This window comes from Dendronephthya gigantea, unplaced genomic scaffold (genome assembly GCF_004324835.1).
Source record: "Dendronephthya gigantea isolate DGI-Jeju-01 unplaced genomic scaffold, DenGig_1.0 000197F, whole genome shotgun sequence".
Taxonomy (NCBI): Eukaryota; Metazoa; Cnidaria; class Anthozoa; order Malacalcyonacea; family Nephtheidae; genus Dendronephthya; species Dendronephthya gigantea.
Genome location: NW_021163207.1, coordinates 207627 through 347362, shown reverse-complemented (window position 1 = coordinate 347362; position 139736 = coordinate 207627). Strand labels below are relative to the sequence as shown.

At 35.1% G+C, this 139736-nt stretch overlaps 5 protein-coding genes and 1 long non-coding RNA gene across 6 annotated transcripts; 1 reads left to right on the top strand and 5 right to left on the bottom strand.

Annotated features, from left to right (window-relative positions):
* Nucleotides 1-19365: 19365 nt before the first annotated feature.
* Nucleotides 19366-30565, bottom strand: LOC114539278 (neurogenic locus notch homolog protein 1-like). Its single transcript, XM_028559907.1, has 20 exons — nt 30508-30565; nt 30197-30313; nt 29517-29600; nt 29204-29320; nt 28530-28646; nt 28221-28337; nt 27545-27661; nt 27234-27350; nt 26563-26679; nt 26252-26368; nt 24602-24718; nt 24292-24408; nt 23617-23733; nt 22634-22750; nt 22323-22439; nt 21649-21764; nt 21341-21457; nt 20666-20782; nt 19677-19793; nt 19366-19483 (listed from the first exon to the last, which is right to left on the bottom strand). The coding sequence occupies exons 1-16, from the start codon at nt 30563-30565 to the stop codon at nt 21709-21711; spliced, it is 1719 nt and encodes a 572-aa protein (XP_028415708.1). The 3' UTR covers nt 19366-19483; nt 19677-19793; nt 20666-20782; nt 21341-21457; nt 21649-21708.
* Nucleotides 30566-31173: 608 nt separating this feature from the next.
* LOC114539277 (fibrillin-1-like) lies at nt 31174-42708 on the bottom strand. Its single transcript, XM_028559906.1, has 17 exons — nt 42654-42708; nt 42032-42067; nt 41399-41425; nt 40311-40456; nt 38522-38723; nt 38215-38337; nt 37925-38041; nt 37473-37508; nt 36322-36337; nt 35621-35625; nt 34142-34177; nt 33923-33952; nt 33382-33408; nt 32839-32874; nt 32070-32096; nt 31494-31553; nt 31174-31301 (listed from the first exon to the last, which is right to left on the bottom strand). The coding sequence occupies exons 1-17, from the start codon at nt 42706-42708 to the stop codon at nt 31174-31176; spliced, it is 1107 nt and encodes a 368-aa protein (XP_028415707.1).
* Nucleotides 42709-46639: 3931 nt separating this feature from the next.
* LOC114539279 lies at nt 46640-47338 on the bottom strand. Its single transcript, XR_003688864.1, has 3 exons — nt 47234-47338; nt 46923-47045; nt 46640-46749 (listed from the first exon to the last, which is right to left on the bottom strand). It is a non-coding gene; the product is annotated as an uncharacterized LOC114539279 (long non-coding RNA).
* Nucleotides 47339-49031: 1693 nt separating this feature from the next.
* LOC114539276 (bone morphogenetic protein 1-like) lies at nt 49032-80504 on the bottom strand. Its single transcript, XM_028559905.1, has 22 exons — nt 80451-80504; nt 73617-73818; nt 73306-73428; nt 73016-73132; nt 72565-72600; nt 67773-67799; nt 67106-67144; nt 66674-66819; nt 64867-65068; nt 64556-64678; nt 64266-64382; nt 63817-63852; nt 60369-60395; nt 59695-59733; nt 59263-59408; nt 57461-57662; nt 57150-57272; nt 56860-56976; nt 56408-56443; nt 50137-50163; nt 49466-49504; nt 49032-49180 (listed from the first exon to the last, which is right to left on the bottom strand). Exons 1-22 carry the CDS (start codon nt 80502-80504, stop codon nt 49032-49034), a joined length of 2127 nt encoding a protein of 708 aa, XP_028415706.1.
* Nucleotides 80505-81565: 1061 nt separating this feature from the next.
* Nucleotides 81566-111335, bottom strand: LOC114539275 (tolloid-like protein 2). The gene is made up of 27 exons (XM_028559904.1): nt 111281-111335; nt 110613-110651; nt 110184-110329; nt 108384-108585; nt 108073-108195; nt 107784-107900; nt 107333-107368; nt 102541-102567; nt 101874-101912; nt 101444-101589; nt 99640-99841; nt 99329-99451; nt 99039-99155; nt 98590-98625; nt 95274-95300; nt 94604-94642; nt 94174-94319; nt 92368-92569; nt 92057-92179; nt 91767-91883; nt 91316-91351; nt 85114-85140; nt 84443-84481; nt 84012-84157; nt 82210-82411; nt 81932-82024; nt 81566-81738 (listed from the first exon to the last, which is right to left on the bottom strand). Exons 1-27 carry the CDS (start codon nt 111333-111335, stop codon nt 81566-81568), a joined length of 2778 nt encoding a protein of 925 aa, XP_028415705.1.
* A 9339-nt stretch (nt 111336-120674) lies between these two features.
* On the top strand, nt 120675-122542 carry LOC114539274 (uncharacterized protein K02A2.6-like). Its single transcript, XM_028559902.1, has 2 exons — nt 120675-120919; nt 121189-122542. The coding sequence occupies exons 1-2, from the start codon at nt 120675-120677 to the stop codon at nt 122540-122542; spliced, it is 1599 nt and encodes a 532-aa protein (XP_028415703.1).
* The last annotated feature ends 17194 nt before the right edge of the window (nt 122543-139736 follow it).

Sequence of the window (139736 nt, the reverse complement as noted above, 5' to 3'; positions counted from 1 at the left end):
ACAGCAGACGTTAACTCAAACATCAAAGAACTACAATTAGGCTATGTGCCCATGAGCGTCGTTTTCGAGCGTTTCAAAATCGTTTGTCTATTTTACCGACAGTTTAAATAACCTTTGACCTGACAACACGATCTATGGAAAATATGATTTCTTCCGAACAACAGGCCCTGCTCCATAATTACCGAGTACTGATTATTTACATAAATTATGTATATCACTAATTTGGAGCACCACATTCCTCATAACATGCAACGTCTAAAAGGCCTAGGTTTTCTAAAGCTGTATTAAGTTTTAAACAAATGGAGAATGGTCCATTTTCACTAAATATGACAAAGTCACCATCGGAATCGCTTTCATCCACCTCGCTCGCATGCCCTTTATGAGTGCTTGGCTCATTGCAATCATCGCTTTCTTCATCAGAGCTCATTTCTTCCACATTTAGTTGATCTACCTCGCAAACACCATAAGCGAACGCTTGCTTCTTGTTTTCCTCATCCACAAAACATACAAGCGCCCCCGAATCACCATCCTTCAGAAATGTGCCAGAATCTCCACGGACAACAATTGCATCCTCGAACAAATTACTGTTTTGGTATCTGTAGCAAAAATTGCATTGATAGATACAGCCTTTGTTCTCACTCTGTTCCGAGCCAACTTTCTCCACTCTGACTGTGTCATACATTGCTCTCCTGTTAAGCTCTCGCCAAATTCTCTTCCAATTTGGATATCCTATATCCACCATTTGGCAGTCAACCTCAACACCTTTACCTACTTCTATAGACATAATATCCGAGTCACTTTGAAATTTACATTCGGACATCTTTCCAAGCTTGATATAGTCCTCAGGTTCAACAGCGTTTTCATTTTCATCCGAAGAATGAACTACTTTTTTCTCCTTATAAAAGAACTTAAGTTGTTTCTTGGCATATTTCTTATTCGTCTTAAAATTGCGGTGAAGTTCTAGAAACTTCTCCAAATTAAAGGTTTCGTTAAGACTATGTTGATCTGTAAGAAAACAGACATGAAAACAGGTAAGCGCGTAATGTTTGCCACCACTCTTGGCACAAAACATAGTTAAGGTTCCTGAGGCTTTTCTTGTCTCTGATTCTTGGATTGCGGTTTCAATTTCGTCTTCATCTTTACGTTCTACTCGTAGTCGTAGTGGATTTTTTGTTTTCAATTTATCGACAGCAACAATACTACCACCAGTTGTTGGTTTTGATACATATTTAAACTTCGGTTTTTCTTCAGGTTCGCGATAAAGTTTAACGTATTTCTTCAGGTCACATTCAAACTCATGGTTTATTTCGTTCAAAACTTCAGACTTCTTTTTTCCTCTCTTCACTGTTAAATAAAGACGAGGATGCGGAAATCTCTTGTTAGGGCCAATTACACCATACGCTCCTTGTAACCACGAAAATCTGTTGAATTAAATAAACAAGTAAATATGTGAGCGCATATATACATACAGTGCAATGAATGATTCAGTTGTGGAAGGAAAGAAACATCTTTCAATACTAGCACATGCATATTCTCGGAATAAATTACCAGCACATAATCTCGGATTAAATGAAATCGCAACCATACACCTCACTAGATACTGCACATACGAGTATAATTTTTCGAAAAATATGTAACAATTAAGGACTGACAATAGAGTCACCCATTGACAAAAAAACAACGTGCATAAAAATATCTGTTTTAAAGAATTATAATATACATTATATACCTTTGAAGCTTTTCACTAACGTCTTTTTTAATCTTGTATTCAGAATCAAGGAAAGTTTCTTCGAAGAATTTTTTCTCCTTCTCACGATTTTCAATTTCGTCTTTTCGCTTTTCAGCTTCTAGAAAAACCGATAGTTGCAATTTTACTTTCTATTTTTTTTTAAAAGGTAACACAAACATCATTAATACTCACGAATAAAAAAAATACTAATTTTGTTATATAAAGTGCCGGTATAGCAAGCAACGCTTACGCACTTTATATATTGGAGCAAGTATATCCTTTTTCTTCATTATATGTACACACATATTCGATGCTTGAAGCTTTACAATATTGCATGATATAGCATTTTACGCACTTAAGATAAATTAGCCATTTCCCAATCAAGCGGCGTACTGGGTCTAGTCGTGAACCGCAAACGGCATCTATCATCCTCGTCCCGAGGGCCTAGCTCCGTTGCTCTCAACACATAGGCCCTGGGACAGGATGAGCATCTATTAGCTGTTTGGAGGGACAGGGAATATAAATCTGACTCATTTGTCCCTCCAAGCAGTCCATATATGCTTTGCGGTTCGCGACTAGACCAAGTACCCTGCTCGATTGGGAAATGGGTAATTGCAAAAAATGGTTTATACTTCAAATCTCAGGGACTAAAAAGGGCGCACTAAAAAAACGGGTACAAAAAAACACCGTACTTAATTACTATACGCCACCTAGTTCCAGCTGTGTATCTTTCACTTACTCTGTTTCTAACACCTGAAGATGGAGGTGATCTCCGAAGCTTTGTAAAAATAATAAAATTGACTGCTCGCAGTCCATCTATTATCCTTCGCTTATTATGTTATCATTAGCGCTTATTATTTTATGGACTGCAAGTAGTCTAACAATAAAACTTTAACTAAGCCTTTGGTCAAATTATTTCTAAACAACGAGTTTTTCGCAATGTTCAAAGAATTCGCCAATTTATCTAGTCGTTTGTGAGGTGTTGAGGTTATATGGTATACAAGTTAGGAGCCTGGTTGTTACTGGAAAATTAGATTCCATTCATTCTGTTCAACAAATCCCCTCTAACATATATAAAATGAGATAATTTTTTCGTCGTCCCCACTTAACTAACAAATGGGAGGCGCATCCCGTCATCTCTCCCCACGATTGACCCTTTGTAAGTTCGAACAGGTTCAGTTACCTTGTAAGGAGCTTCCTGTTGCCCTGGGCGGAGTAATGTTATAACCTGAAAAAAGCAGTTGAAATAGGTCAAGAACATGTGATGGCTAAAAATATTTTGTTTTATAATAATACCGGAAATAACTTAATAACAGAACCTAAAAGAATAGACAAGAATTAAATTAGCTAATGTCCTGTCGGGTCTGCACATCGGCTTGTGATAAAAAGTTATTTGAAAAGTTGCTTAAGTTTTTCATGTTCGGGTTTCCCTGGAATCTAGTTAAAAATATAAACAGAACGCTTGTTTAATAAGCTATATGGCTCCACACCACCCACAAAATCGAATGCAAACAAAGTCACAAAGCGGCAATACATTTTTGTGGAGGTCATTTTATAAAAATATTAATACCTGAAAAAGGCAAATCCCGTATCGAAAAAACTAAAAAGATAGAAGAGTGTTAACAAATGAAAATACGTGATGAGGAACATGTGCAAACGCATGATAAAAATCTGAAATAGATAAATAGTAGAAACTGAAATGGGCAAAGTTCGTTTCGAAGATTCTGAAAAGATAGAATGGTATTATCATTTGAAATAAGTGCTCACGAGCGTGTGATTGCTACAAATTTTATTGTAACAACGAAATAAGGAGGTGATGTTTTTATGCGACAGATTATTAACATTAAATTTCAGTTTGTTCTAATTAAAACCATCTTATGAATAGTTTCAAGATCTTTGATGAGGTATACCTCTGGATACTCTAGTAAAATGTATCTAAATATTTTGTCTTATATCCCAACTGTTCTCGTGTGCAAGGAAGCAGGAATAAACGGTAGTCATTTTGATGGTCTCAAAAAAGTTCTAAAAGTTAATATTCAAATAATTATAAGATTACAGTAATTACCTGTTCTGTTTGTTGTCGGTTCTTTTCGTATCCCTGAGCGTTGTTCATGAAGTTGCTGCTTCGAGGGAAATGAGTCCACCGACAAATTATGTTGCGCACCAGATTTTACTGAAAAAAAAGAACTTGATTTCAAATTCAAAACAGATATGAATATAGATATGGAAGCAGCTAAATTTTCCAAGAATTTAGGGTAATACTTTATATGTTTGTGGGCAGATAGGTTGTGTAAATACATAGATGATCATGTCTCTTAATAAATTATTTGCATTTGCCTTCGTTATCGGCAAATGATTGATTCATTTGCTTACTGCTGAAAATCCCGATTGACCGTATGTAATAAGAGGGAAGATAGTGCTGTTCGTGATAATCTCATATTGTCTCGTCTCCAGGGCCGTCGCTACAAGCTTATATCCCATATCCTCCCCCCCTCAATTAATCTTCTAGCGACGGCCTTGGTCTCCCTATCATTCTTTATGAAATAGTTTTGCACAGAACCGAAGAAATTACCCTTTTCGGATTTTCGAATTGCATTCAAATATTTCAATTTGGCGGATAGGGAAAGGTCTTTAGCAGCACCACGTTCCAGTAAATATTTGACAATGTCTGATGAGCCAGATTGTGCAGCCCAGTAGAGAAGTGGCTGGTCATTTTCATCTTTCCAATTGACATTAGCACCTTGTGCTACTAAATATTCGACAATGTCTAATGAGTGATCTTGTACAGCATAGTAGAGAAGTGGCCGGTTAATTTCATCTGTCCAATTGACATCAGCACCATGTTCCACTAAAGATTTGATAATGTCTGATGAGCCATATCGTACAGCATAGTAGAGAAGAGGCCGATTCATGTTATCTTTCCAATTAACATCAGCACCTTGGTTAACTAAATATTTGACAATGTCAGATGAGCGGGATTGTACAGCATAGTAGAGATGTGGCTTGTCATTTTTATCTTTCCAACTGACATCAGCACCTTTCTCAACTAAATATTTGACAATGTCTAATGAGCGATATTCTACAGCATAGTAGAGAAGTGGCTTGTCATTTTTTTCTTTCCACCTGACATCAGCACCTTTTTCCACTAAATATTTGACAATGTCTAATGAGCGATGCCGTACGGCATGGTAAAGAAGTGGCTTGTCATTTTTATCTTTCCATTTGACATCAGCACCACCTTTTACTAAATGTTTGACAATGCCTAATGAGCAATTTTCTACAGCATAGTAGAGAAGTGGCTGGTCTTTTTTATCTTTCCAATTGACATCAGCACTATGCTCCACTAAGTATTTGACAATGTCTGATGAGCCATTATACTGTACAGCCCAGTAGAGAAGTGGCTTCTCAAAGTGATCTTTCCAATTGGCATCAGCACCATGTTCCACTAAATATTTGACAATGTCTGATGAGCGAGATTGTACAGCATAGTAGAGAAGTGGCTTGTCATTTTTATCTTTCCAACTGACATCAGCACCACGTTCCACTAAATATTTGACAATGTTCCATGAATGGGATTGTACAGCATAGTAGAGAAGTGGCTTGTCATTTTTATCTTTCCAACTGACATCAGCACCACGTTGTACTAAATATTTGACAATGTCTAATGACTGAGATTGTACAGCATAATAGAGAAGTGGCTTATCATTTTTATCTTTCCAACTGACATCAGCACCACGTTCCACTAAATATTTGACAATTTCTAATGAGAGAGATTGTACAGCATAGTAGAGAAGTGGCTGGTCATTTTTATCTTTCCAATTGACATCAGCACCACCTTCCACTAAATATTTGGCAATGTCTAATGAGTGAGATTTTACAGCAAAGTAGAGAGGTGTCTTGTCAATGTAATCTTCCCTGAGCTTGACAATTCCCAGTGAATGGGATTGCTGAGTATGGCTGAGAGGGGTTGAGCTAAAATCACTTTTCCAATTAACATCAGCGCCGTGATCAACTAAATATTTTGTGACTTCCAGAAGACCATATCTTACGGCAACGAAGAGCACAGTTTCCCCGAATCCATTAGTACAGTTTACATCAGCTCCATTTTCTACCAACTTCTTTACAAGATCCAAATCGACACTCGACCAACTTTTGAACAAATCCCAAAGACCAGTTTTCTTTCCTGTGTGATCTTTTCCTTCATTGCTCTCCTGATCCATTCTGATCCCTCGAATTCTATAGAACATAAACAATTTATTTTTTAAGGGAACAAAATGACCGTATATAGGGTATATAAAAAAATTATTTCCAGGCCTAGGATCCTTTGTTATTGAATAGAAGCGAACATAATTTTATTTAACAATTATTGGGCGAAGGCGAGGTGAATATCGCTTAATCAAAACAGAGATAGTATGATTACAAAGGTAACTTTTTGAAAAAACGAACCTGTTGAAGAAAATACATGTTTTACAAACGTAAACCAATATTTGACAGTTTTACGGCGAATAAAGTATAAAACAGTGTTTTCGCAAAATAAGGGGAAAAGCGTTCTACAAAATTGTTTTATACCTAAAAATATTAGGTCTGATTTTTTATATTTCACTTCTTTTGTGCTTTATGGTGCGGTATTTTCGTTAAAATAACGTATTTCTACTGAGGCCAAAAAGTGTCACGGCAAAAATAAAACTCGCGGCAATATGAAATTAACTGAACGGCAAAATAAAAATTAACTCGCAGCAAAATAAAATGAACTCACGTTAGGCCGGTCAGCTAGGGTTCGTAACGTTGCTGCTGGTTGCAATAGAAAGTAACGATGTTTAAGGTTTTGTTCTTGCTGCGGAAAGGCGATTTCGCAAGGTGATAAATTTTTTTCGAACTGTGGAATTGGTGAGTTAATGGACGACTTGCGCTATAGACTAACTTTTGATCGAAGTAATAATAGGAAAAAAATCACCACAGCTAGAAAGAGCGTACTTAAATTAGTGCAAAGGCAAAGTTTGGCTGCGAAATTTGGTAAAATACGGAAAATATAGCCATGCGAAGTTGGCATATTTGTATACTTTTGTATTACGCGCGGAAATGTGTAACTAATTTAGTTACAAACTTCTGGTCGTAATACGAAAGTATACAAAAATTGATAACTTCGCATAGCTATATTATATTTTCCGTAATTTCACCAATTCGCAGCCAAACTTGGCAGTTTTACTGATTTTAGTAAGCTCTTTAAGAAAATTCTCTTTTTACCGCTGAGATAAGAAATTAGTCTGAAGCGCAAGTCGTCCATTGTTTGATTAATCAAATTACGCTTGTATTTTATTTTAGGATTAAAAATATGAAATATATGGCACCTTATTTAGTATGCATCAGCATGTATTTGCCGTGTATTTGTCTCAGTTAAGTTTTATTTGCTTTTGTGTTAGCTTAGGTTGAATTATGAGCAGGATATTTTTGTTTGAGATTCCTATGAGCTGTCTTGAGACCTTTTTATGATTTTCTGGTTTAGAGATAAAAAATGCAAAAAGTAGGAGTGGCATTAAATCTTTTAAAGAATTTCGAAAATTGAAAGGCAAGGAATGGAAAAAGCGTGTCACTAAAGATGAAACTTCAACCGCTAAAAAAGAGAGAGGAGAAAGATGTCGTGATTACTTAGTAATACTTTTTATTAAGCGAGCGCGCGGTCTTCACCGCGATAAATATCGGACCGAGGTATTTTTGAACAGACCGAGCTCGAAGAGCGAGGCTCGCACAAAAAGGTCGAGATCCAATATTTCTCGGTAAAGACACAGCAAGCGAGGTTAATAAAAAGTTTATTATATGGCATAAGGCATGTATTTGCATTTGAAACAAACAAGAAATGCATCAGTGAATTCGTATCAGTAGCCTGGTACGCATTTGATAAGAACAAAAACAAAATATTGAATTATTTATTCAGAAGTTCTCTGTTTTTCATCTCGTAATGGATCGCTGGTAACGCCGGTACAATCACTGAGCTTCATTTCACCGGAAGTGACGCTTGTGATGTAATATTGGTTGTATGCAGTGGATTGAGAAGGAGCAACGACTTCCTCTTAGAGTTTCATAACAATCTCATTACTGGCCTTTATTGAAAGAAGCATAAACCAAATGGCAGAATTTAACAGCAATCTTTACCAGCCTGAAGAAGTATATTTATCGTTGTACGAAGATGGACGAAATCTATATTGTTACCTGGTTCAAATGAGAACTTTAGCTTAAAAGGCTACAGTGAAGAGATTGGAAAGGGTTATACGAATAGTAGAAATATACATGCATGCAGCATCCCCTCGCCATTTTAAACGAAGCATATTATTTCCTGAGCTAGCCATGCAAACCTAACCCTCTATAAGTTTATAATTATTATAAATGACTTAAATATAAGCCTATGATAGCCTATGATAGCAAACTTTTCGGAAACAAACACAATCTTAAAGGTGAAGTAAAATCACCAGTTTCCTGCTGCATTTAGTCACAGTTTATGTGAGAGTTAATACTTAACTATAACTAAATCTTCGAAACATCAAAACAGCATAAATTAAATCCCCAAGCACTAAACGTCGAATGTTGTTTTTGGATTATTGAATTTTTGCAATGATTGCAGTAGACTCTATAAGAAACTTTAAAGTGATTTTTTTTAAAACTCCGAATTACACTTTCAAGGACTCTTTTTAAAGTTTTAGCGATGATGTAAAGCCTTAAGTAGTTGGGTAGTTCCTCGCAAAACGACATACCAAACTCATACTTACGAAAATAAAATGCATTATTACAGCAAACACGAAATAAACCAAATAGACACCTACCATTTCAAGGATTATAAACTGCGAGTTGTTCCTATTTCGCCACTAGTCGTTCCTATTTCACCAACTGTTTCACCATGTGTTCTGATAATCTTTTAACAATTTCCCAGTGTTTATAAATTTCATTTCATTCCATATTTTATTTATATTAAAGAACATAGTTTGCAAAATGAAAGTGTACAAAATTAAAATGCCGACGTTCTCATTGAAATACAAACTATTTGTTTAAGCCAATCAGCAAGCTGTGGGTTAACGTTCTTTAGTCGTTCAAATCTCGCGCGAGCGTACAAATACCATGAGCTTTGAACGTCCAAGTTCCATGACATTTCGGGAAATTTGGATTCCGCCATGCCCCGCCTTAAAACCTAGTTTCTTATCGTTTTTACAAAAATCGTCAATTTTCCACCATTGGGTGTATCGGGGCATGGGTAACTATAGTGATTGAAGACTCTTAAAAGTCTTTTTTCACTCAGAGCAACTTGGCTTGCAAAATGACATGAAAAGATTTTTATATTTTTCAAAATAAAAAAATTGTATAAGACCACCTTAAGGTAAAATTTCCAGGGGTTGCAAACATAAATGTTTCCGTAATCGATCCTGAATATCAGAGACGGTGAATTTTGACCAATCAGAATGCAGAAAAATCAATAGTTACCTCGAAATTTATCCCCGAGCCGGCGCCGTGCGAGGGTACTAATTCTGCTGGTGGATTCACCCGGTATTGTGACATGGCGGAATCACTGATGTGCGGAATCCAAAGTTGCCCAAATTCCATATCATGGACGGTCGACGTTGAGTGGTTTTGTCAGTTATGCACATGCGCGAAATTTTGAACGAGTAAAGACTGGTAATCAGAAACATTCTGATTGGCTAAGATAAAAAGTTTGTATTTTCATTAACGTCAACTATTTAACGACATTTTGCGAATTATTTTGTAAAAATGTTTTGTAAACTTTAATCACGAAATAAAATGTGAAAAAAGATAATAGGAACGAATCATCAATTACAAGCTTTGAAGTGTTTAAACAGGTAGGTGTATATTTGGTTTGTTCCGTATTTCTTGTTTGGATGTTGTTTATTTGTATTTCTTGTTTGGATGTTGATGAGATTGGTATGTCGTTTTTCTAAGTCTTAACCTATTATTAAAGGCTATTATTATTAACATTGTAGTATTAAAAGCAATTTGATTGGCTAATAGTTGACAGATAAATCGCGCAATCACGCTAAATCACTGAGCTATATTATAATTCCTGGAGGACTTGCTCGTAATGTTTTGGACTAAAAAAGTGAAGCAAGAAACATGGTGGATTTTCGTGCTGACGCCAGATATGGTCCGAAGAGGTCATGGCAATTACCACTGACACGGCTCAATATTGAGCCCACTCTAACATTCACTCCCCCCTGCTTATAATTTTTTTTTAAAAAAACCTTTACCTTTGGAGGTATTTTCAATTTTTGACGACATTTTACTACCATTTGTTGATTTCATTTTAAAACCTGTACGACTGACACGTAGTTCTTGTGCTTTAAATATGACAAACGTTTAATAAAACCGCAAAATTTCGGTATTTAATTCAGGATAACATTTGAAATCATTGGTGAAATCAAAATCGCGAAGCCGAAGTAATTTGAACGGAGAATTATTTAGGATCGGGTATGCTTTTGTTAGTACTACATAGTAACTCTTTATGATATGAGTATAATTAAGAGTTGGACTTTGCTATGCTATATCTGTACAAAAATATCAGTATGAGTGTCATTCAATAAAAAGGTTATCCTGAATAATCTATTTTCACTTGAAGAATTAACTGAAATGTGAACTCAAGATTGTGTGATTGAAGAACAGAAGTATGTAATGTAACCCATTATCTTTTTTATTTATTTTGGCCTTTTGCCAGTTCTTAACTTGCCAGTCTAGCAAACATGAAATCCACCTTTGATTAATAAGTGAAAACTGCCAATTCTTTGAGAATATGAAAACATAAATTTTAACTTTAACAATTTTGAACTATGTATTTACAAAAACGTAAAAGCAAATTAAAGAACCAAACTTTATAATTCCATAGTACTTATTGTTTAGGAAATTTGCTCGGTTTTTACTTGCACAATTACCCTGTTCATTCAAATATTTTATTTTACCAATAGATAAAATAGCCCATTTAATTTGACATTATCACTGTATTAAAATTGACCAGAGTCAATGTTGGACACTAGCCCACCAAAGGACAAGGATCACTAGAATCATGTGTGTTTTAATACCTTGAGTCCTGGGTTTGCAAGATTATTTAGTCACTTAGATTTTGTTTCTGTTCTATTAAATTGTCTGGTTGTGGAGCAGTGGAGAATTCTTGCGACTAACTGTTTCTGTTTTTCAAGTATGGCAGACCTAGATGTATTAATATGGCTTTGTATTATTATGGTATAAAATTTGCTTTTATTACCTAATCTGTTTAGCATTTACATTGTAAGGTTTGCACCAAATTTGAATTATTTATCAATACTGTTTATTATGTTCACTGTACGATACCAGATCAAAGTTAGTTTGCATTGTGTATAGTTTCACCACAAATGGGAAAAGTGCATGGGCAAAGTCCGCTATTTCTGGTTTCTATTTCCCACAAATGACATTGTATAAACCATGTAGCCATACTTCCATTGAAAAGTGAAAATAAAATGTCTGATCTTAGCCAAAACAGAACTATTGAACAAGTCAAAACAATCCTATATGCAGTATACTAGTTCATATCACTTTGTTATGGCCTTTGCCAAAATTATTAAACCTCAGCTAAAAATTTCAGCTTGATACACATTACACATACATACTGAAAGATAAAGGGTTCAATGAAATGGTGCAAATGCCTGGCACGTGCCAGGATTTTGCAACTAGATGTTGAAATATATCGTTTTGGCACAAAAATTAAAACGATTTCGAAACAACTGCACTTATAAATTGCGTATTAGAAAAAATTGGTGTAAATAAACTCTGATGTTTTATGTACATCTTCTGTGCATGTAGTAGTAAAAAATAGAAATGCCACCAAAGTATATTCAAAAACAAATGTAAGTCTTACAAGTGCGAGTCAGAGTCAATATTCCCCCTTTTAATTTAGCGACTTACAGCATCCCCAAACTGAAAAGAGGCAGTTGTTCCTTCACGTCAAAAAAGTAGTGGAAAACTATCAAAATTCGGTTGAAAAAATACGAAAAAATCACAAGAAAAGTAAAAAAAAATTGGAAAACAGCCGGAGGGCGAAGGAGTTCGCCTGAAGCATTGTATTGCGGTTGTCAGTGGTAATTGCCACGACCTCTTCGGAACATATCTGGCGTCAGCACGAAAAAATCCGCCATGTTTTTTGCTTCACTTTTTGGACAGGAACAAGTCCTCCAGGAATTACAATATAGCTCAGTGCGCAAAATTCAGTTATCTGCAAGTGAGCCTGCGGTGGTTTACAAGCGGTATTCATTTGAATGTATTTATAAATTAATGATTAATGTTTTTTGGATGTTGCTATTAAATAAGGTTTTTCATTCGTTAATACTAGTATGTTTACTATTCTTCAAATGTATAATAAAACAATTATTGAATTCGGTTTTTGTGATATGCAGAGTTGTCAGGGTCTCGATAACGCTTACTTCGAACTTGATAACTCTGCATATCCAAAAACCTCGTCCACTAATTGTTTATTTTTATCGCTTTAACTTCAAAAAGAGTTTTTGAATAAATTATTAAGTAATTTTGAATTTTGATAAAGCAAATATCACTTCAAACTTTTAGACTCGATTGATCACTGCATAAATATTAAATATTCGAAGAACAACATTCGGCGTTTTTTAGACTCATTTGAGTCATTTCAAAATATAAGATCATGTCTGGCTGGCTTTGCGGTTGTAATTCAAATCGAAATGCATTTCAAATTCAAATGGCGAGGGTTGCTGCATGCATGCATTTCTAGTACTAAAAAAATAGAACTTCACGAAAGGTAAACATTTTGAAAACTTAATATAATTTTCTGTTTCGACTAAGCTATAGTGAACATCAGGAGAAGAATGATCATGAAATAACATATGAACGTGTAACTAACTACAAGCATATAATTATAGTGAAGGGATGAGATATGCTTAGATATCAAGAAATCGGTTTAGATGCTTTTGTACCGTGCTTAAGAATAGGTTTCATTCTATTGCGTTGCAAATGTATTTCTTTGCCCCGACGATATTATTTTAGTATTAGCGATATTAATCCTGTTTTTGAACATATAATGCCTAGCGGTGAAAGAGGAACGGGTCATCATTTAAAGGGCAGCTGTCTTTTTGTTAATTCCGTATTTGCTGTAAATATGTAGTTTATTTGTTTATTTATTTCTAATACTCATTTTGAAATCAATGGCACCTCCTGCAATCTTATTGGATCTTAGCAGAGTGATTTCAGCCTAAATCAACCGCATATGAGGTAGATTTTCAAAATTGCTGGCGCGAAAGTTCAAATCAATCAAGAACAACCAATCTGATTAAGGTATACCACTCAATCAGCCAGTCAAATTTAACAGTGAATAGACACAAAAATTGTTTTTTTTTAAAACGAATCTAAAATTTCTCAAAAATACAACAAAATTTACGTGTTAAAACGCAATAATGTAAACGTGTAAAGCACAAATGAAAATAATTGATGTGGTTATAATATATAATAAAGTGGTAATTGCCATTTGGTGTGAATTCAAAGTATTACATATAAGCTCGGTAAGTTGTTTTGCTATGATTATTATAAAGGCTATTAGAAATTAAATATCGAATAAACTACAAAATAAACATCGATTAAACTTCAAAAGAGAGCTTTTTAATGTGAGTCTAATCCGTGAACAAAGAAAACTTCAAAGCTTTTACAGCTATCACTTCATTAATATTCGAAAAGAAATTACATAATATTCGACGTTTCGACCTTAATGATTTTGTATGATTTTGTATCGCTTACCCAAGTACCGAACAAAGTGACTATTCAACACTGCAAGTGTACCAACTTCCAACGACACAGGATCGAAATACCTCGCGAAATGTTTTTAAATTGCAAAACAGAACCGCAAGTTTGTATAAGAACTACCATCTGGCCTTTTCTGCTTTTAATCCCCCAGAAGAAAATTATTTCACTCAACCTGTTTAAGGCTAAAATACAATTGATAAATGTTCCTATACAGTATATTCCCACAGTATATAATTAAAGTAGAGAACCCTACGAACTATTATTTAACAATTTTTTAATAATAGCTACATATGCAAGGCTAGGCACAAAACATGGCATCATGCTGCTGAGAGCGCTGCGAGTACCTAGCAATTGAAAGCTTGTTATTGAAGAAAATATTCGAACGAGAAACATCCTAGAGCTTTAGTTTCTTTCCTGTTCACATTTGTGGGGTAAAGTGCTATCGTCTAAATTTCAGTTAAGTATTTCGGAGGCCTTTTCTTATTCTGTTTCAAAAAGCGAGCGGGATCGCGAATCCTATGACTATGCGTGTTTCTTACGGTATACGTATATACTTGAAAATACCCGGAGTAATACCATTTTCTACTAGATATTGTACAACATTGAATTGTGTTTTATTTTTCGAAAATATCGACGAATAAAGCGAAATTTCCTACTTCATTTCGCCCAAGCGAATCATAGTTAGGATTCTGAATCTGACTTCCGTATTTTTCTAGCCATACACATATTATCATTTAGTGATATATTTACGTCACCAAAATTGAAACAAAAAACGCTTAACACTTACCAAAGATAAAATGCTTCTTAAACGTCAAAGAAAAGCACTTCTTCTTGATTATATTGTATGTAGTGAGATTTTAATAACCAGCACGAAGCATACAGGTTTGTTAGTAAAAATGTTTTGAAAGTTATTTACCCCTGCTGGCAAAAAAATGCTTTCAACTGAATCATACGCTGTATTCCTAACACTGATCTAAAATTAAACTGGACATCTCAATGTTGTATTGACGAGTTGACAAAATATATGTATGAACCGTAATTTATATTTAGATTTTTCGTAATGGTTGCGGGATTAAACGAACAAAAAATCATTTTGACTTAAAAAGAGAAAAGGCACCTAAAATTGCTCACCGAAAACAATTATTCTTGATCATATAGAGGTCAGTTTTTGCGGAGAATGCCAGATTGGTGGTATCTTGTTGAGATTCATAATTGTCACGCAGAGTTCTCAGTGCCATGCCAAGCCTCTTGCTGGGCTATTTTAAGTGTTGAGAGAACAATCATATAACATCCGGTGAACTTTAATACCGGATATGACCTTTCATTAAATTAGCGAATCATAAGATACTTGAACTATTACGTCATAAACGCATGTTGAACGTTTTTACACAGATACATATTTTTTTTACTCGTTGTTGTTACCAATATTTGATATTATTCTTGGTGTAATAAATGTAAAAGAGAAACGATGTCTCTCCATTCAATACACTCAACAGGTTATGGGCCCAGGAGGCTTTACTTTAATGGAGATCCAAACAACTATACAATTTGGGAGACACGATTCATCAACTATTTATATACACTAGACAAAGGCGTACACAAAGCCATTTTACCCCAAGTTGAGGAGGAAGAAAACGACCGAGATTTCGACGAAAAGAATAGACGAGCCTATGCCGAGTTGGTACAAACACTGGATGAACGTTCGCTACAACTAATAATGCACGATGCTACTAATAATGGACGAGAAGCGTTGAAAATCCTACGCAGCCACTACGCCAGCGCCGAGAAACCACGAGTACTCACGCTATATGAAGAGTTGACAACACTCCGTATGTCTGTACATGAAAGACCCATTTCATGAAAATTACATTATCAGAGCTGAAAAAGCAGCTACAGGATTAAAATCAGCAGGTGAGACAATTAGTGACAATCTTATTATCGCCATGCTTTTGAAAGGTTTACCCGAAGCATACACGTCATTTGTTGTGTACACACACAGTTAGCCAAAGAAAACACTGACTGAATTCAAAGCCGCACTACACAACTATTCCAACACCGAAGCCAGCCGCTCTGCTTCAGCCCAAGCGCCATCATCTGCTATGTTCTCATCAATGATAATAAATCCGGTCCAACTAAATCATCGAAAACCAGCAAACTTGTAATTCGTGTGGAAAAACAAATCACACATCACGAAACTGCAGAGTAAAATCCAAATTGAAATGTACTTTTTTGTGACAAACCAGGGCACGTAGAAAGTGTCTGTTTTCAAAGAAAGAGACGGTGCAAACAAACAAAACACGGCCAGCAAGTATCATTCTCTTCTCGTTGAGTGATAAAATCATGTTCAGCAGCGCACACAGACCTCATTCCCTACTTGTTGATTGTGGCGCAACGTGTCATATTGTGAACGACCCAAATAGCATGATAGCATACGAGATTCTTTCGATCCAAGTCAACACTACATCGAGCTCGCTAATGGTCATCGTAGCAACACCATCGTTACAGCGAAAGTACAGCCAAGTTCACTATCCTTAGTTCCACCGGCCAACATATCGACATTATGCTCAAGAACGCATTGCTCGCACCAACCTTTCCAGTGAGTCTGTTCTCAGTACGAGCAGCAACTGATGCGAACGCAACGGTCGTCTTCACCAAAGATACAGCTAAACTCATCACCAACCATACTCGATTCGACATCCACAAACGAGGTCGCCTGTACTACCTACCCACAATTACGAATGACACAGCTAGCACAACCAGATCCCTTGCTGACTGGCACAAAACTCTTGGCCACATGAATCATGAGGACATTCTCAAACTAGAGTCTGCCACCCGAGGAATGAAGATCACAGACCCAAAAGGCAAACAACCGTGCAACACATGCAATGAGCATAAGATGACAAAGCTACCAAAGTCCCATGATGATCCTCCCGTGCACGCTACGCGAACACTTGAACGAGTGCACACTGACGTTTGTGGACCAATCACTCCAGTTTCACGAGAAGGCTACAAGTATATCATCAACTTCATTGACGAATTCTCAAGCATGCTCTTCGTCTACTTCCTACGTTCTAAAGATGAGCTTCCAAGCATTGAAAAAATTCCTTGCTGACGTGGCCACGATTGGGCGACCACAGGAAATCCACAGTGATAACGGCGGAGAATACATGGGTCAAGCCTTCCAACAAGTCCCTACTCGATAACGGTATCAAACACACTACCACAGCACCACACTCGCCGTACCAAAACGGCAAGTCAGAGCGAACCTGGCGCAGCCTGCTAGAGATGGCACGATGCCTGATAGCTGATGCATCTCTCATGAAGCCACTATGGTCGTACGCTGTACGCCACGCACAATATCTAAGGACAGAAGCTTTCAGAGAAGAACCCAAAAGACCGCCTACGAACTGTTCACGAATTCCAAACCAGACATGCGAAAGTACACCCCTTTGGATCACACTGCACCTTCTCCTAGAGGGAAATAAATCCAAATTACAACAGAGGATATCCTGGGATCTACCTTGGTGTCAACCCGATAAGCCAAGGTTATTTCATCCTGAACATAAAGAACCAGGGAGTGATCACAACAAGAAATGCTCACATTGAAGAAACCATCACTGAAGAACCAGATAGAGAAGTACCACCGATGCAGCCAGACCATCTCGAATCACCTGACACCCCCACGATCAATGACGAGCCGAATACAAGTGACAACGAACCACGTTCTGATGAACCCGAGGGAAATTCATCCGCAGGCAAGTGAAGAACACCCTCGACGTGACATACATCCACCAAGACGCTTCGCGGACTATTATCTAACAGCGAACGTCGACTATGCCTATGCTGCTGTGCCCATTATACCCACTACTTATGAAGAAGCAGTTAACTCAGAAGACGCCGAATTATGGAAAGCTGCCATGGACGCCGAAATCCAGACTCTCGAGCAAAATCAGACATGGGTCCTCTCTCCTTTGCCACAAGGTAGAACCGAAACAAAAGGGCGATGGGTATACACAATCAAACAAGGAAACTCCGAAAGTGAAGTGCAATACAAGGCTCGATACGTCGCAAAAGGGTACTCACAAACCCAAGGCGTCGACTACGATGAGACATACTCACCAACAACTCGTTTCACGTCAATTCGAGCATTACTACAAAAAGCTGCTAACGAAGGTCTACATTTACATCAAATGGATGTGAAAGCTGCCTATTTGAACGCCCCGATCGACAAGGAGATATACGTGGAGCAACCGCCGGGCTACGAACAAACCGATAGTACTGGCTTAAAGCTCAGTTGCCACCTCAAGAAGTCCCTCTACGGCCTCAAACAGAGTGGCAAAAAATTGGCATACCACACTGACCGCCTTCCTGGGTCTGAGGGATTCATCCCCAATAGCAACGACCCTTGTGTTTACACTCGCTCCGACAGTAATGGTGAAAAGATCATCATCCTGTTTTTGGGTGGACGATATCATAATCGGCAGCACCAACCTCGATACAATCGAAGCCGTGAAGAGATGCTCAACAGCAACTTTAAGATGGACGATCGCGGCGAACTGAAATGGTTCCTAGGCATTGACTTTAAACGTCTCGAAGATGGAAGCTATCAGATGAGCCAAGAACGATATGCACAAGCAATACTACGACGCTTCAACATGTCCGAATGTAAACCGGCTCCTACTCCTGTGACAAAAGGGGCCACGCAATCGAGCACAGCTGATGATCAACAAAACCACAACTTTCCATACCGACAAGCAATCGGAAGCCTCATGTACCTCATGACTGCGACACGACCAGACATTAGCTGGACAGTATCTTGGCTATCTCAATTCTTAGAAAACCCAACTATGCAACATATTACAGTCCTCAAACGAGTTCTCCGCTACATACAAGGCACCAAGTCATACAAGCTAAACTTCACGCAAACCGACGTACAGCTAACAGCTTACTCCGACTCAGACTGGGCGAACGATCCGAAAGACCGACGTTCCGTGACTGGTTATATTATCACACTGGGTGGAGCACCAATTAGCTGGAGAACCCGAAAACAACCTACTGTCGCGCTCTCATCATGTGAAGCTGAATACATGGCGATAACAGAAGCAGTAAAAGAGCTCTTGTACCTCCGATCATTTTGCTCGTCGCTTGGCATCACCATTCCGCAGCCTGTTATCCTATTCTGCGACAATCAGTCAGCTATTGCCTTGACGCAAGGGAGTGCTCTATCACATAATCGTACGAAGCACATTGATGTCCGATATCATTTCGTACGTGAACAACAAGGTATCGACTACCGGCACGTCCCGTCAGAGAATAATCTTGCAGACATTCTTACGAAGCCCGTGACCACAACTTTACACGAGCGCATGGTCCGGATGCTCCAGATTGCGGGGGCATGTTGAGAGAACAATCATATAACATCCGGTGAACTTTAATACCGGATATGACCTTTCATTAAATTAGCGAATCATAAGATACTTAAACTATTACGTCATAAACGCATGTTGAACGTTTTTACACATATACATATTTTTTTACTCGTTGTTGTTACAAATATATTGATATTATTCTTTGGTGTAATAAATGTAAAAAGAGAAACGATGTCTCTCCATTCAATACACTCAACAGAATATACCACATTTCTTTTTTTTTCGACCTTCACTTATATTTTTTTCGTGTTTTACTTGGTACCTTTTTAAAGACTAGTGTGTTATTTTGGCTAATTTTGTACTTATTTTTACGTTTGTGATTTGTTCAAAGACGCGAATCAGGTGCAGCTCCTGATGTATGTATGAAATAATATCCATTCGGAACCCTAAACGTGGCTAGTTGTACGCTTTTATGATGTACCTGTACAGCTGGTGCCATTGCCTTCATATCCTTCGTGACAAATACATTCATACCATCCATTAACAGTGGTGCAATTTGCATTCACATGGCAAGGATTGTCTTCGCACTTATTGACATCTTTAAGACAGTTAAAATTATTATTTTGGCTTTTATCAGGAAAAGATTCTTTCTTTTTTTCTTATGGGAAACTGGAAATAAAAGTTGTTTCACAAAATACTTTCGGCACCAGTACTTGTACTATAGAGTTGTATATGTATATATATTACATAATTATAAACCCGAATAAAAAAATTATATCTCTAAGCTCTACCTGTACAATTTTTGCCGTTTCCTTCATAGCCCTCATGGCAGGTACATTCATACGAACCATCTACATTTGTACAATTTGCATTTTCATCACAAGGATTTGTTTCGCATTCATTGATATCTACCAAAAAAGATGAAACGGTTAATTTGAATATTTAAGCTATTAATAGGCTGTAATATATCTGTAGTATTTCCGAACATTTCAGTGCAAATAAAAAATTCAGTCGTTAAATTTTAACTTGTTATAACTGAACTTAGAACAGTCGCGAATTGAATAGAAATTTAACTTCTTGTGTCTCGTACATATATAATAATAGCAAATTAATGCAATTGCTGCAGCACCTCTAAAGCTATATATTTCGGCATATTCGATCTTATCGAGGTAAAATATACCATGTAACAAAATAATTGTTCCAAATATACCACATTGGAGTTTATTAGACCTTTCCATGCAGGGTAGAATATACCACATTTCTTTTTTTTTCGACCTTCACTTATATTTTTTTCGTGTTTTACTTGGTACCTTTTTAAAGACTAGTGTGTTATTTTGGCTAATTTTATACTTATTTTTACCTTTGTGATTTGTTCAAAGACGCGAATCAGGTGCAGCTCCTGATGTATGTATGAAATAATATCCATTCGGAACCCTAAACGTGGCTAATTGTACGCTTTTATGATGTACCTGTACAGCTGGTGCCATTGCCTTCATATCCTCGTGACAAATACATTCATACCATCCATTAACAGTGGTGCAATTTGCATTCACATGGCAAGGATTGTCTTCGCACTTATTGACATCTTTAAGACAGTTAAAATTATTATTTTGGCTTTTATCAGGAAAAGATTCTTTCTTTTTTCTTATGGGAAACTGCATGGAATTAAAAGTTGTTGCACAAAATACTTTCGGCGCCAGTACTTTGACTAGAGTTGTATATGTATATATATTACATAATTATAAGCCCGAATAAAAAAAATTATATCTCTAAGCTCTACCTGTACAATTTTTGCCGTTTCCTTCATAGCCCTCATGGCAGGTACATTCATATGAACCATCTACATTTGTACAATTTGCATTTTCATCACAAGGATTTGTTTCGCATTCATTGATATCTACAAAAAGATGAAACGGTTAATTTGAATATTTAAGCTATTAATAGGCTGTAATATATCTGTAGTATTTCCGAACATTTCAGTGCAAATAAAAAATTCAGTCGTTAAATTTTAACTTGTTATAACTGAACTTAGAACAGTCGCGAATTGAATAGAAATTTAACTTCTTGTGTCTCGTACATATATAATAATAGCAAATTAATGCCAATTGCTGCAGCACCTCTAAAGCTATATATTTCGGCATATTCGATCTTATCGAGGTAAAATATATACCATGTAACAAAATAATTGTTCCAAAAATACCACATTCGAGTTTATTAGACCTTACCATGCAGGGTAGAATATACCAGATTTTTTTTTCGACCTTCACTTATATTTTTTTCGTGTTTTACTTGGTACCTTTTTAAAGATTAGTGTGTTATTTTGGCTAATTTTATACTTATTTTTACGTTTGTGATTTGTTCAAAGACGCGAATCAGGTGCAGCTCCTGATGTATGTATGAAATAATATCCATTCGGAACCCTAAACGTGGCTAATTGTACGCTTTTATGATGTACCTGTACAGCTGGTGCCATTGCCTTCATATCCCTCGTGACAAATACATTCATACCATCCATTAACAGTGGTGCAATTTGCATTCACATGGCAAGGATTGTCTTCGCACTTATTGAGATCTTTAAGACAGTTAAAATTATTATTTTGGCTTTTATCAGGAAAAGATTCTTTCTTTTTTTCTTATGGGGAACTGCAATTAAAAGTTGTTGCACAAAATACTTTCGGCACCAGTACTTTGACTAGAGTTGTATATGTATTATATTACATAATTATAAGCCCGAATAAAAAAAATTATATCTCTAAGCTCTACCTGTACAATTTTTGCCGTTTCCTTCATAGCCCTCATGGCAGGTACATTCATATGAACCATCTACATTTTACAATTTGCATTTTCATCACAAGGATTTGTTTCGCATTCATTGATATCTACACAAAGATGAAACGGTTAATTTGAATATTTAAGCTATTAATAGGCTGTAATATATCTGTAGTATTTCCGAACATTTCAGTGCAAATAAAAATTCAGTCGTTAAATTTTAACTTGTTATAACTGAACTTAGAACAGTCGCGAATTGAATAGAAATTTAACTTCTTGTGTCTGGTACATATATAATAATAGCAAATTAATGCAATTGCTGCAGCACCTCTAAAGCTATATATTTCGGCATATTCGATCTTATCGAGGTAAAATATACCATGTAACAAAATAATTGTTCCAAATATACCACATTGGAGTTTATTAGACCTTTCCATGCAGGGTAGAATATACCACATTTCTTTTTTTTTCGACCTTCACTTATATTTTTTTCGTGTTTTACTTGGTACCTTTTTAAAGACTAGTGTGTTATTTTGGCTAATTTTATACTTATTTTTACCTTTGTTATTTGTTCAAAGACGCGAATCAGGTGCAGCTCCTGATGTATGTATGAAATAATATCCATTCGGAACCCTAAACGTGGCTAATTGTACGCTTTTATGATGTACCTGTACAGCTGGTGCCATTGCCTTCATATCCTTCGTGACAAATACATTCATACCATCCATTAACAGTGGTGCAATTTGCATTCACATGGCAAGGATTGTCTTCGCACTTATTGACATCTTTAAGACAGTTAAAATTATTATTTTGGCTTTTATCAGGAAAAGATTCTTTCTTTTTTTCTTATGGGAAACTGCTGGAATTAAAAGTTGTTGCACAAAATACTTTCGGCACCAGTCTTTGACTTAGAGTTGTATATGTATATATATTACATAATTGTAACCCGAATAAAAAAAATTATATCTCTAAGCTCTACCTGTACAATTTTTGCCGTTTCCTTCATAGCCCTCATGGCAGGTACATTCATATGAACCATCTACATTTGTACAATTTGCATTTTCATCACAAGGATTTGTTTCGCATTCATTGATATCTACAAAAGATGAAACGGTTAATTTGAATATTTAAGCTATTAATAGGCTGTAATATATCTGTAGTATTTCCGAACATTTCAGTGCAAATAAAAATTCAGTCGTTAAATTTTAACTTGTTATAACTGAACTTAGAACAGTCGCGAATTGAATAGAAATTTAACTTCTTGTGTCTGGTACATATATAATAATAGCAAATTAATGCGAATTGCTGCAGCACCTCTAAAGCTATATATTTCGGCATATTCGATCTTATCGAGGTAAAATATACCATGTAACAAAATAATTGTTCCAAATATACCACATTGGAGTTTATTAGACCTTTCCATGCAGGGTAGAATATACCACATTTCTTTTTTTTTCGACCTTCACTTATATTTTTTTCGTGTTTTACTTGGTACCTTTTTAAAGACTAGTGTGTTATTTTGGCTAATTTTATACTTATTTTTACTTTGTGATTTGTTCAAAGACGCGAATCAGGTGCAGCTCCTGATGTATGTATGAAATAATATCCATTCGGAACCCTAAACGTGGCTAATTGTACGCTTTTATGATGTACCTGTACAGCTGGTGCCATTGCCTTCATATCCTCGTGACAAATACATTCATACCATCCATTAACAGTGGTGCAATTTGCATTCACATGGCAAGGATTGTCTTCGCACTTATTGACATCTTTAAGACAGTTAAAATTATTATTTTGGCTTTTATCAGGAAAAGATTCTTTCTTTTTTCTTATGGGAAACTGCATGGAATTAAAAGTTGTTCACAAAATACTTTCGGCACCAGTACTTTGACTAGAGTTGTATATGTATTATATTACATAATTATAAGCCCGAATAAAAAAAATTATATCTCTAAGCTCTACCTGTACAATTTTTGCCGTTTCCTTCATAGCCCTCATGGCAGGTACATTCATACGAACCATCTACATTTGTACAATTTGCATTTTCATCACAAGGATTTGTTTCGCATTCATTGATATCTACAAAAAGATGAAACGGTTAATTTGAATATTTAAGCTATTAATAGGCTGTAATATATCTGTAGTATTTCCGAACATTTCAGTGCAAATAAAAATTCAGTCGTTAAATTTTAACTTGTTATAACTGAACTTAGAACAGTCGCGAATTGAATAGAAATTTAACTTCTTGTGTCTCGTACATATATAATAATAGCAAATTAATGCGAATTGCTGCAGCACCTCTAAAGCTATATATTTCGGCATATTCGATCTTATCGAGGTAAAATATACCATGTAACAAAATAATTGTTCCAAATATACCACATTGGAGTTTATTAGACCTTTCCATGCAGGGTAGAATATACCACATTTCTTTTTTTTTCGACCTTCACTTATATTTTTTTCGTGTTTTACTTGGTACCTTTTTAAAGACTAGTGTGTTATTTTGGCTAATTTTATACTTATTTTTACTTTTGTGATTGTTCAAAGACGCGAATCAGGTGCAGCTCCTGATGGTATGTATGAAATAATATCCATTCGGAACCCTAAACGTGGCTATTGTACGCTTTTATGATGTACCTGTACAGCTGGTGCCATTGCCTTCATATCCTTCGTGACAAATACATTCATACCATCCATTAACAGTGGTGCAATTTGCATTCACATGGCAAGGATTGTCTTCGCACTTATTGACATCTTTAAGACAGTTAAAATTATTATTTTGGCTTTTATCAGGAAAAGATTCTTTCTTTTTTTCTTATGGGAAACTGGAATAAAAGTTGTTTCACAAAATACTTTCGGCACCAGTACTTTGACTATAGAGTTGTATATGTATATATATTACATAATTATAAACCCGAATAAAAAAAATTATATCTCTAAGCTCTACCTGTACAATTTTTGCCGTTTCCTTCATAGCCCTCATGGCAGGTACATTCATACGAACCATCTACATTTGTACAATTTGCATTTTCATCACAAGGATTTGTTTCGCATTCATTGATATCTACAAAAAGATGAAACGGTTAATTTGAATATTTAAGCTATTAATAGGCTGTAATATATCTGTAGTATTTCCGAACATTTCAGTGCAAATAAAAATTCAGTCGTTAAATTTTAACTTGTTATAACTGAACTTAGAACAGTCGCGAATTGAATAGAAATTTAACTTCTTGTGTCTCGTACATATATAATAATAGCAAATTAATGCCAATTGCTGCAGCACCTCTAAAGCTATATATTTCGGCATATTCGATCTTATCGAGGTAAAATATACCATGTAACAAAATAATTTCCAAATATACCACATTGGAGTTTATTAGACCTTTCCATGCAGGGTAGAATATACCACATTTCTTTTTTTTTCGACCTTCACTTATATTTTTTGTCGTTTTACTTGGTACCTTTTTAAAGACTAGTGTGTTATTTTGGCTAATTTTATACTTATTTTTACGTTTGTGATTTGTTCAAAGACGCGAATCAGGTGCAGCTCCTGATGTATGTATGAAATAATATCCATTCGGAACCCTAAACGTGGCTAATTGTACGCTTTTATGATGTACCTGTACAGCTGGTGCCATTGCCTTCATATCCTCGTGACAAATACATTCATACCATCCATTAACAGTGGTGCAATTTGCATTCACATGGCAAGGATTGTCTTCGCACTTATTGACATCTTTAAGACAGTTAAAATTATTATTTTGGCTTTTATCAGGAAAAAATTCTTTCTTTTTTCTTATGGGAAACTGGAATTAAAAGTTGTTCACAAAATACTTTCGGCACCAGTACTTTGACTAGAGTTGTATATGTATATATTACATAATTATAAGCCCGAATAAAAAAAATTATATCTCTAAGCTCTACCTGTACAATTTTTGCCGTTTCCTTCATAGCCCTCATGGCAGGTACATTCATGAACCATCTACATTTGTACAATTTGCATTTTCATCACAAGGATTTGTTTCGCATTCATTGATATCTACAAAAAGATGAAACGGTTAATTTGAATATTTAAGCTATTAATAGGCTGTAATATATCTGTAGTATTTCCGAACATTTCAGTGCAAATAAAAATTCAGTCGTTAAATTTTAACTTGTTATAACTGAACTTAGAACAGTCGCGAATTGAATAGAAATTTAACTTCTTGTGTCTGGTACATATATAATAATAGCAAATTAATGAATTGCTGCAGCACCTCTAAAGCTATATATTTCGGCATATTCGATCTTATCGAGGTAAAATAATACCATGTAACAAAATAATTGTTCCAAATATACCACATTGGAGTTTATTAGACCTTTCCATGCAGGGTAGAATATACCACATTTCTTTTTTTTTCGACCTTCACTTATATTTTTTTCGTGTTTTACTTGGTACCTTTTTAAAGACTAGTGTGTTATTTTGGCTAATTTTATACTTATTTTTACCTTTGTGATTTGTTCAAAGACGCGAATCAGGTGCAGCTCCTGATGTATGTATGAAATAATATCCATTCGGAACCCTAAACGTCGCTAATTGTACGCTTTTATGATGTACCTGTACAGCTGGTGCCATTGCCTTCATATCCTTCGTGACAAATACATTCATACCATCCATTAACAGTGGTGCAATTTGCATTCACATGGCAAGGATTGTCTTCGCACTTATTGACATCTTTAAGACAGTTAAAATTATTATTTTGGCTTTTATCAGGAAAAGATTCTTTCTTTTTTCTTATGGGAAACTGCATGGAATTAAAAGTTGTTGCACAAAATACTTTCGGCACCAGTACTTTGACTAGAGTTGTATATGTATATATATTACATAATTGTAAGCCCAAATAAAAAAATTATATCTCTAAGCTCTACCTGTACAATTTTTGCCGTTTCCTTCATAGCCCTCATGGCAGGTACATTCATACGAACCATCTACATTTGTACAATTTGCATTTTCATCACAAGGATTTGTTTCGCATTCATTGATATCTACAAAGATGAAACGGTTAATTTGAATATTTAAGCTATTAATAGGCTGTAATATATCTGTAGTATTTCCGAACATTTCAGTGCAAATTAAAAATTCAGTCGTTAAATTTTAACTTGTTATAACTGAACTTAGAACAGTCGCGAATTGAATAGAAATTTAACTTCTTGTGTCTGGTACATATATAATAATAGCAAATTAATGAATTGCTGCAGCACCTCTAAAGCTATATATTTCGGCATATTCGATCTTATCGAGGTAAAATATACCATGTAACAAAATAATTGTTCCAAATATACCACATTGGAATTTATTAGACCTTTCCATGCAGGGTAGAATATACCACATTTCTTTTTTTTCGACCTTCACTTATATTTTTTTCGTGTTTTACTTGGTACCTTTTTAAAGACTAGTGTGTTATTTTGGCTAATTTTATACTTATTTTTACGTTTGTGATTTGTTCAAAGACGCGAATCAGGTGCAGCTCCTGATGTATGTATGAAATAATATCCATTCGGAACCCTAAACGTGGCTATTGTACGCTTTTATGATGTACCTGTACAGCTGGTGCCATTGCCTTCATATCCTTCGTGACAGTTACATTCATACCATCCATTAACAGTGGTGCAATTTGCATTCACATGGCAAGGATTGTCTTCGCACTTATTGACATCTTTAAGACAGTTAAAATTATTATTTTGGCTTTTATCAGGAAAAGATTCTTTCTTTTTTTCTTATGGGAAACTGGAATTAAAAGTTGTTTCACAAAATACTTTCGGCACCAGTACTTTGACTATAGAGTTGTATATGTATATATATTACATAATTATAAGCCCGAATAAAAAAAATTATATCTCTAAGCTCTACCTGTACAATTTTTGCCGTTTCCTTCATAGCCCTCATGGCAGGTACATTCATACGAACCATCTACATTTGTACAATTTGCATTTTCATCACAAGGATTTGTTTCGCATTCATTGATATCTACAAAAAGATGAAACGGTTAATTTGAATATTTAAGCTATTAATAGGCTGTAATATATCTGTAGTATTTCCGAACATTTCAGTGCAAATAAAAATTCAGTCGTTAAATTTTAACTTGTTATAACTGAACTTAGAACAGTCGCGAATTGAATAGAAATTTAACTTCTTGTGTCTGGTACATATATAATAATAGCAAATTAATGCCAATTGCTGCAGCACCTCTAAAGCTATATATTTCGGCATATTCGATCTTATCGAGGTAAAATATATACCATGTAACAAAATAATTGTTCCAAATATACCACATTGGAGTTTATTAGACCTTTCCATTTAGGGTAGAATATACCACATTTCTTTTTTTTTCGACCTTCACTTATATTTTTTTCGTGTTTTACTTGGTACCTTTTTAAAGACTAGTGTGTTATTTTGGCTAATTTTATACTTTTTTTACGTTTGTGATTTGTTCAAAGACGCGAATCAGGTGCAGCTCCTGATGTATGTATGAAATAATATCCATTCGGAACCCTAAACGTGGCTATTGTACGCTTTTATGATGTACCTGTACAGCTGGTGCCATTGCCTTCATATCCTTCGTGACAAATACATTCATACCATCCATTAACAGTGGTGCAATTTGCATTCACATGGCAAGGATTGTCTTCGCACTTATTGACATCTTTAAGACAGTTAAAATTATTATTTTGGCTTTTATCAGGAAAAGATTCTTTCTTTTTTCTTATGGGAAACTGGAAATAAAAGTTGTTTCACAAAATACTTTCGGCACCAGTACTTTGACTATAGAGTTGTATATGTATATATATTACATAATTATAAACCCGAATAAAAAAATTATATCTCTAAGCTCTACCTGTACAATTTTTGCCGTTTCCTTCATAGCCCTCATGGCAGGTACATTCATACGAACCATCTACATTTGTACAATTTGCATTTTCATCACAAGGATTTGTTTCGCATTCATTGATATCTACAAAAGATGAAACGGTTAATTTGAATATTTAAGCTATTAATAGGCTGTAATATATCTGTAGTATTTCCGAACATTTCAGTGCAAATAAAAATTCAGTCGTTAAATTTTAACTTGTTATAACTGAACTTAGAACAGTCGCGAATTGAATAAAAATTTAACTTCTTGTGTCTGGTACATATATAATAATAGCAAATTAATGCCAATTGCTGCAGCACCTCTAAAGCTATATATTTCGGCATATTCGATCTTATCGAGGTAAAATATACCATGTAACAAAATAATTGTTCCAAATATACCACATTGGAGTTTATTAGACCTTTCCATGCAGGGTAGAATATACCACATTTCTTTTTTTTTCGACCTTCACTTATATTTTTTTCGTGTTTTACTTGGTACCTTTTAAAGACTAGTGTGTTATTTTGGCTAATTTTATACTTATTTTTACCTTTGTGATTTGTTCAAAGACGCGAATCAGGTGCAGCTCCTGATGTATGTATGAAATAATATCCATTCGGAACCCTAAACGTGGCTAATTGTACGCTTTTATGATGTACCTGTACAGCTGGTGCCATTGCCTTCATATCCCTCGTGACAAATACATTCATACCATCCATTAACAGTGGTGCAATTTGCATTCACATGGCAAGGATTGTCTTCGCACTTATTGACATCTTTAAGACAGTTAAAATTATTATTTTGGCTTTTATCAGGAAAAGATTCTTTCTTTTTTTCTTATGGGAAACTGCATGGAATTAAAAGTTGTTGCACAAAATACTTTCGGCACCAGTACTTTGACTAGAGTTGTATATGTATATATATTACATAATTATAAGCCCGAATAAAAAAAATTATATCTCTAAGCTCTACCTGTACAATTTTTGCCGTTTCCTTCATAGCCCTCATGGCAGGTACATTCATACGAACCATCTACATTTGTACAATTTGCATTTTCATTACAAGGATTTGTTTCGCATTCATTGATATCTACAAAAAGATAAAACGGTTAATTTGAATATTTAAGCTATTAATAGGCTGTAATATATCTGTAGTATTTCCGAACATTTCAGTGGAAATAACAAATTCAGTCGTTAAATTTTAACTTGTTATAACTGAACTTAGAACAGTCGCGAATTGAATAGAAATTTAACTTCTTGTGTCTGGTACATATATAATAATAGCAAATTAATGCGAATTGCTGCAGCACCTCTAAAGCTATATATTTCGGCATATTCGATCTTATCGAGGTAAAATAATACCATGTAACAAAATAATTGATCCAAATATACCACATTGGAGTTTATTAGACCTTTCCATGCAGGGTAGAATATACCACATTTCTTTTTTTTTTCGACCTTCACTAATATTTTTTGTCGTGTTTTACTGGGTACCTTTTCAAAGACTAGTGTGTTATTTTGGCTAATTTTATACTTATTTTTACGTTTGTGATTTGTTCAAAGACGCGAATCAGGTGCAGCTCCTGATGTATGTATGAAATAATATCCATTCGGAACCCTAAACGTGGCTAATTGTACGCTTTTATGATGTACCTGTACAGCTGGTGCCATTGCCTTCATATCCTTCGTGACAAATACATTCATACCATCCATTAACAGTGGTGCAATTTGCATTCACATGGCAAGGATTGTCTTCGCACTTATTGACATCTTTAAGACAGTTAAAATTATTATTTTGGCTTTTATCAGGAAAAGATTCTTTCTTTTTTCTTATGGGAAACTGCATGGAATTAAAAGTTGTTGCACAAAATACTTTCGGCACCAGTACTTTGACTAGAGTTGTATATGTATATATATTACATAATTGTAAGCCCAAATAAAAAAATTATATCTCTAAGCTCTACCTGTACAATTTTTGCCGTTTCCTTCATAGCCCTCATGGCAGGTACATTCATGAACCATCTACATTTGTACAATTTGCATTTTCATCACAAGGATTTGTTTCGCATTCATTGATATCTACAAAAAGATGAAACGGTTAATTTGAATATTTAAGCTATTAATAGGCTGTAATATATCTGTAGTATTTCCGAACATTTCAGTGCAAATTAAAAATTCAGTCGTTAAATTTTAACTTGTTATAACTGAACTTAGAACAGTCGCGAATTGAATAAAAATTTAACTTCTTGTGTCTGGTACATAAATAATAATAGCAAATTAATGCGAATTGCTGCAGCACCTCTAAAGCTATATATTTCGGCATATTCGATCTTATCGAGGTAAAATAGATACCATGTAACAAAATAATTGTTCCAAATATACCACATTGGAGTTTATTAGACCTTTCCATTTAGGGTAGAATATACCACATTTCTTTTTTTTTCGACCTTCACTTATATTTTTTTCGTGTTTTACTTGGTACCTTTTTAAAGACTAGTGTGTTATTTTGGCTAATTTTATACTTATTTTTACGTTTGTGATTTGTTCAAAGACGCGAATCAGGTGCAGCTCCTGATGTATGTATGAAATAATATCCATTCGGAACCCTAAACGTGGCTAGTTGTACGCTTTTATGATGTACCTGTACAGCTGGTGCCATTGCCTTCATATCCTTCGTGACAAATACATACATACAATCCATTAACAGTGGTGCAATTTGCATTCACATGGCAAGGATTGTCTTCGCACATATTGACATCTTTAAGACAGTTAAAATTATTATTTTAGCTTTGATCAGGAAAAGATTGTTTCTTTTTTTCTTATGGGAAACTGGAATTAAAAGTTGTTGCACAAAATACTTTCGGCACCAGTACTTTGACTAGAGTTGTATATGTACATATATTACATAATTATAAACCCGAATAAAAAAAATTATATCTCTAAGCTCTACCTGTACAATTTTTGCCGTTTCCTTCATAGCCCTCATGGCAGGTACATTCATACGAACCATCTACATTTGTACAATTTGCATTTTCATCACAAGGATTTGTTTCGCATTCATTGATATCTACACAAAGATGAAACGGTTAATTTGAATATTTAAGCTATTAATAGGCTGTAATATATCTGTAGTATTTCCGAACATTTCAGTGCAAATAAAAAATTCAGTCGTTAAATTTTAACTTGTTATAAATTCTTTTCGCTTTCCTAGGTACTTTTGTTGGTCTGACAATTTCTTAGCCGATCTTAACAATCTCTCAGCGTGACCTTTTTTTAAACTATTTCGGACCTTTTTTGATGTTTTGCAATATTAGTTTCTTGTGAAATTGATTGTTTTTACGCTATATAAATAATTGCCCTGATGTTAACGATCTTCCTTGACCTCTGTCTTCTACATAGATATTAACTTTTTCAAGCAGCACAAAAATGTTTAAAAAATTAATAAAAGTTTAGATATTAATCAACCAAAATAATTTAGACAATTCGAAAAACCTCCTATTCGGTGGATAGCGCCATTATTTATTACCTGGATTAGTAGTTGGTGGAATGGTGCCTGGAAAGGGAAAAGGAAATTCTTCCATATTTTATTTTATGTAAATTATGCAGCGGCGTAGGGCAGGTGAATATTCATATATTCAGTTCTACCAGACGGAGACTCACCCCCGAATTTCTTTCTAGTTACGCCACTGAATTTATGCCGAAATATTTTTCCTATTCTTAGCTCCTCGAAATGGCAGTAATAGTAATATAGATATCGTTTCATGTTAACGAATAACTCAATTACCCTATGGATTATTTCATTTCAATTATGTCCCTCAAACGACCCGCTGCTGACGTCGATCAGGTCAATGCATTTAATGTCAAATTTCTTAACTCTAATAATACACGTGCCTTATAGCATCTTGGTCGGGTTGAAGACCATTAAGTTTATTATCCCTTTGCTCATCGCTGCCGGTATATACTGCAACCGGTATAATTATATTGCAAGCGTTTGAAATCAGTTCAAACAAAATAAGTGTTGCCTTTTTTGGATTAAATTTTATCGATCAGTTCATATCTTAGATATTAATTTTACCTGGACTTGATGTATAAGAAGGCGTCGTATCTGTTAATAAAAATTTTTTTTTTTACATTCTCAAAGATTATAATCACTGTTTAAATTCTGTCAGCTGTTAATTAGCCAAGCAAGTGAAACAACTTAACAGCTTAGTATACAAAGAAGACCATTTTTAAACGCTAAAAATTCGCAGTTCGCTCACCTTAATTTTCAAGAAAACTGAGATTCATGATTTTACCTGGATTAGATGTATTAGAGGATCTTGTAACGTTGCCTATAAAGAAAATAAATGTATGTAAATGTAAATGTGTGCCATAAACGTAACTGGCTGCAAATAAATTTTGAAACGTGATAAAAAACGGCAAACAAGGGCCGAAAAGATTATGTTAAAGAAGCGAAGAGCTGCCAAACTTAATTTTTGTATCAACTATATACCTAATTAATAATGTTAGTTTGTACAATCTTTTCGACAACGAATATTCGTCTAAAAACTGTTTTACACATCTGCAGTCGTATCGTAGCGAGATGTGGCGTATTTCCTTGTTTAAGTATCGTAGCAAAACGTTGTGAATCTTTAATCTTTATATCTCATCGATTCATTTTACGCGCGATTCGTTGCAATGCGAAACGGACCTAAAGCCTTATTGAATGCATGGTTTGTTTCTGACAATCATGCTAAGGGTTAATTTGAATCGATTTGATCGATTGAAAAACCTGCTATTCGTCGGATAACCGCATCTGGGCAGTGAAATATCAACATTGAGTACCAATTATTTATTACCTGAATTAATAGTGGGTGGAATGGTGCCTGTTAAGAGAAAAGGAAATTCATCCATGTATTTTTTTATGTAATTTATGCGGCGGCGTAGGGGAGGTGAATATTTATATATTCAGTTCTATACCCGACGGAAACTCGCCCCACAAATTTCGTTCTAGTTACGCTACTGAATTTATGTCAAAATATTTTTCTTATGCTTAGCTCCTTGAAAGGCCAGTAATAATGATAAAGATTACATGTTAACGAATAACTCAATTATGGATTATTTCATTTCAACTATGTCTCTCAAACGAGCCGCTGCTGACGTCGACCAGGTCATTGCATGAAATGTCAAATTATATAGCTCAAATAGACAAGTGCCTTATAGCATCTTGGTCGTGTTGAAGATTATTAAGTTTATTATCCCTTGCTTATCGCTGCCAGTATATACTGCAATCGGTACAATTATACTGCAAGCGTTTGAAATCAGTTCAAATAAAATAAGTGTCGCCTTTTTTTGGATTAAATTTTATCGATCAGTTCATATCTTAGATATTAATTTTACCTCGACTTGATGTATTAGAAGGCGTCGTATCTGTTAATAAGAAATATATTAATTTTTGCACATCCTCAAAGATTGTAATGACCGTTTAAATTTTGTCATATGTTAATTTGCCAAATTAAACAGTGAAACGACTTAACAGCATAATATACAAAGAAGGCCGTTTTTAAAAGCTAAAAGTCGGCTCAGTTCAATTTTCAAGAAAAAGATTGATGATTTTACCTGGATCAGATGTATTTGAAGGTCTTGTCACGTTGCCTACAAAAAAAAACAAAAAACTGAAAACTTTTAAAAATTGGTAACAGTTTTCTGACCTTCTCTCTAAATGCACGAACCACGGATTGTCTTTTGCTTTGCGCCAAATAATTTTTGAAACGGGATACAAAATGGCAAAGAAGGACAAACAAAATGAAATTTTTAGAGAATATAGCGGTTTGTGTCAGAAATTTTTTTTTCCTCCAGTTAGGAGCAAATTCTTTACGGTTTCCTAGGATGCTTTTGTTGCTCTGACAATTTCTTGACCGATCTTTACAATCTCTCAGCGTGATATTTTTTCAACTATTTCGGACTTTCGCACTGATTCCTCTAGTGTCGTTAGTGTCGGGGGGGGGGCAATTAGTCAAATATTCACCTTTGGCAATATTAGTTTATTATGAAATTGATTGTTTTTACGCTATATAAATATTTGCCCTCCTATATCTTCCCTGGCCTCTGTTTTCTAGATAAATATTGAATTTTTCAAGCAACACAAAAATGCTTCAAAAAAAATAAATATTTAGATATTAATCAACAAAAATAATTTATAGATCGATCGAAAAACTTGCTATTCGGTGGATAGCGCCATTCGTCGAATAACCGCGACTGGGCAGTGAAACATCAACATTGAGTACCAATTATTTATTACCTTGATTAGTAGTGGGTGGAATGGTGCCTGTAAAAGAGAAAAGGAAATTCTTGAATGTATTATTTTATGTAATTTATGCGGCGGCGTAGGGGAGGTGAATATTTATATATTAAGTTCTATACCCGGCAGTAGCTCACCCCACAAATTTCGTTCTAGTTACGCCACTGAATTTATGTCGAAATATTTTTCTTATTCTTAGCTTTTTGGAAGGCCAGTAATAATGATATAGATTACATGTTAACGAATAACTCAATTAACCTATGGATTATTTTATTTCAATTATGTCCCTCATACGACCCGCTGCTGACGTCGACCAGGTCATTGCATGAAATGTCAAATTACGTAACTCAAATACACAAGTGCCTTATAGCATCTTGGTCGTGTTGAAGATTATTATGTTTATTATCCCTTGCTTATCGCTGCCAGTATATACTGCAATCGGTAAAATTATACTGCAAGCGTTTGAAATCAGTTCAAATAAAATAAGTGTCGCCTTTTTTTGGATTAAATTTTATCGATCAGTTCATATCTTAGATATTAATTTTACCTCGACTTGATGTATAAGAAGGCGTCGTATCTGTTAATAAGAAATATATTAATTTTTGCACATCCTCAAAGATTGTAATGACCGTTTAAATTTTGTCATATGTTAATTTGCCAAATTAAACAGTGAAACGACTTAACAGCATAATATACAAAGACGGCCGTTTTTAAAAGCTAAAAGTCGGCTCAGTTCAATTTTCAAGAAAAAGATTGATGATTTTACCTGGATCAGATGTATTTGAAGGTCTTGTCACGTTGCCTACAAAAAAAACAAAAAACTGAAAATTTTAAAAATTGGTAACAGTTTTCTGACCTTCTCTCTCAATGCACGAACCGCGGATTGTCTTTTGCTTTGCGCCAAAAATGTGACTGGCTGCAAATAATTTTTGAAACGGGATAAAAAATGGCAAAGAAGGACAAACAAAATGAAATTTTTGGAGAATATAGCGGTTTCTGTCAGAAAATTTTTTTTCCTCCAGTTAGGAGCAAATTCTTTACGGTTTCCTAGGATGCTTTTGTTGCTGTGACAATTTCTTGACCGATCTTTACAATCTCTCAGCGTGATATTTTTTCAACTATTTCGGACTTTCGCACTGATTCCTCTGGTGTCGTTAGTGTCGGGGGGGGAGGGCAATTAGTCATATATTCACGTTTGGCAATATTAGTTTATTATCAAATTGATTGTTTTTACGCTATATAAATATTTGCCCTCCTATAACGATCTTCCCTCCTATAACGATCTTCCCTGGCCTCTGTTTTCTACATAAATATTGAATTTTTCAAGCAACTCAAAAATGCTTAAAAAAAAAAAAAATTTAGATATTAATCAACAAAAATAATTTATAGATCGATCGAAAAACTTGCTATTCGGTGGATAGCGCCATTCGTCGAATAACCGCGACTGGGCAGTGAAACATCAACATTGAGTACCAATTATTTATTACCTTGATTAGTAGTGGGTGGAATGGTGCCTGTAAAAGAGAAAAGGAAATTCTTGAATGTATTATTTTATGTAATTTATGCGGCGGCGTAGGGGAGGTGAATATTTATATATTCAGTTCTATACCCGGCAGTAGCTCACCCCACAAATTTCGTTCTAGTTACACCACTGAATTTATGTCGAAATATTTTTCTTATGCTTAGCTCCTTGAAATGCCAGTAATAATGATAGAGATTACATGTTAACGAATAACTCAATTAACCTATGGATTATTTCATTTCAATTATGTCCCTCATACGACCCGCTGCTGACGTCGACCAGGTCATTGCATGAAATGTCAAATTACGTAACTCAAATACACAAGTGCCTTATAGCATCTTGGCAGTGGCGTAGGAAGGGGGGGGGCACTGGGGGAACGTGCCCCCCCCCCAAGATTTTTCAACGGACCAAAAATGCCCTTTTTGTGAAAAAAATGCCTTTTTGGAAAGCGAAAAGAAAGAAAAAGTATCTACTATTTCCCAATAATCCTTAAATTGAGAGGGATTTGCGGCCATTTCAGAGGCATATATCTCAAAATTTTCTCAAGGGAGCATGCCCCCGGACCCCCCTAGCCGTACGAAGCCCAAGAAATACGAAAAATGCTATGCGGTCGGCGGTCCCTGAATCAAACCGTCCCTACATATATATTTTTATTAACCATTTTAACCGTCATTTTTATTAACCAAAAGTGGCCCTAGAAGCTGGTGCCCCCCCCAACCTCTGGATGCTTCCTACACCCTTGCATCTTGGTCGTGTTGAAGATTATTATATTATCCCTTGCTTATCGCTGCCAGTATATACTGCAATCGGTACAATTATACTGCAAGCGTTTGAAATCAGCTCAAACAAAATAAGTGTTGCCTTTTTTAGATCAAATTTTATCGATCAGTTCATATCTTAGATATTAATTTTGCTCGACTTGATGTATAAGAGGGCGTCGTATCTGTTATTAAGAAATATTTTATTTTTGCACATCCTTAAAGATTGTAATTACCGTTTAATTTTTGTCATATGTTAATTTGCCAAACAATGGAAACGACTTAACAGCATATTATACAAAGAACACCATCTACAAAAGCTAAAAGTTCGCTTAGTTCAATTTTTAAGAAAAAGATTGATGATTTTACCTGGATTAGATGTATTAGAAGGTCTTGTCGCGTTGCCTATAAAGAAAATAAAATAACTGAAATTTTCTAAAATTGGTAACAGTTTTCTGACCTTCTCTCTCCTTTCACGAACCACGGATTGTCTTTTAATTTGCGCCATAAATGTGACTGGAAATCAGTCGCCTGATATTCAAATAACATGCAAAATATGTATTCGCACTCGATAGATGATATTACTGAAATTGCCTTCATCAAAGGTTCACAGAATACAGAAATGAAAAGTTACTGAATACAAATAAAATTGCTTTAGTTCACGACATGTTTTTCATCAATGTTTTTTTAAACAGAGGATTTTTACCAGTGGGGTGGGGTCGGGGAAAACATGGGGATAAGGCCCCTCATGATCTATATGTTAAAAGAGGCCCAATATGACTAGATCTGATTGTAGCAAATTAGGTATGAAGCCATTTTACATGCTATTCCATCTCCACTAAAGCCAAAGTTGCAAGAACAGTCGAACGACCCATTGGTATTGCGACATGATGCTTGAGAATGACAGTTATCAATTCCAAGTTCACATTCATTGATATCTAAGATAATACAATATAAAATACATAAACTCCCATATTTTTAACGGTTAAATCTATGTTTTTTTAACCAAAAAGAGGAAATTATATTGCAAAGGAATTATGAATTATCCTCGTCAATTTTTTTGCAAAATATTACCAAATACCATGCAAATAATTAGTATAAAGATGTAAACCTGTGCAGGTTACGCCATCTCCGGTATAACCGTTTTCACAAATGCAGTAAAACGATTCATTCGTATTGACACATGACGCTCCAATAGCGCAGTTGTGTGTTCCAAAGTAACATTCATTTACATCTAAAATATAATATTTACATAGACATGCTTTTAGAATACTTCAATTTTACTACCAGGCAGTTACTCTGACTCAGAGTGTCAGTCTGTTTTGTTCTTAACCCTAATTTTCTTACGAGCAGAAAATAGAACAAACTTTTATAAGTTTTAATATTTTCTTGCCGATATTTTGAAACTTATTTCTTACCTAATGGTGTTGAATAGTTCAGAACAAATCCCGGTGCTGACACGCTATAATCCGAGTGAAACACGATGAAGAGTTTGAGTCCAGATGATACCAGGCTTCTTGGTAATTGGTTTCCACAGAATCTGCCCAGTTTCGTCGTATTTGCTGAATCTCCATCATAAACTTCCAAATAGTCAAATCCACAACTGTAACTACCTTCCAGCTAAAACGTCATGCATTTTTTGTAAATTATTTGTCAATTTTGCACATACGAATTAAATTGATTTTAAACTGTTTAAAGGTTTAAACTATACTATTCTACGAATTTCTAAGTTCAGTCAATGAAAGATTGCTAATATTCAATTGATAGTGCAATCGTCTGCTGATTAGCTCAAAGTGTACGGATATTTTTGAATGTTCTCGTTGTTGTCTGTTGAGGGTATTTGTCGCGCCAGCTTGTTATCTTTTCTACACAATGAAATTTGCCATGAAAAGGCTTGTTTTTTTTCGAAATTCAATGAATAATAAGACAATTATTCAAGTCGGCTTTCGCAAGTTATCTAGGATATACTGACATTGACCTCTGCCTGAACATTCCGGATACCCTGCGCTCCCTCATCCAATAATTATATTGGAATCGTCACTTCCGGTGAAATGGAGCTAAGGTTTGGTTGAGAAGAATTTACTTCCATATAAATTCAGCTATTTATATCATAATATTTCCGCTCATGCAGTTGTCCAATAAAAAGATAATTTTGTTTTCCACTTTGAACTTATAAGCCTTTTAAGCTAAACGACTTAAACGACCATAGAACAATTAACCAGACAGTTTGGCGAGTTTACGTAACCCAAATAATTTAATGTTTTGTTTTTGTTTTTATCACTGCGTACCAGGCTAATAATACGAATTCATGCATTTCTTGTTTCTTTCAAGTGCAAATATATGCCTTATGCCATATAATAGATATTTTATTACCTCGTTTGCTCGATCTTTATCGCGAGAAATATCGGTCTTCGATATTTTTGAACAAACCTTGGTCTTCGAGCTCGTTCCGTTCAAAAGACCTCGGTCCGATATTTCTCGGTAAAGATTTCACCTCGGTTAATAAGAAGTAAATATTTAGAAAGAATAAAAAAATTTTTAATCTTGAACTGTTCTAGGAATAGGATATTAAAAAATATTTTTCCTTTTCGAGAAAAGGAAATAGTTTTTATAAAAAATTGGACATTTAAAGTACTAAATATCAGCCCAGTAGATCAACTACTTCTTGATGCCAAACCTATAAGCGAGGCATAATTTTTTTCTTTGATATATTTATGTTCACTGACTGTAAAAAATCAATTTGAAAAGAAATGAATAAGCTATTTAAAAAACGATTACGTGAGTATGCTCCCCCCCCCCCGCCTATAAAGCTCGCAACGCCTCTGTTCTTTGTATTAGTTAAACCGTTTGATTTTCAATTGAACTGCGAGCGAATTAACATATCTTTCTCGACAAAACTTGAACGTTAATCGCACTGATAAAGCAAGATGGGGGAAAATCGCAAAAACGTTAGTGGATGAAGATCAATATTTAGGAAAGGATATTGATATAAACATATTTGCATGATGTTACTATGCAAACGTACAAGAATATTGATAAAGTTTACGACTGAGCGGGAAAAGAGAAACGATACACTAGCTGACGCGTAAGCAGTGTTTCGGATAAAAATGATAAACGATGAAGTTATTCGAACAAAAACATGTTATGTCGCTAAGGTTTTTTCGCCCAAACAGGGCCGGGGAGCAATAAATTAGTAAAGTAGCCTACCAAGAATGAAGTAAACTGTAGTAAAATTTTTCTTCCATTGGTGCTGGAAATCGTCCAACTGCAATCCAAGTAGTGAGGGTATGAAAGGGGATGAAGAGGGCTTGTGAGTTTTCCAGGAGGATACAGTTGACTTTCGCCGCATAATTCTGGAAATATTATTCACACAACTTATTGAAGGATAGAGCAAAGTGGAATTTATCGCCGATTATTTATTATTAGAATAGTAAATAGGAAATGTTCAAACTTGAATTAGCCTAGACCTATATATGGGCAAAGAGCATTAATTGAGGTAGGGAGCAATTATTCATATCTTCATGTTCGGCAATATTAGTTTTTATTCTCAATGCAAAAAATAATGAAAACGCAATGCCAAAGCCCTGTTTTCGAATATGCATCGTTAATAATAATTACTAATAGGTACTGTTACCTGGCGCTGATGTCGTAAAATTCGTGGAATGTTTTTCGCTGTGAAGAAATAAATTAGTATAATTATTCTCCGCAACAACTTATTTTGTTTTAGTTTGTATACTATTTAATTATGACTGCAATTGGAAACTATGGATTCCTTGTGAGTCTTGTAACAGTCATGCTAAGGGTTAATTTTTGTCTTAACTTCAACGAAATAAAAAAGATATCAAATTCAAGCGAAGAACTGCTGAGAAAAATGTGTCAACTATGCACGATCAAATCTTTATTAGCCAACACCTACGGCGGATTGCATGCATGTACGAAGGCTGGATATTCCTTTACATAGCAGGGGCCACGAAAGATCGTTAGGTTCGCGGGGGGAAAATTATTCATATTTTGGGTTAGCAATATTAGTTTCCTACGAAATTGTTTTTTTTATCGTCAGCTGAAATGAATATATAAATATTTGGCCTCCAGTTTCCAATCTTCCGTGGCCCTGCATCTACTAGACAATTATGATTGTGCGCAAAAATGTTTAAAAAGAAATAAAACATTAGGTATTAACCAACAAGTATAATTTAGATCGTTTGAAAACCCGCTTTCGGTGGAGAGCGCTATATCCGTCGAATAAACGCGGCTGGGCAGTGAAACATCAAAATTCACTACCAATTATTCATTACCTGGATTAGTAGTGGGTGGAATGGTGCCTGTAAAGAGAAAACGAAGTTCTTCCATTTTTATTTTATGTAATTTATGCAGCGGCGTAGGAGAGGTGAATATGCAAATATTCAGTTCTACCCGACGGGGCTGTATTTTAAGCTGTTGGACTTTCAAGTGTAATCCATCCGGCTGAATTAAATAATGAACACTCACCCCCAAATTTCGTTCTAGTTACGCCACTGAATTTATGTCGAAATATTTTACTTATTCTTAGCTCCTTGAAATGCCAGTAATGGTAATATAGATTACGGCAACTCTAGACGCACGTGTATTCTTGGAATCGGTATATACTGCCAGCGTTTGAAATCAGTTCAGACTAAATAGGTGTCGCCTTTTTGGATTAAATTTTATCGATCAGTTCATATCTTGGATATTAATTTTACCTCGACTTGATGTATAAGAAGGCGTCGTATCTGTAAATAAAAAATATATTTTTGCACTCTCAAAGATTATAATCTCCGTATAATTTTGTGAGCTGTTAATTCGCCAAACAAGTGAAACGACGGCACGGCAATATACAAAGAAGACAATTTATAAAAGCTAAAATTTTACTAGCTCTGTTCAATTTTCAAGAAAAAGATTGATGATTTTACCTGGACTAGATGTATTAGAAGGTCTTGTTGCGTTAGCTATAAAAAAAAACAAATAAACTTAATTTTTACAAATTGGTAACATTTTTCTGACCTTCTCTCTCCATGCACGAACCACGGATTGTCTTTTGATTTGCGCCATAAATCTAAATGGCTGCAAATAAATTTTGAAGCAGGATAAAAGAGAGAATATAGCGGTTTCTATCAGAAATTTTTCTTCGTCCAGTTTGGAACAAATTCTTATCGCTTTCCCAGAATGCTTTTTGTTGCTCTGACAATTTTTTGACCGATATGTTGACAATCTCTCAGCGTGATACTTTTTAACTAATTCGGACCTTCGGACAAGATTCCTCTGGTGTCGTTAGTGTCGGGGGGGGGGAAATTATTCATATATTCATGTTTGGCAATATTAGTTCCTTATGAAATTGATTGTTTTAACGCTATATAAATAATTGCCCTCGTGTTAACGATCTTCCGTGCTCTCTGTCTTCTACATAGATATTAACTTTTTCAAGTAGCACAAAAATGTTTAAAAAATTAATAAAAGTTTAGATATTAATCAACCAAAATAATTTAGACAATTCGAAAAACCTCCTATTCGGTGGATAGCGCCATTATTTATTACCTGGATTAGTAGTTGGTGGAATGGTGCCTGTAAAGGGAAAAGGAAATTCTTCCATATTTTATTTTATGTAATTTATGCAGCGGCGTAGGGCAGGTGAATATTCATATATTCAGTTCTACCAGACGGAGACTCACCCCCGAATTTCTTTCTAGTTACGCCACTGAATTTATGCCGAAATATTTTTCCTATTCTTAGCTCCTCGAAATGGCAGTAATAGTAATATAGATATCGTTTCATGATAACGAATAACCCAATTACCCTATGGATTATTTCATTTCAATTATGTCCCTCAAACGACCCGGCTGACGTCGATCAGGTCAATGTATGAAATGTCAAATTACTTAACTCAAATACACACGTGCCTTATAGCATCTTGGTCGGGTTGAAGACCATTAAGTTTATTATCCCTTTGCTCATCGCTGCCAGTATATACTGCAACCGGTATAATTATATTGCAAGCGTTTGAAATCAGTTCAAACAAAATAAGTGTTGCCTTTTTTGGATTAAATTTTATCGATCAGTTCATATCTTAGACACCAATCTTACCTGGACTTGATGTATAAGAAGGCGTCGTATCTGTTAATAAAAATATATTTTTTACATTCTCAAAGATTATAATCACTGTTTAAATTCTGTCAGCTGTTAATTAGCCAAGCAAGTGAACAACTTAACAGCTTAGTATACAAAGAAGACCATTTTTAAACGCTAATTTTCGCAGTTCGCTCACCTTAATTTTCAAGAAAATGAGATTGATGATTTTACCTGGATTAGATGTATTAGAGGATCTTGTAACGTTGCCTATAAAGAAATAAATGTATGTAAATGCATGTAAATGTGTGCCATAAACGTAACTGGCTGCAAATAAATTTTGAAACGGGATAAAAAACGGCAAACAATCCGAAAAGATTATGTTAAAGAAGCGAAGAGCTGTCAAACTTAATTTTTGTATCAACTATATACCTAATTAATAATGTTAGTTTGTACAATCTTTTCGACAACGAATATTCGTCTAAAAACTGTTTTACACATCTGCAGTCGTATCGTAGCGAGATGTGGCGTATTTCCTTGTTTAAGTATCGTAGCAAAACGTGGTGAATCTTTAATCTTTATATCTCATCGATTCATTTTACGCGCGATTCGTTGCAATGCGAAACGGACCTAAAGCCTTATTGAATGCATGGTTTGTTTCTGACAATCATGCTAAGGGTTAATTTGAATCGATTTGATCGATTGAAAAACCTGCTATTCGTCGGATAACCGCATCTGGGCAGTGAAATATCAACATTGAGTACCAATTATTTATTACCTGGATTAGTAGTGGGTGGAATGGTGCCTGTTAAGAGAAAAGGAAATTCATCCATGTATTTTTTTATGTAATTTATGCGGCGGCGTAGGGGAGGGGAATATTTATATATTTCTATACCCGACGGAAGCTCGCCCCACAAATTTCGTTCTAGTTACGCCACTGAATTTATGTCAAAATATTTTTCTTATGCTTAGCTCCTTGAAAGGCCAGTAATAATGATAAAGATTACATGTTAACGAATAACTCAATTAACCTATGGATTATTTCATTTCAACTATGTCTCTCAAACGAGCCGCTGCTGACGTCGACCAGGTCATTGCATGAAATGTCAAATTATATAGCTCAAATAGACAAGTGCCTTATAGCATCTTGGTCGTGTTGAAGATTATTAAGTTTATTATCCCTTGCTTATCGCTGCCAGTATATACTGCAATCGGTACAATTATACTGCAAGCGTTTGAAATCAGTTCAAATAAAATAAGTGTCGCCTTTTTTTGGATTAAATTTTATCGATCAGTTCATCTTATCAGATCAGATCAGTTCTTAGATATTAATTTTACCTCGACTTGATGTATTAGAAGGCGTCGTATCTGTTAATAAGAAATATTAATTTTTGCACATCCTCAAAGATTGTAATGACCGTTTAAATTTTGTCATATGTTAATTTGCCAAATTAAACAGTGAAACGACTTAACAGCATAATATACAAAGAAGGCCGTTTTTAAAACCTAAAAGTCGGCTCAGTTCAATTTTCAAGAAAAAGATTGATGATTTTACCTGGATCAGATGTATTTGAAGGTCTTGTCACGTTGCCTACAAAAAAAACCAAAAAACTGAAAATTTTAAAAATTGGTAACAGTTTTCTGACCTTTTCTCTCAATGCACGAACCACGGATTGTCTTTTGCTTTGCGCCAAAAATGTGACTGGCTGCAAACAATTTTTGAAACGGGATAAAAAATGGTAAAGAAGGACAAACAAAATGAAATTTTTAGAGAATATAGCGGTTTGTGTCAGAAAATTTTTTTTCTTCCAGTTAGGAGCAAATTCTTTACGGTTTCCTAGGATGCTTTTGTTGCTCTGACAATTTCTTGACCGATCTTGACAATCTCTCAGCGTGATATTTTTTCAACTATTTCGGACTTTCGCACTGATTCCTCTAGTGTCGTTAGTGTCGGGGGGGGGGGCAATTAGTCAATATTCACCTTTGGCAATATTAGTTTATTATGAAATTGATTGTTTTTACGCTATATAAATATTTGCCCTCCTATATCTTCCCTGGCCTCTGTTTTCTAGATAAATATTGAATTTTTCAAGCAACACAAAAATGCTTAAAAAATAAATATTTAGATATTAATCAACAAAAATAATTTATTGATCGATCGAAAAACTTGCTATTCGGTGGATAGCGCCATTCGTCGAATAACCGCGACTGGGCAGTGAAACATCAACATTGAGTACCAATTATTTATTACCTTGATTAGTAGTGGGTGGAATGGTGCCTGTAAAAGAGAAAAGGAAATTCTTGAATGTATTATTTTATGTAATTTATGCGGCGGCGTAGGGGAGGTGAATATTTATATATTCAGTTCTATACCCGGCAGTAGCTCACCCCACAAATTTCGTTCTAGTTACGCCACTGAATTTATGTCGAAATATTTTTTATGCTTAGCTTTTTGAAGGCCAGTAATAATGATATAGATTACATGTTAACGAATAACTCAATTAACCTATGGATTATTTTTTTCAATTATGTCCCTCATGCGACCCGCTGCTGACGTCGACCAGGTCATTGCATGAAATGTCAAATTACGTAACTCAAATACACAAGTGCCTTATAGCATCTTGGTCGTGTTGAAGATTATTAAGTTTATTATCCCTTTCCTCATCGCTGCCAGTATATACTGCAATCGGTAAATTATACTGCAAGCGTTTGAAATCATTTCAAACAAAATAAGTGTTGCCTTTTTTAGATCAAATTTTATTGATCAGTTCATATCTTAGATATTAATTTTGCTCGACTTGATGTATAAGAGGGCGTCGTATCTGTTATTAAAAAATATTTTATTTTTCCACATCCTTAAAGATTGTAATTACCGTTTAATTTTTGTCATATGTTAATTTGCCAAACAATGGAAACGACTATATTATACAAAGAACACCATCTACAAAAGCTAAAAGTTCCCTCAGTTCAATTTTTAAGAAAAAGATTGAAGATTTTACCTGGATTAGATGTAATAGAAGGTCTTGTCGCGTTGCCTATAAAGAAAATAAAATAACTGAAATTTTCTAAAATTGGTAACAGTTTTCTGACCTTCTCTCTCCTTTCACGAACCACGGATTGTCTTTTAATTTGCGCCATAAATGTAACTGGAAATCAGTCGCCTGATATTCAAATAACATGCAAAATATGTATTCGCACTCGATAGATGATATTACTGAAATTGCCTTCATCAAAGGTTTGCAGAATACAGAAATGAAAAGTTGCTGAATACAAATAACTTTGCTTTAATTCACGATATGTTTTTGATCAATGTTTTTTTAAACAGAGGATTTTTACCAGTGGCGTGGGGTCGGGGAAAACATGAGGATAAGGCCCCTCATGATCTATATGTTAAAAGAGGCCCAATATGACTAGATCTGACTGTAGCAAATTAGGTATGAAGCCATTTTACATGCTATTCCATCTCCACTAAAGCCAAAGTTGCAAGAACAGTCGAACGACCCATTGGTATTGCGACATGATGCTTGAGAATGACAGTTATCAATTCCAAGTTCACATTCATTGATATCTAAGATATTACAATATAAGATATATAAACTCCCATATTTTGAACGGTGAAATCTATGGTTTTTTTAAGCAAAAAGAGGAAATTATATTGCAAAGGAATTATGAATTATCCTCGTCAATTTTTTTCAAAATATTACCAAATACCATGCAAATAATTAGTATAAAGATGTAAACCTGTGCAGGTTACGCCATCTCCGGTATAACCGTTTTCACAAATGCAGTAAAACGATTCATTCGTATTGACACATGACGCTCCAATAGCGCAGTTGTGTGTTCCAAAGTAACATTCATTTACATCTAAAATATAATATTTACATAGACATGCATTTTAAGAATACTTCAATTTTACTACCAGGCAGTTACTCTGACTCAGAATGTCAGTCTGTTTTGTTCTTAACCCTAATTTTCTTACGAGCAGAAAATAGAACAGACTTTTATAAATTTTAATATTTTCTTGCCGATATATTTTGAAACTTATTTCTTACCTAATGGTGTTGAATAGTTCAGAACAAATCCCGGTGCTGACACGCTATAATCCGAGTGAAACACGATGAAGAGTTTGAGTCCAGATGATACCAGGCTTCTTGGTAATTGGTTTCCACAGAATCTGCCAAGTTTCGTCGTATTTGCTGAATCTCCATCATAAACTTCCAAATAGTCAAATCCACAACTGTAACTACCTTCCAGCTGAAACGTCATGAATTTTTTGTAAATTATTTGTCAATTTTGCACATACGAATTAAATTGATTTTAAACTGTTTAAAGGTTTAAACTATACTATTCTACGAATTTCTAAGTTCAGTCAATGAAAGATTGCTAATATTCAATTGATAGTGCAATCGTCTGCTGATTAGCTCAAAGTGTACGGATATTTTTGAATGTTCTCGTTGTTGTCTGTTGAGGGTATTTGTCGCGCCAGCTTGTTATCTTTTCTACACAATGAAATTTGCCATGAAAAGGCTTGTTTTTTTTCGAAATTCAATAAATAATAAGACAATTATTCAAGTCGGCTTTCGCAAGTTATCTAGGATATACTGACATTGACCTCTGCCTGAGCATTCCGGATACCCTGCGCTCCCTCATCCAATAATTATATTGGAATCGTCACTTCCGGTGAAATGGAGCTAAGTGTTTGGTTGAGAAGAATTTACTTCCATATAAAATTCAGCTATTTATATCATAATATTTCCGCTCATGCAGTTGTCCAATAAAAAGATAATTTTGTTTTCCACTTTAAACTTATAAGCCTTTTAAGCTAAACGACTTAAACGACCATAGAACAACTTAACCCAGACAGTTTAGGCCGAGTTTACGTAACCCAAATAATTTAATGTTTTGTTTTTGTTTTTATCACTGCGTGCCAGGCTAATAATACGAATTCATGCATTTCTTGTTTGTTTCAAGTGCAAATATATGCCTTATGCCATATAATAAATATTTTTTAACCTCGTTTGCTCGATCTTTATCGCGAGAAATATCGGTCTTCGATATTTTTGAACAAACCTTGGTCTTTGAGCTCGTTCCGTTCAAAAAGACCTCGGTCCGATATTTCTCGGTAAAGATTTCACCTCGGTTAATAAGAAGTAAATATTTAGAAAGAAAAAAAATTTTTAATCTTGAACTGTTCTAGGAATAGGATATTAAAAATATTTTTCCTTTTCGAGAAAAGGAAATAGTTTTTATAAAAAAATCTGGACATTTAAAGTACTAAAATTATCAGCCCAGTAGATCAACTACTTCTTGATGCCAAACCTATAAGCGAGGCATAATTTTTTTTTTGATATATTTATGTTCACTGACTGTAAAAACAATCAATTTGAAAAGAAATGAATAAGCTATTTAGAAAACGATTACGTGAGTATGCTCCCCCCCCCCGCCTATAAAGCTCGCAACGCCTCTGTTCTTTGTATTAGTTAAACCGTTTGATTTTCAATTGAACTGCGAGCGAATTAACATATCTTTCTCGACAAAACTTGAACGTTAATCGCACTGATAAGCAAGATGGGGGAAATATCGCAAAAACGTTAGTGGATGAAGATCAATATTTAGGAAAAGATATTGATATAAACATATTTGCATGATGTTACTATGCAAACGTACAAGAATATTGATAAAGTTTACGACTGAGCGGGAAAAGAGAAACGATACACTAGCTGACGCGTAAGCAGTGTTTCGGGATAAAAATGATAAAACGATGAAGTTATTCGAACAAAAACATGTTATGTCGCTAAGGTTTTTTCGCCCAAACAGGGCCGGAGGAGCAATAAATTAGGTAAAAGTAGCCTACCAAGAATGAAGTAAACTGTAGTAAAATTTTTCTTCCATTGGTGCTGGAAATGGTCCAACTGCAATCCAAGTAGTGAGGGTATGAAAGGGGATAAGAGGGCTTGTGAGTTTTCCAGGAGGATACAGTTGACTTTCGCCGCATAATTCTGGAAATATTATTCACACAAACTTATTGAAGGATAGAGCAAAGTGGAATTTATCGCCGATTATTTATTATTAGAATAGTAAATAGGAACATGTTCAAACTTGAATTAGCCTAGACCTATATAGGGGCAAAAGAGCATTAATTGAGGTAGGGAGCAATTATTCATATCTTCATGTTCGGCAATATTAGTTTCTTATTCCTCAATGCAAAAAATAATGAAAACGCAATGCAAAGCCCTGTTTTCGAATATGCATCGTTAATAATAATTACTAATAGGTACTGTTACCTGGCGCTGATGTCGTAAAATTTCGTGGAATGTTTTTCGCTGTGAAGAAATAAATTAGTATAATTATTCTCCCGCATCAACTTATTTTGTTTTAGTTTGTATACTATTTAATTATGACTGCAATTGGAAACTATGGATTCCTTGTGAGTCTTGTAACAGTCATGCTAAGGGTTAATTTTTGTCTTAACTTCAACGAAATAAAAAAGATATCAAATTCAAGCGAAGAACTGCTGAGAAAAATGTGTCAACTATGCACGATCAAATCTTTATTAGCCAACACCTACGGCGGATTGCATGCATGTACGAAGGCTGGATATTCCTTTACATAGCAGGGGCCACGAAAGATCGTTAGGTTCGCGGGGGGGAAAATTATTCATATTTTCGGGTTAGCAATATTAGTTTCCTACGAAATTGTTTTTTTTTATCGTCAGCTGAAATGAATATATAAATATTTGGCCTCCAGTTTCCAATCTTCCGTGGCCCCTGCATCTACTAGACAATTATTGATTGTGCGCAAAAATGTTTAAAAAAGAAATAAAACATTAGGTATTAACCAACAAGTATAATTTAGATCGTTTGAAAAACCCGCTTTTCGGTGGAGAGCGCTATATCCGTCGAATAAACGCGGCTGGGCAGTGAAACATCAAAATTCACTACCAATTATTCATTACCTGGATTAGTAGTGGGTGGAATGGTGCCTGTAAAGAGAAAACGAAGTTCTTCCATTTTTTTTATGTAATTTATGCAGCGGCGTAGGAGAGGTGAATATGCAAATATTCAGTTCTACCCGACGGGGCTGTATTTTAAGCTGTTGGACTTTCAAGTGTAATCCATCCGGCTGAATTAAATAATGAACACTCACCCCCAAATTTCGTTCTAGTTACGCCACTGAATTTATGTCGAAATATTTTACTTATTCTTAGCTCCTTGAAATGCCAGTAATGGTAATATAGATTACGGCAACTCTAGACGCACGTGTATTCTTGGAATCGGTATATACTGCCAGCGTTTGAAATCAGTTCAGACTAAATAGGTGTCGCCTTTTTGGATTAAATTTTATCGATCAGTTCATATCTTGGATATTAATTTTACCTCGACTTGATGTATAAGAAGGCGTCGTATCTGTAAATAAAAAATATATTTTTGCACTCTCAAAGATTATAATCTCCGTATAATTTTTGTGAGCTGTTAATTCGCCAAACAAGTGAAACGACGGCACGGCATAATATACAAAGAAGACAATTTATAAAAGCTAAAATTTTACTAGCTCTGTTCAATTTTCAAGAAAAAGATTGATGATTTTACCTGGACTAGATGTATTAGAAGGTCTTGTTGCGTTAGCTATAAAAAAAAACAAATAAACTTAATTTTTTACAAATTGGTAACATTTTTCTGACCTTCTCTCTCCATGCACGAACCACGGATTGTCTTTTGATTTGCGCCATAAATCTAAATGGCTGCAAATAAATTTTGAAGCAGGATAAAAAAGAGAGAATATAGCGGTTTCTATCAGAAATTTTTCTTCGTCCAGTTTGGAACAAATTCTTATCGCTTTCCCAGAATGCTTTTTGTTGCTCTGACAATTTTTTGACCGATATGTTGACAATCTCTCAGCGTGATATCTTTTTAACTAATTCGGACCTTCGGACAAGATTCCTCTGGTGTCGTTAGTGTCGGGGGGGGGGAAATTATTCATATATTCATGTTTGGCAATATTAGTTCCTTATGAAATTGATTGTTTTAACGCTATATAAATAATTGCCCTCGTGTTAACGATCTTCCGTGCTCTCTGTCTTCTACATAGATATTAACTTTTTCAAGCAGCAAAAAATGTTTAAAAAATTAATAAAAGTTTAGATATTAATCAACCAAAATAATTTAGACAATTCGAAAAACCTCCTATTCGGTGGATAGCGCCATTATTTATTACCTGGATTAGTAGTTGGTGGAATGGTGCCTGTAAAGGGAAAAGGAAATTCTTCCATATTTTATTTTATGTAATTTATGCAGCGGCGTAGGGCAGGTGAATATTCATATATTCAGTTCTACCAGACGGAGACTCACCCCCGAATTTCTTTCTAGTTACGCCACTGAATTTATGCCGAAATATTTTTCCTATTCTTAGCTCCTCGAAATGGCAGTAATAGTAATATAGATATCGTTTCATGATAACGAATAACCCAATTACCCTATGGATTATTTCATTTCAATTATGTCCCTCAAACGACCCGCTGCTGACGTCGATCAGGTCAATGTATGAAATGTCAAATTACTTAACTCAAATACACACGTGCCTTATAGCATCTTGGTCGGGTTGAAGACCATTAAGTTTATTATCCCTTTGCTCATCGCTGCCAGTATATACTGCAACCGGTATAATTATATTGCAAGCGTTTGAAATCAGTTCAAACAAAATAAGTGTTGCCTTTTTTGGATTAAATTTTATCGATCAGTTCATATCTTAGACACCAATCTTACCTGGACTTGATGTATAAGAAGGCGTCGTATCTGTTAATAAAAAATATATTTTTTTACATTCTCAAAGATTATAATCACTGTTTAAATTCTGTCAGCTGTTAATTAGCCAAGCAAGTGAAACAACTTAACAGCTTAGTATACAAAGAAGACCATTTTTAAACGCTAATTTTCGCAGTTCGCTCACCTTAATTTTCAAGAAAACTGAGATTGATGATTTTACCTGGATTAGATGTATTAGAGGATCTTGTAACGTTGCCTATAAAGAAAATAAATGTATGTAAATGCATGTAAATGTGTGCCATAAACGTAACTGGCTGCAAATAAATTTTGAAACGGGATAAAAAACGGCAAACAAGATCCGAAAAGATTATGTTAAAGAAGCGAAGAGCTGTCAAACTTAATTTTTGTATCAACTATATACCTAATTAATAATGTTAGTTTGTACAATCTTTTCGACAACGAATATTCGTCTAAAAACTGTTTTACACATCTGCAGTCGTATCGTAGCGAGATGTGGCGTATTTCCTTGTTTAAGTATCGTAGCAAAACGTGGTGAATCTTTAATCTTTATATCTCATCGATTCATTTTACGCGCGATTCGTTGCAATGCGAAACGGACCTAAAGCCTTATTGAATGCATGGTTTGTTTCTGACAATCATGCTAAGGGTTAATTTGAATCGATTTGATCGATTGAAAAACCTGCTATTCGTCGGATAACCGCATCTGGGCAGTGAAATATCAACATTGAGTACCAATTATTTATTACCTGGATTAGTAGTGGGTGGAATGGTGCCTGTTAAGAGAAAAGGAAATTCATCCATGTATTTTTTATGTAATTTATGCGGCGGCGTAGGGGAGGGGAATATTTATATATTCAGTTCTATACCCGACGGAAGCTCGCCCCACAAATTTCGTTCTAGTTACGCCACTGAATTTATGTCAAAATATTTTTCTTATGCTTAGCTCCTTGAAAGGCCAGTAATAATGATAAAGATTACATGTTAACGAATAACTCAATTAACCTATGGATTATTTCATTTCAACTATGTCTCTCAAACGAGCCGCTGCTGACGTCGACCAGGTCATTGCATGAAATGTCAAATTATTAGCTCAAATAGACAAGTGCCTTATAGCATCTTGGTCGTGTTGAAGATTATTAAGTTTATTATCCCTTGCTTATCGCTGCCAGTATATACTGCAATCGGTACAATTATACTGCAAGCGTTTGAAATCAGTTCAAATAAAATAAGTGTCGCCTTTTTTTGGATTAAATTTTATCGATCAGTTCATCTTATCAGATCAGATCAGTTCTTAGATATTAATTTTACCTCGACTTGATGTATTAGAAGGCGTCGTATCTGTTAATAAGAAATATATTAATTTTTGCACATCCTCAAAGATTGTAATGACCGTTTAAATTTTGTCATATGTTAATTTGCCAAATTAAACAGTGAAACGACTTAACAGCATAATATACAAAGAAGGCCGTTTTTAAAACCTAAAAGTCGGCTCAGTTCAATTTTCAAGAAAAAGATTGATGATTTTACCTGGATCAGATGTATTTGAAGGTCTTGTCACGTTGCCTACAAAAAAAACCAAAAAACTGAAAATTTTAAAAATTGGTAACAGTTTTCTGACCTTTTCTCTCAATGCACGAACCACGGATTGTCTTTTGCTTTGCGCCAAAAATGTGACTGGCTGCAAACAATTTTTGAAACGGGATAAAAAATGGTAAAGAAGGACAAACAAAATGAAATTTTTAGAGAATATAGCGGTTTGTGTCAGAAAATTTTTTTTTCTCCAGTTAGGAGCAAATTCTTTACGGTTTCCTAGGATGCTTTTGTTGCTCTGACAATTTCTTGACCGATCTTGACAATCTCTCAGCGTGATATTTTTTCAACTATTTCGGACTTTCGCACTGATTCCTCTAGTGTCGTTAGTGTCGGGGGGGGGGGGCAATTAGTCAAATATTCACCTTTGGCAATATTAGTTTATTATGAAATTGATTGTTTTTACGCTATATAAATATTTGCCCTCCTATATCTTCCCTGGCCTCTGTTTTCTAGATAAATATTGAATTTTTCAAGCAACACAAAAATGCTTAAAAACAATAAATATTTAGATATTAATCAACAAAAATAATTTATTGATCGATCGAAAAACTTGCTATTCGGTGGATAGCGCCATTCGTCGAATAACCGCGACTGGGCAGTGAAACATCAACATTGAGTACCAATTATTTATTACCTTGATTAGTAGTGGGTGGAATGGTGCCTGTTAAGAGAAAAGGAAATTCATCCATGTATTTTTTTATGTAATTTATGCGGCGGCGTAGGGGAGGGGAATATTTATATATTCAGTTCTATACCCGACGGAAGCTCGCCCCACAAATTTCGTTCTAGTTACGCCACTGAATTTATGTCAAAATATTTTTCTTATGCTTAGCTCCTTGAAAGGCCAGTAATAATGATAAAGATTACATGTTAACGAATAACTCAATTAACCTATGGATTATTTCATTTCAACTATGTCTCTCAAACGAGCCGCTGCTGACGTCGACCAGGTCATTGCATGAAATGTCAAATTATATAGCTCAAATAGACAAGTGCCTTATAGCATCTTGGTCGTGTTGAAGATTATTAAGTTTATTATCCCTTGCTTATCGCTGCCAGTATATACTGCAATCGGTACAATTATACTGCAAGCGTTTGAAATCAGTTCAAATAAAATAAGTGTCGCCTTTTTTTGGATTAAATTTTATCGATCAGTTCATATCTTAGATATTAATTTTACCTCGACTTGATGTATTAAAAGGCGTCGTATCTGTTAATAAGAAATATATTAATTTTTGCACATCCTCAAAGATTGTAATGACCGTTTAAATTTTGTCATATGTTAATTTGCCAAATTAAACAGTAAACGACTTAACAGCATAATATACAAAGAAGGCCGTTTTTAAAAGCTAAAAGTCGGCTCAGTTCAATTTTCAAGAAAAATTGATGATTTTACCTGGATCAGATGTATTTGAAGGTCTTGTCACGTTGCCTACAAAAAAAACAAAAAACTGAAAATTTTAAAAATTGGTAACAGTTTTCTGACCTTTTCTCTCAATGCACGAACCACGGATTGTCTTTTGCTTTGCGCCAAAAATGTGACTGGCTGCAAACAATTTTTGAAACGGGATAAAAAATGGTAAAGAAGGACAAACAAAATGAAATTTTTAGAGAATATAGCGGTTTGTGTCAGAAAATTTTTTTTCTTCCAGTTAGGAGCAAATTCTTTACGGTTTCCTAGGATGCTTTTGTTGCTCTGACAATTTCTTGACCGATCTTGACAATCTCTCAGCGTGATATTTTTTCAACTATTTCGGACTTTCGCACTGATTCCTCTAGTGTCGTTAGTGTCGGGGGGGGGGGGAATTAGTCAAATATTCACCTTTGGCAATATTAGTTTATTATGAAATTGATTGTTTTTACGCTATATAAATATTTGCCCTCCTATATCTTCCCTGGCCTCTGTTTTCTAGATAAATATTGAATTTTTCAAGCAACACAAAAATGCTTAAAAAAAATAAATATTTAGATATTAATCAACAAAAAAATTTATTGATCGATCGAAAAACTTGCTATTCGGTGGATAGCGCCATTCGTCGAATAACCGCGACTGGGCAGTGAAACATCAACATTGAGTACCAATTATTTATTACCTTGATTAGTAGTGGGTGGAATGGTGCCTGTAAAAGAGAAAAGGAAATTCTTGAATGTATTATTTTATGTAATTTATGCGGCGGGTAGGGGAGGTGAATATTTATATATTCAGTTCTATACCCGGCAGTAGCTCACCCCACAAATTTCGTTCTAGTTACGCCACTGAATTTATGTCGAAATATTTTTCTTATGCTTAGCTCCTTGAAAGGCCAGTAATAATGATATAGATTACATGTTAACGAATAACTCAATTAACCTATGGATTATTTCATTTCAATTATGTCCCTCATGCGACCCGCTGCTGACGTCGACCAGGTCATTGCATGAAATGTCAAATTACGTAACTCAAATACACAAGTGCCTTATAGCATCTTGGTCGTGTTGAAGATTATTAAGTTTATTATCCCTTTCCTCATCGCTGCCAGTATATACTGCAATCGGTACAATTATACTGCAAGCGTTTGAAATCATTTCAAAAAAATAAGTGTTGCCTTTTTTAGATCAAATTTTATTGATCAGTTCATATCTTAGATATTAATTTTGCTTGACTTGATGTATAAGAGGGCGTCGTATCTGTTATTAAAAAATATTTTATTTTTCCACATCCTTAAAGATTGTAATTACCGTTTAATTTTTGTCATATGTTAATTTGCCAAACAATGGAAACGACTTAACAGCATATTATACAAAGAAACCATCTACAAAAGCTAAAAGTTCCCTTAGTTCAATTTTTAAGAAAAAGATTGAAGATTTTACCTGGATTAGATGTATTAGAAGGTCTTGTCGCGTTGCCTATAAAGAAAATAAAATAACTGAAATTTTCTAAAATTGGTAACAGTTTTCTGACCTTCTCTCTCCTTTCACGAACCACGGATTGTCTTTTAATTTGCGCCATAAATGTGACTGGAAATCAGTCGGCTGATATTCAAATAACATGCAAAATATGTATTCGCACTCGATAGATGATATTACTGAAATTGCCTTCATCAAAGGTTTGCAGAATACAGAAATGAAAAGTTGCTGAATACAAATAACATTGCTTTAGTTCACGATATGTTTTTGATCAATGTTTTTTTAAACAGAGGATTTTTACCAGTGGGGTGGGGTCGGGGAAAACATGAGGATAAGGCCCCTCATGATCTATATGTTAAAAGAGGCCCAATATGACTAGATCTGATTGTAGCAAATTAGGTATGAAGCCATTTTACATGCTATTCCATCTCCACTAAAGCCAAAGTTGCAAGAACAGTCGAACGACCCATTGGTATTGCGACATGATGCTTGAGAATGACAGTTATCAATTCCAAGTTCACATTCATTGATATCTAAGATATTACAATATAAAATACATAAACTCCCATATTTTTAACGGTTAAATCTATGTTTTTTTAACCAAATAGAGGAAATTAAATTGCAAGGGAATTATGAATTATCCTCGTCAATTTTTTTGCAAAATATTACCAAATACCATGCAAATAATTAGTATAAAGATGTAAACCTGTGCAGGTTACGCCATCTCCGGTATAACCGTTTTCACAAATGCAGTAAAACGATTCATTCGTATTGACACATGACGCTCCAATAGCGCAGTTGTGTGTTCCAAAGTAACATTCATTTACATCTAAAATATAATATTTACATAGACATGCATTTTTAGAATACTTCAATTTTACTACCAGGCAGTTACTCTGACTCAGAGTGTCAGTCTGTTTTGTTCTTAACCCTAATTTTCTTACGAGCAGAAAATAGAACAAACTTTTATAAGTTTTAATATTTTCTTGCCGATATATTTTGAAACTTATTTCTTACCTAATGGTGTTGAATAGTTCAGAACAAATCCCGGTGCTGACACGCTATAATCCGAGTGAAACACGATGAAGAGTTTGAGTCCAGATGATACCAGGCTTCTTGGTAATTGGTTTCCACAGAATCTGCCCAGTTTCGTCGTATTTGCTGAATCTCCATCATAAACTTCCAAATAGTCAAATCCACAACTGTAACTACCTTCCAGCTAAAACGTCATGCATTTTTTGTAAATTATTTGTCAATTTTGCACATACGAATTAAATTGATTTTAAACTGTTTAAAGGTTTAAACTATACTATTCTACGAATTTCTAAGTTCAGTCAATGAAAGATTGCTAATATTCAATTGATAGTGCAATCGTCTGCTGATTAGCTCAAAGTGTACGGATATTTTTGAATGTTCTCGTTGTTGTCTGTTGAGGTTATTTGTCGCGCCAGCTTGTTATCTTTTCTACACAATGAAATTTGCCATGAAAAGGCTTGTTTTTTTTCGAAATTCAATAAATAATAAGACAATTTTTCAAGTCGGCTTTCGCAAGTTATCTAGGATATACTGACATTGACCTCTGCCTGAACATTCCGGATACCCTGCGCTCCCATCCAATAATTATATTGGAATCGTCACTTCCGGTGAAATGGAGCTAAGTGTTTGGTTTGAGAAGAATTTACTTCCATATAAAATTCAGCTATTTATATCATAATATTTCCGCTCATGCAGTTGTCCAAAAAGATAATTTTGTTTTCCACTTTAAACTTATAAGCCTTTTAAGCTAAACGACTTAAACGACCATAGAACAACTTAACCCAGACAGTTTAGGCCGAGTTTACGTAACCCAAATAATTTAATGTTTTGTTTTTGTTTTTATCACTGCGTGCCAGGCTAATAATACGAATTCATGCATTTCTTGTTTGTTTCAAGTGCAAATATATGCCTTATGCCATATAATAAATATTTTATTAACCTCGTTTGCTCGATCTTTATCGCGAGAAATATCGGTCTTCGATATTTTTGAACAAACCTTGGTCTTTGAGCTCGTTCCGTTCAAAAAGCCCTCGGTCGGATATTTCTCGGTAAAGATTTCACCTCGGTTAATAAGAAGTAAATATTTAGGAAGAGTAAAAAAAATTTTAATCTTGAACTGTTCTAGGAATAGGATATTAAAAAATTTTTCCTTTTCGAGAAAAGGAAATAGTTTTTATAAAAAAAATCTGGACATTTAAAGTACTAAAATTATCAGCCCAGTAGATCAACTACTTCTTGATGCCAAACCTATAAGCGAGGCATAATTTTTTTCTTTGATATATTTATGTTCACTGACTGTAAAAACAATCAATTTGAAAAGAAATGAATAAGCTATTTAGAAAACGATTACGTGAGTGCTCCCCCCCCCCGCCTATAAAGCTCGCAACGCTTCTGTTCTTTGTATTAGTTAAACCGTTTGATTTTCAATTGAACTGCGAGCGAATTAACATATCTTTCTCGACAAAACTTGAACGTTAATCGCACTGATACAGCAAGATGGGGGAAATATCGCAAAAACGTTAGTGGATGAAGATCAATATTTAGGAAAAGAATATTGATATAAACATATTTGCATGATGTTACTATGCAAACGTACAAGAATATTGATAAAGTTTACGACTGAGCGGGAAAAGAGAAACGATACACTAGCTGACGCGTAAGCAGTGTTTCGGGATAAAAATGATAAAACGATGAAGTTATTCGAACAAAAACATGTTATGTCGCTAAGGTTTTTTCGCCCAAACAGGGCCGGAGGAGCAATAAATTAGGTAAAAGTAGCCTACCAAGAATGAAGTAAACTGTAGTAAAATTTTTCTTCCATTGGTGCTGGAAATGGTCCAACTGCAATCCAAGTAGTGAGGGTATGAAAGGGGATAAAGAGGGCTTGTGAGTTTTCCAGGAGGATACAGTTGACTTTCGCCGCATAATTCTGGAAATATTATTCACACAAACTTATTGAAGGATAGAGCAAAGTGGAATTTATCGCCGATTATTTATTATTAGAATAGTAAATAGGAACATGTTCAAACTTGAATTAGCCTAGACCTATATAGGGGCAAAAGAGCATTAATTGAGGTAGGGAGCACATATTCATATCTTCATGTTCGGCAATATTAGTTTCTCATTCCTCAATGCAAAAAATAATGAAAACGCAATGACAAAGCCCTGTTTTCGAATATGCATCGTTAATAATAATTACTAATAGGTACTGTTACCTGGCGCTGATGTCGTAAAATTTCGTGGAATGTTTTTCGCTGTGAAGAAATAAATTAGTATAATTATTCTCCCGCATCAACTTATTTTGTTTTAGTTTGTATACTATTTAATTATGACTGCAATTGGAAACTATGGATTCCTTGTGAGTCTTGTAACAGTCATGCTAAGGGTTAATTTTTGTCTTAACTTCAACGAAATAAAAAAGATATCAAATTCAAGCGAAGAACTGCTGAGAAAAATGTGTCAACTATGGACGATTAAATCTTTATTAGCCAACACCTACGGCGGATTGCATGCATGTACGAAGGCTGGATATTCCTTTACATAGCAGGGGCCACGAAAGATCGTTAGGTTCGCGGAGGGGGGGGGAAATTATTCATATTTTCGGGTTAGCAATATTAGTTTCCTACGAAATTGTTTTTTTTATCGTCAGCTGAAATGAATATATAAATATTTGGCCTCCAGTTTCCAATCTTCCGTGGCCCCTGCATCTACTAGACAATTATTGATTGTGCGCAAAAATGTTTAAAAAAGAAATAAAACATTAGGTATTAACCAACAAGTATAATTTAGATCGTTTGAAAAACCCGCTTTTCGGTGGAGAGCGCTATATCCGTCGAATAAACGCGGCTGGGCAGTGAAACATCAAAATTCACTACCAATTATTCATTACCTGGATTAGTAGTGGGTGGAATGGTGCCTGTAAAGAGAAAACGAAGTTCTTCCATATTTTATTTTATGTAATTTATGCAGCGGAGGAGAGGTGAATATGCAAATATTCAGTTCTACCCGACGGGGCTGTATTTTAAGCTGTTGGACTTTCAAGTGTAATCCGTCCGGCTGAATTAAATAATGAACACTCACCCCCAAATTTCGTTCTAGTTACGCCACTGAATTTATGTCGAAATATTTTACTTATTCTTAGCTCCTTGAAATGCCAGTAATGGTAATATAGATTACGGCAACTCTAGACGCACGTGTATTCTTGGAATCGGTATATACTGCCAGCGTTTGAAATCAGTTCAGACTAAATAGGTGTCGCCTTTTTGGATAAATTTTATCGATCAGTTCATATCTTGGATATTAATTTTACCTCGACTTGATGTATAAGAAGGCGTCGTATCTGTGAATAAAAAATATATTTTTGCACTCTCAAAGATTATAATGACCGTATAATTTTTGTCAGCTGTTAATTCGCCAAACAAGTGAAACGACGGCACAGCATAATATACATGCAAAGAAGACAATTTATAAAAGCTAAAATTTTACTAGCTCTGTTCAATTTTCAAGAAAAAGATTGATGATTTTACCTGGACTAGATGTATTAGAAGGTCTTGTTGCGTTAGCTATAAAAAAAACAAATAAACTTAATTTTTTACAAATTGGTAACATTTTTCTGACCTTCTCTCTCCATGTACGAACCACGGATTGTCTTTTGATTTGCGCCATAAATCTAAATGGCAGCAAATAAATTTTGAAGCGGGATAAAAAAGAGAGAATATAGCGGTTTGTATCAGAAATTTTTCTGCGTCCAGTTTGGAACAAATTCTTTTCGCTTTCCCAGGATGCTTTTTGTTGCTCTGACAATTTTTTGACCGATATGTTGACAATCTCTCAGCGTGATATCTTTTTAACTATTTCGGACCTTCGGACAAGATTCCTCTGGTGTCGTTAGTGTCGGGGGGGGGCATTTATTCATATATTCATGTTTGGCAATATTAGTTCCTTATGAAATTGATTTTTTTACGCTATAAATATTTGCCCTGATGTTAACGATCTTCCGTGACCTCTGTCTTCTAGATAATTATTAACTTTTTCAAGCAGCACAAAAATGTTTAAAACATTAATAAAAGTTTAGATATTAATCAACAAAAATAATTTATAGATCGATCGAAAAACTTGCTATTCAGTGGATAGCGCCATTTATCGAATAACCGCGACTGGGCAGTGAAACATCAACATTGAGTACCAATTATTTATTACCTGGATTAGTAGTGGGTGCAATGGTGCCTGTAAAGAGAAAACGAAATTCCTCTTTATTTTATTTTATGTAATTTATGCAGCGTTGTAGTGGAGGTGAATATTCATATACTCAGTTCTACCCGACGGAGCTGTATTTTAAGCTATTGCACTTGCAAGTGTAATCCGTCCGGCAGCATTAAATATATGAATACTCACCCCCCCAAATTTCAATCTAGTTACGCCACTGAATTAATGTCGAAATATTTTTCTTATTCTTAGCTCCTTGAAATGCCAGTAATAGTAATTTAGATATCATTACACGTTAACGAATGTCTAAATTAACCCAGCGCACTATAACAGCTAAGTCGTCCCCTACACAAATAAATTACTTCATTTCAATTATGTCGCTCATATACGACCCGCTGCTGACGTCGACCAGGTCATTGAAATATCAAATTACGCGACTCAAATACACAATTGACTTATAGCGCATCTTGATCTGGTTGAAGACTATTGGGTTTATTATCCCTTGCTTATCGCTGCAAGGTAAATAAATTGACGGTGACTCGAGGCGTGTGGCCTTTTTTGGATTAAATTTTATCGATCAGTTCATATCTTAGATATTAATTTTACTTGGACTTGATGTATAAGAAGGCGTCGTATCTGTTAATAAAAAATATATTTTTTTTATATATTTTTTTACATTCTCAAAGATTATAATCACTGTTTAAATTCTGTCAGCTGTTAATTAGCCAAAGAAGTGAAACAACTTAACAGCTTAGTATACAAAGAAGACCATTTTTAAACGCCAAAAATTCGCAGTTCCCTCAGCTTAAATTTCAAGAAAAAGATTGATGATTTTACCTGGATTAGATGTATTAGAAGATCTTGTCGCGTTGCCTATAAAGAAAAAAATGTATGTAAAATGTAAATGTTTGCCATAAATGTAACTGGCTGCAAATAAATTTTGAAACGGGATAAAAAACGGCAAACAAGGGCCGACAAGATTATGTTAAAGAAGCGAAGAGCTGTCAAACTTATTTTTTGTATCAACTATACATAATTAATAATGTTAGTTTGTACAATCTTTTCCACAACGAATATTCTTCTAAAAACTGTTTTACACATCTCCGTATCGTAGCGAGATGTGGCGTATTTCCTTGTTTAAATATCGTAGCAAAACGTGGTGAATCTTTAATCTTTATATCTCATCGATTCATTCTACGCGCGATTCGTTGCAATGCGAAACGGACCTAAAGCCTTATTGAATGCATGGTTTGTTTCTGACAATCATGCTAAGGGTTAATTTGAATCGATTTGATCGATTGAAAACCTGCTATTCGTCGGATAACCGCATCTGGGCAGTGAAATATCAACATTGAGTACCAATTATTTATTACCTGGATTAGTAGTGGGTGGAATGGTGCCTGTTAAGAGAAAAGGAAATTCATCCATGTATTTTTTATGTAATTTATGCGGCGGCGTAGGGGAGGTGAATATTTATATATTCAGTTCTATACCCGACGGAAGCTCACCCCACAAATTTCGTTCTAGTTACGCCACTGAATTTATGTCGAAATAATTTTCTTATGCTTAGCTCCTTGAAAGGCCAGTAATAATGATAAAGATTACATGCTAACGAATAACTCAATTAACCTATGGAATATTTCATTTCAATTATGTTCCTCATACGACCCGCTGCTGACGTCGACCAGGTCATTGCATGAAATGTCAAATTACGTAACTCAAATACACAAGTGCCTTATAGCATCTTGGTCGGGTTGAAGACCATTAAGTTTATTATCCCTTTGCTCATCGTTGCCAGTATATACTGCAACCGGTACAATTATATTGCAAGCGTTTGAAATCAGTTCAAACAAAATAAGTGTTGCCTTTTTTGGATCAAATTTTATCGATCAGTTCATATCTTAGATATTAATTTTACCTGGACTTGATGTATAAGAGGGCGTCGTATCTGTTATTAAAAAATATTTTATTTTTCCACATCCTTAAAGATTGTAATTACCGTTTAATTTTTGTCATATGTTAATTTGCCAAACAATGGAAACGACTTAACAGCATAATATACAAATAACACCATCTACAAAAGCTAAAAGTTCGCTTAGTTCAATTTTTAAGAAAAAGATTGATGATTTTACCTGGATTAGATGTATTAGAAGGTCTTGTCGCGTTGCCTATAAAGAAAATAAAATAACTGAAATTTTCTAAAATTTGTAAGAGTTTTCTGACCTTTCTCCTTTCACGAACCACGGATTGTCTTTTAATTTGCGCCATAAATGTGACTGGAAATCAGTCGCCTGATATTCAAATAACATGCAAAATATGTATTCGCACTCGATAGATGATATTACTGAAATTGCCTTCATCAAAGGTTCACAGAATACAGAAATGGAAAGTTACTGAATACAAATAAAATTGCTTTAGTTCAAGACATGTTTTTGATCAATGTTTTTTTAAACAGAGGATTTTTACCAGTGGGGTGGGGTCGGGGAAAACATGGGGATAAGGCCCCTCATGATCTATATGTTAAAAGAGGCCCAATATGACTAGATCTGATTGTAGCAAATTAGGTATGAAGCCATTTTACATGCTATTCCATCTCCACTAAAGCCAAAGTTGCAAGAACAGTCGAACGACCCATTGGTATTGCGACATGATGCTTGAGAATGACAGTTATCAATTCCAAGTTCACATTCATTGATATCTAAGATATTACAATATAAAATACATAAACTCCCATATTTTTAACGGTTAAATCTATGTTTTTTTAACCAAAAAGAGGAAATTAAATTGCAAGGGAATTATGAATTATCCTCGTCAATTTTTTTGCAAAATATTACCAAATACCATGCAAATAATTAGTATAAAGATGTAAACCTGTGCAGGTTACGCCATCTCCGGTATAACCGTTTTCACAAATGCAGTAAAACGATTCATTCGTATTGACACATGACGCTCCAATAGCGCAGTTGTGTGTTCCAAAGTAACATTCATTTACATCTAAAATATAATATTTACATAGACATGCATTTTTAGAATACTTCAATTTTACTACCAGGCAGTTACTCTGACTCAGAGTGTCAGTCTGTTTTGTTCTTAACCCTAATTTTCTTACGAGCAGAAAATAGAACAAACTTTTATAAGTTTTAATATTTTCTTGCCGATATATTTTGAAACTTATTTCTTACCTAATGGTGTTGAATAGTTCAGAACAAATCCCGGTGCTGACACGCTATAATCCGAGTGAAACACGATGAAGAGTTTGAGTCCAGATGATACCAGGCTTCTTGGTAATTGGTTTCCACAGAATCTGCCCAGTTTCGTCGTATTTGCTGAATCTCCATCATAAACTTCCAAATAGTCAAATCCACAACTGTAACTACCTTCCAGCTAAAACGTCATGCATTTTTTGTAAATTATTTGTCAATTTTGCACATACGAATTAAATTGATTTTAAACTGTTTAAAGGTTTAAACTATACTATTCTACGAATTTCTAAGTTCAGTCAATGAAAGATTGCTAATATTCAATTGATAGTGCAATCGTCTGCTGATTAGCTCAAAGTGTACGGATATTTTTGAATGTTCTCGTTGTTGTCTGTTGAGGGTATTTGTCGCGCCAGCTTGTTATCTTTTCTACACAATGAAATTTGCTATGAAAAGGCTTGTTTTTTTTTCGAAATTCAATGAATAATAAGACAATTATTCAAGTCGGCTTTCGCAAGTTATCTAGGATATACTGACATTGACCTCTGCCTGAACATTCCGGATACCCTGCGCTCCCTCATCCAATAATTATATTGGAATCGTCACTTCCGGTGAAATGGAGCTAAGTGTTTGGTTGAGAAGAATTTACTTCCATATAAAATTCAGCTATTTATATCATAATATTTCCGCTCATGCAGTTGTCCAATAAAAAGATAATTTTGTTTTCCACTTTAAACTTATAAGCCTTTTAAGCTAAACGACTTAAACGACCATAGAACAACTTAACCCAGACAGTTTAGGCCGAGTTTACGTAACCCAAATAATTTAATGTTTTGTTTTTGTTTTTATCACTGCGTACCAGGCTAATAATACGAATTCATGCATTTCTTGTTTTTTCAAGTGCAAATATATGCCTTATGCCATAATAATATATTTTATTAACCTCGTTTGCTCGATCTTTATCGCGAGAAATATCGGTCTTCGATATTTTTGAACAAACCTTGGTCTTTGAGCTCGTTCCGTTCAAAAAGACCTCGGTCCGATATTTCTCGGTAAAGATTTCACCTCGGTTAATAAGAAGTAAATATTTAGAAAGAATAAAAAAATTTTTAATCTTGAACTGTTCTAGGAATAGGATATTAAAAAATATTTTTCCTTTTCGAGAAAAGGAAATAGTTTTTATAAAAAAATCTGGACATTTAAAGTACTAAAATTATCAGCCCAGTAGATCAACTACTTCTTGATGCCAAACCTATAAGCGAGGCATAATTTTTTTCTTTGATATATTTATGTTCACTGACTGTAAAAACAATCACTTTGAAAAGAAATGAATAAGCTATTTAAAAACGATTACGTGAGTATGCTCCCCCCCCCCGCCTATAAAGCTCGCAACGCCTCTGTTCTTTGTATTAGTTAAACCGTTTGATTTTCAATTGAACTGCGAGCGAATTAACATATCTTTCTCGACAAAACTTGAACGTTAATCGCACTGATAAAGCAAGATGGGGGAAATATCGCAAAAACGTTAGTGGATGAAGATCAATATTTAGGAAAAGGATATTGATATAAACATATTTGCATGATGTTACTATGCAAACGTACAAGAATATTGATAAAGTTTACGACTGAGCGGGAAAAGAGAAACGATACACTAGCTGACGCGTAAGCAGTGTTTCGGGATAAAAATGATAAAACGATGAAGTTATTCGAACAAAAACATGTTATGTCGCTAAGGTTTTTTCGCCCAAACAGGGCCGGAGGAGCAATAAATTAGGTAAAAGTAGCCTACCAAGAATGAAGTAAACTGTAGTAAAATTTTTCTTCCATTGGTGCTGGAAATCGTCCAACTGCAATCCAAGTAGTGAGGGTATGAAAGGGGATGAAGAGGGCTTGTGAGTTTTCCAGGAGGATACAGTTGACTTTCGCCGCATAATTCTGGAAATATTATTCACACAAACTTATTGAAGGATAGAGCAAAGTGGAATTTATCGCCGATTATTTATTATTAGAATAGTAAATAGGAACATGTTCAAACTTGAATTAGCCTAGACCTATATATGGGCAAAAGAGCATTAATTGAGGTAGGGAGCAATTATTCATATCTTCATGTTCGGCAATATTAGTTTCTTATTCCTCAATGCAAAAAATAATGAAAACGCAATGCCAAAGCCCTGTTTTCGAATATGCATCGTTAATAATAATTACTAATAGGTACTGTTACCTGGCGCTGATGTCGTAAAATTTCGTGGAATGTTTTTCGCTGTGAAGAAATAAATTAGTATAATTATTCTCCCGCATCAACTTATTTTTTTTAGTTTGTATACTATTTAATTATGACTGCAATTGGAAACTATGGATTCCTTGTGAGTCTTGTAACAGTCATGCTAAGGGTTAATTTTTGTCTTAACTTCAACGAAATAAAAAAGATATCAAATTCAAGCGAAGAACTGCTGAGAAAAATGTGTCAACTATGGACGATAAATCTTTATTAGCCAACACCTACGGCGGATTGCATGCATGTACGAAGGCTGGATATTCCTTTACATAGCAGGGGCCACGAAAGATCGTTAGGTTCGCGGGGGGGAAATTATTCATATTTTCGGGTTAGCAATATTAGTTTCCTACGAAATTGTTTTTTTTTATCGTCAGCTGAAATGAATATATAAATATTTGGCCTCCAGTTTCCAATCTTCCGTGGCCCCTGCATCTACTAGACAATTATTGATTGTGCGCAAAAATGTTTAAAAAAGAAATAAAACATTAGGTATTAACCAACAAGTATAATTTAGATCGTTTGAAAAACCCGCTTTTCGGTGGAGAGCGCTATATCCGTCGAATAAACGCGCTGGGCAGTGAAACATCAAAATTCACTACCAATTATTCATTACCTGGATTAGTAGTGGGTGGAATGGTGCCTGTAAAGAGAAAACGAAGTTCTTCCATTTTTATTTTATGTAATTTATGCAGCGGCGTAGGAGAGGTGAATATGCAAATATTCAGTTCTACCCGACGGGGCTGTATTTTAAGCTGTTGGACTTTCAAGTGTAATCCATCCGGCTGAATTAAATAATGAACACTCACCCCCAAATTTCGTTCTAGTTACGCCACTGAATTTATGTCGAAATATTTTACTTATTCTTAGCTCCTTGAAATGCCAGTAATGGTAATATAGATTACGGCAACTCTAGACGCACGTGTATTCTTGGAATCGGTATATACTGCCAGCGTTTGAAATCAGTTCAGACTAAATAGGTGTCGCCTTTTTGGATTAAATTTTATCGATCAGTTCATATCTTGGATATTAATTTTACCTCGACTTGATGTATAAGAAGGCGTCGTATCTGTAAATAAAAAATATATTTTTGCACTCTCAAAGATTATAATCTCCGTATAATTTTTGTGAGCTGTTAATTCGCCAAACAAGTGAAACGACGGCACGGCATAATATACAAAGAAGACAATTTATAAAAGCTAAAATTTTACTAGCTCTGTTCAATTTTCAAGAAAAAGATTGATGATTTTACCTGGACTAGATGTATTAGAAGGTCTTGTTGCGTTAGCTATAAAAAAAACAAATAAACTTAATTTTTTACAAATTGGTAACATTTTTCTGACCTTCTCTCTCCATGCACGAACCACGGATTGTCTTTTGATTTGCGCCATAAATCTAAATGGCTGCAAATAAATTTTGAAGCAGGATAAAAAAGAGAGAATATAGCGGTTTCTATCAGAAATTTTTCTTCGTCCAGTTTGGAACAAATTCTTATCGCTTTCCCAGAATGCTTTTTGTTGCTCTGACAATTTTTTGACCGATATGTTGACAATCTCTCAGCGTGATATCTTTTTAACTAATTCGGACCTTCGGACAAGATTCCTCTGGTGTCGTTAGTGTCGGGGGGGGGGAAATTATTCATATATTCATGTTTGGCAATATTAGTTCCTTATGAAATTGATTGTTTTAACGCTATATAAATAATTGCCCTCGTGTTAACGATCTTCCGTGCTCTCTGTCTTCTACATAGATATTAACTTTTTCAAGCAGCACAAAAATGTTTAAAAAATTAATAAAAGTTTAGATATTAATCAACCAAAATAATTTAGACAATTCGAAAAACCTCCTATTCGGTGGATAGCGCCATTATTTATTACCTGGATTAGTAGTTGGTGGAATGGTGCCTGTAAAGGGAAAAGGAAATTCTTCCATATTTTATTTTATGTAATTTATGCAGCGGCGTAGGGCAGGTGAATATTCATATATTCAGTTCTACCAGACGGAGACTCACCCCCGAATTTCTTTCTAGTTACGCCACTGAATTTATGCCGAAATATTTTTCCTATTCTTAGCTCCTCGAAATGGCAGTAATAGTAATATAGATATCGTTTCATGATAACGAATAACCCAATTACCCTATGGATTATTTCATTTCAATTATGTCCCTCAAACGACCCGCTGCTGACGTCGATCAGGTCAATGTATGAAATGTCAAATTACTTAACTCAAATACACACGTGCCTTATAGCATCTTGGTCGGGTTGAAGACCATTAAGTTTATTATCCCTTTGCTCATCGCTGCCAGTATATACTGCAACCGGTATAATTATATTGCAATCGTTTGAAATCAGTTCAAACAAAATAAGTGTTGCCTTTTTTGGATTAAATTTTATCGATCAGTTCATATCTTAGACACCAATCTTACCTGGACTTGATGTATAAGAAGGCGTCGTATCTGTTAATAAAAAATATATTTTTTACATTCTCAAAGATTATAATCACTGTTTAAATTCTGTCAGCTGTTAATTAGCCAAGCAAGTGAAACAACTTAACAGCTTAGTATACAAAGAAGACCATTTTTAAACGCTAATTTTCGCAGTTCGCTCACCTTAATTTTCAAGAAAACTGAGATTGATGATTTTACCTGGATTAGATGTATTAGAGGATCTTGTAACGTTGCCTATAAAGAAAATAAATGTATGTAACTGCATGTAAATGTGTTCCATAAACGTAACTGGCTGCAAATAAATTTTGAAACGGGATAAAAAACGGCAAACAAGATCCGAAAAGATTATGTAAAAGAAGCGAAGAGCTGTCAAACTTAATTTTTTGTATCAACTATATACCTAATTAATAATGTTAGTTTGTACAATCTTTTCGACAACGAATATTCGTCTAAAAACTGTTTTACACATCTGCAGTCGTATCGTAGCGAGATGTGGCGTATTTCCTTGTTTAAGTATCGTAGCAAAACGTGGTGAATCTTTAATCTTTATATCTCATCGATTCATTTTACGCGCGATTCGTTGCAATGCGAAACGGACCTAAAGCCTTATTGAATGCATGGTTTGTTTCTGACAATCATGCTAAGGGTTAATTTGAATCGATTTGATCGATTGAAAAACCTGCTATTCGTCGGATAACCGCATCTGGGGCAGTGAAATATCAACATTGAGTACCAATTATTTATTACCTGGATTAGTAGTGGGTGGGGTGCCTGTTAAGAGAAAAGGAAATTCATTGTATTTTTTTATGTAATTTATGCGGCGGCGTAGGGGAGGGGAATATTTATATATTCAGTTCTATACCCGACGGAAGCTCGCCCCACAAATTTCGTTCTAATTACCCCACTGAATTTATGTCAAAAATATTTTTCTTAATGAAAGGCCAGTAATAATGATAAAGATTACATGTTAACGAATAACTTCTATGGATTATTTCATTTCAACTATGTCTCTCAAACGAGCCGCTGCTGACGTCGACCAGGTCATTGCATGAAATGTCAAATTATATAGCTCAAATAGACAAGTGCCTTATAGCATCTTGGTCGTGTTGAAGATTATTAAGTTTATTATCCCTTGCTTATCGCTGCCAGTATATACTGCAATCGGTACAATTATACTGCAAGCGTTTGAAATCAGTTCAAATAAAATAAGTGTCGCCTTTTTGGATTAAATTTTATCGATCAGTTCATCTTATCAGATCAGATCAGTTCTTAGATATTAATTTTACCTCGACTTGATGTATTAGAAGGCGTCGTATCTGTTAATAAGAAATATATTAATTTTTGCACATCCTCAAAGATTGTAATGACCGTTTAAATTTTGTCATATGTTAATTTGCCAAATTAAACAGTGAAACGACTTAACAGCATAATATACAAAGAAGGCCGTTTTTAAAACCTAAAAGTCGGCTCAGTTCAATTTTCAAGAAAAAGATTGATGATTTTACCTGGATCAGATGTATTTGAAGGTCTTGTCACGTTGCCTACAAAAAAAAACCAAAAAACTGAAAATTTTAAAAATTGGTAACAGTTTTCTGACCTTTTCTCTCAATGCACGAACCACGGATTGTCTTTTGCTTTGCGCCAAAAATGTGACTGGCTGCAAACAATTTTTGAAACGGGATAAAAAATGGTAAAGAAGGACAAACAAAATGAAATTTTTAGAGAATATAGCGGTTTGTGTCAGAAAATTTTTTTTCCTCCAGTTAGGAGCAAATTCTTTACGGTTTCCTAGGATGCTTTTGTTGCTCTGACAATTTCTTGACCGATCTTGACAATCTCTCAGCGTGATATTTTTTCAACTATTTCGGACTTTCGCACTGATTCCTCTAGTGTCGTTAGTGTCGGGGGGGGGGGGCAATTAGTCAAATATTAACCTTTGGCAATATTAGTTTATTATGAAATTGATTGTTTTTACGCTATATAAATATTTGCCCTCCTATATCTTCCCTGGCCTCTGTTTTCTAGATAAATATTGAATTTTTCAAGCAACACAAAAATGCTTAAAAAAAATAAATATTTAGATATTAATCAACAAAATAATTTATTGATCGATCGAAAAACTTGCTATTCGGTGGATAGCGCCATTCGTCGAATAACCGCGACTGGGCAGTGAAACATCAACATTGAGTACCAATTATTTATTACCTTGATTAGTAGTGGGTGGAATGGTGCCTGTAAAAGAGAAAAGGAAATTCTTGAATGTATTATTTTATGTAATTTATGCGGCGGCGTAGGGGAGGTGAATATTTATATATTCAGTTCTATAGCCGGCAGTAGCTCACCCCACAAATTTCGTTCTAGTTACGCCACTGAATTTATGTCGAAATATTTTGTTATGCTTAGCTTTTTGGAAGGCCAGTAATAATAATATAGATTACATGTTAACGAATAACTCAATTAACCTATGGATTATTTATTTCAATTATGTCCCTCATGCGACCCGCTGCTGACGTCGACCAGGTCATTGCATGAAATGTCAAATTACGTAACTCAAATACACAAGTGCCTTATAGCATCTTGGTCGTGTTGAAGATTATTAAGTTTATTATCCCTTTCCTCATCGCTGCCAGTATATACTGCAATCGGTAAATTATACTGCAAGCGTTTGAAATCATTTCAAACAAAATAAGTGTTGCCTTTTTTAGATCAAATTTTATTGATCAGTTCATATCTTAGATATTAATTTTGCTCGACTTGATGTATAAGAGGGCGTCGTATCTGTTATTAAAAAATATTTTATTTTTCCACATCCTTAAAGATTGTAATTACCGTTTAATTTTTGTCATATGTTAATTTGCCAAACAATGGAAACGACTTAACAGCATATTATACAAAGAACACCATCTACAAAAGCTAAAAGTTCCCTTAGTTCAATTTTTAAGAAAAAGATTGAAGATTTTACCTGGATTAGATGTATTAGAAGGTCTTGTCGCGTTGCCTATAAAGAAAATAAAATAACTGAAATTTTCTAAAATTGGTAACAGTTTTCTGACCTTCTCTCTCCTTTCACGAACCACGGATTGTCTTTTAATTTGCGCCATAAATGTGACTGGAAATCAGTCGGCTGATATTCAAATAACATGCAAAATATGTATTCGCACTCGATAGATGATATTACTGAAATTGCCTTCATCAAAGGTTTGCAGAATACAGAAATGAAAAGTTGCTGAATACAAATAACATTGCTTTAGTTCACGATATGTTTTTGATCAATGTTTTTTTAAACAGAGGATTTTTACCAGTGGGGTGGGGTCGGGAAAACATGAGGATAAGGCCCCTCATGATCTATATGTTAAAAGAGGCCCAATATGACTAGATCTGATTGTAGCAAATTAGGTATGAAGCCATTTTACATGCTATTCCATCTCCACTAAAGCCAAAGTTGCAAGAACAGTCGAACGACCCATTGGTATTGCGACATGATGCTTGAGAATGACAGTTATCAATTCCAAGTTCACATTCATTGATATCTAAGATATTACAATATAAAATACATAAACTCCCATATTTTTAACGGTTAAATCTATGTTTTTTTAACCAAATAGAGGAAATTAAATTGCAAGGGAATTATGAATTATCCTCGTCAATTTTTTTGCAAAATATTACCAAATACCATGCAAATAATTAGTATAAAGATGTAAACCTGTGCAGGTTACGCCATCTCCGGTATAACCGTTTTCACAAATGCAGTAAAACGATTCATTCGTATTGACACATGACGCTCCAATAGCGCAGTTGTGTGTTCCAAAGTAACATTCATTTACATCTAAAATATAATATTTACATAGACATGCATTTTTAGAATACTTCAATTTTACTACCAGGCAGTTACTCTGACTCAGAGTGTCAGTCTGTTTTGTTCTTAACCCTAATTTTCTTACGAGCAGAAAATAGAACAAACTTTTATAAGTTTTAATATTTTCTTGCCGATATATTTTGAAACTTATTTCTTACCTAATGGTGTTGAATAGTTCAGAACAAATCCCGGTGCTGACACGCTATAATCCGAGTGAAACACGATGAAGAGTTTGAGTCCAGATGATACCAGGCTTCTTGGTAATTGGTTTCCACAAAATCTGCCCAGTTTCGTCGTATTTGCTGAATCTCCATCATAAACTTCCAAATAGTCAAATCCACAACCGTAACTACCTTCCAGCTAAAACGTCATGCATTTTTTGTAAATTATTTGTCAATTTTGCACATACGAATTAAATTGATTTTAAACTGTTTAAAGGTTTAAACTATACTATTCTACGAATTTCTAAGTTCGCGCCAGCTTGTTATCTTTTCTACACAATGAAATTTGCCATGAAAAGGCTTGTTTTTTTTCGAAATTCAATAAATAATAAGACAATTTTTCAAGTCGGCTTTCGGAAGTTATCTAGGATATACTGACATTGACCTCTGCCTGAACATTCCGGATACCCTGCGCTCCCTCATCCAATAATTATATTGGAATCGTCACTTCCGGTGAAATGGAGCTAAGTGTTTGGTTGAGAAGAATTTACTTCCATATAAAATTCAGCTATTTATATCATAATATTTGCGCTCATGCAGTTTTCCAATAAAAAGATAATTTTGTTTTCCACTTTAAACTTATAAGCCTTTTAAGCTAAACGACTTAAACGACCATAGAACAACTTAACCCAGACAGTTTAGGCCGAGTTTACGTAACCCAAATAATTTAATGTTTTGTTTTTGTTTTTATCACTGCGTGCCAGGCTAATAATACGAATTCATGCATTTCTTGTTTGTTTCAAGTGCAAATATATGCCTTATGCCATAATAAATATTTTATTAACCTCGTTTGCTCGATCTTTATCGCGAGAAATATCGGTCTTCGAAATTTTTGAACAAACCTTGGTCTTTGAGCTCGTTCCGTTCAAAAAGCCCTCGGTCCGATATTTCTCGGTAAAGATTTCACCTCGGTTAATAAGAAGTAAATATTTAGGAAGAGTAAAAAAATTTTTAATCTTGAACTGTTCTAGGAATAGGATATTAAAAAATATTTTTCCTTTTCGAGAAAAGGAAATAGTTTTTATAAAAAAATCTGGACATTTAAAGTACTAAAATTATCAGCCCAGTAGATCAACTACTTTTGATGCCAAACCTATAAGCGAGGCATAATTTTTTTCTTTGATATATTTATGTTCACTGACTGTAAAAACAATCAATTTGAAAAGAAATGAATAAGCTATTTAGAAAACGATTACGTGAGTATGCTCCCCCCCCCGCCTATAAAGCTCGCAACGCCTCTGTTCTTTGTATTAGTTAAACCGTTTGATTTTCAATTGAACTGCGAGCGAATTAACATATCTTTCTCGACAAAACTTGAACGTTAATCGCACTGATACAGCAAGATGGGGGAAATATCGCAAAAACGTTAGTGGATGAAGATCAATATTTAGGAAAAGAATATTGATATAAACATATTTGCATGATGTTACTATGCAAACGTACAAGAATATTGATAAAGTTTACGACTGAGCGGGAAAAGAGAAACGATACACTAGCTGACGCGTAAGCAGTGTTTCGGGATAAAAATGATAAAACGATGAAGTTATTCGAACAAAAACATGTTATGTCGCTAAGGTTTTTTCGCCCAAACAGGGCCGGAGGAGCAATAAATTAGGTAAAAGTAGCCTACCAAGAATGAAGTAAACTGTAGTAAAATTTTTCTTCCATTGGTGCTGGAAATGGTCCAACTGCAATCCAAGTAGTGAGGGTATGAAAGGGGATAAAGAGGGCTTGTGAGTTTTCCAGGAGGATACAGTTGACTTTCGCCGCATAATTCTGGAAATATTATTCACACAAACTTATTGAAGGATAGAGCAAAGTGGAATTTATCGCCGATTATTTATTATTAGAATAGTAAATAGGAACATGTTCAAACTTGAATTAGCCTAGACCTATATAGGGGCAAAAGAGCATTAATTGAGGTAGGGAGCACATATTCATATCTTCATGTTCGGCAATATTAGTTTCTCATTCCTCAATGCAAAAAATAATGAAAACGCAATGACAAAGCCCTGTTTTCGAATATGCATCGTTAATAATAATTACTAATAGGTACTGTTACCTGGCGCTGATGTCGTAAAATTTCGTGGAATGTTTTTCGCTGTGAAGAAATAAATTAGTATAATTATTCTCCCGCATCAACTTATTTTGTTTTAGTTTGTATACTATTTAATTATGACTGCAATTGGAAACTATGGATTCCTTGTGAGTCTTGTAACAGTCATGCTAAGGGTTAATTTTTGTCTTAACTTCAACGAAATAAAAAAGATATCAAATTCAAGCGAAGAACTGCTGAGAAAAATGTGTCAACTATGGACGATTAAATCTTTATTAGCCAACACCTACGGCGGATTGCATGCATGTACGAAGGCTGGATATTCCTTTACATAGCAGGGGCCACGAAAGATCGTTAGGTTCGCGGAGGGGGGGGAAATTATTCATATTTTCGGGTTAGCAATATTAGTTTCCTACGAAATTGTTTTTTTTATCGTCAGCTGAAATGAATATATAAATATTTGGCCTCCAGTTTCCAATCTTCCGTGGCCCCTGCATCTACTAGACAATTATTGATTGTGCGCAAAAATGTTTAAAAAAGAAATAAAACATTAGGTATTAACCAACAAGTATAATTTAGATCGTTTGAAAAACCCGCTTTTCGGTGGAGAGCGCTATATCCGTCGAATAAACGCGGCTGGGCAGTGAAACATCAAAATTCACTACCAATTATTCATTACCTGGATTAGTAGTGGGTGGAATGGTGCCTGTAAAGAGAAAACGAAGTTCTTCCATATTTTATTTTATGTAATTTATGCAGCGGCGTAGGAGAGGTGAATATGCAAATATTCAGTTCTACCCGACGGGGCTGTATTTTAAGCTGTTGGACTTTCAAGTGTAATCCGTCCGGCTGAATTAAATAATGAACACTCACCCCCAAATTTCGTTCTAGTTACGCCACTGAATTTATGTCGAAATATTTTACTTATTCTTAGCTCCTTGAAATGCCAGTAATGGTAATATAGATTACGGCAACTCTAGACGCACGTGTATTCTTGGAATCGGTATATACTGCCAGCGTTTGAAATCAGTTCAGACTAAATAGGTGTCGCCTTTTTGGATAAATTTTATCGATCAGTTCATATCTTGGATATTAATTTTACCTCGACTTGATGTATAAGAAGGCGTCGTATCTGTGAATAAAAAATATATTTTTGCACTCTCAAAGATTATAATGACCGTATAATTTTTGTCAGCTGTTAATTCGCCAAACAGTGAAACGGCGGCCGCACAGCATAATATACAAAGAAGACAATTATAAAAGCTAAAATTTTACTAGCTCTGTTCAATTTTCAAGAAAAAGATTGATGATTTACCTGGACTAGATGTATTAGAAGGTCTTGTTGCTTAGCTATAAAAAAAACAAATAAACTTAATTTTTTACAAATTGGTAACATTTTTCTGACCTTCTCTCTCCATGTACGAACCACGGATTGTCTTTTGATTTGCGCCATAAATCTAAATGCAGCAAATAAATTTTGAAGCGGGATAAAAAAGAGAGAAATAGCGGTTTGTATCAGAAATTTCCTGCGTCCAGTTTGGAACAAATTCTTTTCGCTTTCCCAGGATGCTTTTTGTTGCTCTGACAATTTTTTGACCGATATGTTGACAATCTCTCAGCGTGATATCTTTTTAACTATTTCGGACCTTCGGACAAGATTCCTCTGGTGTCGTTAGTGTCGGGGGGGGGCATTTATTCATATATTCATGTTTGGCAATATTAGTTCCTTATGAAATTGATTGTTTTACGCTATATAAATATTTGCCCTGATGTTAACGATCTTCCGTGACCTCTGTCTTCTAGATAATTATTAACTTTTTCAAGCAGCAAAAAAGTTTAAAACATTAATAAAAGTTTAGATATTAATCAACAAAAATAATTTATAGATCGATCGAAAAACTTGCTATTCAGTGGATAGCGCCATTTATCGAATAACCGCGACTGGGCAGTGAAACATCAACATTGAGTACCAATTATTTATTACCTGGATTAGTAGTGGGTGCAATGGTGCCTGTAAAGAGAAAACGAAATTCCTCTTTATTTTTTTATGTAATTTATGCAGCGTTGTAGTGGAGGTGAATATTCATATACTCAGTTCTACCCGACGGAGCTGTATTTTAAGCTATTGCACTTGCAAGTGTAATCCGTCCGGCATTAAATATGAATACTCACCCCCCCAAATTTCAATCTAGTTACGCCACTGAATTAATGTCGAAATATTTTTCTTATTTTTAGCTCCTTGATATGCCAGTAATAGTAATATAGATATCATTACACGTTAACGAATGTCTAAATTAACCCAGCGCACTATGACAGCTAAGTTGTCCCCTACACAAATAAATTACTTCATTTCAATTATGTCGCTCATATACGACCCGCTGCTGACGTCGACCAGGTCATTGAAATATCAAATTACGCGACTCAAATACACAATTGACTTATAGCGCATCTTCATCTGGTTGAAGACAATTGGGTTTATTATCCCTTGCTTATCGCTGCAAGGTAAATAAATTGACGGTGACTCGAGGCGTGTGGCCTTTTTTGGATTAAATTTTATCGATCAGTTCATATCTTAGATATTAATTTTACTTGGACTTGATGTATAAGAAGGCGTCGTATCTGTTAATAAAAAATATATTTTTTTTATATATTTTTTTTACATTCTCAAAGATTATAATCACTGTTTAAATTCTGTCAGCTGTTAATTAGCCAAAGAAGTGAAACAACTTAACAGCTTAGTATACAAAGAAGACCATTTTTAAACGCCAAAATTCGCAGTTCCCTCAGCTTAAATTTCAAGAAAAAGATTGATGATTTTACCTGGATTAGATGTATTAGAAGATCTTGTCGCGTTGCCTATAAAGAAAATAAATGTATGTAAAATGTAAATGTTTGCCATAAATGTAACTGGCTGCAAATAAATTTTGAAACGGGATAAAAAACGGCAAACAAGGGCCGACAAGATTATGTTAAAGAAGCGAAGAGCTGTCAAACTTATTTTTTGTATCAACTATACCTAATTAATAATGTTAGTTTGTACAATCTTTTCCACAACGAATATTCTTCTAAAAACTGTTTTACACATCTGCAGTCGTATCGTAGCGAGATGTGGCGTATTTCCTTGTTTAAATATCGTAGCAAAACGTGGTGAATCTTTAATCTTTATATCTCATCGATTCATTCTACGCGCGATTCGTTGCAATGCGAAACGGACCTAAAGCCTTATTGAATGCATGGTTTGTTTCTGACAATCATGCTAAGGGTTAATTTGAATCGATTTGATCGATTGAAAACCTGCTATTCGTCGGATAACCGCATCTGGGCCGTGAAATATCAACATTGAGTACCAATTATTTATTACCTGGATTAGTAGTGGGTGGAATGGTGCCTGTTAAGAGAAAACGAAATTCCTCTTTATTTTATTTTATGTAATTTATGCAGCGTTGTAGTGGAGGTGAATATTCATATACTCAGTTCTACCCGACGGAGCTGTATTTTAAGCTATTGCACTTGCAAGTGTAATCCGTCCGGCAGCATTAAATATATGAATACTCACCCCCCCAAATTTCAATCTAGTTACGCCACTGAATTAATGTCGAAATATTTTTCTTATTCTTAGCTCCTTGAAATGCCAGTAATAGTAATTTAGATATCATTACACGTTAACGAAGGTCTAAATTAACCCAGCGCACTATAACAGCTAAGTCGTCCCCTACACAAATATTACTTCTTTCAATTATGTCGCTTCTCTACGACCCGCTGCTGACGTCGACCAGGTCATTGAATATCAATTGCGCGACTCAAATACACAATTGCTTATTTAGCGCATCTTGATCTGGTTGAAGACTATTGGGTTTATTATCCCTTGCTTATCGCTGCAAGGTAATAAATTGACGGTGACTCGAGGCGTGTGGCCTTTTTGGATTAAATTTTATCGATCAGTTCATATCTTAGATATTAATTTTACTTGGACTTGATGTATGAAGGCGTCGTATCTGTTATAAAAAATATATTTTTTTTTATATTTTTTTACTTTCTCAAAGTTATAATCACTGTTTAATTCTGTCAGCTGTTAATTAGCCAAAGAAGTGAAACAACTTAACAGCTTAGTATACAAGAAGCCATTTTTAAACGCCAAAATTCGCAGTTCCCTCAGCTTAAATTTCAAGAAAAAGATTGATGATTTTACCTGGATTAGATGTATTAGAAGATCTTGTCGCGTTGCCTATAAAGAAAATAAATGTATGTAAATGTAAATGTTTGCCATAAATGTAACTGGCTGCAAATAAATTTTGAAACGGGATAAAAAACGGCAAACAAGGGCCGACAAGTTATGTTAAAGAAGCGAGAGCTGTCAAACTTATTTTTTGTATCAACTATACCTAATTATAATGTTAGTTTGTACAATCTTTTCCACACGATTTCTTCTAAAAACTGTTTTACACATCTGCAGTCGTATCGTAGCGAGATGTGGCGTATTTCCTTGTTTATATCGTAGAAAACGTGGTGAATCTTTAATCTTTATTCTCATCGATTCATTCTACGCGCGATTCGTTGCAATGCGAAACGGACCTAAAGCCTTATTGAATGCATTTGTTTCTGACAATCATGCTAAGGGTTAATTTGAATCGATTTGATCGATTGAAAACCTGCTATTCGTCGGTAACCGCATCTGGGCCGTGAAATATCAACATTGAGTACCAATTATTTATTACCTGGTTAGTAGTGGGTGGAATGGTGCCTGTTAAGAGAAAAGGAAATTCATCCATGTATTTTTATGTAATTTATGCGGCGGCGTAGGGGGGTGAATATTTTATTATTCAGTTCTATACCCGACGGAAGTCCACCCCACAAATTTCGTTCTAGTTACGCCACTGAATTTATGTCGAAATAATTTTCTTATGCTTAGCTCCTTGAAAGGCCAGTAATAATGTAAAGATTACATGCTAACGAATAACTCAATTAACCTATGGAATATTTCATTTCAATTATGTTCCTCATACGACCCGCTGCTGACGTCGACCAGGTCATTGCATGAAATGTCAAATTACGTAACTCAAATACACAAGTGCCTTATAGCTCTTGGTCGGGTTGGACCATTAAGTTTATTATCCCTTTGCTCATCGTTGCCAGTATATACTGCAACCGGTACAATTTATTGCAAGCGTTTGAAATCAGTTCAAACAAATAAGTGTTGCCTTTTTTGGATCAAATTTTATCGATCAGTTCATTCTTAGATATTAATTACCTGGACTTGATGTAAGAGGGCGTCGTATCTGTTATTAAAAAATATTTTATTTTTCCACATCCTTAAAGATTGTAATTACCGTTTAATTTTTGTCATATGTTAATTTGCCAAACATGGAAACGACCTTAACAGCATAATATCAAATAACACCATCTACAAAGCTAAAGTTCGCTTAGTTCAATTTTAAGAAAAAGATTGATGTTTTACCTGGATTAGATGTATTAGAAGGTCTTGTCGCGTTGCCTATAAAGAATAAAATAACTGAAATTTTCTAAATTTGTAAGAGTTTCTGACCTTCTCCTTTCACGAACCACGGATTGTCTTTTTTGCGCCATAAATGTGACTGGAAATCAGTCGCCTGATTCAAATAACATGCAAAATATGTATTCGCACTCGATAGATGATATTACTGAAATTGCCTTCATCAAAGGTTCACAGAATACAGAAATGGAAAGTTACTGAATACAAATAAAATTGCTTTAGTTCAGACATGTTTTTGATCAATGTTTTTTAAACAGAGGATTTTTACCAGTGGGGTGGGGTCGGGGAAAACTGGGGATAAGGCCCCTCATGATCTATATGTTAAAGAGGCCCAATATGACTAGATCTGATTGTAGCAATTAGGTATGAAGCCATTTTACATGCTTCCATCTCCACTAAAGCCAAAGTTGCAAGAACAGTCGAACGACCCATTGGTATTGCGACTGATGCTTGAGAATGACAGTTATCAATTCCAAGTTCACATTCATTGATATCTAAGATATTACAATATAAATACATAAACTCCCATATTTTTAACGGTTAATCTATGTTTTTTTAACCAAAAAGAGGAAATTAATTGCAAGGGAATTATGAATTATCCTCGTCAATTTTTTTGCAAATATTACCAATACCATGCAAATTAGTATAAGATGTAAACCTGTGCAGGTTACGCCATCTCCGGTATACCGTTTTCACAAATGCAGTAAAACGATTCATTCGTATTGACACATGACGCTCCAATAGCGCAGTTGTGTGTTCCAAAGTAACATTCATTTACATCTAAATATAATATTTACATAGACATGCATTTTTAGAATACTTCATTTTACTACCAGGCAGTTACTCTGACTCAGAGTGTCAGTCTGTTTTGTTCTTAACCCTAATTTTCTTACGAGCAGAAATAGAACAAACTTTTATAAGTTTTAATATTTTCTTGCCGATATATTTTGAAACTTATTTCTTACCTAATGGTGTTGAATAGTTCAGAACAAATCCCGGTGCTGACACGCTATAATCCGAGTGAAACACGATGAAGAGTTTGAGTCCAGATGATACCAGGCTTCTTGGTAATTGGTTTCCACAGAATCTGCCCAGTTTCGTCGTATTTGCTGAATCTCCATCATAAACTTCCAAATAGTCAAATCCACAACCGTAACTACCTTCCAGCTAAAACGTCATGCATTTTTTGTAAATTATTTGTCAATTTTGCACATACGAATTAAATTGATTTTAAACTGTTTAAAGGTTTAAACTATACTATTCTACGAATTTCTAAGTTCAGTCAATGAAAGATTGCTAATATTCAATTGATAGTGCAATCGTCTGCTGATTAGCTCAAAGTGTACGGATATTTTTGAATGTTCTCGTTGTTGTCTGTTGAGGGTATTTGTCGCGCCAGCTTGTTATCTTTTCTACACAATGAAATTTGCCATGAAAAGGCTTGTTTTTTTTTCGAAATTCAATGAATAATAAGACAATTATTCAAGTCGGCTTTCGCAAGTTATCTAGGATATACTGACATTGACCTCTGCCTGAACATTCCGGATACCCTGCGCTCCCTCATCCAATAATTATATTGGAATCGTCACTTCCGGTGAAATGGAGCTAAGTGTTTGGTTGAGAAGAATTTACTTCCATATAAAATTCAGCTATTTATATCATAATATTTGCGCTCATGCAGTTGTCCAATAAAAAGATAATTTTGTTTTCCATTTTTATAGCCTTTTAAGCTAAACGACTTAAACGACCATAGAACAACTTAACCCAGACAGTTTAGGCCGAGTTTACGTAACCCAAATAATTTAATGTTTTGTTTTTGTTTTTATCACTGCGTACCAGGCTAATAATACGAATTCATGCATTTCTTGTTTGTTTCAAGTGCAAATATATGCCTTATGCCATATAATAAATATTTTATTAACCTCGTTTGCTCGATCTTTATCGCGAGAAATATCGGTCTTCGATATTTTTGAACAAACCTTGGTCTTTGAGCTCGTTCCGTTCAAAAAGACCTCGGTCCGATATTTCTCGGTAAAGATTTCACCTCGGTTAATAAGAAGTAAATATTTAGAAAGAATAAAAAAATTTTAATCTTGAACTGTTCTAGGAATAGGATATTAAAAAATATTTTTCCTTTTCGAGAAAAGGAAATAGTTTTTATAAAAAAATCTGGACATTTAGAGTACTAAAATTATCAGCCCAGTAGATCAACTACTTCTTGATGCCAAACCTATAAGCGGGGCATATTTTTTTCTTTGATATATTTATGTTCACTGACTGTAAAAACAATCAATTTGAAAAGAAATGAATAAGCTATTTAGAAAACGATTACGTGAGTATGCTCCCCCCCCCCGCCTATAAAGCTCGCAACGCCTCTGTTCTTTGTATTAGTTAAACCGTTTGATTTTCAATTGAACTGCGAGCGAATTAACATATCTTTCTCGACAAAACTTGAACGTTAATCGCACTGATAAAGCAAGATGGGGGAAATATCGCAAAAACGTTAGTGGATGAAGATCAATATTTAGGAAAAGAATATTGATATAAACATATTTGCATGATGTTACTATGCAAACGTACAAGAATATTGATAAAGTTTACGACTGAGCGGGAAAAGAGAAACGATACACTAGCTGACGCGTAAGCAGTGTTTCGGGATAAAAATGATACAACGATGAAGTTATTCGAACAAAAACATGTTATGTCGCTAAGGTTTTTTCGCCCAAACAGGGCCGGAGGAGCAATAAATTAGGTAAAAGTAGCCTACCAAGAATGAAGTAAACTGTAGTAAAATTTTTCTTCCATTGGTGCTGGAAATCGTCCAACTGCAATCCAAGTAGTGAGGGTATGAAAGGGGATGAAGAGGGCTTGTGAGTTTTCCAGGAGGATACAGTTGACTTTCGCCGCATAATTCTGGAAATATTATTCACACAAACTTATTGAAGGATAGAGCAAAGTGGAATTTATCGCCGATTATTTATTATTAGAATAGTAAATAGGAACATGTTCAAACTTGAATTAGCCTAGACCTATATATGGGCAAAAGAGCATTAATTGAGGTAGGGAGCAATTATTCATATCTTCATGTTCGGCAATATTAGTTTCTTATTCCTCAATGCAAAAAATAATGAAAACGCAATGCCAAAGCCCTGTTTTCGAATATGCATCGTTAATAATATTACTAATAGGTACTGTTACCTGGCGCTGATGTCGTAAAATTTCGTGGAATGTTTTTCGCTGTGAAGAAATAAATTAGTATAATTATTCTCCCGCATCAACTTATTTTGTTTGAGTTTGTATACTATTTAATTATGACTGCAATTGGAAACTATGGATTCCTTGTGAGTCTTGTAACAGTCATGCTAAGGGTTAATTTTTGTCTTAACTTCAACGAAATAAAAAAGATATCAAATTCAAGCGAAGAACTGCTGAGAAAAATGTGTCAACTATGGACGATTAAATCTTTATTAGCCAACACCTACGGCGGATTGCATGCATGTACGAAGGCTGGATATTCCTTTACATAGCAGGGGCCACGAAAGATCGTTAGGTTCGCGGGGGGGGGAATTATTCATATTTTCGGGTTAGCAATATTAGTTTCCTACGAAATTGTTTTTTTTTATCGTAAGCTGAAATGAATATATAAATATTTGGCCTCCAGTTTCCAATCTTCCGTGGCCCCTGCATCTACTAGACAATTATTGATTGTGCGCAAAAATGTTTAAAAAAGAAATAAAACATTAGGTATTAACCAACAAGTATAATTTAGATCGTTTGAAAAACCCGCTTTTCGGTGGAGAGCGCTATATCCGTCGAATAAACGCGGCTGGGCAGTGAAACATCAAAATTCACTACCAATTATTCATTACCTGGATTAGTAGTGGGTGGAATGGTGCCTGTAAAGAGAAAACGAAGTTCTTCCATTTTTATTTTATGTAATTTATGCTGCGGCGTAGGAGAGGTGAATATGCAAATATTCAGTTCTACCCGACGGGGCTGTATTTTAAGCTGTTGGACTTTCAAGTGTATCCATCCGGCTGAATTAAATAATGAACACTCACCCCCAAATTTCGTTCTAGTTACGCCACTGAATTTATGTCGAAATATTTTACTTATTCTTAGCTCCTTGAAATGCCAGTAATGGTAATATAGATTACGGCAACTCTAGACGCACGTGTATTCTTGGAATCGGTATATACTGCCAGCGTTTGAAATCAGTTCAGACTAAATAGGTGTCGCCTTTTTGGATTAAATTTTATCGATCAGTTCATATCTTGGATATTAATTTTACCTCGACTTGATGTATAAGAAGGCGTCGTATCTGTAAATAAAAAATATATTTTTGCACTCTCAAAGATTATAATCTCCGTATAATTTTTGTGAGCTGTTAATTCGCCAAACAAGTGAAACGACGGCACGGCATAATATACAAAGAAGACAATTTATAAAAGCTAAAATTTTACTAGCTCTGTTCAATTTTCAAGAAAAAGATTGATGATTTTACCTGGACTAGATGTATTAGAAGGTCTTGTTGCGTTAGCTATAAAAAAAACAATAAACTTAATTTTTTACAAATTGGTAACATTTTTCTGACCTTCTCTCTCCATGCACGAACCACGGATTGTCTTTTGATTTGCGCCATAAATCTAAATGGCTGCAAATAAATTTTGAAGCAGGATAAAAAAGAGAGAATATAGCGGTTTCTATCAGAAATTTTTCTTCGTCCAGTTTGGAACAAATTCTTATCGCTTTCCCAGAATGCTTTTTGTTGCTCTGACAATTTTTTGACCGATATGTTGACAATCTCTCAGCGTGATATCTTTTTAACTAATTCGGACCTTCGGACAAGATTCCTCTGGTGTCGTTAGTGTCGGGGGGGGGGAAATTATTCATATATTCATGTTTGGCAATATTAGTTCCTTATGAAATTGATTGTTTTAACGCTATATAAATAATTGCCCTCGTGTTAACGATCTTCCGTGCTCTCTGTCTTCTACATAGATATTAACTTTTTCAAGCAGCACAAAAATGTTTAAAAAATTAATAAAAGTTTAGATATTAATCAACCAAAATAATTTAGACAATTCGAAAAACCTCCTATTCGGTGGATAGCGCCATTATTTATTACCTGGATTAGTAGTTGGTGGAATGGTGCCTGTAAAGGGAAAAGGAAATTCTTCCATATTTTATTTTATGTAATTTATGCAGCGGCGTAGGGCAGGTGAATATTCATATATTCAGTTCTACCAGACGGAGACTCACCCCGAATTTCTTTCTAGTTACGCCACTGAATTTATGCCGAAATATTTTTCCTATTCTTAGCTCCTCGAAATGGCAGTAATAGTAATATAGATATCGTTTCATGATAACCAATACAACCCAATTACCCTATGGATTATTTCATTTCAATTATGTCCCTCAAACGACCCGCTGCTGACGTCGATCAGGTCAATGTATGAAATGTCAAATTACTTAACTCAAATACACACGTGCCTTATAGCATCTTGGTCGGGTTGAAGACCATTAAGTTTATTATCCCTTTGCTCATCGCTGCCAGTATATACTGCAACCGGTATAATTATATTGCAAGCGTTTGAAATCAGTTCAAACAAAATAAGTGTTGCCTTTTTTGGATTAAATTTTATCGATCAGTTCATATCTTAGACACCAATCTTACCTGGACTTGATGTATAAGAAGGCGTCGTATCTGTTAATAAAAAATATATTTTTTTACATTCTCAAAGATTATAATCACTGTTTAAATTCTGTCAGCTGTTAATTAGCCAAGCAAGTGAAACAACTTAACAGCTTAGTATACAAAGAAGACCATTTTAAACGCTAATTTTCGCAGTTCGCTCACCTTAATTTTCAAGAAAACTGAGATTGATGATTTTACCTGGATTAGATGTATTAGAGGATCTTGTAACGTTGCCTATAAAGAAAATAAATGTATGTAAATGCATGTAAATGTGTGCCATAAACGTAACTGGCTGCAAATAAATTTTGAAACGGGATAAAAAACGGCAAACAAGATCCGAAAAGATTATGTAAAAAAAGCGAAGAGCTGTCAAACTTAATTTTTGTATCAACTATATACCTAATTAATAATGTTAGTTTGTACAATCTTTTCGACAACAAATATTCGTCTAAAAACTGTTTTACACATCTGCAGTCGTATCGTAGCGAGATGTGGCGTATTTCCTTGTTTAAGTATCGTAGCAAAACGTGGTGAATCTTTAATCTTTATATCTCATCGATTCATTTTACGCGCGATTCGTTGCAATGCGAAACGGACCTAAAGCCTTATTGAATGCATGGTTTGTTTCTGACAATCATGCTAAGGGTTAATTTGAATCGACTTGATCGATTGAAAAACCTGCTATTCGTCGGATAACCGCATCTGGGCAGTGAAATATCAACATTGAGTACCAATTATTTATTACCTGGATTAGTAGTGGGTGGAATGGTGCCTGTTAAGAGAAAAGGAAATTCATCCATGTATTTTTTTATGTAATTTATGCGGCGGCGTAGGGGAGGTGAATATTTATATATTCAGTTCTATACCCGACGGAAGCTCGCCCCACAAATTTCGTTCTAATTACGCCACTGAATTTATGTCAAAATATTTTTCTTATGCTTAGCTCCTTGAAAGGCCAGTAATAATGATAAAGATTACATGTTAACGAATAACTCAATTAACCTATGGATTATTTCATTTCAACTATGTCTCTCAAACGAGCCGCTGCTGACGTCGACCAGGTCATTGCATGAAATGTCAAATTATATAGCTCAAATAGACAAGTGCCTTATAGCATCTTGGTCGTGTTGAAGATTATTAAGTTTATTATCCCTTGCTTATCGCTGCCAGTATATACTGCAATCGGTACAATTATACTGCAAGCGTTTGAAATCAGTTCAAATAAAATAAGTGTCGCCTTTTTTGGATTAAATTTTATCGATCAGTTCATATCTTAGATATTAATTTTACCTCGACTTGATGTATTAGAAGGCGTCGTATCTGTTAATAAGAAATATATTAATTTTTGCACATCCTCAAAGATTGTAATGACCGTTTAAATTTTGTCATATGTTAATTTGCCAAATTAAACAGTAAAACGACTTAACAGCATAATATACAAAGAAGGCCGTTTTTAAAAGCTAAAAGTCGGCTCCAGGGGCGGATCTAGGGTAAGTCCAGTCAGTCGCGCGACTTACGTATTTTTGGCAGTAAAAATGATAATTAAATATTCAAATTTATCTTGAAATATGAATAATTAACCCCTTCAAGATTGTAATAAGAATTAAAATCATAGTCCAGTTAAAGGGTTCAGTTTCAAAAAAGCAATATTCTTTCATCCAGAGCAGCGGTAAAACGCAAAAAACTCGCAGAATCGGGTGGGTCAGCCGGCTCATTTGATTGGTCGATAAGCCATTTGGACTTATCTCGACTGATTTGTGGGGTGGCCGGACTGATTTGCACCTTAACGGGGCCAAATCAGTCCATTTCTTGCATTGCGATTGGTCAGTTTGAATTTACCGGACTTATCTCGACTGATATGCGGGGTGGCCGGACTGACTTGAACTTTAAACGGGGTTATCGCTCTGTCTTCAGAATGATAAAATTGCAAAATTTATTATTAAACGAAGCCAGGCTCTCCACTTCCAATATTCTGTTATACGAACGATTATGACTTTATTGTTAGAAAATTATTTTAATACGCGGACATTCGAAGCAGGATTTTACAAGATAACTGGCTCTTGATAAGCATTATCGTGGAGCAGCGATTTCATGCGAGCAACTGTGTTGATGTTAGACTTTAATAAACGAGGGAATTAATCACGATATCCCTGCTGAACATGAAAACTAAGACTGTGTTGGTAAGAGAAACGTTTAACATGGATATAATATAACAAATAAAGCAATATACCTAAAAATATAATGATTTAGGAGTGTTCCATGCATGCGACAAGTTCGTTCACAGTTATTGATTTCATGCCGCTTTGTTGTGTAACCTGATCAATTATCAATATATAGTTTATATATCATAATCTTCCTAGTAGTTCCTATGCTCATAATATTATGGTTATAAAACGTATCCTGTCGTAAAATGCACTAGAATGGATAAGCCTACTTACTCAACACTCGCTAGAGTGTTTGAGAATTTGCATTATACTGAAGTTTGCGATGCATATTATAATATTCGCGTCTATTTATAGCATATTATGTTTGTTATGATTAGCATGGTTTTGTAAAGTTCTTGTACGCCTGCATCTTACGCGAAGCAATGGAAATATTTCTCTTTATATTATTTGAGGATATTGTTTAATTTGTGTTAAACAACTATTGCTATCATAAGGGGATAATATATGGGAAACTTGTGTGTTTTGAAATATGACCCTCGCCAGCTCTGTTAATAAGCGGAATCTAGTATGTCTTTCCTGGGCATTGTGATGAACCCTAAAATGAGCCGAAATAATCAAAATTCCGATCTGCCGATTTGAAAAATTTTCTCAAAATTTCCCAATTTGGACTTACGTTTGAAAAATCCTAGATCCGCCCCTGGTCGGCTCAGTTCAATTTTCAAGAAAAAGATTGATGGTTTTACCTGGATCAGATGTACTTGAAGGTCTTGTCACGTTGCCTACAAAAAAAAACAAAAAACTGAAAATTTTAAAAATTGGTAACAGTGTTCTGACCTTTTCTCTCAATGCACGAACCACGGATTGTCTTTTGCTTTGCGCCAAAAATGTGACTGGCTGCAAACAATTTTTGAAACGGGATAAAAAATGGTAAAGAAGGACAAACAAAATGAAATTTTTAGAGAATATAGCGGTTTGTGTCAGAAAATTTTTTTTCTTCCAGTTAGGAGCAAATTCTTTACGGTTTCCTAGGATGCTTTTGTTGCTCTGACAATTTCTTGACCGATCTTGACAATCTCTCAGCGTGATATTTTTTCAACTATTTCGGACTTTCGCACTGATTCCTCTAGTGTCGTTAGTGTCGGAGGGGGGGGGGGCAATTAGTCATATATTCACGTTTGGCAATATTAGTTTATTATGAAATTGATTGTTTTTACGCTATATAAATATCTGCCCTCCTATCACGATCTTCCGTGGCCTCTGTTTTCTAGATAAATATTGAATTTTTCAAGCAACACAAAAATGCTTAAAAAAAATAAATATTTAGATATTAATCAACAAAAATAATTTATTGATCGATCGAAAAACTTGCTATTCGGTGGATAGCGCCATTCGTCGAATAACCGCGACTGGGCAGTGAAACATAAAAATTGAGTACCAATTATTTATTACCTTGATTAGTAGTGGGTGGAATGGTGCCTGTAAAAGAGAAAAGGAAATTCTTGAATGTATTATTTTATGTAATTTATGCGGCGGCGTAGGGGAGGTGAATATTTATATATTCAGTTCTATACCCGGCAGTAGCTCACCCCACAAATTTCGTTCTAGTTACGCCACTGAATTTATGTCGAAATATTTTTCTTATGCTTAGCTCCTTGAAAGGCCAGTAATAATGATATAGATTACATGTTAACGAATAACTCAATTAACCTATGGATTATTTCATTTCAATTATGTCCCTCATACGACCCGCTGCTGACGTCGACCAGGTGATTGCATGAAATGTCAAATTACGTAACTCAAATACACAAGTGCCTTGTAGCATCTTGGTCGGGTTGAAGACCATTAAGTTTATTATCCCTTTCCTCATCGCTGCCAGTATATACTGCAACCGGTATAATTATATTGCAAGCGTTTGAAATCATTTCAAACAAAATAAGTGTTGCCTTTTTTAGATCAAATTTTATTGATCAGTTCATATCTTAGATATTAATTTTGCTTGACTTGATGTATAAGAGGGCGTCGTATCTGTTATTAAAAAATATTTTTTTTTCCACATCCTTAAAGATTGTAATTACCGTTTAATTTTTGTCATATGTTAATTTGCCAAACAATGGAAACGACTTAACAGCATATTATACAAAGAACACCATCTACAAAAGCTAAAAGTTCCCTTAGTTCAATTTTTAAGAAAAAGATTGAAGATTTTACCTGGATTAGATGTATTAGAAGGTCTTGTCGCGTTGCCTATAAAGAAAATAAAATAACTGAAATTTTCTAAAATTGGTAACAGTTTTCTGACCTTCTCTCTCCTTTCACGAACCACGGATTGTCTTTTAATTTGCGCCATAAATGTGACTGGAAATCAGTCGCCTGATATTCAAATAACATGCAAAATATGTATTCGCACTCGATAGATGATATTACTGAAATTGCCTTCATCAAAGGTTCACAGAATACAGAAATGGAAAGTTACTGAATACAAATAAAATTGCTTTAGTTCAAGACATGTTTTTGATCAATGTTTTTTTAAACAGAGGATTTTTACCAGTGGCGTGGGGTCGGGGAAAACATGGGGATAAGGCCCCTCATGATCTATATGTTAAAAGAGGCCCAATATGACTAGATCTGATTCTAGCAAATTAGGTATGAAGCCATTTACATGCTATTCCATCTCCACTAAAGCCAAAGTTGCAAGAACAGTCGAACGACCCATTGGTATTGCGACATGATGCTTGAGAATGACAGTTATCAATTCCAAGTTCACATTCATTGATATCTAAGATATTACAATATAAAATACATAAACTCCCATATTTTTAACGGTTAAATCTATGTTTTTTTAACCAAATAGAGGAAATTAAATTGCAAGGGAATTATGAATTATCCTCGTCAATTTTTTTGCAAAATATTACCAAATACCGTGCAAATAATTAGTATAAAGATGTAAACCTGTGCAGGTTACGCCATCTCCGGTATAACCGTTTTCACAAATGCAGTAAAACGATTCATTCGTATTGACACATGACGCTCCAATAGCGCAGTTGTGTGTTCCAAAGTAACATTCATTTACATCTAAAATATAATATTTACATAGACATGCATTTTTAGAATACTTCAATTTTACTACCAGGCAGTTACTCTGACTCAGAGTGTCAGTCTGTTTTGTTCTTAACCCTAATTTTCTTACGAGCAGAAAATAGAACAAACTTTTATAAGTTTTAATATTTTCTTGCCGATATATTTTGAAACTTATTTCTTACCTAATGGTGTTGAATAGTTCAGAACAAATCCCGGTGCTGACACGCTATAATCCGAGTGAAACACGATGAAGAGTTTGAGTCCAGATGATACCAGGCTTCTTGGTAATTGGTTTCCACAGAATCTGCCCAGTTTCGTCGTATTTGCTGAATCTCCATCATAAACTTCCAAATAGTCAAATCCACAACTGTAACTACCTTCCAGCTAAAACGTCATGCATTTTTTGTAAATTATTTGTCAATTTTGCACATACGAATTAAATTGATTTTAAACTGTTTAAAGGTTTAAACTATACTATTCTACGAATTTCTAAGTTCAGTCAATGAAAGATTGCTAATATTCAATTGATAGTGCAATCGTCTGCTGATTAGCTCAAAGTGTACGGATATTTTTGAATGTTCTCGTTGTTGTCTGTTGAGGGTATTTGTCGCGCCAGCTTGTTATCTTTTCTACACAATGAAATTTGCCATGAAAAGGCTTGTTTTTTTTCGAAATTCAATAAATAATAAGACAATTTTCAAGTCGGCTTTCGCAAGTTATCTAGGATATACTGACATTGACCTCTGCCTGAACATTCCGGATACCCTGCGCTCCCTCATCCAATAATTATATTGGAATCGTCACTTCCGGTGAAATGGAGCTAAGTGTTTGGTTGAGAAGAATTTACTTCCATATAAAATTCAGCTATTTATATCATAATATTTCCGCTCATGCAGTTTCCAATAAAAAGATAATTTTGTTTTCCACTTTAAACTTATAAGCCTTTTAAGCTAAACGACTTAAACGACCATAGAACAACTTAACCCAGACAGTTTAGGCCGAGTTTACGTAACCCAAATAATTTAATGTTTTGTTTTTGTTTTTATCACTGCGTGCCAGGCTAATAATACGAATTCATGCATTTCTTGTTTGTTTCAAGTGCAAATATATGCCTTATGCCATATAATAAATATTTTATTAACCTCGTTTGCTCGATCTTTATCGCGAGAAATATCGGTCTTCGATATTTTTGAACAAACCTTGGTCTTTGAGCTCGTTCCGTTCAAAAAGCCCTCGGTCCGATATTTCTCGGTAAAGATTTCACCTCGGTTAATAAGAAGTAAATATTTAGGAAGAGTAAAAAAATTTTTAATCTTGAACTGTTCTAGGAATAGGATATTAAAAAATATTTTTCCTTTTCGAGAAAAGGAAATAGTTTTTATAAAAAAATCTGGACATTTAAAGTACTAAAATTATCAGCCCAGTAGATCAACTACTTCTTGATGCCAAACCTATAAGCGAGGCATAATTTTTTTCTTTGATATATTTATGTTCACTGACTGTAAAAACAATCAATTTGAAAAGAAATGAATAAGCTATTTAGAAAACGATTACGTGAGTATGCTCCCCCCCCCCGCCTATAAAGCTCGCAACGCCTCTGTTCTTTGTATTAGTTAAACCGTTTGATTTTCAATTGAACTGCGAGCGAATTAACATATCTTTCTCGACAAAACTTGAACGTTAATCGCACTGATACAGCAAGATGGGGGAAATATCGCAAAAACGTTAGTGGATGAAGATCAATATTTAGGAAAAGAATATTGATATAAACATATTTGCATGATGTTACTATGCAAACGTACAAGAATATTGATAAAGTTTACGACTGAGCGGGAAAAGAGAAACGATACACTAGCTGACGCGTAAGCAGTGTTTCGGGATAAAAATGATAAAACGATGAAGTTATTCGAACAAAAACATGTTATGTCGCTAAGGTTTTTCGCCCAAACAGGGCCGGAGGAGCAATAAATTAGGTAAAAGTAGCCTACCAAGAATGAAGTAAACTGTAGTAAAATTTTTCTTCCATTGGTGCTGGAAATGGTCCAACTGCAATCCAAGTAGTGAGGGTATGAAAGGGGATAAAGAGGGCTTGTGAGTTTTCCAGGAGGATACAGTTGACTTTCGCCGCATAATTCTGGAAATATTATTCACACAAACTTATTGAAGGATAGAGCAAAGTGGAATTTATCGCCGATTATTTATTATTAGAATAGTAAATAGGAACATGTTCAAACTTGAATTAGCCTAGACCTATATAGGGCAAAAGAGCATTAATTGAGGTAGGGAGCAATATTCATATCTTCATGTTCGGCAATATTAGTTTCTCATTCCTCAATGCAAAAAATAATGAAAACGCAATGACAAAGCCCTGTTTTCGAATATGCATCGTTAATAATAATTACTAATAGGTACTGTTACCTGGCGCTGATGTCGTAAAATTTCGTGGAATGTTTTTCGCTGTGAAGAAATAAATTAGTATAATTATTCTCCCGCATCAACTTATTTTGTTTTAGTTTGTATACTATTTAATTATGACTGCAATTGGAAACTATGGATTCCTTGTGAGTCTTGTAACAGTCATGCTAAGGGTTAATTTTTGTCTTAACTTCAACGAAATAAAAAAGATATCAAATTCAAGCGAAGAACTGCTGAGAAAAATGTGTCAACTATGGACGATTAAATCTTTATTAGCCAACACCTACGGCGGATTGCATGCATGTACGAAGGCTGGATATTCCTTTACATAGCAGGGGCCACGAAAGATCGTTAGGTTCGCGGGGGGGGAAATTATTCATATTTTCGGGTTAGCAATATTAGTTTCCTACGAAATTGTTTTTTTTATCGTCAGCTGAAATGAATATATAAATATTTGGCCTCCAGTTTCCAATCTTCCGTGGCCCCTGCATCTACTAGACAATTATTGATTGTGCGCAAAAATGTTTAAAAAAGAAATAAAACATTAGGTATTAACCAACAAGTATAATTTAGATCGTTTGAAAAACCCGCTTTTCGGTGGAGAGCGCTATATCCGTCGAATAAACGCGGCTGGGCAGTGAAACATCAAAATTCACTACCAATTATTCATTACCTGGATTAGTAGTGGGTGGAATGGTGCCTGTAAAGAGAAAACGAAGTTCTTCCATATTTTATTTTATGTAATTTATGCAGCGGCGTAGGAGAGGTGAATATGCAAATATTCAGTTCTATCCGACGGGGCTGTATTTTAAGCTGTTGGACTTTCAAGTGTAATCCATCCGGCTGAATTAAATAATGAACACTCACCCCCAAATTTCGTTCTAGTTACGCCACTGAATTTATGTCGAAATATTTTACTTATTCTTAGCTCCTTGAAATGCCAGTAATGGTAATATAGATTACGGCAACTCTAGACGCACGTGTATTCTTGTAATCGGTATATACTGCCAGAATTTGAAATCAGTTCAGACTAAATAGGTGTCGCCTTTTTGGATTAAATTTTATCAATCAGTTCATATCTTGGATATTAATTTTACCTCGACTTGATGTATAAGAAGGCGTCGTATCTGTGAATAAAAAATATATTTTTGCACTCTCAAAGATTATAATGACCGTATAATTTTTGTCAGCTGTTAATTCGCCAAACAAGTGAAACGACGGCACAGCATAATATACAAAGAAGACAATTTATAAAAGCTAAAATTTTACTAGCTCTGTTCAATTTTCAAGAAAAAGATTGATGATTTTACCTGGACTAGATGTATTAGAAGGTCTTGTTGCGTTAGCTATAAAAAAAAACACATAAACTTAATTTTTTACAAATTGGTAACATTTTTCTGACCTTCTCTCTCCATGCACGAACCACGGATTGTCTTTTGATTTGCGCCATAAATCTAAATGGCTGCAAATAAATTTTGAAGCAGGATAAAAAAGAGAGAATATAGCGGGTTTTTTTCTTCGTCCAGTTTGGAACAAATTCTTATCGCTTTTTCAGAATGCTTTTTGTTGCTCTGACAATTTTTTGACCGATATGTTGACAATCTCTCAGCGTGATATCTTTTTAACTAATTCGGACCTTCGGACAAGATTCCTCTGGTGTCGTTAGTGTCGGGGGGGGGGAAATTATTCATATATTCATGTTTGGCAATATTAGTTCCTTATGAAATTGATTGTTTTAACGCTACATAAATAATTGCCCTCGTGTTAACGATCTTCCGTGCTCTCTGTCTTCTACATAGATATTAACTTTTTCAAGCAGCACAAAAATGTTTAAAAAATTAATAAAAGTTTAGATATTAATCAACCAAAATAATTTAGACAATTCGAAAAACCTCCTATTCGGTGGATAGCGCCATTATTTATTACCTGGATTAGTAGTTGGTGGAATGGTGCCTGTAAAGGGAAAAGGAAATTCTTCCATATTTTATTTATGTAATTTATTGCAGCGGCGTAGGGCAGGTGAAATTCATATATTCAGTTCTACCAGACGGAGACTCACCCCCGAATTTCTTTCTAGTTACGCCACTGAATTTATGCCGAAATATTTTTCCTATTCTTAGCTCCTCGAAATGGCAGTAATAGTAACATAGATATCGTTTCATGATAACGAATAACCCAATTACCCTATGGATTATTTCATTTCAATTATGTCCCTTCAAACGACCCGCTGCTGACGTCGATCAGGTCAATGTATGAAATGTCAAATTACTTAACTCAAATACACACGTGCCTTATAGCATCTTGGTCGGGTTGAAGACCATTAAGTTTATTATCCCTTTGCTCATCGCTGCCAGTATATACTGCAACCGGTATAATTATATTGCAAGCGTTTGAAATCAATTCAAACAAAATAAGTGTTGCCTTTTTTGGATTAAATTTTATCGATCAGTTCATATCTTAGACACCAATCTTACCTGGACTTGATGTATAAGAAGGCGTCGTATCTGTTAATAAAAAATGTATTTTTTTTTACATTCTCAAAGATTATAATCACTGTTTAAATTCTGTCAGCTGTTAATTAGCCAAGCAAGTGAAACAACTTAACAGCTTAGTATACAAAGAAGACCATTTTTAAAACGCTAATTCGCAGTTCGCTCACCTTAATTTTCAAGAAAACTGAGATTGATGATTTTACCTGGATTAGATGTATTAGAGATCTTGTCGTTGCCTATAAAGAAAATAAATGTATGTAAATGCATGTAAATGTGTGCCATAAACGTAACTGGCTGCAAATAAATTTTGAAACGGGATAAAAAACGGCAAACAAGATCCGAAAAGATTATGTAAAAGAAGCGAAGAGCTGTCAAACTTAATTTTTGTATCAACTATACCTAATTAATAATGTTAGTTTGTACAATCTTTTCGACAACGAATATTCGTCTAAAAACTGTTTTACACATCTGCAGTCGTATCGTAGCGAGATGTGGCGTATTTCCTTGTTTAAATATCGTAGCAAAACGTGGTGAATCTTTAATCTTTATATCTCATCGATTCATTTACGCGCGATTCGTTGCAATGCGAAACGGACCTAAAGCCTTATTGAATGCATGGTTTGTTTCTGACAATCATGCTAAGGGTTAATTTGAATCGATTTGATCGATTGAAAAACCTGCTATTCGTCGGATAACCGCATCTGGGCAGTGAAATATCAACATTGAGTACCAATTATTTATTACCTGGATTAGTAGTGGGTGGAATGGTGCCTGTTAAGAGAAAAGGAAATTCATCCATGTATTTTTTATGTAATTTATGCGGCGGCGTAGGGGAGGTGAATATTTATATATTCAGTTCTATACCCGACTGAAGCTCACCCCACAAATTTCGTTCTAGTTACGCCACTGAATTTATGTCGAAATAATTTTCTTATGCTTAGCTCCTTGAAAGGCCAGTAATAATGATAAAGATTACATGCTAACGAATAACTCAATTAACCTATGGAATATTTCATTTCAATTATGTTCCTCATACGACCCGCTGCTGACGTCGACCAGGTCATTGCATGAAATGTCAAATTACGTAACTCAAATACACAAGTGCCTTATAGCATCTTGGTCGGGTTGAAGACCATTAAGTTTATTATCCCTTTGCTCATCGCTGCCAGTATATACTGCAACCGGTACAATTATATTGCAAGCGTTTGAAATCAGTTCAAACAAAAGTGTTGCCTTTTTTGATCAAATTTTATCGATCAGTTCATATCTTAGATATTAATTTTACCTGACTTGATGTATAAGAGGGCGTCGTATCTGTTATTAAAAAATATTTTATTTTTCCACATCCTTAAAGATTGTAATTACCGTTTAATTTTTGTCATATGTTAATTTGCCAAACAATGGAAACGACTTAACAGCATATATACAAAGAACACCATCTACAAAAGCTAAAAGTTCGCTTAGTTCAATTTTTAAGAAAAAGATTGATGATTTTACCTGGATTAGATGTATTAGAAGGTCTTGTCGCGTTGCCTATAAAGAAAATAAAATAACTGAAATTTTCTAAAATTGTAAGAGTTTTCTGACCTTCTCTCCTTTCACGAACCACGGATTGTCTTTTAATTTGCGCCATAAATGTGACTGGAAATCAGTCGCCTGATATTCAAATAACATGCAAAATATGTATTCGCACTCGATAGATGATATTACTGAAATTGCCTTCATCAAAGGTTCACAGAATACAGAAATGGAAAGTTACTGAATACAAATAAAATTGCTTTAGTTCAAGACATGTTTTTGATCAATGTTTTTTTAAACAGAGGATTTTTACCAGTGGGGTGGGGTCGGGGAAAACATGGGGATAAGGCCCCTCATGATCTATATGTTAAAAGAGGCCCAATATGACTAGATCTGATTGTAGCAAATTAGGTATGAAGCCATTTTACATGCTATTCCATCTCCACTAAAGCCAAAGTTGCAAGAACAGTCGAACGACCCATTGGTATTGCGACATGATGCTTGAGAATGACAGTTATCAATTCCAAGTTCACATTCATTGATATCTAAGATATTACAATATAAAATACATAAACTCCCATATTTTTAACGGTTAAATCTATGTTTTTTTAACCAAAAAGAGGAAATTAAATTGCAAGGGAATTATGAATTATCCTCGTCAATTTTTTTGCAAAATATTACCAAATACCATGCAAATAATTAGTATAAAGATGTAAACCTGTGCAGGTTACGCCATCTCCGGTATAACCGTTTTCACAAATGCAGTAAAACGATTCATTCGTATTGACACATGACGCTCCAATAGCGCAGTTGTGTGTTCCAAAGTAACATTCATTTACATCTAAAATATAATATTTACATAGACATGCATTTTTAGAATACTTCAATTTTACTACCAGGCAGTTACTCTGACTCAGAGTGTCAGTCTGTTTTGTTCTTAACCCTAATTTTCTTACGAGCAGAAAATAGAACAAACTTTTATAAGTTTTAATATTTTCTTGCCGATATATTTTGAAACTTATTTCTTACCTAATGGTGTTGAATAGTTCAGAACAAATCCCGGTGCTGACACGCTATAATCCGAGTGAAACACGATGAAGAGTTTGAGTCCAGATGATACCAGGCTTCTTGGTAATTGGTTTCCACAGAATCTGCCCAGTTTCGTCGTATTTGCTGAATCTCCATCATAAACTTCCAAATAGTCAAATCCACAACTGTAACTACCTTCCAGCTAAAACGTCATGCATTTTTTGTAAATTATTTGTCAATTTTGCACATACGAATTAAATTGATTTTAAACTGTTTAAAGGTTTAAACTATACTATTCTACGAATTTCTAAGTTCAGTCAATGAAAGATTGCTAATATTCAATTGATAGTGCAATCGTCTGCTGATTAGCTCAAAGTGTACGGATATTTTTGAATGTTCTCGTTGTTGTCTGTTGAGGGTATTTGTCGCGCCAGCTTGTTATCTTTTCTACACAATGAAATTTGCGATGAAAAGGCTTGTTTTTTTTTCGAAATTCAATAAAATAAGACAATTATTCAAGTCGGCTTTCGCAAGTTATCTAGGATATACTGACATTGACCTCTGCCTGAACATTCCGGATACCCTGCGCTCCCTCATCCAATAATTATATTGGAATCGTCACTTCCGGTGAAATGGAGCTAAGTGTTTGGTTGAGAAGAATTTACTTCCATATAAAATTCAGCTATTTATATCATAATATTTCCGCTCATGCAGTTGTCCAATAAAAAGATAATTTTGTTTTCCACTTTAAACTTATAAGCCTTTTAAGCTAAACGACTTAAACGACCATAGAACAACTTAACCCAGACAGTTTAGGCCGAGTTTACGTAACCCAAATAATTTAATGTTTTGTTTTTGTTTTTATCACTGCGTACCAGGCTAATAATACGAATTCATGCATTTCTTGTTTGTTTCAAGTGCAAATATATGCCTTATGCCATATAATAATATTTTATTAACCTCGTTTGCTCGATCTTTATCGCGAGAAATATCGGTCTTCGATATTTTTGAACAAACCTTGGTCTTTGAGCTCGTTCCGTTCAAAAAGACCTCGGTCCGATATTTCTCGGTAAAGATTTCACCTCGGTTAATAAGAAGTAAATATTTAGAAAGAATAAAAAATTTTTAATCTTGAACTGTTCTAGGAATAGGATATTAAAAATATTTTTCCTTTTCGAGAAAAGGAAATAGTTTTTATAAAAAATCTGGACATTTAAAGTACTAAAATTATCAGCCCAGTAGATCAACTACTTCTTGATGCCAAACCTATAAGCGAGGCATAATTTTTTTCTTTGATATATTTATGTTCACTGACTGTAAAAACAATCAATTTGAAAAGAAATGAATAAGCTATTTAAAAAACGATTACGTGAGTATGCTCCCCCCCCCCCGCCTATAAAGCTCGCAACGCCTCTGTTCTTTGTATTAGTTAAACCGTTTGATTTTCAATTGAACTGCGAGCGAATTAACATATCTTTCTCGACAAAACTTGAACGTTAATCGCACTGATAAAGCAAGATGGGGGAAATATCGCAAAAACGTTAGTGGATGAAGATCAATATTTAGGAAAAGGATATTGATATAAACATATTTGCATGATGTTACTATGCAAACGTACAAGAATATTGATAAAGTTTACGACTGAGCGGGAAAAGAGAAACGATACACTAGCTGACGCGTAAGCAGTGTTTCCGGATAAAAATGATAAACGATGAAGTTATTCGAACAAAAACATGTTATGTCGCTAAGGTTTTTTCGCCCAAACAGGGCCGGAGGAGCAATAAATTAGGTAAAAGTAGCCTACCAAGAATGAAGTAAACTGTAGTAAAATTTTTCTTCCATTGGTGCTGGAAATCGTCCAACTGCAATCCAAGTAGTGAGGGTATGAAAGGGGATGAAGAGGGCTTGTGAGTTTTCCAGGAGGATACAGTTGACTTTCGCCGCATAATTCTGGAAATATTATTCACACAACTTATTGAAGGATAGAGCAAAGTGGAATTTATCGCCGATTATTTATTATTAGAATAGTAAATAGGAACATGTTCAAACTTGAATTAGCCTAGACCTATATATGGGCAAAAGAGCATTAATTGAGGTAGGGAGCAATTATTCATATCTTCATGTTCGGCAATATTAGTTTTTTATTCCTCAATGCAAAAAATAATGAAAACGCAATGCAAAGCCCTGTTTTCGAATATGCATCGTTAATAATAATTACTAATAGGTACTGTTACCTGGCGCTGATGTCGTAAAATTTCGTGGAATGTTTTTCGCTGTGAAGAAATAAATTAGTATAATTATTCTCCCGCATCAACTTATTTTGTTTGTTTGTATACTATTTAATTATGACTGCAATTGGAAACTATGGATTCCTTGTGAGTCTTGTAACAGTCATGCTAAGGGTTAATTTTTGTCTTAACTTCAACGAAATAAAAAAGATATCAAATTCAAGCGAAGAACTGCTGAGAAAAATGTGTCAACTATGGACGATTAAATCTTTATTAGCCAACACCTACGGCGGATTGCATGCATGTACGAAGGCTGGATATTCCTTTACATAGCAGGGGCCACGAAAGATCGTTAGGTTCGCGGGGGGGAAATTATTCAATTTTTCGGGTTAGCAATATTAGTTTCCTACGAAATTGTTTTTTTTATCGTCAGCTGAAATGAATATATAAATATTTGGCCTCCAGTTTCCAATCTTCCGTGGCCCCTGCATCTACTAGACAATTATTGATTGTGCGCAAAAATGTTTAAAAAAGAAATAAAACATTAGGTATTAACCAACAAGTATAATTTAGATCGTTTGAAAAACCCGCTTTTCGGTGGAGAGCGCTATATCCGTCGAATAAACGCGGCTGGGCAGTGAAACATCAAAATTCACTACCAATTATTCATTACCTGGATTAGTAGTGGGTGGAATGGTGCCTGTAAAGAGAAAACGAAGTTCTTCCATTTTTATTTTATGTAATTTATGCAGCGGCGTAGGAGAGGTGAATATGCAAATATTCAGTTCTACCCGACGGGGCTGTATTTTAAGCTGTTGGACTTTCAAGTGTAATCCATCCGGCTGCTGAATTAAATAATGAACACTCACCCCCAAATTTCGTTCTAGTTACGCCACTGAATTTATGTCGAAATATTTTACTTATTCTTAGCTCCTTGAAATGCCAGTAATGGTAATATAGATTACGGCAACTCTAGACGCACGTGTATTCTTGGAATCGGTATATACTGCCAGCGTTTGAAATCAGTTCAGACTAAATAGGTGTCGCCTTTTTGGATTAAATTTTATCGATCAGTTCATATCTTGGATATTAATTTTACCTCGACTTGATGTATAAGAAGGCGTCGTATCTGTAAATAAAAAATATATTTTTGCACTCTCAAAGATTATAATCTCCGTATAATTTTTGTGAGCTGTTAATTCGCCAAACAAGTGAAACGACGGCACGGCATAATATACAAAGAAGACAATTTATAAAAGCTAAAATTTTACTAGCTCTGTTCAATTTTCAAGAAAAAGATTGATGATTTTACCTGGACTAGATGTATTAGAAGGTCTTGTTGCGTTAGCTATAAAAAAAAACAAATAAACTTAATTTTTTACAAATTGGTAACATTTTTCTGACCTTCTCTCTCCATGCACGAACCACGGATTGTCTTTTGATTTGCGCCATAAATCTAAATGGCTGCAAATAAATTTTGAAGCAGGATAAAAAAGAGAGAATATAGCGGTTTCTATCAGAAATTTTTCTTCGTCCAGTTTGGAACAAATTCTTATCGCTTTCCCAGAATGCTTTTTGTTGCTCTGACAATTTTTTGACCGATATGTTGACAATCTCTCAGCGTGATATCTTTTTAACTAATTCGGACCTTCGGACAAGATTCCTCTGGTGTCGTTAGTGTCGGGGGGGGGGAAATTATTCATATATTCATGTTTGGCAATATTAGTTCCTTATGAAATTGATTGTTTTAACGCTATATAAATAATTGCCCTCGTGTTAACGATCTTCCGTGCTCTCTGTCTTCTACATAGATATTAACTTTTTCAAGCAGCACAAAAATGTTTAAAAAATTAATAAAAGTTTAGATATTAATCAACCAAAATAATTTAGACAATTCGAAAAACCTCCTATTCGGTGGATAGCGCCATTATTTATTACCTGGATTAGTAGTTGGTGGAATGGTGCCTGTAAAGGGAAAAGGAAATTCTTCCATATTTTATTTTATGTAATTTATGCAGCGGCGTAGGGCAGGTGAATATTCATATATTCAGTTCTACCAGACGGAGACTCACCCCCGAATTTCTTTCTAGTTACGCCACTGAATTTATGCCGAAATATTTTTCCTATTCTTAGCTCCTCGAAATGGCAGTAATAGTAATATAGATATCGTTTCATGATAACGAATAACCCAATTACCCTATGGATTATTTCATTTCAATTATGTCCCTCAAACGACCCGCTGCTGACGTCGATCAGGTCAATGTATGAAATGTCAAATTACTTAACTCAAATACACACGTGCCTTATAGCATCTTGGTCGGGTTGAAGACCATTAAGTTTATTATCCCTTTGCTCATCGCTGCCAGTATATACTGCAACCGGTATATTATATTGCAAGCGTTTGAAATCAGTTCAAACAAAATAAGTGTTGCCTTTTTTGGATTAAATTTTATCGATCAGTTCATATCTTAGACACCAATCTTACCTGGACTTGATGTATAAGAAGGCGTCGTATCTGTTAATAAAAAATATATTTTTTACATTCTCAAAGATTATAATCACTGTTTAAATTCTGTCAGCTGTTAATTAGCCAAGCAAGTGAAACAACTTAACAGCTTAGTATACAAAGAAGACCATTTTTAAACGCTAATTTTCGCAGTTCGCTCACCTTAATTTTCAAGAAAACTGAGATTGATGATTTTACCTGGATTAGATGTATTAGAGGATCTTGTAACGTTGCCTATAAAGAAAATAAATGTATGTAAATGCATGTAAATGTGTGCCATAAACGTAACTGGCTGCAAATAAATTTTGAAACGGGATAAAAAACGGCAAACAAGATCCGAAAAGATTATGTAAAGAAGCGAAGAGCTGTCAAACTTAATTTTTGTATCAACTATATACCTAATTAATAATGTTAGTTTGTACAATCTTTTCGACAACGAATATTCTCTAAAAACTGTTTTACACATCTGCAGTCGTATCGTAGCGAGATGTGGCGTATTTCCTTGTTTAAGTATCGTAGCAAACGTGGTGAATCTTTAATCTTTATATCTCATCGATTCATTTTACGCGCGATTCGTTGCAATGCGAAACGGACCTAAAGCCTTATTGAATGCATGGTTTGTTTCTGACAATCATGCTAAGGGTTAATTTGAATCGATTTGATCGATTGAAAAACCTGCTATTCGTCGGATAACCGCATCTGGGCAGTGAAAATCAACATTGAGTACCAATTATTTATTACCTGGATTAGTAGTGGGTGGAATGGTGCCTGTTAAGAGAAAAGGAAATTCATCCATGTATTTTTTTATGTAATTTATGCGGCGGCGTAGGGGAGGGGAATATTTATATATTCAGTTCTATACCCGACGGAAGCTCGCCCCACAAATTTCGTTCTAATTACCCCACTGAATTTATGTCAAAATATTTTTCTTATGCTTAGCTCCTTGAAAGGCCAGTAATAATGATAAAGATTACATGTTAACGAATAACTCAATTAACCTATGGATTATTTCATTTCAACTATGTCTCTCAAACGAGCCGCTGCTGACGTCGACCAGGTCATTGCATGAAATGTCAAATTATATAGCTCAAATAGACAAGTGCCTTATAGCATCTTGGTCGTGTTGAAGATTATTAAGTTTATTATCCCTTGCTTATCGCTGCCAGTATATACTGCAATCGGTACAATTATACTGCAAGCGTTTGAAATCAGTTTCAAATCAAAATAAGTGTCGCCTTTTTTTGGATTAAATTATCGACAGTTCATTCAAGATATTAATTTTACCTCGACTTGATGTATTAGAAGGCGTCGTATCTGTTAATAAGAAATATATTAATTTTTGCACATCCTCAAAGATTGTAATGACCGTTTAAATTTTGTCATATGTTAATTTGCCAAATTAAACAGTGAAACGACTTAACAGCATAATATACAAAGAAGGCCGTTTTTAAAACCTAAAAGTCGGCTCAGTTCAATTTTCAAGAAAAAGATTGATGATTTTACCTGGATCAGATGTATTTGAAGGTCTTGTCACGTTGCCTACAAAAAAAACAAAAAACTGAAAATTTTAAAAATTGGTAACAGTTTTCTGACCTTTTCTCTCAATGCACGAACCACGGATTGTCTTTTGCTTTGCGCCAAAAATGTGACTGGCTGCAAACAATTTTTGAAACGGGATAAAAAATGGTAAAGAAGGACAAACAAAATGAAATTTTTAGAGAATATAGCGGTTTGTGTCAGAAAATTTTTTTTCTTCCAGTTAGGAGCAAATTCTTTACGGTTTCCTAGGATGCTTTTGTTGCTCTGACAATTTCTTGACCGATCTTGACAATCTCTCAGCGTGATATTTTTTCAACTATTTCGGACTTTCGCACTGATTCCTCTAGTGTCGTTAGTGTCGGGGGGGGGGGGCAATTAGTCAAATATTCACCTTTGGCAATATTAGTTTATTATGAAATTGATTGTTTTTACGCTATATAAATATTTGCCCTCCTATATCTTCCCTGGCCTCTGTTTTCTAGATAAATATTGAATTTTTCAAGCAACACAAAAATGCTTAAAAAAATAAATATTTAGATATTAATCAACAAAAATAATTTATTGATCGATCGAAAAACTTGCTATTCGGTGGATAGCGCCATTCGTCGAATAACCGCGACTGGGCAGTGAAACATCAACATTGAGTACCAATTATTTATTACCTTGATTAGTAGTGGGTGGAATGGTGCCTGTAAAAGAGAAAAGGAAATTCTTGAATGTATTATTTTATGTAATTTATGCGGCGGCGTAGGGGAGGTGAATATTTATATATTCAGTTCTATACCCGGCAGTAGCTCACCCCACAAATTTTCGTTCTAGTTACGCCACTGAATTTATGTCGAAATATTTTTCTTATGCTTAGCTCCTTGAAAGGCCAGTAATAATGATATAGATTACATGTTAACGAATAACTCAATTAACCTATGGATTATTTCATTTCAATTATGTCCCTCATACGACCCGCTGCTGACGTCGACCAGGATTGCATGAAATGTCAAATTACGTAACTCAAATACACAAGTGCCTTGTAGCATCTTGGTCGGGTTGAAGACCATTAAGTTTATTATCCCTTTCCTCATCGCTGCCAGTATATACTGCAACCGGTATAATTATATTGCAAGCGTTTGAAATCATTTCAAACAAAATAAGTGTTGCCTTTTTTAGATCAAATTTTATTGATCAGTTCATATCTTAGATATTAATTTTGCTTGACTTGATGTATAAGAGGGCGTCGTATCTGTTATTAAAAAATATTTTATTTTTCCACATCCTTAAAGATTGTAATTACCGTTTAATTTTTGTCATATGTTAATTTGCCAAACAATGGAAACGACTTAACAGCATATTATACAAAGAACACCATCTACAAAAGCTAAAAGTTCCTTAGTTCAATTTTTAAGAAAAAGATTGAAGATTTTACCTGGATTAGATGTATTAGAAGGTCTTGTCGCGTTGCCTATAAAGAAAATAAAATAACTGAAATTTTCTAAAATTGGTAACAGTTTTCTGACCTTCTCTCTCCTTTCACGAACCACGGATTGTCTTTTAATTTGCGCCATAAATGTAACTGGAAATCAGTCGCCTGATATTCAAATAACATGCAAAATATGTATTCGCACTCGATAGATGATATTACTGAAATTGCCTTCATCAAAGGTTTGCAGAATACAGAAATGAAAAGTTGCTGAATACAAATAACTTGCTTTAGTTCACGATATGTTTTTGATCAATGTTTTTTTAAACAGAGGATTTTTACCAGTGGGGTGGGGTCGGGGAAAACATGAGGATAAGGCCCCTCATGATCTATATGTTAAAAGAGGCCCAATATGACTAGATCTGATTGTAGCAAATTAGGTATGAAGCCATTTTACATGCTATTCCATCTCCACTAAAGCCAAAGTTGCAAGAACAGTCGAACGACCCATTGGTATTGCGACATGATGCTTGAGAATGACAGTTATCAATTCCAAGTTCACATTCATTGATATCTAAGATATTACAATATAAAATACATAAACTCCCATATTTTAACGGTTAAATCTATGTTTTTTTAACCAAAAAGAGGAAATTAAATTGCAAGGGAATTATGAATTATCCTCGTCAATTTTTTTGCAAAATATTACCAAATACCATGCAAATAATTAGTATAAAGATGTAAACCTGTGCAGGTTACGCCATCTCCGGTATAACCGTTTTCACAAATGCAGTAAAACGATTCATTCGTATTGACACATGACGCTCCAATAGCGCAGTTGTGTGTTCCAAAGTAACATTCATTTACATCTAAAATATAATATTTACATAGACATGCATTTTTAGAATACTTCAATTTTACTACCAGGCAGTTACTCTGACTCAGAGTGTCAGTCTGTTTTGTTCTTAACCCTAATTTTCTTACGAGCAGAAAATAGAACAAACTTTTATAAGTTTTAATATTTTCTTGCCGATATATTTTGAAACTTATTTCTTACCTAATGGTGTTGAATAGTTCAGAACAAATCCCGGTGCTGACACGCTATAATCCGAGTGAAACACGATGAAGAGTTTGAGTCCAGATGATACCAGGCTTCTTGGTAATTGGTTTCCACAGAATCTGCCCAGTTTCGTCGTATTTGCTGAATCTCCATCATAAACTTCCAAATAGTCAAATCCACAACTGTAACTACCTTCCAGCTAAAACGTCATGCATTTTTTGTAAATTATTTGTCAATTTTGCACATACGAATTAAATTGATTTTAAACTGTTTAAAGGTTTAAACTATACTATTCTACGAATTTCTAAGTTCAGTCAATGAAAGATTGCTAATATTCAATTGATAGTGCAATCGTCTGCTGATTAGCTCAAAGTGTACGGATATTTTTGAATGTTCTCGTTGTTGTCTGTTGAGGTATTTGTCGCGCCAGCTTGTTATCTTTTCTACACAATGAAATTTGCCATGAAAAGGCTTGTTTTTTTTCGAAATTCAATAAATAATAAGACAATTTTCAAGTCGGCTTTCGCAAGTTATCTAGGATATACTGACATTGACCTCTGCCTGAACATTCCGGATACCCTGCGCTCCCTCATCCAATAATTATATTGGAATCGTCACTTCCGGTGAAATGGAGCTAAGTGTTTGGTTGAGAAGAATTTACTTCCATATAAAATTCAGCTATTTATATCATAATATTTCCGCTCATGCAGTTGTCCAATAAAAAGATAATTTTGTTTTCCACTTTAAACTTATAAGCCTTTTAAGCTAAACGACTTAAACGACCATAGAACAACTTAACCCAGACAGTTTAGGCCGAGTTTACGTAACCCAAATAATTTAATGTTTTGTTTTTGTTTTTATCACTGCGTGCCAGGCTAATAATACGAATTCATGCATTTCTTGTTTGTTTCAAGTGCAAATATATGCCTTATGCCATATAATAAATATTTTATTAACCTCGTTTGCTCGATCTTTATCGCGAGAAATATCGGTCTTCGATATTTTTGAACAAACCTTGGTCTTTGAGCTCGTTCCGTTCAAAAAGCCTCGGTCCGATATTTCTCGGTAAAGATTTCACCTCGGTTAATAAGAAGTAAATATTTGAAAGTAAAAAAATTTTTAATCTTGAACTGTTCTAGGAATAGGATATTAAAAAATATTTTTCCTTTTCGAGAAAAGGAAATAGTTTTTATAAAAAAATCTGGACATTTAAAGTACTAAAATTATCAGCCCAGTAGATCAACTACTTCTTGATGCCAAACCTATAAGCGAGGCATAATTTTTTTCTTTGATATATTTATGTTCACTGACTGTAAAAACAATCAATTTGAAAAGAAATGAATAAGCTATTTAGAAAACGATTACGTGAGTATGCTCCCCCCCCCGCCTATAAAGCTCGCAACGCCTCTGTTCTTTGTATTAGTTAAACCGTTTGATTTTCAATTGAACTGCGAGCGAATTAACATATCTTTCTCGACAAAACTTGAACGTTAATCGCACTGAAAGCAAGATGGGGGAAATATCGCAAAAACGTTAGTGGATGAAGATCAATATTTAGGAAAAGAATATTGATATAAACATATTTGCATGATGTTACTATGCAAACGTACAAGAATATTGATAAAGTTTACGACTGAGCGGGAAAAGAGAAACGATACACTAGCTGACGCGTAAGCAGTGTTTCGGGATAAAAATGATAAAACGATGAAGTTATTCGAACAAAAACATGTTATGTCGCTAAGGTTTTTTCGCCCAAACAGGGCCGGAGGAGCAATAAATTAGGTAAAAGTAGCCTACCAAGAATGAAGTAAACTGTAGTAAAATTTTTCTTCCATTGGTGCTGGAAATGGTCCAACTGCAATCCAAGTAGTGAGGGTATGAAAGGGGATAAAGAGGGCTTGTGAGTTTTCCAGGAGGATACAGTTGACTTTCGCCGCATAATTCTGGAAATATTATTCACACAAACTTATTGAAGGATAGAGCAAAGTGGAATTTATCGCCGATTATTTATTATTAGAATAGTAAATAGGAACATGTTCAAACTTGAATTAGCCTAGACCTATATAGGGGCAAAAGAGCATTAATTGAGGTAGGGAGCAATTATTCATATCTTCATGTTCGGCAATATTAGTTTCTATTCCTCAATGCAAAAAATAATGAAAACGCAATGCCAAAGCCCTGTTTTCGAATATGCATCGTTAATAATTTACTAATAGGTACTGTTACCTGGCGCTGATGTCGTAAAATTTCGTGGAATGTTTTTCGCTGTGAAGAAATAAATTAGTATAATTATTCTCCCGCATCAACTTATTTTGTTTAGTTTGTATACTATTTAATTATGACTGCAATTGGAAACTATGGATTCCTTGTGAGTCTTGTAACAGTCATGCTAAGGGTTAATTTTTGTCTTAACTTCAACGAAATAAAAAAGATATCAAATTCAAGCGAAGAACTGCTGAGAAAAATGTGTCAACTATGGACGATTAAATCTTTATTAGCCAACACCTACGGCGGATTGCATGCATGTACGAAGGCTGGATATTCCTTTACATAGCAGGGGCCACGAAAGATCGTTAGGTTCGCGGGGGGGAAATTATTCATATTTTCGGGTTAGCAATATTAGTTTCCTACGAAATTGTTTTTTTTATCGTCAGCTGAAATGAATATATAAATATTTGGCCTCCAGTTTCCAATCTTCCGTGGCCCCTGCATCTACTAGACAATTATTGATTGTGCGCAAAAATGTTTAAAAAAGAAATAAAACATTAGGTATTAACCAACAAGTATAATTTAGATCGTTTGAAAAACCCGCTTTTCGGTGGAGAGCGCTATATCCGTCGAATAAACGCGGCTGGGCAGTGAAACATCAAAATTCACTACCAATTATTCATTACCTGGATTAGTAGTGGGTGGAATGGTGCCTGTAAAGAGAAAACGAAGTTCTTCCATTTTTATTTTATGTAATTTATGCAGCGGCGTAGGAGAGGTGAATATGCAAATATTCAGTTCTACCCGACGGGGCTGTATTTTAAGCTGTTGGACTTTCAAGTGTAATCCATCCGGCTGAATTAAATAATGAACACTCACCCCCAAATTTCGTTCTAGTTACACCACTGAATTTATGTCGAAATATTTTACTTATTCTTAGCTCCTTGAAATGCCAGTAATGGTAATATAGATTACGGCAACTCTAGACGCACGTGTATTCTTGGAATCGGTATATACTGCCAGCGTTTGAAATCAGTTCAGACTAAATAGGTGTCGCCTTTTTTGAAAAATTTTATCAATCAGTTCATATCTTGGATATTAATTTTACCTCGACTTGATGTATAAGAAGGCGTCGTATCTGTGAATAAAAAATATATTTTTGCACTCTCAAAGATTATAATCTCCGTATAATTTTTGTGAGCTGTTAATTCGCCAAACAAGTGAAACGACGGCACGGCATAATATACAAAGAAGACAATTTATAAAAGCTAAAATTTTATTAGCTCTGTTCAATTTTCAAGAAAAAGATTGATGATTTTACCTGGACTAGATGTAATAGAAGGTTTTGTTGCGTTAGCTATAAAAAAAACAAATAAACTTAATTTTTTACAAATTGGTAACATTTTTCTGACCTTCTCTCTCCATGCACGAACCACGGATTGTCTTTTGATTTGCGCCATAAATCTAAATGGCTGCAAATAAATTTTGAAGCGGGATAAAAAAGAGAGAATATAGCGGTTTGTATCAGAAATTTTTCTGCGTCCAGTTTGGAACAAATTCTTATCGTTTTCCCAGGATGCTTTTTGTTGCTCTGACAATTTTTTGACCGATATGTTGACAATCTCTCAACGTGATATCTTTTTAACTATTTTGGACCTTCGGACAAGATTCCTCTGGTGTCGTTAGTGTCGGGGGGGGGGCATTTATTCATATATTCATGTTTGGCAATATTAATTCCTTATGAAATTGATTGTTTTTACGCTATATAAATATTTGCCCTGATGTTAACGATCTTCCGTGACCTCTGTCTTCTAGATAATTATTAACTTTTTCAAGCAGCACAAAAATGTTTAAAAGATTAATAAAAGTTTAGATATTAATCAACAAAAATAATTTATAGATCGATTGAAAAACTTGCTATTCGGTTGATAGCGGCATTTGTCGAATAACCGCGACTGGGTTACCAATTATTTATTACCTGGGTTAGTAGTGGGTGCAATGGTGCCTGTAAAGAGAAAACGAAATTCCTCTTTATTTTATTTTGTGTAATTTATGCAGCGTTGTAGTTGAGGTGAATATTCATATACTCAGTTCTACCCGACGGAGCTGTATTTTAAGCTATTGCACTTGCAAGTGTAATCCGTCCGGCGGAATTAAATATATGAATAATCACCCCTAAATTTCAATCTAGTTACGCCACTGAATTAATGTCGAAATATATTTCTTATTCCTAGCTACTTGAAATGCCAGTAATAGTAATATAGAAATCGTTACATGTTAACGAATGTTTAATTAACCCAGCGCACTATAACAGCTAAGTTGTCCCCTACACAAATAAATTACTTCATTTCAATTATGTCGCTCATATACGACCCGCTGCTGACGTCGACCAGGTCATTGACATATCAAATTACGCGACTCAAATACACAATTGACTTATAGCGCATCTTGATCTGGTTGAAGACTATTGGGTTTATTATCCCTTGCTTATTGCTGCCAGGTAAATAAATTGACGGTGACTCGAGGCGTGTGGCCTTTTTTGGATTAAATTTTATCGATCAGTTCATATCTTAGATATTAATTTTACCTGGACTTGATGTATAAGAAGGCGTCGTATCTGTTTATAAAAAATATATTTTTTTACTTTCTCAAAGATTATAATCACTGTTTAATTTCTGTCAGCTGTTAATTAGCCAAACAAGTGAAACAACTTAACAGCTTAGTATACAAAGAAGACCATTTTTAAACGCTAATTTTCGCAGTTCGCTCAGCTTAATTTTCAAGAAAAAGATTGATGATTTTACCTGGATTAGATGTATTAGAAGATCTTGTCGCGTTGCCTATAAACAAAATAAATGTATGTAAATGTAAATATATGCCATAAATGTAACTGGCTGCAAATAAATTTTGAAACGGGATAAAAAACGGCAAACAAGGGCCGAAAAGATTATGTTAAAGAAGCGAAGAGCTGTCAAACTTAATTTTTGTATCAACTACACCTAATTAATAATGTTAGTTTGTACAATCTTTTCGACAACGAATATTCTTCTAAAAACTGTTTTACAAATCTGCAGTCGTATCGTAGCGAGATGTGGCGTATTTCCTTGTTTAAGTATCGTAGCAAAACGTGGTGAATCTTTAATCTTTATATCTCATCGATTCATTTTACGCGCGATTCGTTGCAATGCGAAACGGACCTAAAGCGTTATTGAATGCATGGTTTGTTTCTGACAATCATGCTAAGGGTTAATTTGAATCGATTTGATCGATTGAAAAACCTGCTATTCGTCGGATAACCGCATCTGGGCAGTGAAATATCAACATTGAGTACTGTTATGTTATTGCCTAATCTCCTTTTAGTGTATGTTATTTAATGTTAGTGCGTATCTTGGCGCCAAATAAAAAGCTTCTGGTTGTTGTCAACACGCATATATTACATGGTGTCAAATAGTGGGATTTTAATGTCATAACCGCTCGATAGTATATCAAAATTTTATTTGCGAACAGCAGATTTATTTCTCAGTATATCACGCTCCGATTTGAACTGTTTGGTTATCTATTTCGTTCGATTCTACATGGACAAACTCAGACCGCCTCCTCCATTTTCCTTCGAAGGAAATGTGTCTCACGGATGGAAAACATGGCAAAAACACTTTCAGTTCTTTCTTACTGCTACTGAATCAGACTCAAAAAGTGATAAGATCAAGACATCCATTCTACTTACGTGCATCGGACCAAAAAGGTAGAGATATTTATGAAACTTTCACATTTGAGCAAGACACTGATAAACTCAAATTAAAGCCTGTCTTAGAGAAGTTCACTTCGTATTGCAACCCTCGCAAGAATATTACCATCCTGCGTCACAAATTTTTCTCGTACAAGCAAGTTGAAGGTCAATGCTTTAACGACTTCATCACTGAGCTGAAGAAACGCAGTTCTGAATGTGAGTTTGGTGATTTGACAGACTCGTTAACTAAGGACATGATTGTTTGTGGCACGACTGACCACACACTTCGTGAACGCCTTCTTCGTGATGCCGATCTCACTCTCGAAAAAGCAATTGCTGCCGGTCACGCAGCGGAAGAAACAAAACGTCATGCCAAAGAGCTCAAGGAACACCAAGAATCCTCTGATGTACACAAAATCAACCGTCGAAGAGATAACCAACCACGAAATTCTGAGAAGAAACCTAAACACCCAGACATTATCAACAAGTGCAAATTTTGCAGTGGACCCCACCAACGTGGAAACTGCCCTGCATATGGTAAAAGATGTCACAAATGCCAGAAGAGAAACCACTTTGAATCCTGCTGTCCGGAGAAAGAAGTCAAAGGCGTTGCTAAAAAGGACTCCCCCACCAATAGCTCTTCTGATGACGATGATGAATTCTACATCGATATGGTCACCAGTGACAGTCCTAGTCCCACTATCAATGAATCTCCTGCAAATCCTTCCCAGTCAGCAACTTTGCCTGGTGAAACAAATGTATTCACAGTTGGTGACTCGAAACTGGACTGGTCTGTCACACTCGAAATGAATGGTGCTGATGTACCTTTCAAGATTGACACGGGTGCTCAGTGCAATGTTATTCCCAAGTGTCTACTGCACAAATTGTCACCGAAACCCAAGCTCAAACCCGCTACAATAAAGCTTTCTGCCTACAATGGCACACCCATTCCTGTTTCAGGCAAGTGTATTGGTAGACTGAAACACAAAGGTCGGACAGTAAATGTTCTCTTTATCGTTGTTGACTCAAATTCAGTTCCCATCCTCGGACTAAACACATCTGTCAAACTAAACCTCATCAAGCAAGTATACCAAGTTTCTGAGAATATGAATATCCCATCTCAAACCTCAATTCAAGACGAGTTTTCAGACTGCTTTGGCGAAATTCGCTGTTTACCTCGCGTTCACCACATAGAAATCAGGGATAACGTCAAACCTGTGATTGCCCCGGTAAGAAAGATACCTTTTGCACTCAAACCCAAACTCAAGAAGGAACTACAACGCATGGTCGACCTAGACATCATCCAAGAAGTTGAGAAACCTACGGACTGGGTAAATGCTCTCGTCGTAGTGTCAAAACCAAACGAAGACCTCAGAGTCTGTCTTGATCCCCGACCTCTCAACAAAGCCATTAAACGCCAACACCACCGGTTACCTACAACCGAAGAAATCATCTCAGAAATGGCTGGTGCACAGTATTTTTCAAAGATGGATGCCTCTTCTGGATATTGGCAGATCAAAGTTGACGATGAAAGTTCTGAACTACTCACTTTTGGTACACCATTCGGACGATACCGTTTCAAACGCCTGCCTTTCGGAATTCACTCCGCTAGCGAAGTATTCCAAGCCGAAGTAGCCTCTGTCATTTCAAATCTCCAAGGATGTGCCAATTCGCAAGATGACATCATAGTATGGGGGACGACAAAGGAGGAACACGACTCTCGCCTAAGAGACGTACTCACACGCATTCGTGCCAGTGGGTTAAAACTCAACCGGCGCAAATGTGTGTTTGCCTCAACATCCCTCACATTCCTTGGCCACACGATGTCTCCGGAAGGCATCAAGCCCGACCCAAGCAAAATTGAAGCTATTATCCAAATGCCGATTCCCGAATCCAAAGCCGACCTTCAACGCTTTATGGGTATGGTAAACTACGTCGGGAAGTTCATACCTAACCTCTCACAAATCACTGCGCCATTACGCCAGCTACTTAAGAAAGATGTCCTTTTCCATCTCCAACATCCGCAGCCGAATGCCATCAACGAGATAAAACGTCTCATTACATCTCCACCGTGCCTAAAGTTTTATGACCCAAACTTACCCACCCGGTTGAAGCCTGATGCAAGTCAAGATGGCCTCGGGGCCCTTCTTGAGCAGAACCATGGATCAGCAGATGGTGATCGATGGTTCCCAATTGCTTATGCATCAAGAGCATTGTTGTCTTACGAGAAGAATTACGCTCAGATAGAAAAGGAAACTTTATCGATTGTTTTTGGAGTCGAACGGTTTCACGAGTATCTTTATGGACGCCACTTTACAGTTATCAACGACCATCAGCCCCTCAAATCCATCTTCAATAAGTCTATCAGCCAGTGTCCTCCTCGCATACAACGTTTCTTCATGAAGCTCCAAAAATACGACTTTGACCTCGAATACGCTCCCGGGAAGACCATGGTCGTCTCCGATGCCCTCAGTAGGGCATTTTTAGTTGCCACGTGTTTCGTGAGTTCAGACGTGTGTTTTGAAGCTCCACAAATCTCTCAAATAAACTGATCTTTTATCGTTTATAATTGGTATAAACCTGATCAGCTAAATGTGTTAACTTTTATGGCGTCAACATTAAGCGGAAAATTATGCTTTGCGTGGAGTGGCGACTACGAATCTTTAAAGCAGTTCATAAAGGACGACCTAGAACTCGAAGGAATATGGTCGCAGCCTGGTGGGGATAGAAAACTTTTCACTTTTGATGAATCTACCATATTGTGGAAAAAGAATAAGAATCTGTTGTACCTTGATGGTGCGAGAGCGAACGAGATTACACAAAAGTTTTGTAAGCTGATATGCTCTTCCGAAGCTCCCATTTTGGACGCTCGGCAGTCGGGCATGCAATCGTCTACAGTCAATGTAATTCTAGATGACCTTCAACAAGGCCAGTTGGTAAACTCGGAAGCGATTCGGGCTTTATCGGGGACGATTTCTCACATAACATCGGTGATTTCGCATTTCCAGAGCTTTATGGATAAAGATAAAGGCGGCCAAGACGATTTAAACTCGGCAGCGCCTCCGAATGAAGCGAGCGAACAATCTGAATATATTAATCAAGATAACATTAATGATGCAACAATTGTGAAGCCTTTTGTCTTGAACGATTTCGCAAATCCTAATATGATCAATGGGCCGGAATCTGTTAACGATCTCACTAATCAAGAACCCATTGTTATTGATGATGCATGCGAAAACTAATGATAGCCTTGTTGTCGTGAAATTAAGCGAGAACGACCAGTTAAAACCTAATAATAACAACAAGTGCTGAGCCGACTTCATCGCAAGAATGTAAATTAACTTACGCAAACACTGTAAAGTCATCTCATGCAATTGATACGAGTAATAAACCTAAGGTAAACCTGCAGAAATCACCAAGCAGAAACAAGGTGCCTTCTAGCGAGTCCGATGGTTTTATCGGAGTAGAGCGAAAAGCGAAGGAAAATAAAGAAATTTTTTCTATCTGGCATCGCCCAAGACGTGAATGAAAATCAGATTTTATCTTACCTAAAGAAGAAAAATATAGTCCCAACATATATCTCCATTTTCCCTAGTCGGCGCAGTGGAACTCTTTCATCGAAGATCCATGTCCCCTGGCTGCTAGTTCACTCGTGCAAGAAGATAATTTCTGGCCAAAATTTGTTACTTGTAAGCCTTGGCGCCCAAAGGAGGAGCATCTTGCGAAGCATGAAATAAACTTAACCCATAAGGGAATTTTATCAACGTACGTGTAATGGCTCACACAATTCAAGTCAGAATATCTTCTCGCGCTCATGGCCATAGATCTAGGCAAAATGCGCGGAACATAGCTAACCTTAAGTACGTAAATATTGTAAAGCATGATGCTTTGACGGATGTTAACAATATTAATAGATCTAATATGAATAAGTCTGTCCAAAAGTCAGCACCTTGCAACAATCTTCAGTTCGTTCCATCTCTCCTACTGTCCAATACGATGTCAATTGTACCAAAGATTGATGAAATAGCCTATACGATTAGCCTGGAAAACCCTGATATAGCCTTTTTTACAGAGACTTGGCTTAAAGAATCGATACCAGACCAGTCAATTAAAATAAACGGATACCAATTATTTCGACGTGACCGCATTAACAGTTCACATGGGGGAGTTTGTGCATACATTAAAGACTCTATTGAAAGTAAAATTCTGTTAGATCTCCAAGCGGACGAATACGAAATACTATGGCTACTACTTCGTCCAGAAAGGCTGCCCCGTGGATTCCATAATATAGTTGTAGCGGTTATTTACCATCCACCCAATTCGGATAATAAAGCAATGCTGGATCATCTAAAAAACTCGTTAGAACGCGTTGAAACCATACACACTAATAGTGCGATCATTTTGGCTGGAGACTTCAACCAACTAGAGTTTAAATCAACTGCCAGGTGCTTCCAGCTTAAACACATGGTGACCTTTCCCACAAGAGGTGCAAATACCCTGGATCAAGTGTTTACTAACTTACATAAATTCTACACTGAACCTATTCCTAGCCCTCCATTTGGCTTATCCGATCATATAACTATCTTAATATTTCCAACAAGGCGACAAAGAACCGGGTGCCATAAAAGATTAATCAAAGTACGGGATAGAAGACCAAGTAAAGTTGGAAGTCTTGGGAGATTTCTGTCAAACATAGCTTGGGAAGACGTGCTATCAACCGCCCCGACTGTTGATGAGAAATTAGAAATTTTTACCGAACTTATCCATTGTGGATTAGATATCCTGATGCCGGAACGTTCGATAAAAGTTCATGTGTCTGATCGTCCATGGATGACTAACCAGCTTAAACGGCTCATTATTCAAAGGCAAAAGGCGTTTTCACGAGGAAAGGATGGTTTATTCAGGCATTTAAGGAACAAAGTAAACCGTGAAAGGAAGCGATGCCGAAAAAGTTATTATCTATCTAAAGTCCGTGGACTAAAGGAAATTAAACCGCACAGATGGTGGCACGAAATCAAACTGTTATGTGGCTCTTCGGAAAAGCATAACCCAGATTTTCGATCAAGCTTGACTACGAACTTAAATTGCAACGATTACGAACTAGCAAATAAGATCAATGAAGCCTTTATCAGTGTTATGGCAGACTACAATCCGCTGACTAATGACGTATGTGTCTTGAAGGAAGACGACGACGAACCAATACAAGTTACCGAAATGGTGGTCGCAAAAACTTTACGTGAATTAAGCGCCACAAAAGCAAATGGCCCGGACAAGTTACCAAACTGGGTACTGAAGACATACGCCGATATATTAGCACCTGCCGTTGCTGATATTATCAACTGCTCATTCCAAACGTGCAAAGTCCCACAAGCATGGAAGATGGCTGACGTTCCCCCCATCCCTAAACAATCAAAGATCACGGACTTTAATAAAGATCTAAGGCCAATTTCTCTGACGTCAACCTTATCAAAAGTGGCAGAAAAATTCATCATTGACAGAGGACTGAGGCCGACTTTGCTTAGATCCTTGGATCCATCACAATTTGGTTTTGTACCAGGCTCGTGTACAACGTTTGCTCTTATCTCAATGTTACACAAATGGCTAACTGAAACCGATGGCACAGGCTCAGCGATAAGAGTAGCCTTACTCGATTACAGGAAAGCCTTCGACTTGGTTGATCATAATTTGCTAATTGCAAAATTACTCAGTTATGGTTTAAAACCCACAATCGTAAATTGGATTACGGACTTTCTACGAAATAGATTACAGCGAGTAAAGATATCAACCGAAGGTGTATCCGACTTCCTACAAGTTCCAGCGGGCGTTCCACAAGGAACCAGGATTGGTCCATGGCTGTTCTTAGCCATGATTAACGATCTACGTATCAATGGTTCCCCCACAAATAGTATATGGAAATTTGCAGACGACACGACCATTTCTGAAGTCATCTTAAGGAACATGGAAAGTAGATTACAAGATACAATAGACCAAGTTGCTAAATGGTCCAATGAAAATAAATTTCAGTTAAATCCGATAAAGTGTAAAGAGCTCCGAATTGACTTTACTAGAAGACCCTTTACTGATGATGGTTTGATTCTAAATGGCGAACGCTTTGAACTTGTTAAATCAGCTAAACTACTGGTATGACCATCACGGAAGACTTAAAATGGAACAGTCATATCGAAAATATTGTATTAAAAGCATCAAAACGACTATACTTATTAAGGCAGTTAAAACGTGCAGGTGTAGATCATTATTCCTTGATTCAATTCTACTGTGCATGCATTAGATCCATCTTAGAATACGGTTGCCAAGTTTTCCACTCAGGCCTTCCTGATTATTTGTCGGTGGATATGGAACGTGTCCAAAATCGAGCCTTGCGGATAATCTACCCGGAATCAAGTCCAAAAGTCGCATTAAAGGAAGCAAAATTATTAACACTGAAGGACAGAAGAGAAAAGTTATCACAAAAGCTATTCTCGTCCATCGAAACAAAAGATGATCATAAATTACGCCATTTACTACCTAAAGAAAACTTACCAACACATAATTTTAGAGAACTGAGAAGATTTAATCTTCCCATTATTAATACGAATAGGTTATTGAACTCTTTTATCCCAAATTATGCGAAAAAATCAAAACTTTAAGCATATTAGTATAGTCTTAGTATTAATACTTTATCGTAGCGGAACATTTTACAGTAATCTTAAATTTAATAGAATTTTATAGCAACATGTTGTAAATATAGTAAACATATTCCATATTTTATCTAAAATTCTTTGCCTGTAAATTCAATTGCAATTCAGTCGTAAGACTGCAAAAATTGATCAATTAAACATTATTATTATATTATTATTACCTTAAAAGTCATTCCTCTCCAGAGATAGAAGAATCAGATTTAATCCACCATGTCCACTCAGTCATCGACTGCTTACCAATTAGCACAGCAAGACTGACCCAACTCCAAAACGAGACTGCTGCTGACCCAGTTCTCCAACAGCTCAAACAGTTTACTCTAACTGGTTGGCCACAACAACCCCAACAAATTCCTCCAGCAGTCAAACCGTACTATAGCATCCGAGAAGAGATTACCCACAACGAAGGTCTACTACTAAAGGGCCAACGCATTATTATTCCTGCCTCACTACGCCCCACAATGAAAGAAATCATCCACCAAGGTCACAATGGAATTGCCAGATGCAAAAGTCGAGCTCGACAGTCCATATATTGGCCAGGCATGAATTCCGAGATCGATGATCTTGTCTCTAGTTGCCCACACTGTTTAACACACCGAAACCAGCAACAAAAAGAGACCCTCATCCAACACAATGTGCCTGAAGTACCCTGGACAAAAGTTGCATCAGACTTGTTCACGCTGTACGGACATAACTATGTTATCATCACCGACTACACCTCAAAGTACATCGAGATCGAACGTCTCACCGACAAATCTTCCCAAAGCGTCATCAACAAAATAAAGAAAATCTTCACTCGTCATGGTATACCTAAGGAAGTTTACACAGATAACGGACCAGAATATACTGCCCAAGCATTCAAACAGTTTGCAAAAGAGTGGGACTTTAAACACGTAACATCAAGCCCCCACTTCGCCCAGTCAAATGGGTTTGTCGAGAGAGCGATCCAAACGGTGAAAAAGTCATTCAAGAAGGCACATGATGCGAACGAGGATCCATACCTCACCCTGTTGATCTTAAATACGACGCCAGCATCTGACGGTGTGTCTCCAGCAATGCGCCTCTTTAAGCACCAACCCCGCACCACCCTACCGTCCTTGAATCTAACTAACATTTCAAGTCCACCGAAAACCACCCCAGCGAACGTCAAAAAGGCCTTCAATCAACACGCCAAGGATCTGCCGGACATAGAACCAGGTACTGTTGTCCGCATGCGCATTCACGGGGAAAAGCGATGGAATGAAGTTGGAAAGGTGGTTGCGAAATGCCAGGAGCCTCGCGCATATCGTATCCTTAACAGCAAAGGAAACGTCGTCAGACGGAATCGCCGTCAGTTATTACCTTGCAAGGACAAATTCCGTATTCAGTATGACCAGGACGATTACGCTGAGCTGCCTCCCTCAAACATCCAACAACCGAAACCGAAGACCTCATTGCCTGCATGTCAGTCTATTGAGGGCCTGCCCAGATCAAGTACTGTAACAAGATCCGGACGAGTTGTAAATAAACCCGTAAGATATCGCTGAACAATATTTGATATCGCTGAACAATATTTGCTATCGCTGAACAATATTCGCTTCGCTACATTGTACATTCCTTTAGTGGGAAGATGTTATGTTATTGCCTAATCTCCTTTTAGTGTATGTTATTTAATGTTAGTGCGTATCTTGGCGCCAAATAAAAAGCTTCTGGTTGTTGTCAACACGCGTATATTACAAGTACCAATTATTTATTACCTGGATTAGTAGTGGGTGGAATGGTGCCTGTAAAGAGAAAAGGAAATTCTTGAATGTATTTTTTTTATGTAATTTATGCGGCGGCGTAGGGGAGGTGAATATTTATATATTCAGTTCTATACCCGACGGTAGCTCACCCCACAAATTTCGTTCAAGTTACGCCACTGAATTTATGTCGAAATATTTTTCTTATGCTTAGCTCCTTGAAAGGCCAGTAATAATGATATAGATTACATGTTAACGAATAACTCAATTAACCTATGGATTATTTCATTTCAATTATGTCCCTCATACGACCCGCTGCTGACGTCGACCAGGTCATTGCATGAAATGTCAAATTACGTAACTCAAATACACAGTGCCTTATAGCATCTTGGTCGGGTTGAAGACCATTAAGTTTATTATCCCTTTGCTCATCGCTGCCAGTATATACTGCAACCGGTATAATTATATTGCAAGCGTTTGAAATCAGTTCAAACAAAATAAGTGTTGCCTTTTTTGAATCAAATTTTATCGATCAGTTCATATCTTAGATATTAATTTTACCTGGACTTGATGTATAAGAAGGCGTCGTATCTGTTAATAAAAATATATATATTTTTCACATTCTCAAAGATTATAATCACTGTTTAAATTCTTTCAGCTGTTAATTAGCCAAGCAAGTGAAACAACTTAACAGCTTAGTGTACAAAAAAGACCATATTTTTAAACGCTAAAAATTCGCAGTTCGCTCAGCTTAATTTTCAAGAAAAAGATTGATGATTTTACCTGGATTAGATGTATTAGAAGATCTTGTCGCGTTGACTATAAAGAAAATAAATGTATGTAAATGTAAATGTGTGCCATAAATGTAACTGGCTGCAAATAAATTTTGAAACGGGATAAAAAACGGCAAACAAGGACCGAAAAGATTATGTTAAAGAAGCGAAGAGCTGTCAAACTTAATTTTTGTATCAACTACACCTATAATTAATAATGTTAGTTTGTACAATCTTTTCGACAACGAATATTCTTCTAAAAACTGTTTTACACATCTGCAGTCGTATCGTAGCGAGATGTGGCGTATTTCCTTGTTTAAGTATCGTAGCAAAACGTGGTGAATCTTTAATCTTTATATCTCATCGATTCATTTTACGCGCGATTCGTTGCAATGCGGAACGGACCTAAAGCCTTATTGAATGCATGGTTTCTTTCTGCAATTCATGCTAAGGGTTCATTTGAATCCATTTGATCGATTGAAAAACCTGCTATTCGTCGGATAACCGCATCTGGGCAATGAAATATCAACATTGAGTACCAATTAGTTATTACCTGGATTAGTAGTGGGTGGAATGGTGCCTGTTAAGAGAAAAGGAAATTCATCCATGTATTTTTTTAATGTAATTTATGCGGCGGCGTAGCGGAGGTGAATATTTATATATTCAGTTCTGTACCCGACAATAGCTCACCCCACAAATTTCGTTCAAGTTACGCCACTGAATTTATGTCGAAATATTTTTCTTATGCTTAGCTCCTTGAAAGGCCAGTGATAATGATAAAGATTACATGTTAACGAATAACTCAATTAACCTATGGATTATTTCATTTCAATTATGTCCCTCATACGACCCGCTGCTGACGTCGACCAGGTCATTGCATGAAATGTCAAATTACGTAACTCAAATACACAAGTGCCTTATAGCATCTTGGTCGGGTTGAAGACCATTAAGTTTATTATCCCTTTGCTCATCGCTGCCAGTATATACTGCAACCGTTATAATTATATTGCAAGCGTTTGAAATCAGTTCAAACAAAATAAGTGTTGCCTTTTTTAGATCAAATTTTATCGATCAGTTCATATCTTAGATATTAATTTTACCTCGACTTGATGTATAAGAAGGCGTCGTATCTGTTAATAAAAATATATATATTTTTCACATTCTCAAAGATTATAATCACTGTTTAAATTCTTTCAGCTGTTAATTAGCCAAGCAAGTGAAACAACTTAACAGCTTAGTGTACAAAGAAGACCATATTTTTAAACGCTAAAAATTCGCAGTTCGCTCAGCTTAATTTTCAAGAAAAAGATTGATGATTTTACCTGGATTAGATGTATTAGAAGATCTTGTCGCGTTGCCTATAAAGAAAATAAATGTATGTAAATGTAAATATGTGCCATAAATGTAACTGGCTGCAAATAAATTTTGAAACGGGATAAAAAACGGCAAACAAGGGCCGAAAAGATTATGTTAAAGAAGCGAAGAGCTGTCAAACTTAATTTTTGTATCAACTACACCTAATTAATAATGTTAGTTTGTACAATCTTTTCGACAACGAATATTCTTCTAAAAACTGTTTTACAAATCTGCAGTCGTATCGTAGCGAGATGTGGCGTATTTCCTTGTTTAAGTATCGTAGCAAAACGTGGTGAATCTTTAATCTTTATATCTCATCGATTCATTTTACGCGCGATTCGTTGCAATGCGAAACGGACCTAAAGCCTTATTGAAAGCATGGTTTGTTTCTGACAATCATGCAAAGGGTTAATTTGAATCGATTTGATCGATTGAAAAACCTGCTATTCGTCGGATAACCGCATCTGGGCAGTGAAATATCAACATTGAATACCAATTATTTATTACCTGGATTAGTAGTGGGTGGAATGGTGCCTGTTAAGAGAAAAGGAAATTCATCCATGTATTTTTTAATTTATGCGGCGGCGTAGGGGAGGTGAATATTTATATATTCAGTTCTATACCCGACTGAAGCTCACCCCACAAATTTCGTTCTAGTTACGCCACTGAATTTATGTCAAAATATTTTTCTTATGCTTAGCTCCTTGAAAGGCCAGTAATAATGATAGAGATTACTTGTTAACGAATAACTCAATTAACCTATGGATTATTTCATTTCAATTATGGTCCTCATACGACCCGCTGCTGACGTCGACCAGGTCATTGCATGAAATGTCAAATTACGTAACTCAAATACACAAGTGCCTTATAGCATCTTGGTCGGGTTGAAGACCATTAAGTTTATTATCCCTTTGCTCATCGCTGCCAGTATATACTGCAACCGCGGTACAATTATATTGCAAGCGTTTGAAATCAGTTCAAACAAAATAAGTGTTGCCTTTTTTCGATCAAATTTTATCAATCAGTTCATATCTTAGATATTAATTTTACCTCGACTTGATGTATAAGAGGGCGTCGTATCTGTTAATAAAAAATAAGTTTTTGCACATTTTCAGAGATTTTAATCACCGCTTAATTTTCGTCATATGCTAATTTGCCAAACTAGACAGTGAAACGACTTAACAGCATAATATACAAAGACGGCCGTTTTTAAAAGCTAAAAGTCGGCTCAGTTAAACTTTCAAGAAAAAGATTGATGATTTTACCTGGATCAGATGTATTTGAAGGTCTTGTCACGTTGCCTACAAAAAAAACAAAAAACGGAAATTTTTACGTCTACAAATTGGTAACTGTTTTTCGACCTTCTCTCTCAATGCACGAACCACGGATTGTCTTTTGCTTTAAGCCATAAGTGTAACTGGCTGCAAATAAATTTTGAAACGAGATAAGAAATGGCAAAGAAGGACAAATAAAATGAAATTGTTAGAGAATATAGCAGTTTGTTTCAGAAATTGTTCTGCGTCCTGTTAGGAGCAAATTATTTTCCCTTTCCTAGGTTGTTTCTGTTGTTCTGACAATTTCTTGACCGATCTTGACAATCTCTCAGCGTGACATTTTTTTTATCTATTTCGGATTTCGGACAAGATTCCTCTGGTGTCGTTAGTTTGGGGGGGGGGCTATTATTTATATATTAACGTTTGGCAATATTAGTTTATTATGAAATTGATTGTTTTTACGCTATATAAATATCTGTCCTCCTATAACGATCTTCCGTGGCCTCTGTCTTCTAGATAGATATTGAATTTTTCAAGCAGCACAAAATTGTTTAAAAATTAATAAAAGTTTAGATATTAATCAACAAAAATAATTTATAGATCGATCGAAAAACTTGCTATTCGGTGGATAGCGCCATTCGTCGAATAACCGGGACTAGGTAGTGAAACATCAACATTGAGTATCAATTATTTATTACCTGGGTTAGTAGTGGGTGGATTGGTGCCTGTAAAGAGAAAACGAAATTCCTCTTTATTTTATTTTATGTAATTTATGCAGCGGCGTAGGGGAGGTGAATATTCATATATTCAGTTCTACCCGACGGAGCTGTATTTTAAGCTATCGCACTTGCAAGTGTAATCCGTCTGGCAGCATTAAATACATGAATACTAACCCCGCAAATTTCAATCTAGTTACGCCACTGAATTAATGTCGAAATATTTTTCATATTCTTAGCTCCTTGAAATGCCAGTAATAGTAATATAGATATTGTTACATGTTAACGAATGTCTCAATTAACACAGCGCACTATAACAGCTAAATTGTCCCAATATGAATAAATTACTTCATTTCAATTATGTCCCTCATACGACCAGCTGCTGACGTCGACCAGGTCTTTGACATGTCAAATTACGCGACTCAAAAACACAATTGACTTATCATTGATCAGGTTAAAGACTATTAGGTTTATTATCCTTTGCTTATCGCTGCCAGGTAAATAAATTGACGGCGACTCGAGGCGTGTGGCCTTTTTTGGATTAAATTTTATCGATCAGTTCATATCTTAGATATTAATTTTACCTGGACTTGATGTATAAGAAGGCGTCGTATCTGTTAATAAAAAATATATTTTTTTACATTCTCAAAGATTATAATCACTGTTTAAATTCTGTCAGCTGTTAATTAGCCAAAAAAGTGAAAGAACTTAACAGCTTAGTATACAAAGAAGACCATTTTTAAACGCTAAAAATTCGCAGTTCGCTCACCTTAATTTTCAAGAAAAAGATTGATGATTTTACCTGGATTAGATGTATTAGAAGATCTTGTCGCGTTGCCTATAAAGAAAATAAATGTATGTAAATGTAAATGTGTGCCATAAATGTAACTGGCTGCAAATAAATTTTGAAACGGGATAAAAAATGGCAAACAAGGGCCGACAAGATTATGTTAAAGAAGCGAAGAGCTGTCAAACTTAATTTTTGTATCAACTATACCTAATTAATAATGTTAGTTTGTACAATCTTTTCGACAACGAATATTCTTCTAAAAACTGTTTTACACATCTGCAGTCGTATCGTAGCAAAATGTGGCGTATTTCCTTGTTTAAGTATCGTAGCAAAATGTGGTGAATCTTTAATTTTTATATCTCATCGATTCACTTTACGCGCGATTCGTTATTGGAATGCAAAAATAATTGTGTTTCATATTTCCAGATGCGATCAAACAATTATAAACTAGATCCAACATAATTATTCTTAATTAAAGTTGGTAATGAATGTATTAAAAAATGTTTTGGATATAATGCCGTACATGTCACTCCATCTCCAACGTAACCAAAGTTGCAAAGACAATTGAAGGAACCATTGGTATTAACACAGGATGCTTGACTATCGCAGTTGTCAATTCCAAGTACACATTCGTCCACATCTTAAAGATAAATAATTTCGAAGACAATTTTAAAAAATATCGCCGACAGTCTAGATATATAGGTACAACTCGTTTCTAGTTAATTGGCTTGGGTGTCTAGTTTTAATACTCCTTACATCCTTCGAGTTGATGTCATCAACTTGTAAAGAGCGGTTTGTAAAGTCACTCTACATGCCACTACATGATTAAATCTTTTATGTCAATATTCACTACCAGTGCAATTTCTATGAACATCAGACACTCTAAACACAACGTTTAACTTCACATACCTTTTCCATTCTTTTTGTATGATTAAAATAGTTTACAGTATATGGGAGAGGCTATAAGTTATACAGATTATGTCAATCTGGTCTGACTTCATATTCGAAGTACTAAGATAACCGCGAGTGCCGTGAAAATTATCCCAGGTTCATATAGTATCGGTATATCCATTGTCGAAAAGATGACGATTATAAACGTAGGTTAATTTTGGAAAGATTGACCTATAATTATTATAGTTACAGAAAGTTTTTAATCGTTAATTAATGTATGTTTTCACGCATTCTGCCGCTAACAAGTTAATTTCCGTTCTGAGCTTATCTTAAAATAAATCGGTTCAAACTTAATACAATAGACTTGCCCATACTTTCTAACGAGTATGCCGTTTGGCATAACCATTGTTCGCAAAAAGTCAGTCCTAACTCGTAAACTAAAGCCACGTGTTCCATTATAACCTCTATACAGTAAAGAAAGAAGCCACGTGCAGTGTACAGTAAGGAAATTAATATCCTCATGTGCCATATAATTATATCATATACCCAATACAGCTATAAAGCGATAACGATATACCTGTGCATGCTTCTCCCACGCCAGTATAACCGATGATACAAACGCAATAGAATGATCCGTTAGTATTTATACATGATTTTCCAAAACTGCAGTTGTGAAATCCAAGTTTACATTCGTCTATATCTAAAATGAAATGATTATAGAGAATAATTTATAGCGGTTTGTGTCAGAAATTCCTCTGCGTCTATAGTTATAGGAATAAATTCTCTTCGCTTTTCCAGGATGCTTTTTTTCTTCTGACATTTTTTTTGACCGATCTTAACAATCTCTCAGCGGGACATTTTTTAACTATTTCGGGCATAGTGAGCTTGCTCGCGCAAGAGTCTTCGATAAAGTTATTTTTAGTTACAACTTACCATAAGGAGTCGAATAGTTCAAAACAAATCCAGGATATTTCATAGAGCCATCCGTATGAAACACCGTGAACAATTTGAGTCCAGAAGATACTAGATTTCTGGGTAATTGGTGTCCACAGAATCTGCCCAGGCTTTTCGCTAACGTTGAATTTCCATCATAAACTTCCAAATAGTCATATTCACAACTGGAACTGCTTTCCAGCTAAAACGTTATGCAATTTGTATAAATTATTTCTCAATCTTGCACATGCGAATAAAATTGATTTCAAACTTTTTAAGCTTGAAACTATATCATCCTAACAATTTCTAAAGACATAAATAGAAAATAATGTTTTGTATAAAATCAGAACGAACATATTAATAATTAAAGATCGGTCAATGAAAGATTACTAATATTCAACAGATAGTGCAATCGTCTGCTGATTAGCTTAAAATGTACGGATGATTTAAAATATCCGACGGTGCTCGCGCTATTTTTCTCGTTGTTGTCTGCGGAGGGTATTAGTCACGCCCGCCTTTATACAGCGATATCGTAAATTCACGAACTTGTTATCTCTTTTACACAATAAAATTTACAATAAACATGCCTGTTTTTTTCGAAATTCACTGCATATAGTAAAAGAATTATTAAATTCGGTTTTTGCAAGTTATCCCGGATATACTGACATTGACCTCGTCGTGAATCATTCCGCATATCCTAGGACTAAGATGATAAAAAATATTTTCCCGGCTTTTCGAGAAAAGGAATAAGTTTTTATAAAAAAATCTGTACATTAAAGTACTAAAATTATCAGCCCAGTTGATCAACTACGTCTTGTTGCCAAACCAATATACGAGGCATGTTTTTTCCTTTGATATAGCTACTCATGTTCACTGACTGTAAGAACTATCAATTTGAAAAGAAATGAATAAATCATTTAAAAAACGAATACTTGAATATGTTCCCCCATAAAACACTTCAAGCTGGCAACGCCTCTGTTCTTTGTATTAGTTAAACCGTTTAATTTTCAATTGAACTGCGAGCGAATTAACATATCTCGCTCGACAAAACTTGAAAGTTAAATACACTGATAAAGCAAGATGAGAGAAATAACGCAAAAACGTTAATGAATGAAGATCAATTTTTTAAGAAAAGAATATTGATATAAACATATTTGCATGATGTCATGCTGAAAACGTACAAGAATATGGGTACAGTTTACGGCTGGGCGGGAAAAGAGAAACGATGCACTAGCTGACGCGTAAGCAGTCTTTCTGAATAAAAAGACGATGCAGTTATTCGGTACAAAAACAATTAATGTCGCTAAGGTTTTTTTCGCCCAAACAGGGCCGGAGGAGCAATAAATTAAATAAAAATAGCCTACCAAGAATGAAGTAAACTGTAGTAAAATTTTTTTTCCATTGGTGCTGGAAATGGTCCAACTGCAATCCATGTTGTGAGGGTATGAAAGGGGATAAAGAGGGCTTGTGAGTTTTCCAGGAGGATACAGTTGACTTTCGCCGCATAAATCTGGAAAGATTATTCACACAAACTTATTGAAGGATAGAGCAAAGTGGAATTTATCGCCGATTATTTATTATTAGAATAGTAAATAGGAACATGTTCAAAGTTGAATTAGCTTAGACCTATATAGGGGCAAAAGAGCATTATTTGAGGGTGGGAGCAATTATTTATATCTTCACGTTCGGCAATATTAGTTTCTTATTCCTCAATTCAAAAAGGGAAACGCAATGCCAAAGCCCTGTTTTCAAATATGCATCATTAATAATTACTAATGGGTTAACTGTTTGTCGCTATAAAGAAATAAATTAGTATAATTAATTTTCCTCATCAACTTATTTTGTTTGATATTGTATACTATTTATTATTAGAATAGTAAATAGGAACATGTTCAAACTTGAATTAGCTTAGAGCTATAGGAGCGGAAGGGCAATAATTGAGGGAGGGAGGCAATTATTCTTATCTTAATGTTCGGCAATATTAGTTTCTTATTCCTCAATGCAAAAATGGAAACGCAATGCCAAAGCTCTGTTTTCAAATATGCATCATTAATAATTACTAATGGGTACTGCTACCTGGCGCTGATGTCGTAAGATTTGGTGGCATGTTTGTCGCTATGAAGAAATAAATTAGTATAATTATTCTTCCTCATCAACTTATTTTGTTTGAGATTGCACACTATTTAATTATAGCTGCCAATGGAAACTATGGATTTTTTGTGAGTCTTGTGACAATCATGCATTAACTTCGAGGAAATAAAAAAGATATAAAGTTCAAGCAAAGAACTGCTGAGAAAAATGTGTCAACTATGGACGATTTCCGCTTTAGACTAATATCTTACCCCGTGGATAAAAAGCACCTTTTCTGAAAGAGCTTATTAAACATAGTAAAACTGTTCATACCAATATATGCAAACATATAACAAAAAGGAACTGATTAAAATGGTTAATGCGAACATGTTTAAATCTTTATTAGCCAAGACCTACGGCGGATTGCATGAAGGTACGAAGGCTGGATATCCCTTTACATAGCAGGGGCCACGAAAGATCATTAGGTTCGGGGTGGGGAAAAATTACTAATATTTTCGGGTTAGCAATATTAGTTTCCTACGAAATTGATTTTCTTTACGGTCAGCTGAAATGAATATAATTATAAATATTTGGCCTCCAGTTACCAATCTTCCGTGGCCCCTGTATCTACTAGATAATTATTGACTATTATTAGGGCCATTTATACGAGTGAAAATAAGCCGCGGTCTAAATAAGCCGCGGCTTAAATAAGTCGTGAAGGGCCCGTATAAACGGTCATTTTGTTCGCAAGCCGCGGCTAAAATAAGCCCAGGGTTGGAGCCTAGGCTTAAATAAGCCGCGGCTAATTGAAAATAGACCGTTTATACGAGTTCTTTGCGACGTATTTAAGCCGCGGCTTATTTAGGCCGCGGCTTATTTTCACTCGTATAAATGGCCCTATTGACTATTAGCTCCTTGAAATGCCAGTAATGGTAATATAGATTACGGCGACTCTAGACGCACGTATATTCTTGGAATCGGAATATACAGCAAGCGTTTGAAATCAGTTCAGACTAAATAGCTGTCGCCTTCTGGGATTAAATTCCATCGATCAGTTCATATCTTAGATATTAATTTTACCTCGACTTGATGTATAAGAAGGCGTCGTATCTGTTAATAAAAATATATATTTTTGCACTCTCAAAGATTATAATCACCGTATAATTTTTGTCAGCTGTTAATTTGCCAAACAAGTGAAACGACGGCACAGCATAATATACAAAGAAGACAATTTATAAAAGCTAAAATTTTACTAGCTCTGTTCAATTTTCAAGTAAAAGATTGATAATTTTACCTGGACTAGACGTATTAGAAGGTCCTGTCGCGTTGCCTAAAAAAAAACAAAATAACTGAATTTTTTTACAAATTGGTAACATTTTTCTGACCTTCTCTCTCCATGCACGAACCACGGATTGTCTTTTGACTTGCGCAGTCTAACTGGCTGCAAATACATTTTGAAACGAGATAAAAAATGGCAAAGAAGTACAAACAAAACGAAATTGTTTGAGAATATAGCGGTTTGTGTCAGAAATTTTTTGCGTCCAGTTGGGAGCAAATTCTTTAATTTCGCTTTCCTAGGATGCTTTTGTTGCTCTGACAATTTCTTGACCAATCTTGACAATCTCTCAGCGTGATATTTTTTCAACTATTTCGGACTTTCGCACTGATTCCTCTAGTCTCATTAGTGGGGGGGGGCAATTATTCATATATTCACGTTTGGCAATATTAGTTTATTATGAAATTGATTTTTTTTAGGCTATATAAATGTCTGCCCTCCTATCACGATCTTCCGTGGCCTTTGTTTTCTAGATAAATATTGAATTTTTCAAGCAGCACAAAAATGTTTAAAAAATTAATAAAAGTTTAGATATTAATCAACAAAAATAATTTATAGATCGATCAAAAAACTTGCTATTCGGTGGACAGCGCCATTCCTCGAATAACCGCGACTGGGCAGTGAAACATCAACATTGCGTACGGATTATTTATTACCTGGATTAGTAGTGGGTAGAATGGTGCCTGTAAAGAGAAAAGGAAATTCTTCAATATTTTATTTTATGTAATTTATGCAGCGGCGTAGGGGAGGTGAATATTCATATATTCAGTTCTACCAGACGGAGACTCACCCCCGAATTTCTTTCTAGTTACGCCACTGAATGTATGCCGAAATATTTTTCCTATTCTTAGCTTCTCGAAATGGCAGTAATAGTAATATAGATATCGTTTCATGTTAACGAATAACTCAATTGACATATAGATTATTTCATTTCAATTATGTCCCTCATACGACCCGCTGCTGACGTCGACCAGGTCTTTCATAAAATGTCAAATTACGTAACTCAAATGCACAAGTGCCTTATAGCATCTTGGTCGGTTTGAAGACTATATTAAGTGTATTATCACTTGCTCATCGCTGCCAGTATATACTGCAATCGGTACAATTATACTGCAAGCGTTTGAAATCAGTTCAAACAAAATAAGTGTCGCCTTTTTTGGATTAAATTTTATCGATCAGTTCCTATCTTGGGTATCAATTTTACCTCGACTTGATGTATAAGAAGGCGTCGTATCTGTTAATAAAAAATATATCAATTTTTGCACATCCTCAAAGATTGTAATCACCGTTTAATTTTTGTCATATGTTAATTTGCCAAAAAAGTGAAACGACTTAACAGCATATCATACAAAGAATACCATCTACAAAAGCTAAAAGTTCGCTTAGTTCAATTTTTAAGAAAAAGATTGATGATTTTACCTGGATTAGATGTATTAGAAGGGCTTGTCGCGTTGCCTATAAAGAAAATAAAATAACTGAAATTTTCTAAAATTGGTAACAGTTTTCTGACCTTATCTCTCCTTTCACGAACCACGGATTGTCTTTTAATTTGCGATATAAATGTAACTGGAAATCAATCGCCTGATATTCAAATAACATGCAAAATATGTATTCGCACTCGACAGATGATATTAGTGAAATTGCCTTCATCAAAGGTTCGCAGAATACAAAAATAAAAAGTTACTGAATACAAATAACATTGCTTTAGTTCACGACATGTTTTTGATCAATGTCTTTTTAAACAGAGGATTTTTACCAGTAGGGTGGGGGCGGGGAAAACATGGGTATAAGGCCCCTTACGATCTATATGTTAAAAGAGGCCCAATATGACTAGATCTGATTGTAGCAAATTAGGTATGAAGCCATTTTACATGCTATTCCATCTCCACTAAAGCCAAAGTTGCAAGAACAGTCGAACGACCCATTGGTATTGCGACATGATGCTTGAGAATGACAGTTATCAATTCCAAGTTCACATTCATTGATATCTAAGAAATTACACTCAAACGCAAAGCACACTCAAACGCAAATTCGCTTATTGTAAAAATTGGCTTAAAGTGCCTATATCACTCGTGGGATCTTTATGCATTTGAAAAGAACATAAAAAATTAGTTAATATATTAAGAAACATTTTTTGATTTTGTGCAATAATTTCGAAGATACAAGCCTCTAAACTTTCTGCGGTTCCTGAGTCCCAACCTCCTGGGTTTAAATACGGCTATTCAATTTGAAACTGCCCATTGTGTACAGGAGCCTGGGACTCAGGAATTGCAGGTAGTTTAAAGGCTAGTATCTTCAAAATTATTGCACTAAATCAAAAACTTTCTTTAATATATTAACTAACTTTTTACATTCTTTTCAAATGCATAAAGATTCCACGAGTGATATAGGCACTTTAATAGCCAGCTCACTGACATAAAGAAATATGTACCATAGATTTTTGACTTCTTAATCCCTATTTTACAATTTTTATACTGATATATATTTTATACAAAGTATACTGATATGCATCACGTGATGATTTCGAATATTCAACAATGAGTAACGAATGAGTTATGAATAACAATGAATAACGAAATATATTACCTGTAATATTAGTTGAAGTGGTGGTGCCTGTAAAAGAAGAAAACAAAATTTCTGATTTCTATCATGTATAATTGATATCGTGTAGTAAGAACTGATTTCTTTGCTCTTAGTTCCTCGCGATGTCTTGTTATTTTCATATGCTGATATGTTGACGAACGGCCCACTTGCGGGATCCCACACGTATCGTGCATGTATATCCGTAGTATTCCAAGATTTGGCGGACCGTTAACGTTAGCCCATATTTTTTGAAAAACAACGAAATTGGTCACATTTTAATTATTTTGTTTATAATAGATAAAATTATTTTCGAAAAAATGTGCTAAAAGACAACATGTTTTAATGCAATTTTTACCATAGCAACAGAGGCGATCGGTGCGAACTTCTTCGAATAAACTCGCCCCGGCTGCTCGTCCAATTTTGGCAAAACGTTCAAACATCATTCTTACTATTAATCCCGAATGATACTCGCCATCGCATGATCACCAATACTAATCCAGTGTAATTATTGATGAATCAAACTGACAATTTTTAAGGTGGCTCGCTACAGTTTTAAGAGTATTGAAAATTAATGATTTAGATTGAAATTTTTGGCAGAAAATTTCTTGCTAAACGAAATGAAATTTTCCAGATATATTAACCAACATTCTAACAGTCAAAATTGTCTTTGAGTATCACGGCATTACCGTTGTGATGGTAACAATGGCGATTCAATATGGCCGTCATTTTACCTATTCACGCATTTTACTCGAAAACAAGTTCGGTTAAAAAATTTCTATGACGAAAAATGACGTTTTTCAATTTTTAATAATTTTGGCTCTATAGAATTTTTTTTAACTTGTTCACATTTTCCATTTTTTTGTAAGAAAACGTTTTATAAAATAAAAAATTGGAGTAACCGAACTTGTTTTCGAGTAAAATGCGTGAATAGGTAAAATGTCGGCCACATTGAATCGCCATGTTACCATAACAACGGTAATGACGTCATGCTTATGGGCAATTTCTGACTGTTAGAATGTTGGTTAGTATATCTGGGAAATTTATTTTCCTTAGCAAGAAATCTCGTGCTAAAATTTTAAATCAAAACCACAAGTTCTCAATATTTTTAAAAATTGTAGGAACCACCTTAAGGCCGCGGATATTGAGCAACTTACCTAAAGTAAACGCTAGGCAAAAGAGCAATTGAGTGACCTTTAAAAGCGACATCTCTAAAAAAAAGGGGGAGAGTAAATACTACTAAAGCTGTAATTATTTCAATGTTATATTGAGATGTCCAGGACGAAATATAGAACTCCTATTATCGATCAACATCATTAAGGCTTCATTTATGCTTGTGAAAACAAAGCATATGAAGCTGATCTATCAATTTGGGTTCGCAAATAAACGTGGAAATAAAAAAATGGTGATCTGTTTAAAGCCTGTGATTAGGAAATAGCCGTGCATGTGTAAAATCACCTTGTCCAACGCGTGACGAAATAACACGCCAAGCTATTACGTCATAACGTTTAGTAATTAAGAAATACAAATCGTTTTGCATGTTTCTATACAGTTATATAAAAACACGCGTGGGAGTTTGGGAGAACGGGAAATATTCACGTTATTTCGAGTTCTCCCAAACTCCCACAAGTGTTTCTTTAACTGTATAGAAACACAGGAATTTTTTTCTTTTATCAATATAACTCTATAAAAAGATTTTGTACAAATATTGTAATTCGATTCGTCTACAAATTCTCATTACATCGCTTTGCTTGTCAAGTTCGCCGGGAAAAGTGCCGTGTTTCTATGCAGTTCTCGAACAATCTAAAGACTCGTTGTCTTCGTGATCTTCACGAATCTCGCCTTCCTCGAGGGTATCATTGTTGACAACAATCTCCTCTTCATGAAGGCTTTCTTTTTATCTCGCTATCGACATCAGGATCTTGGAAACGCATACCTTCTTTGAGTTGTTTTATCTCTCTCATAAGATGTCGTTAAACATTACTCCTGTTTCAAGCGCTCGTTCTGCTTGACTAGTTGCATTTGAGGACGAACTTGTGTACTGACTATTTTGCCCAGCCATGCTGGCATTGGGCGAACTATTTCACACACTTCGTCCATCATTGGCAGCCCGGGCTTGGATCAGGCCATCCAAACATGGAAATTTACTTCGCTTATCGAAAACAAGCTTGGAACACGTACGACCTTGTTGTTGTTATTTTATAAAACAATTCCCGTGTTTAGATGGCCTGATCCAAACATTCAGGAATGTTGCTCGAGTACGAAAACTGCATGAACTCCAAAATCGTGTTTAGCGAGCTTTTTCTTGACTCTCGCAACATTCCTGTATGTGCGTGTTTGGATCAGGCCATCAAAACACGGAAACCATTAAGTAATTGTTTAGTATCCCACGTATGACGCCACGCCGAAAGAGAAGATTTAAACTTTTACGTGCGTATACGTATACGTACAAAAACGCGGTTTTACCATTTTGACTGCTTGAAGTAAAGCGCCCAAGCCTTGTCTCAACCACAAAGGCTGATTAAGCAAGAAAATACCCAAGCTTGTCTAAATACTCTTCAATTCGAGCACTGCCTCGAGTCGTATGCACACAAAGTGATTATATAACTACATGACTAACCGTTTTGTTTGGATTTCGCCCCACTGTGCTAAGAAACGTCGCACTAAAAAAATGGTTTCATAATTATGCATGCGTAAGACTTTAAAAATCGAATAACCAGAGCACTTTAATTCATCTAAATAATTATATTATGAGTAATGCAAGCTTCAGCTAATTGAAAGCTATCCGTTTAATAAACCTTTCATATATAGTATACCTTCAAATATATGTCACAAATACACAAAAATTGTTTAGATAATGTGCCATGAACATAAACAATACACTGAATACAATTCATACTCATTTAGATGCCTTGCCAACCTAAATGTTATTCGATCGCGAAATTCAGAAGCACATCGTACTTTAAAAGTATAGAAGTTAATTTGTTCAAAAATGTAAATAAACCGCATGATACGTTCACAGCTGTGTCTTACACTTTGCCTTTATAATTCGCGCTTATATAGTTATATTAAATCTTCAATCCTGTGCAAACTACGACGTGTCAACGCGCCCATACACGACCACATCTTGTTAAACAGCGAAATAGCAGCGATATTATTAAAATGGGACCAGTACTTACATGTATTAAATATATTCTGACCCCAATTAAATCTAAACTTAATCGAACAGTATGAAAGTAAACATCATGCGAGCGAAATCAAATCGCGCATTGGAAAATTAGCCAAAGCTGTGAACCACAAACTTGGGAAACAAAACTGTGACGTAGATAAGTACGGTCACATACACATTTGAAATACTGGTATATATATATTACACGCCAAAACACACTTGCAACGACGCAAAAAAATAAAAAAAACCGAGGCAAATTTTTCAACTCCGTCGCTGACGCTGCATGGAGTAATAATTACGTTGACACCCTGATGAGTTAATTTACTCCATTTTTTTTAATCAAAATATACTGCCAAATATTCACTTGTCTTCGATCAAATCTGCGAATCTGTATTTCCACACTGTTATTTTCAAGGTGTTATTTTAATTACCCTATGAAAGGGTTTTTAAGGGTATTAAAATTTTTTAACTACTTTAACCCCAATATTGGGGTTAAAAAACACCTCGTTGGGATTTAATAAATTAGCACTATTTGAGGGGTTAAAACTTTCATTTTTGGGGTGTTAAATTTTGGTGCTATTTTGACCCACTTTTGGAGTTATATTAACTCCTCGGTGGAGTAACGAGTTCTACCATAGGCGGCCCAGAACTGATCTCACTGACCTCGCGCTACGCTCATGTTGTCTGAACAGTCTTATATTATGACAAGGTAGGCAACTCTCACGCCAAATAAGCTAAAAACGCACGACGGTTGACCCAAACACCTTCACAAAACCGCAAATATTTCATAAAAATATGGCGAATAAGAAAAAAAAAGTACAACACATTAAACTTGAATAATTTTACTACATTTATACTATATTTTTAGCATTCAAATGTATTCCTATGCATGTATAAAACGTGAATGTTTTTTGGGTTTCTGTCAAATATATTTCAAAACCTATGCTGGGGACACCTTGCCTATACCTTCGTCATATTTTTAAATTGAGAATAGAAAGCTGATTGGCTGTCGTTTAAAAAGAGCCAATCAGCTTTCTATTCTCAATTTAAAAATATGACGAAGGTATAGGCAAGGTGTCCCCAGCATAGGTTTTGAAATATATTTGCCAGA

Excerpts from the sequence above, each read along its gene's own strand:
- LOC114539278 (XM_028559907.1), bottom strand. The coding sequence starts at position 30,565 with ATGGTTCATGAATGTACCTGCCATGAGGGCTATGAAGGAAACGGCAAA. Across the intron at positions 26,369-26,562 it reads AAACGGCAAAAATTGTACAG|ATGTCAATAAGTGCGAAGAC; the intron begins GTAGAGCTTAGA and ends ACTGTCTTAAAG. Across the intron at positions 24,409-24,601 it reads AAACGGCAAAAATTGTACAG|ATGTCAATAAGTGCGAAGAC; the intron begins GTAGAGCTTAGA and ends ACTGTCTTAAAG.
- LOC114539277 (XM_028559906.1), bottom strand. The coding sequence starts at position 42,708 with ATGGAAGAATTTCCTTTTCCCTTTACAGGCACCATTCCACCAACTACT. Across the intron at positions 33,409-33,922 it reads TTCTAATACATCAAGTCGAG|GCACCATTCCACCCACTATT; the intron begins GTAAAATTAATA and ends TTCTCTTAACAG. Across the intron at positions 31,302-31,493 it reads AAACGGCAAAAATTGTACAG|ATGTCAATATGTGCGAAGAC; the intron begins GTAGAGCTTAGA and ends ACTGTCTTAAAG.
- LOC114539276 (XM_028559905.1), bottom strand. The coding sequence starts at position 80,504 with ATGGATGAATTTCCTTTTCTCTTAACAGGCACCATTCCACCCACTACT. Across the intron at positions 57,663-59,262 it reads TACAGTTTACTTCATTCTTG|CTGGAAGGTAGTTACAGTTG; the intron begins GTAGGCTACTTT and ends ATGACGTTTTAG. Across the intron at positions 50,164-56,407 it reads TTCTAATACATCTAATCCAG|GCACCATTCCACCCACTACT; the intron begins GTAAAATCTTCA and ends TTCTCTTTACAG.
- LOC114539275 (XM_028559904.1), bottom strand. The coding sequence starts at position 111,335 with ATGGAAGAACTTCGTTTTCTCTTTACAGGCACCATTCCACCCACTACT. Across the intron at positions 107,901-108,072 it reads AGATGGCGTAACCTGCACAG|ATATCAATGAATGTGAACTT; the intron begins GTTTACATCTTT and ends GTAATATCTTAG. Across the intron at positions 82,025-82,209 it reads GAACTATTCAACACCATTAG|ATGTAAATGAATGTTACTTT; the intron begins GTAAGAAATAAG and ends TATTATATTTAG.
- LOC114539274 (XM_028559902.1), top strand. The coding sequence starts at position 120,675 with ATGGAACGTGTCCAAAATCGAGCCTTGCGGATAATCTACCCGGAATCA. Across the intron at positions 120,920-121,188 it reads CCCATTATTAATACGAATAG|TCATTCCTCTCCAGAGATAG; the intron begins GTTATTGAACTC and ends TTACCTTAAAAG.